The sequence below is a fragment of the Strigops habroptila genome, chromosome 7 (assembly GCF_004027225.2).
Source record: "Strigops habroptila isolate Jane chromosome 7, bStrHab1.2.pri, whole genome shotgun sequence".
NCBI classification, from domain to species: Eukaryota; Metazoa; Chordata; class Aves; order Psittaciformes; family Psittacidae; genus Strigops; species Strigops habroptila.
In genome coordinates this window covers 8,962,229-9,089,024 of record NC_044283.2, presented here as the reverse complement: position 1 = coordinate 9,089,024, position 126,796 = coordinate 8,962,229, and the positions used below count along the sequence as shown (strand labels likewise).

Sequence of the window (126,796 nt, the reverse complement as noted above, 5' to 3'; positions counted from 1 at the left end):
CTGGGAATTCCTGCGTGTGCTCCACGCCTGCACGTCTGTGTGTTAGCACACAACTGTAGGTAACAGGAACATGAGTGCAAAAAGCATCCTGCTTGCTGCCAGATTAAATACTGCCACCGCCTCGGCAGCTCTGCCCTTCTGCGTCACGGTCGTGCGATTCGCAGGTGGGGAGATGCTACTGCTCAGCTGATCTATTTTCTCTGCAATTACCACATAGGAAACGAAGGAGTAGGGACAAGATTACAGGGCTGCCAGGTCTTTTCCTCTGTGGAAAGGGCTCTGGAGAGATGAAGTCATCCAGTTCTTTTTCTGGAGACACGGAGGTTTGGCCTCTTTCCTGGGGGAAGAGGAAAGGAAGGGCTTTCCCCTGCGGTACACTGGTGTCGGGAGGATACATGCCTCTTCACTGCTCCGGAGTTAGCTCTTTAGCTCCACGAGTACACTCTGTCATCACAGGAAAGGCATAAAAAGCCCAAACCACCCTGAAACTGTTAGCTTTGTCTGCAGATTCCCCTCTGCAGTTTGGAGGGTGGATCCTCCTCCCTGCCCATCCTTTCTCTGCCCAACTTGTACCCCCCAGGCCCATTGCAGCTCATTTATTTATACCAGAAAAGAGCAGGGTTTGGCCAGCAGATCCTCTACACCACAGTGCTAACCAGAGACTGGGTCCTGCGTTGCCTTGTGTAAAACCCAAACTTGGCTCAGAGTGAGTTTTACCAGATATAAGCAGAAATAAAGGCCCTCAAATATCATTGGGAAGGACAGTTTTCATCTGGTGTTTATAGACGAGTTTCTAGCCTAATTTCTTAGTGTAAGATTTGGGATGGCGAAAAAAAAATTAAAATCTAATACAACTTGCATCTAATGTAAAGAATTAAGACTTTGCCCTTAAACACTGTTATTTTTGTTGACACAGATGAGCACTGGTTCAACCATACCACACGCAGCCTAACAACAATTACTCCTATGGATCTACAAACAAGTTACTGTGATAAACAGCAGTATCCTGAGCATCCGGCTGTACTCTCTGTGTAACCCTTCCCATGGATAAACTGAAATGCCAGAAGAGAGCTTGAAATGGGAAGAGGTGAAGTTGGGGGTGTGTGAGCTCCATGGGCAGAGCTGCGCCCAGTCCAAGCCTCTGGGCCTGAACCTCTGCTTTCCCTGGGGACACTTGGCCATTGGTTCTGTGTGGCAAGAGCCAGTAACAGCACTGATGTTTAATCCGCTAACTTGCACTTCCCAAATGGCTGGGAGGAGAACTGAATCCCTTTAGCTACTCTTTAAGGAAGAGCTGTTCTCCCAACAAACACTAATGGGGCAGACACATCAGCAATTAATTTCCTCTGCAGTGAAAGGAGCCAATTTGCTTAAGTGACTGCCTAAATGCACTAACTGTTAATTGGTAGCTGCAAAAGAAACATGCAGGTGTGTTGTGTCACTACCTAGAGTTAAACTGCAGGGGCTATAGGAAATGGAAAAGGTCAGAAACCACTCGGTCACCTTGGCCGTTCTCTTTACCTGGAGTACTGTAAATCCATGGCAGTTGAGGATTCCCGGGAGGTATGTCCAGCCAGAGCCTCGCCTGTGGGCAAAGCAGAGGGAAGGTGCTCCTATTGCAGAATGTCTTCCTCCCATTTTGCGTGAGAGGTGTGAAACATGGTTACCCCATTTAGGTCATTGAGAGAGTCTGTGTGTTATGGATTTTTAAGTGGAATTTTGGTGCATGTGAAGCACTGGCAAGGCAGCCTTCTGCTGTTCACCAGTCACACTGTCACCTGAAGGCGTTAGTGAGTGGGTTCTGTGCTGGAGACCCTGGTCCCAGAGCCACAGGAATGGCTGGTTCATTGCCCGTAAGGTGTATTATGCTGTACAGGTTCATTTGTACACACGTGTGGTGCTTGCTATGTTCTGCAGCACACACGGTATTGTGTTGCATCGTTACCTCATAATATACAGATTTTTGTACCTTTTGGGGTTTTTTTTAGATTTTTCATCATTTGTTTTTTGTGTATAGTGTTTTTTCTCTTTGCAAGTCTTTGTGTATAGGCTTCATGAGTGCTTCATAAGGAGCTCGCTGAGTTTTAGCAATCCAAGTTAATAGTATGGTATGAGGGTCGGAGTGCTCTATAAACTAAAGATCTACATGTTGGCCCAGTGCAACCTCGATTGTCATTAATGTTACTTGTCTCTAACCACGGGCGCTGTATAAATTTCCACCATTGCATTTCTGAAGACAGAACCAGCCTGTAGAACAAAGTGCAAACTAAAGTGCATTAGTGCCTGTTCTAAGTAATTATACTTAGAAATCATTCCAGCTCCGTACAAGACAGGGAAAAAAGCACTAAAAGGCAGCCTGCAAGTTCTGCATGTGTGTTTTGTCAGATCTCACAGTCACGACGCCACTGATGTACAGCCAAAGATGAGCATTTTAGTTTGTTACAAGTAGAGAGGATTGAGGGGACAGAACAGAAATGCTTTTGCAGGTCGCATCGCTGTACTCTCAGCTGTAGTGTGCAACATCCACTGGGGTTTGTTTCAGTTTGTCATGTGTGTTGCACTTAAATACAGCAAAGTCTTTAAAATACGGAAATAGGAGCTTTAAGTTGAAATTATGGCAAGTAGCTCATTGATATGTTTATGTTTGATTCACACAAGCTGAGCTGCTGAATCAGTAAAAATCTTCATGCGCAAAGCATAGAAAACTGTTAGGTTTTTTTACCACAGCTTTCTTTTTGAAATTACTATCACAGAATAAGCATGAAATACAACACAGCACTTTACTAACTTATTATAAATCAATCGCCAACAGGAAAAAAGCTGTAACAGACTTATAGCCATGAAGTATTTGGGGACAGCACCCCTTTTCTCAGCACAATAAAGAACTGCAGAAACACATGGGTAGCACAATTGTGATAATGTGGCGGCACTGGTTTTGTAAATCCTGTGCAGTTTATGACCTGTGCAGCAGCTTTTAGGACATTTGTAACGTCTTATGATTTGTTTATAGAAGTGTTGATGGAAGTTTCCTCATTTTGCTAATAATGGGTGTTCAAATTTAATATTAAAATTCCAGAAACTTGTCGTGCCTATCAGGGTGAAACTATTTTGTCAAAGCCTATTTAAATGGAAAAGAGCTTTAAATAGTGATTAAATTCATGATGCTATAATGATCAGTTTCCTCTAAAAGAGGCAATTTAAAGTGGCTATAATGGCAAAGTTCTCAGTTATTATTATTCTTGAAGCTGTGAATTACCCTGTGTATTTAAGGACTGTGGTGTGGCAAGAAGCACATGATGATGGTGTGGTGGAGCACTGGCATTACCACTGCCAAGTGAGCTGGGTTTGGAAGAGCAGAGGCTGCTGTTGGTAGGAGGTGGCTTTCCCTTTGACATTACACTCCACAGGCTGAGGACACAGCCCCATACAAGCCTGCTGGAATCCTGCTGTCCTGTGTCACCGCCGTGCAGAGGAACCTCTGCCGCACCGGGGAGGAGTGCTGATGGGAGAAGGAGCAGGCAGGGCAGTGGGAAGGAGCGAGCTGGTGCTGTGCAGTCCTTGCCGAGGCCCCTGACACGTCCTGGTGTGCTGCCCCATCAAGGTTCAGTTTCTTGTGAACAAAACCCATCACAGACAGCCCGGCTGAGCAGCCCCACTCAGGGTTTTCATCCGAAATAGGGTCAGAAGAGTAAACAAACCATTTTCTAGGAAAAAAATTAATCTTGGGTGTCATATGTCTAAATACACCAGCAGTGTTAGCCCAAGCATGTAGGAGCTTCTCTTCTACTTATGACACCGAATCCAACAAAGCTGGATCACTCTGACCTGCTTTTCTGGGAATACAAGGTCTCGGAATGAAATCTAATGTTCCTCTAGAGAGAAGATGCATGTGCTTGGAGGAGAGAGCAGCCTGGTGCCAAATTCCTGTCTTCTGACTTTGTTACAATGAAAATTCACATGGCACTGGAAAAGCTGTGCTTATTTCTGAATATAAATGTGCTTAAAGCAATGAATTACCTTTTAGGATAAGGTATTTCCTAAAAGTGGTTGTTACGCCGGTGATCTGCAGCAGGGATTTGGAACATCCTGCTGCTGCTAGCGGATGTGCAGCGTGATGCAAACCGAAAAAGACTTTATACTGACCATGTATTATCTGTGGTGTTTTGGGGTGTTTTACACAAACAAAACCAAAAGCCTAAAGCAGTAATAAGCACACTGTTTATATAAGAGTTTTTTAGCTGACAGATGTACCCCAGTGGGAGGGTTTATACTGGCCAGCTGCAGTGCCTGCATGCTCCTTGGCTGTTCTTCACAGCCTTGGCCAGTGGGTAACTGACAGCTTCTCTCTAAGGTATCTGGCACAACAACGTTGTACTTTGCAGTGAAACAAATGCAACGTGGCATCGATGGAATAGTGCAGAGCTAACAGTCATCCTTCCAAAAAATGTCTATGTCTTAATCTGCTGGAATTCACCATGAAGTGGCCTGTAAAGGCTGTATGTTATCTAAGCAACCTCTCTTGTTTCTTGGGCACAGATGCAAAACAACTGCTACTAGAAGGGTGAAAAAGGGTAAGGTGAGCCTTTAATTGTGTTTTGACTGAACACAAGCAGGAGAAAATGAATCAGAGAAAAACAATCTTGACCCATAAGGAGCTGCAAAAGCAAACACTGCAGCACACAGGGCTGTGGCTGGGTGGGGAAAAGAGCTGCAAGTAATGGTGAAGATCTGTTTGTCGCAGGTTTGTAGGGGAAGGCGGCTCCTTAATCTCTGCTCCAGTCGATGGTCTGACAAATGAAAATCTGTTTCACTTTAGAGGCTTGTTCTTTCAAAATGAGAATTTTAAGTTCACACTGTTCTGACCTAAAATATTTCAGTTCTAGCCTGAATTCCTATGCCAGCGGGGATTATGAGATCATGCTGTCTGACAACTCCTCTTCCGTCCATCTGTTCCGCTCCTCCTTTCCTTGATAACTTCTGAACCTTCAGGCTAATTTTCACCAAATTTGACAAAGCGGAGATTGGATGGAGGCTGCAATGACAATCCATGGCGAAAACCCTCATGAAAATTCTAATGTGAGTATAAAGAGAAAAATGAATTATTTCCTACACTGAATGTGCCTGAAGGCTGCCCCACTTGAGCTCCTCCTTGCTCTTGAGCGGTGGCTACTGGCCAGCACGTATGGAGCTCCAAACCAGCCTCAGAAGGAGCCTGTAGTCCTGCTGGCCCAGCTAACAGAGGGGGATGTGGGTTTGTGAATGGCCACAAGGGAGGGGAGATGTCATATGTGTGTAAGTCTGGAAAGAGGGAGAGGAACCAGTCACACAGGGAACTGAAAACACTAGTTGCAGTAATCCAGCTAATGGATTTGATAGACAAAACCAGACAATCTTTTATCAGATGTGTCTTCTTTCACCTAGGAGGTGGACTTCAGTGGCAGAGCTGGAGTGTTCTCAGGACAGCAGGATTTTAGAAAGATTTCTGGGTGTTTAAGATTTGCTTTTACTCAGGAATTTTTTATATGTGTAACACTGGTATTTATGAAATTAAAAAAACCCCAACAAACCAACAAAACCCAAAACACCACGGTGAAGCACAAGCCTCTGAAATACTGCTATAGGAGAAGTTGATCTTAGTGCAGCAACTGACTGAACTGAAACAGCAAAGTCTTATGAAATAAGCTGGTGAATGCTTTTGTTCCTTCCCCCTCGGGAAGACACACTGCTCTGTCTGCGAGGCAATGTGAAAACTTCAGCTAGCCAAAATTGCAGCTGCGTGTCGGGCTGTAATCTGATGGGGAGGAATTCAACACTACAGCTCTTTTTACCCACGAGAACTCACTGCCAGGTCAGGGTTTGATTTAAAAGTCTCTTGCGCAGACGACATTCTACCAGAAATCAACATACTGCACTTTGGAGGTGATACAGGTACTGATTTTGATCCAGAACACTTCATGTGAGTTGGTCGTAGCTGTGCTGAACTGTGAGGTTGCTCATTTCCCTGCGTTGATTCACTCCAACAATTGCATTGAGTAAGATTAGAGAAGCTGCCGGTTTAGGACACACGTTGGGAGGGCTCAGCCACCCACATACAGACCAGGTCAATGCCTCACAAGGGTGAAGCGTAGAGATAACACTTCTGTATGCAATAAGTGACACTTTCTAGAATAACTGACCTTAGAAACCACAAGAAAAAACCCACCATTCTGAATTTAGTCTTCGGCAGTGCAGAGGATCTCATTCAAGAGCTATTACTGGGTGAGCTGCTCCATAGTGGCAACCACAGTATAATTAAGCCAAATAAAGCAAACGGATACTCAATTTTAAGAAAATGACCTATGCAAAACCATGGGAAAATGCCAGAAATCCCTAAATGAGCAGTTCAAAAGCAAGAAGCCTACAAACGCCCAGAGGCTTAAAAAACACTGGGCTAGAAGTGCAGGTAAAATGTCTGACGCAAATGGAAAACCGTGGCCCAGACCTGTCCCCTGCATGACTCAAGGAGAAGGGGAAGGAGGCTATCGTGAGGCAGGCAGGGAAGCCCAGACAAACATGGCACGTGGAATGTAAACAGGAAATGAAGATGGCTAAACTTGAACAGCGGCTGACAAAGGATGTTCTGACTGTTAATGAAGTTTACATGATGCTTGAGTTGGAACCAGCCCTTGCAAGGCTGAAGAGGTTCTGCAATCACGACCGAGGGCTTTCTGGTGGGCAGCAGCAGCCAGAAAGCCAACAGGGAGCGCAGTAAGGAAGGCCATTGGAGATGATGACTTTAGAACATCTTGGTGCACCCACACCCTGAGGACTGGGTGCAGCCTCGTCTGTGCACCTCATGCAGGGCGCGGCGATGCTGTAGAAGGTACAGAGGCGGTACAAGTGTAACAGTGGAGGGAATGGAGCACCCGCTTTACGGGGCCCAAATCCACACGGGAGCGGGCAGAGCTGAAGGGCAATGTACTGGTGTGGTTTTCCAGACTGGTATGAGGGGTGCAGGTAAAAGCAGAGGTGGCATTCACTCTCCAATGCCAGCGCCAGGAATCGTTTGAATGGGATTAGGTGAGGGTTAAAAAGCAATTAAGAAAGTGTGGTTTTTTTAAGCTGCAGGTTGGAATTTGAGAAGTGTCTCCATTTCTGAAGTTTTTGGGAGTATCAGCAGGTTCAGAAAGTTATTATACAAATTCACGTCCATGACAAAACACCAGCAGGACTAAGCAGGGATGAATTACTGACACAGGGGCAGCAGGAGCGGCCACCATGAGCCGCGTCCCTCAGCTTTGAGGGGGCTGGCGGGCACAGAGGGCTGAGACCCGGCTTTGCTCAATGTCAAGCTGCAGTCGGGTCCTTCCCATCCTCTCCCCTCCCATCTGCTGGGGACAACGGGACACAGAGGAACGCCCAGATGTCGGCGGATAGACCAGGACCCACCACCCCTGAGGAGAAGCTCCGCCCCCTCCGCCCGCCCACCTGACGTCACACGCCAGCGGGCCAGCGCCAGCCAATCCCGCGTCCCGTACGTGTCCCGTCAGGGGAGGGGTGGCCCGCGCGGGAGCGGCGCGTGGCGGGCCTTTCGAGCCGCTGGCGCGCGCGCGCGCTAACGGCCGGCGGCCCCGCCCACCTCCGCCGCGCCGCTCCTCTCCCGTCCCCTCACCTCCCGCGCGGGGGGCTCCGGCTTCCCGCCACTGCCCGGCGGCGCTGAGGTGAGTACCGGGGTGCGGGAGTGCGGGGGGAACAGCGGCCGCAGCGACCTCTCGTCCGTCCCCCCCACCCCTCCTTACCATGGGCCGGGCGGCTCTGGGCTGAGATCCCCCGTTGGGGCTGTGGGCAGCAGCTGCACCGCAGTAGGGACCCGGCCGGCGGGTCGTGCTCCTCGCCTCAGGGTCCCGTTTGTGGGCTGGGGTGACCCCGCGATGGGGATGGTGGGCAGCTTCCTCAGCGGTCCGAAGATACTTGAGGTGGTTGATGGCGGTTTGAGCGGCAGCGCGTACGCGTACATAAAGCTGCGTGTCCTCCGTTGTATTTATCAGCCTTATTTTAGCGGGGAAGGCAGAGGGCAGTTGGAAGGCTGCCCTGGGACATAAAACTTGCAGAACAAATTCTACTTCTTGTGTAATCCGTAACTCTAAGCTGCATTAAATACACACCGAATTTCAGAAGGGTGCTTTTAGTTGTTGAGCACTCATGCCCTGCAGGCTGGCTGACAGCGGGGTTTTCTGTGGGGCGCATGTTCTAGAAACAAAGTCTTAAGTAATACCAAACTAAAAAAACCCTCATCAAACCAAGCTGGATATTACCACAGAATTGCAGACAAGGCTTTCAGGCTTCCTTGATAATTTATAGAAGCATAGAATGGTTTGGATTGGAAAAGACCTTGAGATCACTTAGTTCCAGCCCCCCTGTCCTGTTTGCTGTCTGTGCTCACTGTAGGATCCGAAAGTTGATTTGGTTGCAGGGAAACAGCAGAGCATCAAACTCCTTTTTCTTGTAATTTTTAAGTTGTGACTATTTTCATGAGAGTATTTACACTGATCTTAATTTTATTTTTTTATAATTGGTCAAAACCCTGCATTATTATGTTGAGATATTTTTACATTAAAGCATTTCTTGTTCTGTTTGCAGAGGAAACTTTAAAATGAAGGTTCAGAAGACAAGATTCTGCTTGTTGCAGAAGTAAAATCTTTATAAAGAAGATCTCAAAGTGCGGTGTAACCTCACTGTTGGTTAGTTTCTAGAACAAGCTGAAATCTCTCCCTTTGGAAGAGTTGGTTGTGGGTGGGTGGCTTTTTTTATTTGATGTGAGTAAAACTATGTAAGTGAATCGCTTCCACTGGCCAATGAATTACTCAATATTTACACTTGTTTCTTTTAAATTTACTGTTAAAACGAAATACTACAATTAATTTAAGCGAATTAAGGAAAAACACAAGTGTTAGCAAAGATCAGGGATTTAATTGATGTAAAAATGTGTCCTGATTTGATGAAAAAATTATATTAAGTTATCCCTGAATTAAAGATTGATTTTTAGTCTTTAAATACTTAATCCAGAATAGAGTTCAGGTTTCTGGGTGATCTGACACTTCCTTTTCCCTGTGCAGACTCTTTTTCTTAAAATACTGAATGTTCATTTAAAATGACCCCAAAATTACAACTGGAATAATACCCCAGATTTTTTCCATGTATTTGGATCTTTTCTGTTTGCAAAAAAAAACAAAACCCTAAAACTTCAATCATGAGTTGTGGAAATGATTTTGTGGCAATGCTTAAGAAAATTGGATATCCAAAAGCTGATGAGCTTAAAGGAGACGATTTTGACTGGCTGGTTGAATCTTCGGAAAACAGATCATTCCTGGAGTGGTTTTGTGGAAATGTAAATGAGCAGTATGTGGTATCTGAACAAGAACTGCAAGATTTTGAGAATCTTTGTGAGTCTGGTAAGCCCATTTTGGAAGGAAATGCACTGGATGAAGTCCTTAAAACTCTGAGGCCTGTGGATTCAAAGAGCAGTAGCCAAGAGGAGGAGGAACTGAAGGAATTAGAGGATGAGCTTCAAACTCTTCAGAAGTTAAAAGAACTTCAGATTCATCGGCATAATAAGCTTCAAATGATGGTTTCTACAAACAGCCACCTGTTACAGACGTTAAAAAGCAGAGAGAATGAAGCCCATAAAGAATTGAAAGAAGGATTGGAAGTGTTTACTGCAGCAACTAACGAACTTAACAATGAACTGCTGTCTTTTACGGATGCAGCTAAGAAATGGGCCTCTTTCTTCACTGCTTCAGATTCAGAACAAGGGTCAGATCTACAGCCAGTGTTTTTTTCCCAACTTTCTTTGGACAAGTATTTGGCTCAGGAAGAAGAAAGCTCTGCAGCCCTTAGCTCATACATAAAAAAAAATTTTGATCAAAGTGTGTCTAAATGGGTTGAAAATTCACATGAAGGCAGCTTTCAGTTTGCAGATACCAGCACACAAGACACTTGTGATGAGACTACTGAAATCTCTGAGGAGACTCGAGAAGTGGCCAGGCTCCAGACAGCGTATATTTGTGCTCAACATCAGCTAATTCAGATGCAAGCTGAAGAGGAGAGCCTGAATGCAGCTATAAACTGTGCTGAGAGCATGCTGCAGTCCTTAAACAACAAGGTAAGTCACAAAAGGTGACAGAAGGTAGTGGAGTTCAAAACAAGCAGGCATGTTGAACTGGATGTAGAAAAAAGAATTGCTGAGTTACTGTTCTTTCAATTGTTTTTACATAGTGAGATTGTACAAGTTTTAGTCTTGATCACAAAATTCTTGTGAAATAGCTCCAGTTTCTGTAGTTAGAAATTCTTCAGTATGGCAGAGTACCTTTAATGCTGCTGTCCAGAATTAAAAAAACTACCTTAAAACCCTAGGACTTGGTAGTACTGTTCTGGTTTGGTTTAACTTTGTAATTTCAAATTATAACTGGCCCTCAGTTATTTGTACAACAAACAAAAGCTTAACTTCGCTTGACATTTTGTGGCATTGAGGAGCTAATACGATTAATATGTTCCTGTTTATATTCTGTAGCATAAACTTAAGAAGTTTTAGTTCACTGACTCTCTTGAAACTCAAGTATTTGTACCAAATAAATGAATCTGATAGTTGGAGCTCCTGAAACCTCTCAACAAGTGAGTGACAGGCAGATACAGCTACTGGAATTAATGAATGTGAAGAAATTGTAATAATAGAAAAAATATTAGCTTGTGCCAGTCATGGACTAACTTAAGGCATTGTGTCAGTTTGTGTGCTTTCATTTATGGATGACTAGCATATAGGATGTGATTGATTAATTTGAAAAAGATTGATTCTGGTAGCAGTGTTGATCATCGTCTGACTGACTATCAAAAAACTGTGTTTGTATGTGAGATTTCAGTCAGACATGCTTGAAACCTGGGTGCTAAGTAAAATACAGCTCTTCTGTTTTTACCACAATAACTGTTTCCTGGCCCTGCAAAAGAATGAAATTACAGTTTATTGAAATACATTTGTTTGATATTTACATTGTAAGCCTGTATTTGCCTTATGTTGTAAAGTTCTGTAAAACTGCCTGTGAAGTTCTCATTTAATTTTATAGATAGAAAAGATGCAGCAATTTTGATGTAACATAAGTACATGAATCTTGTGGGAACTGCAGAAATGTGTTAGGGAAGTGGCTTGGAGGGAACCAGGAAGATACTGACAGATATTTTGCTTTATGCAGGATATTGGGAAACAAGAAAACCTCAGTGCCAAAATACCTAGTTTAAATGATGAAATCTCAACAATTAAAGAAGATATAACTCGGATAAACAATAAAGAGCTGATGCCCCTTCTGAAGGAGAAGGCACTACTTCTGAGTGCGCCTGTGGAGAAATGCTACTTGGAGCATCAGATTGCACAGCAGGAGTATTGTGCTTCAAGACAAGATGAAATATTCAGGCATTTGATAAGACAGAAAGCATCATTTGAACTTATTCAGCTGGCCTGTGAAATGGAGTTCAAGAAAAATAAGGAGATCTCCTGTCAACTCGAGAAGTTGGTAGAATCTCTAAAACAGAGCAGTGATGAGTTGCAACCAAGCCTACAGGAGATAACTGAGCAAATTAAACATGCACAGCCAAGAAACACTATTAGTTCAAAGGATGGTTTCTCTTTCAGGTAAGCTTTATAGTCACTGTTTAACTTTGACATAATAGTGGGGAGATAAAGGCTTAGGCAAGCTATGCCTTTAGTATTGCTGAGTTCTTAGTTACTTGCTAATTAGTATTTTGAATTCTGAAGAACTGAAGCCTTCAAGAGATGAGACTAGCCTCTTGCTTATCCTTTGAAATTCTTTTCAGGTTTGCCTGAGTCAAAACTGTTCAATTATCAGACTTAATATTGCTGAAGCATTCCTAAGCAGCATCCAGAATAGAACGAAAGTTTAAAGCCAAACCTGTCTTTTATAGTGCCCTAATCTTGAGAGTTATTCTAAAAGTATAGATCTAGAGAGCTGTAAATGATAGTGATTTCCCAGATCATATGTGTGGCCTCATCAGCTTAGCCTGCAAAACCCCCCGTGTGGTAGAAGAGAGGAACGACTTCTTCAACATGAGAAGTGTGTTTAGCTCAGTTTTACTGCTTGATTTGCCGTCTGTCTTAAGTGTCCTGGCCCCATGGAGGAGTCTGTTTTTTCACCAGCTACGTAATGAAGTCTCCTTGTAGCTCAGGTGATACAGTAGGAATGTGCGCTGTGGTGCTGTCACATCAAGACTCTTAATCTTTTGATGAGGTGTGCTGTGTAATTATGGGTGTGTTAAAACCAGACTTTCCCTCTGTTAAAACTGTGCTTTAAGTGTTTTTTAATAATTAAGTGATAACTGAGTATGGGCTTGCACAGTGAATAATGGCAAGAATTAGGCAACATGAATTTTGCTTCCATTGTGTTTGCCTGGGCAACTTGTAACGTTTTTGTTCAGGTTTATTATTAATGTCTCCAAATCACTGAATGCTGTCTGGCTACTTTTCACTTTGTTTGTTTTGTTTTTTTGGTTTTTTTTTTTGAAGGAAAGGGAAGTTGAAAGAGTTACAAACCCTACAGGGTTTGCTACTAATTCACGTTAGCCAATGAAGTCTGCTGGTTTTCAGCAGTTAAAATTGTATCTTACTTTGCAGCCCTGGAAATATCAGGAAATAGTTGGCAGGAGCACATTGGCAATGTCTATTTGCATTCATTCTGTACTTACTAACTGATACTTTGGTATTTCATTGCTGTTAATTTAATATTGAAATGTTTTGGACTCGTATTAATCACGTACTAGCTATAAATAGATAGGATCATGAAATCAGTGGGAGAAAGAGTAGTGTAGTAAGAGTACCCTGAGCAGTATTGTCCTTTAGTAGTCCTCTGACTTCTCAGGATGAACATTTTCTCTTGACTAATAATGACAGGATTGCTTAGGAAACTGAAAAATGTTTGTGTGTCTAACTTCATTTGTTACAGGCTATACCAGCTTCTGGAAGGAGAAAATAAAAACCAAGAATTATTTAAAACATACAAAGGCCTGGAGCAGATGGCTCGGAAGTTAAAGCAGGATTGTGCTACAGCACAAGATCAGCTAGCAGCATCTTCTCAAGAAGAGTCTCTCCTTTTGTCCAAGCTAGAAAGTGATGTAGATACCCTTTATGAAGCGCTGTATCATGGAGGAAATCAAATACAACTCAGTAGTCAGGTAAGCCCTTATCTAGTTATTAAAATTATTACATGAATATGTTATGTTCTTTACCTGAGAACAACGTGGTATGAAGGCTGTAGACACACAAACTGGCTCCCACATGTCAGCAGCAAATTTACTGGCATAACGATGATGGGCGCAGTACTTACTTTGTTCTTAGCAAATGGTGGATTTTGTAGGTGTTGGCAGATAGTAATTTCTTGTTGCTGAGCAAATAGTTGCATCTAACTTCATTTCTTCCAAAGGCATATCCAGTCCTGTATTACTGGTAAGTTTATGGTGTGCAAAATACGTCATCTGGATATGGTGTCAATAGAAAACCATTTAAATTTCTCTTTCTTTCACATGGGCTTTTTTCCCCTGTTACCTGTAACACTTTAGTATGGTTTGGTCCCTTAAAAAGCCTGGCCATGGGTGGCTTGTGGACAAAATCAGAATATCAGAATTTTGAAAGACAGCTGTAGTAGGGCAACCCTGCTGCAGAGCTCCCAACTGATAGGTTCAGAGCCTCTTTTAAATGGGAATTGGGCTATTTAAATGCAACTTGTTGTGGTCTTTTATTGTAGATATCTCTAAAGTGGGTTGAGGTAGTCTTCTGTTACCTTACACTTCCTTGGTTAAATACCTAAAAATACATTTATTGCTTACATTGGTCAAGTGAATTTGCAACATATAGAAGAGTTTTTATAACAAAATGAAACTTTGTGATTGGAGGGATTACAGGTTATTAAATCAATCAAATGCCTTTCTGTCGATTCAAATTACCTCTTAAAACACAGTGACATCTCTTTCTATTGCTGCTGTTTCTCAAGAAAAGCAATTCCTTTAATAAGGAAATAATATGGAAAAAGATGATTAGCCTGCTTGCACTGAACTATCACAAGAGTGACAGTTGGGAAAATTGTAGCTGTTCATGATTTAATTCTAAAATTGCATTGGCTTTTTTGTTGTGGTGGGGTGGGTTTTTTTTTGTTCCCTTGTAAAATAGGAAGACTTGTAAGTGTTTGAAAATGTCATTGAGCCATCTATCCAGCCGAGGGCTGAGTGAACAAGGAAATGAATTTACGTTTTCATAACCTGATGCAAGTACTGTTACATGGAGCTCAAAAGTTATATGAATTGAGTGGAATTCCTTAGCACCTGTGTTTCTCTTTTCTGTATTACTTTTCAATTACAAACAAAAGTGGATTCCAAAAGCAATTAAACTTTTGTGTGTCTGGTTCAGGTAGTGTATTAACAATAAAAAAGTAATTTATTTTTTTTGTCTTGTATCTTTTGTAGGAACTTGTTGAGCTATTGCACCAGCTGGAAACCGATTTACGTAAATTAAATGAACTCCTTGTCGATCTGATGGCTGACGTGAAGTCAAAGAGAAACTTTTTAGAGTCCAATAAGCTCCATCAAATGGAAAGAAACTTGTATGTGTATTTTTATAAAGACAAAGACCGCTTGAAAGAGATGGTGGAGAAGCTGGAGCAGCAGGCTGAGGCGAAAGCTGGTGCTCTGGCAGAGGAGGATTTCACCACCAGTGGAGTTCTTGATTTTTAAACTTCACTGTATTTTTAAGAAAGGAAAGCATGTTCATGTAAACTCTCTGCAAGCTTATGGAATGATAACTGTTGGTTTAGCAAGGCTAACATTTATCTGTCACTGCGATTTATGTTTAACTGCCAGTTACCAGGTTTGGGTTGTATGCTGCTTTATGGCTTTTGGCATCTGCCTGCCAAGTTCACATCTCTATTTTGTCACAGTTCTTTGATATGAAGTAATACATTGGTTATTTGAATGAATTACATTCAGGCTGCTCTTCCGCTAGCCTTTATGTTGATTTCCACTGCGCACAGGATAGCACAAAAAGGAACATTTTCTACACATGGGATAGGTTTTCTTGCGTGCTAAGAGTCTTTGATGTGTGATCTGACAAATAAATGTAGAGAAGACATTCCAGATTTTGGAACATGAATGTAATGTGCTCATTCTGAAGAGGAGAGTTCTCCTCTTCAGATGTGCCATGATTGTTTCCTTTATAGTTCTTCTATGAAGATTGGATGTTGCTAGAAATGTGTTGGAATATGTACCAGAATGTTTCAAGTACCATGACCATCTACTTTAAGACCATTCCAATATCTCTTAATTTACCTTATGGCCTATCTTCTTCCTTGAAACCAGTCCATATTCATCCTGGGCTCTTCAGAGAAAGATAATTTTAAATTGACCTTCTGGACTCTGAGTTTGCTCTATCTGTCAGGGCAGAGCAAGCCGTTCTGCCTCTCTCTCCCTTTCACATGCTTACTGTAAATTTGAGCTGGATAGATACAGCCAATACTAATGTTGCCTGATGGATCTTCCTCTTTGAATCTGGATACAAATGTCTGTACTTGTAAGTATTCAAATTTACAGTCTGTCAATGGCCTTGAGCTAAGAAAAAGATTTCCATGTAAGGAGAGGAAATATTGTTGCCTTGATGATTAAGCTTGACATTTGTCTCAAGCACTGGATTTAGTGGGAGATGACCAGAGTAACAGGACTCATTACTTACTTATATAGCAGTAATTTACTTACAGCAGGTTTTGGCAGAGCAGTTGACTTTGCAGCTTGTATCCTCTTAAGTATTTCTAAAATGTTGGATATTTATTTTGTCTTTGTGGTAAGTTTTATACATTGTTCTGGTCTAACTGTAAATAAAACAAGTCATCAGTATGGACACCATTGTTTCTGATTCTGCTGTATGTGTTGTATCAATGGACTCTTCCAGTATGTTGTATGTATTATAGAATATTCTATAATATGGGTACAGGTCAACTGGAAAAGCAGCTGCTTTTTGAAAAAGGATAAAATTCAGAACAGCAATAGTTGCAGTCAAAGCTTGTAGAGGCTTTAGATGTTGCTGACCTGTTTCTTAAATTGACAAACTATAGTAACTATTTCAAAGTTATTGAGATTTAATAGTACTTGAGTACATCGGTTATACCAACTTTAAGAAACAGAGGTCTTCTATAAGTATTTTCTGAACAACAAAAGAATGTAAGTGTGGCTTGTTCTGTGGCCTTGATATAACGCATGATTCGCATGTGTTTTCTGTTTAGGCTTAATCTTAAAAATGGAACAGTACACATCATACATAGGATGTGAGATTTCTAAAGTGCCTTTATCTGATACCGCCCAGAGGATTATGGCAGCTTTGCAGTCTATTCCTGTAGAAGTTCAGACTAGCAGAAAAAAGAACCAGAGTGAGTAAATCTTAGCCTATTTAAGCATTTCCGTTTTCAGTTGAAAAATTGAAACCCAAACAGATAAACCAGTATAAAATCTCTGGTCCCTATTTAAAAGGAAGAAAAAGGTGAGAGTTCAGGTTTCCAGGGTTAGAAAAGGAGTTAAGCTGTAACTGACATTTACTGGGGCTTTTTTGGTTAAATAATGCTATACCAGTGCAAAGAACTAGGATATTACCAGTACCCTCAATTTCATTGTTGTTTGTTCCTGTCCCTGCTAAGTGGTATAGAATTAGATGAGAATTATGAACTGTTAACTAATACTGAAAATTCAATGTATACATTAACTTGACTCTGGACTAGATATTTTAAAGATCACTAGAGGTACTGATAACTTGCCAGAAGGCCTGTGAACTCTCCAGACTCATGTTTGTCCTTTAAACACATGTTCATTAGCAACTTGCTCCTTGTGAAATTCTAGGGCGAAGAGTGAACAGAAGTCCCAGTGGTAGAGTGAATTAAGTAATGTTAAAAGTGCCTCAGCAGATCTCTGACTGTTGAGCAAATCTTACTCGGAATGTTGTGGATACTATGGAGGTTTTGCAAGATGGAATTTTATTCTCAATCCTGTGCATTTCATAGTCTGCCAGTCTTGTAGCTCTGGAAAGAGGTAGATAGACTTTTGTTCAATTTTAGTTAGGTGTTTTCCCCTGAGAACTAGATCCTGGGACATCTGGTCAAGGGGATTTAAATCTAGCATTTGTTCTTGTGTACATGGTGTTTGTTGCAGCCTCTGGTTTATTAAATAACAGATCAGGTTCTTCTTTCAGTGGTAAAGTATTGGATCCGTGGAGCCTGATGGTGTAGCACTGCTGTGTAAATCAGGATAATCACAAGATGTGGGTTCATTTTAAAATGGTACATTTGGACCAAACCCCAGATTATTTTAAAGAAAATCTCATCTTTTTTTTCTGCCTCAGTTTAATTACTGTTCCACTTGCTACCGTGTCATTTTCCTTTCCTTAATTTTTCCTGTGTGATGTTTTTTGTCTTAGTGTGGAACTACGTGCTGTGTGATATCTTTACCATGTGATGTTGTCCACTCTTGATCCATTCACACCCTGTCAAGCTGTAAAAGAACACCATGAAGGTGTCTGGTATCTTTAGCCAAACGAGCTTGCTGTCTGCTTTGTAGTGCTATGAAATCCTTATTCCCTGGGGAGTGCAAGAACAGGATAAGCATTTAGTGGTGGCAGGTCACATGACTGGCTTTTCTTGCTCTTGTTTTCCATGTAGTGATTATGATTGTTTCTAGTGCCTTAAGAGCAAATTTTATTCAAATTGTTTTTAGGGAATTGTCTCTGTGTGTGTGTGTGTGTATATATATATATATCTATCTTTAGCTGGACCAGCATGGATCTGGAGAGGCGAAAAGGTTTGCCTCCCATAAAAGTAAAATAAAAACCAAAACCCAACCAAAACCCTGTCATGTTAATTGGTCTGTTTCAAACTTTAGTGAATTGTATTTGATTGATATATCTTTAAAGATTAAATTCTACTTACTGGAAAATCTGTCTTTGGAAGGTAAATGTTGGGTTCAAATAGGACAAATAGCTTCAATGTTGAACTAGTGGGTGAAATTCTCTGGTTACCTTAACAGCAGAGCTTGTAATGTTCCACCTAGTTTCAAGGAGTTAGGAGGCAAGGATGGGCTTCTACTGCCATCTGGTGATACTTTTTCATAAACCAGCAATTTGAGGTGACCTAGCTCTTTAGATACCTGTCACACTGAACACTGTGTGCTGAAGGAGAGAAATGTAGTTGTCATCATCTTCTCTGGAGGGTGAATTTGGCAAGAAAAAGTGTCTAGCTGTGAAACAATGAAAGGTATTGAATGTAAACTCAGTCACTATCATTCTTTACTTGTAATTTTATTGTTGTAGGAAGTGTCAAGAAAAACAAACCTAAAATGAAGCTACAAATACAGCCAGATTCACTATCCTAACAGCTCAGGTTAGAAGTCTGAGCTGGATCTGAATAACTCATTATACACATAGACCAATATGAACCTGCATGTAATAACTATAAAGTAATATGCTTAGTTTCTTCTGGAGACTCAGCTAGTTGGTCTCTGAAAATGCCTTTTTGAGTATTTTAAGTACAGGGTCCTGATTTGCCTAGACAAAGGTTTTTTTTCTTAAAAAAGCTTCAGTAACTAGAGATCACCTTATGCTTTGTTTGACATTGGTCATCGCCACATTAGGTTCAGAAAGTGTCTTACTGCTGGCAATGCAAATTTCATAGCTCAAAAGAGTAGTGGAGTATTTGACTTGGTATGGACCAGAAATTAGAAGGGGACAAAATACATATTTTTGCCTATGAGGTGTCTTTGGGCTGGGCAGTAAAAGAATCTGGAGATAAAGGAATCCCAACTAACTGCAAAGTCTGGAGAGACCCACAAATACTGCTGGCCTGTTGCTCCTTGTTGTTTTATTCCAGTCTTCACTTGCTTCTCCTCTTCTTGGGGCTTCAAGGCAGTGTTAAGGGCAGAAAGAGGAGACATGTCCTGACTGTTTCATTTAGCAAGGTGCAGAGTCCTGCGCCGCACTTGCGAAGCCTTCCTTACCTGACAGCATCTGTCTGCTTTCAGTTCTGTGCAGTAAATACCACTGGTGGCTCAGTGGTGGGCCAGGCTGGCATCTGTGCTGGGGCATGGGGCTCTGACAGCTGTGCTGGTGCTGCTAGGCATTGCCTCGCCTTTCTGTCAGTTTGACAGCTCTGAATTCTCCCTGTTCTCTGTTCTTGTCTGGTCTTATGATACCTCTTCTATTACAAGGATGAGGAATGGGAAAAAGTTATCCTCTACAGATGAAGCATGGGCAGTTCTCTGTAGGGTGTGATATGCTAAAGAAGATGTATAAGCAAGTAGTGTTTTGCTGAAGAAAATTATTGCACGTAATTCCAGGAAAACAGTTAAACTCTGTGAAGATGGATGTGTTTTCTTTAAAGAAGGAAAGATGAGTATTTATGGTATTACAGTAATGCCTTTTAATACTGTGGAAAATGTTTGCTTTATAGCAAATCTGAAGTAATTTTTTCTTAATGGGGGCAGAGCACACTTTTGCATATGCATATTTAGGAACGTGCAGGGCCCTTTCAAGTATGAATGGTATTAATTTGAGGAAAATGGTTGTCATGGAAAATTTTATTGCAACTAGTTTAGGTTTGGTAACATTGTCAGTAATGTCAGTACACTGTATGTGCTGGTGCTGCTAGGCATTGCCTCGCCTTTCTGTAAGTTTGACATGTTACATGTGCCACAAGTTACATGTGCCACTCTTGGATTCACTTCTACTGTAAAATGTTTCCCATTCTTTTTTTAAAGGTATAGAGAAGACAAAGGAAAATAAACCAGCTGATAAGGATGCCCAGCTGAAAAATGAAAAGGCAAGCATATTATACAATTGAAGACCACTAAAAGCAGTCTTTCTGCAGCAAGTTTGATGTTGGTATAGAGTGGCTCTTCCGTAACAAGCTTTATCACAATATAATGCATGCACTCATGATTAACTTTCCCCTGCCTCATTTTGCACTTGGCATCTATTTACCTATGAGAGTCTCAGCTCCACTTCTGTTACCCTTTTTATAGCAAGTTATTTTTATGACCGATTGGTCAGAAATAAATGAGGTTGCCACATTTTTATGGTTACTGGGGTTTAAAAAGGTTCTCAAACTTCTGTCACTGAACAATCACTAACATGTAATCATAAAGTGAGCTGATTTATATTAAAAATTACTTTGCATTAGGAAGTTTAGTTTTTGATTTAATCATCTCTCTGAATTTGGTTTAATATGCCTGTGAGTGAGAGCCAGGGCAGGAATGGGAATGGAGAACTGTGGCAGCCCCAACTCAGGCTGTGATTTTAAGATCTGTTGAGTTGATCGATGAGTTGCAGATAGTGCGAGTGTACTACTCCTGTCCCAGCTGATAATTTCACAGCCTTCCTTACTCTGATTAGTGCATGTTGCACACATCAAGTCCATTCAGGTTGCTCAAGATGCAGAAAACCAGTTTTGTGGGATTGGGATAGTTTCCTACAAATTAAATTGGCTTGTAGATAGACATGCAGCTGTGGATGCAAATGAATAGTAATGGAACCTCTTTTTCTGGGGATGAGGTGCTAATTTTGGCTCACCGTATCTAATGAAATTTTCCTAGATCCACATAAATTATGAAACTACATCCTGGGAGTTTTCTTTATTTCCAGCCATGTCATTATTTCTAGTAGAAGATCAGTTCTTCCTGGAAGCTGCTGATTCTCGCTGTGGTTAACTGTAGTTCCAACTATATTATTCTGACCTGATAATTAAATTGCTTTCTTCTTATTTTTGAACCTTTAAAAGAGAAACATTTATTCCTGATTCTATAATTACTTGAGCGTCCCAATTCAAATTCTACTGTGTTAAACAGTACAACTATTTGCAGATTGACTGAAGAATAGAGTTAAGCAAATTAGTTGTTTTCTACAGCTCTTAAACATTTGGTCCTGATGTGATGCTCTTTTTCCATTTATGGTAACTTTTTACAGTGTGCACTTTTTGATTAACATCGCCTAAATCCAAGTAATTTCTCTTCAGAACAACCACTACTCATTTTGGTAATAGCAAAAGCTTTATTAACTCCCTTTTTCTATTTACTTAGAACCTGTTAATTGTATTTCTGCTGTAGAGTTGATTCTTTGAAATACGATCTCAAGCAGTCTAAGCTTTTTTCGTCTTTTGACTCTGTAGTTCTGCGGTTTGGGAATACAGGAACTGGGTTGAGGAATATTGCAAAACCAGAAAAAAAGCCCCAAACTTATTGGCTTTGTCATTCTGGTTTTGCCATTCTGGTTTGCTCAGTTGATACCGATGGAATAGAGATGGATGATGCCCTTTGATCAGTGAAGATTGTCGTCGTGGGGAACGGATGGGAGCCTTGCACAACAGTGACTTGTGGTTCCTTTGAAGTGAGAAGGCCCCGGTTTTAGGAATGGTAATGGCAGCAGAGGTACTGAAGGAGACTCTGCTCCAAGAGCAGAAAATACAGTCGTTATTAGAGGCTTCAGTTACTTTTCAGTGGAGTGGGTGAATATTAAGCTTATGCATGATGCTGAGACTAAAAATTAGGAGACAACTGCTTTGTGGAACAGTTGGAGAACTCATGAGAGAAATTGTGTTGTATTTGATTCTGTGTGAAATGAGATTCAAAATCTTCATGTTGAAAGATGCTCTGACAGGGACTAGGATCTTTCTGAAGCTCTGTGTGTGTGATTTCAAAAAATGAAGGAGCTTTTAAGGAGAAAATATATGGAATTTCCCCTCCAAAGCCAAAACGTTTGTAGGTAGTATAGGGATTTATTCAAAACAGACTATTGGAAACTTAAAACGGATACTAAAATCTATCCAGGAAAAAGGAAGTATGGCTAAATGACAGTATGAAGGAGACCACTAAAAAATGTCATAATGCAAAATGCTGAATTTGGAGGTATTTGTATTCTTTTATAGTTGCTTCATTTGAGTAAGTTAAATGTTAATTATTCCTTATACAATAGTATAATCCAAGTAAACTTTGAGAAGCAGCTTGCAAATGCATCACTTCATAATCCGTCAGCTTTCTGAATGCCTCAGGAGTCAAAAGCTTGCCAGCTCCTGTAAGACCTGTTGATGATCAAGGCTTAAGAGGAATATTGAGGGAAGATACAACTCTGTATATCTGTAAATAGTTGAACACAGGTTTAGCTTAGGGGATCTTGGAAGGGTTGCCAGCTGCCATTCCAGAGTTCCTTGTTTATGGAATGAAGACAGAGGATCTATCTCAGCTGAAGAGGTTGTAAAAGAAACTAACAAAATAAACACTTAATACTAGGGCCAGTGGCATACTGAGGAAATTTCTGAAGGAAATCCAGGATGAAGGAGTAAAATCACAACAGCAGCATGCAACTTCTTGCTTAATTCCCTTTAATAGCATGCTGCTGTAAAGGGATCCAGGGGCTGTCTGGAGTAGGAAAGCTGTTCTAGGCATAGTGGATTAAGTGGAATAGAATATAATACTCATACTCCTGATAATGCATCTTCAGTGCAACTTTCATATACATTTTAGTTACATCTTAGTCTTGTAAGTTGTTTGAAGAAATTGGTGGAGAACCAGTTGACTCGGTGTACTTGAATTTCCAAAGCGGCCATCATGGTCCCTTGCCAAAACTCCTCAGTAAGTGGAGCTGTCATGAAAAAAGCTCTGAATATTGAGCTAAAGATGGAGATGAATGGTCTTTTCTCTCTTCAAAGGTCACCAGTAACCTAGTCACCACAAAGGGCAAGCTCCTGGACTAGATGCATCTTACAATTGTTTATTTGCTATTTTTTAGTGTTGGACTGAGATTAAATTAAAAACCAAGCAAGCATTGGTGGGGTTGGATATAAACAATATAAATCAATAAAATAATCTTACTGATAAATATGTGAATTTTGGTTTATGTAATGTGCTTCCTCTAAATTAACTCTTTATTTTGTTAGTATCAACATCTTTTTCGTGGAATATCACTTCCTTCAAAGCTCATCTAAATGAACTCATGAGTTTATTTGTATGTCTCCTAATAAGTTGAATAATTGCTTCACTAAATAATTCCCAATTTTTCCAGGAGCTTCAGGAGTCCACAATTGCCTTATTAAAAACATCTGGAATAAATACCACTGGTCAGATAGTCAGGGCAGCATACAGTGAAATGCTTTGCTGTCAAGATACCAAAGGAGCGAGCTGTTACCAGGATATAGACTTGCCAACATGGGGATATCGAGAAAGAAATCTTGCAGTAGAAGCCAAAAACCAGAAGGATTGTGAAAAGATTGTAACTGCTCCCCTTAAAAGAAAGCAAGATGTGCCTGTATCTTGTTCAGAGAAAACAAGGAGATTACCTGTAAAGACCTACAGTTCCTCATGTGAGAGAAGATACGACTGTACTTCTGGACAATCAGAGTCTTCTGAAGATTGCCCTTTTGATGTCAGGAATTTAGGATGTGAAGAAAAAAGAGAATTGCTGAAAACTATAAACCAGGCAGCGGCTTTTGTAACTACTATGGTATTTCAGGATGGTTCTTCACAGCTCAACTCGGAGCAGGTTAGTGAAAGATGTGTTTTGTTTAGAGTCACTTTTGTAGAACCATTTGAACTGTGCGTGTGACTCCCATAAGCACAAAACAGCGTTCATTGGGAGCCTGGAATCTGCTCCAGTTTTATGTATTATTGCATACCAAAATTCAAGTGTAGAATGAGCAAACATTAATACTTCTGACTACATTTTATTTTTAGTTACCAAGTAAAACCTTTTAAACAAAAGGAATGAAGCTGCTCGGGCTAAACAGGCATTTGTGTACTTGAAGTGAGACTGAATTGCAATATTTTTTCCCACTTTTTACTATGTCTGTGACTGTGGCTTTTTATTTCAAGGCTGAAACACTTGCATGCTCCTCTACTGTGCTGTGGTAGATGCAATAACTCCCATGTACATGATAGGTTTCATATTGTAAAATATTTAGGAAATTTTCTTTACAGGCTTGCGTAAAATCTGTCAGAGGAAACGCTATTGTCATTACCCTTAACAGGTCTTAACCTCATCAGTAAAAGGAGTTGTTGTGTTAGTGAAGCATCAGACTGATCAGCCTTGCTCTCCCGGTTACTCTTCAACCGACTGTACTTGGAATGCTGCTACTGAAAATGATAAATTAATTTATTTAAGAATTGAATGGCCATCTCTTTGGGAACAAGCAAAGCAGGCTCATGAGAGATTCGCTTGGTGAGAATATGTAGGAAAAAAAGGACTGTTTTGCTTTACAGATGCTTTTAGCAACAGTGATGTAGGTTACGTGGCACAGGCTTAATGAGTGTAAGGAGGTTGAATTAGCTGTAGGAGTCCTGTGGCAAGCCTGGGCTGATATAAACCAAATAAGAATAGACTATTCCTTTGGGCTCAACATATCACTAACTGCAGCCCTGCAGGCCTAGGCTGGGGTTCTGGTGGGAGCTGTTTATATTCACCGTGTAATCCTTTATGAACAGCTTACAGCTATAGGGCACCACAAAATACGTTTCATCCCAGGTTTCTCTTTCTTGTAGCTTGTTTTCCATTTCCTGAAGTGCATTTCTTATCTGGTACATTTGATGGATGTTATTACAGTAAACATCCTTTATAAGCTCTGCTGATTTTTGAAGTGTTCTGAACACAATACACCTGTTTACTGGCTTTTGAGATCCCAAATGAAGTTTTCCTAATATTCAGTAATAATGTTCTATCAGAATTGCAAGATAATTTTTTAAAGTAAATGCTTTACGTAACTGTTTAATAAACTTCCAGTTAATATAATCAAAATCCATTTTTATTCCTTACTATTAACTTTGAAATAGCATCCCATAAAGGGGGAAATGAGAACTGAATCTGATTCTTAGATATAATAGTCACATGTTAAAACTTCATTAGAATATCTTATGATTTTCAGTAATAACTGCTTTATTGTAAACTGCTGCAGTGGGATTATTAAATTGCAGAGCATTCATTGTCAAGATGTTGGACTCAGTTGCCAGTTTCATCTCTGCCACTGCTCCACTGTGACTTGAACCAAATCATTTCCCTGTACTTCTCTAGCTATAATATTGGAGTTAGGTGACAACTAGTTTAATAACTTGTTAGTTTGAGTAGAGGTTGTTCTAAATTGAGAATAAGATATCAATAAAGCATGTGCATATGAACAGTAAAAATTCAATAATAAGTTGAATAAGTGTATTAGCATTTAGATGAAACCGATCGGCAATTATTAGTGGTCGGAAAAGTGCAGTTGTTTAACAGTGGCTCTACACCGTACACAGTAATATCTTCTGAGCTACACAACTGATGAGTACCAAACACTCGGTACTGTGGTTTCATACCACCAAAGAGAAATACACTTGAAAGCTCCATAAAAAATTGCGATTTTTATATATTGCCCCCCAAAAGCTTATAAAAGTAACACAACTGAGTAAATCTATATACTAATAGATATAATTGGTAAAATTGATTTAAAATAGTGTGGGTGTGGAAACTATGGACATTTTCAAAAGGAATGGAAAAATGTGACATAGGTGAAGTACTCTAGATTTAAATAGCATATTAACACTAGGCAATTATGGCCATTTAGATTGTCTAATCATGATTTAAAGTAATCTTTGGATCATGATTTTACACCACTAAATTAATTCAGAAGCCTCTGTGATCTTATTTGGGTATATTAAAGTATTACAGGGATGCCAGTTGCTGTTTTGGATTAAGATTGCATTTAATTTTGAGTATCAAATAAGGATTTGTTTTCTTTATGAATGCATGATAAGGCATATCTGCTATGATGTTTAATTTATTATAGAATGAAGTTCAGTATTCAATTGAGAGTTTAATACTCAGTGTTCTGTTCTTACAGGAATAAAGAAATGTCTCGTGTTAACTGTTTAGTATTAGGTGCTAATTAAATGTATAAAGTCAATAGATTCACTAAATCTAGTAGTGATATAGTGTGCATTAATAAACTGCTTCTGTGCAGGCAAGTGTTGTCTCAAATGCTGCGTTGCAAAGTTCCAATTATTTGCTTCAATGCAAAAGATTTCCTGAGGACTCTACTTCAAGTTTATGGTAATGAAATTAGCTGGAAACAAGGTAACTGCCTAATCTATGATCTAATCCTATCATCTCTGTGCTTTTGATGTTTCTGTTAAAATCACCAGGTGTAGAAGTAACTAGATTAGTGGTTAAGAAATATATGGAAAAACCATTTTAGTACCATGGAAAGGAGCAACCTTCTTGGGGGAGGTTGTGACCAGGGGCTTGGCATGTCAAGATGATGTATTTCTTCTCAGAATAGGAATCAAATCATTGAATAATTTAAGCATAGCTTCTAGTGGTAACAAAAGCTCTCCACGCAGTCCTGACTAGGGCTGAAAAGGTCAAACTGCTTCATATTTCATGTTCCCTAGAAAAACTTTCTCTGCTCAAGAAGAAAGGCTAAAATAAATAGCAGAGTTGTCAGAATCGGGAATTACTTGAATGGGTCCTTGTTTTTTCTGACAGGAACAAATAAAGACTTTTGTGTATGGATTTAAAAGCAACTACAAACAGAAGATATAATGTTTATTTTTTTTTCCCTTAGAATCATAAAATCCAATAGGTTGGAAAAGACCTTTAAGATCGTCAGGTCCAACCATTACCCCAGGACTGCCAAGTCCACCACTAAATCGTATCACTGAGGGCCTTATCTACACGTTTTTGAACACTTCTGGGGACAGTGATCCCACCACTGCCCTGGGCTATTCCTGTGTTGTCATGATACTGATTGTTTGTTACAGCTGCAAATTCAGTGTTTAACATTTTCATAGTGTAAATCTTGTCTATTTATGATGGGAAATAGGTATTTCTCAGTATGGGATGTAGCCAAAGTATTTTGATTGACAGAAATAACTTCTTTTTGTAGTTGCTGATAGTGTCGTGTTAGATCCCAGGATTGCAGCATGGCTGATAAACCCCAGCGACACAGTTCCCTCTTTTGAATGTTTAATACAGAAGTATTTTGAAAAGCCTTGTGCTATGGGAACGGTAAATACAGATACAGGCACTTTGAGAAATGCATCAGTAAGTAGTTTGTTTTCAATTGCTTGTGGGTGGGTAAAAAGGGGAAGGAAATGATGAAAGAATTGCTTTTTCTTACATAATACTGCAAAAAGAAAGTCACATAATGCTTTTCTTGTGAGGGAAGAAAATTACTATATTAATAGTACTTGTTGGAAATTTAAAGAAAGGGAGCAGGGAAGGAAGGTTCACTACATTCTGCCAAGATGGCATCATGTTCTCCAGAACAGCTGTAAAATTCTCCTTCAAAACCTTAAAATTCAGTACCAATGTGAATTAATGTATAATCTGATCCGTTTCCTTTCTACCTCCCTGCAAACTGATTTCCAGCTTTGCTTTCCAAAATGTCTAATGCCTTGCTCTGTAATTCCTGTGAACTTGTAGTCTGTATGTAGTTAATAGTTATTAACAATTTTGGTGAATTTCACAGCTGGTAAAGGCACCACATCACAGGCTGAGGAGCAATAGGGAGTCAAATGTGAACCTTCAAGCATGTGTATGAAAAAACAGTGAATTTTTGTTCTCAACAAGAGAGAATTGTGCTTTTTGGGAGGTTATTCCCAGCACTGTAAAGGTGTCTTACTGTCTTTTGAAACTTATTTACTGAATACTGTAAAATTTTGATGTTTGTATATTGTGTTTTGTGATTTCTCCGGTCACATTGGCCTTCAGAGGTCACTTGAACAATAAAAAGGGATGTGCAACACCTCAATGGTGGTTTTTTGAAACCGGTCACTTCAGAGGCCTTGCTTGTTCAGACTTGGGTATTGCAATGTGATCATAGGGCTTCTAGGTCACAAATCCAGATGTCAAGTGGGCTTAGAACATGCACAGAGGTCAGTTGTATCAGCATATACCCATCAGTATAGACATTTCTGAGAGACCAGAGCTATTTACTTTACAACAATAGCTGTAAACTGCAGTAGTCCAGAAGCTACTTTATTGGTTAAGCTATTTTAGTGTAGGGAATGGACAGGCAAACCAGCAGAAGCTATGAACTTGTTGGTTATTTCTGTATGTGATGTCCCCTTCTGTGAGTCAGCATCCTTAAATCTTGTCTCTTTCCTTAGTCTGACTTAGTCTCTTGTTCTTCACATATCACATCTATTCTTAGTTATAATTTCTCAACTTTGTCATGCTGATTCCTGGCTCTGAGTTAAATATTGAATTCTTATTTCCTTCCTGTCCCACTTCAGGTCTAGTTTGTTTCCTTTCCCCAACCATCTCCAGTGCCTTATGCTGACTTGTTCACCCAAGTCCCAGTTAGTGCCTGCCTGTAACATCCTGTGATTATTCCCTCCCCAGTCCTTATGCACTTAATTTGTTCCCTGGACTCTCCCACTTTCTTTTTGGCTTCTCTGTTTGCTCAGTGAGTCCCAGTTCTTCGCCACATTTTTCTCTTCAGCCTTCTTGCTCTGACTTTACCAGTAGGTTCCTAACAGTTGTTTGTACTCCAAGAGGGATCCATGCCAGGTGATGCATCATGACTTGTGCCCCACTGCTTCAGTTAAGCTCCCTCTGTATTGTGCTGGTCCTGTCCACCCGCATAGTACTTGGAATGATTGCTATTTTATCCTGTACCTCTGCAGCATAGAATATGTGCTACTTGCTGCTTGTCTTTATATTTGCTGCTGTGCCAAAAGGCTCAGTTAAAGGGGTCATAGTCCATATACCTTGAAACTTTTGCTGAAACAGGTGCTACACATCATACTGCTCTTGTCATTACTGCATTTGCTGATAAGGAATCTTGGTGTCAACTGAAACCTGTCATCGGCCTTACTCGTACCTCCAGAATGGGATCAAGCAAGCTGTGTGTTGCTCAAACCATAATATTTCACAGACAGCTCATCAGTTCCAGAACTAGTGGGTATGGACAAGGTTTCTTGGAGACAGGTTGATGGCTTTTCACTGCAGTATGGGCCTGCTTATATTAATCTGTCTGAAGTAGAGAGAAGTCCTGACTGGTAGGACAGGATTAGGCCGTCACAAAACAAGGATGACCACCAGTGGATGTAGATATTCACCTTTGGAGAGAGCCCTCTGCATCCTACCTTCAAGGGTCTACTTTTTCTTAGTCTTGCAGTATTCAAGCCTGCTGTAGCCTGAAGGGAAGCCTGTACAGTAGGTGTCCATATTGTCTACTCACAAATGACCAACACAAACAATGCTGATGTTGTATAGACTAATAGCCCTTGAGCAGATGGGGAACCTGCATGGACTGTCAGGGGAATTCATTACCCCTTTTTAACTCTTTCCTGCTGCTGGGGCTCTGCTGGGACATGCTCACCACTAACAGACATCTGTTTAGTTTTATCTGCTGTTATCTTGAGTTATATGGTCATTACAAGATAAAAACAACTATGGTCCAGGCTTGAGCCTATTCTGAATGACTGCAACATTAGTGCCTCTTCATTTTATTGTATGTGGTAGGAAAATGTCTGCAGCAAATATTACCCCAAAACTCGGGTAATTCTGATTTTAGCATGAAACATAACCTCTTGTAACTAGTAGGTGTCTCCCACTCTTCTGTTACAATTGACACTTCTAAAAATCAGTTGGACCAATATGATGAAGTTCCTGTGATGGCTCTTCCCCAGCCGTGCACTGGAATGCATGGCTCTGTAGCAATAATGTGTTATAATTTGTCCTAATATAAACTAATTTTCAGTCAGTTCTGGTTCTATTGTGTTTGTGCAGCAACAAGTAATTTGGATTCCTTCTGCATTCTGTTTGGATCAAATAATGGATGAAGCATTGCTCTTGTCAGTCTGCATCTGCTGTAATGCTGTGGTTCCAGACTTTTGTTTTTCTTCCAATAATGGGGCTGTTTTGCAAACACTAGGCCAAAATTGTGAGGTTTGTGTACAAGGCAGATTTTCACACACAGTTTGGAGGATGGATTACATTTATCTCTTGATGTACAGCCCACTCTTGCACCATGAGGGCACGGGATCAAGTGTTCAGATGTATTGGTGTCTCAGTCCATGCTTACTTTCACTCCCTAGAAACACACGAGGTTCTGAGAGTCATCCTGAAGACAAGGAGGATTACAAGAAGAAATTTGCAAGGAAGTTTTCCTCATTTAATAATAGTAGAATTTAGTTTCATTCAGTAGCAATAGAATTCTGCTTTCAATGTCAAAGGTCATGTAGCGACACTATTTCTCTATACTTGGTCTGTGCAAAATGTAATTCAAGGAACAGGTAAAATCTTGAATATTCATGTTCTGTTCTACTCTGTTCATAAATTGTGTTTGTCAGAGGTCTGAGAACGTTAAAATATTAAATGTAAGAGGAGACATACAGAAAAATATATAGTTTAATCCCATTCAAAATAGTATTCTAAATAGTTACGTTAGCATTAAAACTGTTGATTTATTTTTTTATCAGTATCAAAACTTAGGTGTGAACTTGCAGAAGCTTTATAATGTAATGATGGATCTTGCTCGTGACTTACAGGTAAGATATAAAAAGTGGTTATTCAGCTATAACTTAGGAGGTACTGTCATGAATTAAGGAGAGTGATGTGCTTCTCATTCAAATCAGAATCCCTATTAGAATTAAATAGGAGCCTTCAATCCTTATTGGTTTACATTGCTGGTCAACAGTAAAAATAAAGTTTCCCATCAAATCTGCCATCTTTTCCAGAAGGAGGAAAAGGTTAAGTCTCAAGGTTAATCTCAGAAGAAACTTTTCATCTTATTTTTTTCTTATTACTATTCCTGTACAAAATGATTACTATTACAAAATGTATTCCCAAAAAAATAAAGTGATAATGGGCTACAGGATTCAGAGACTTTAATTCACACTAAGTAGCTTTAATTCCACAGTTTTGTCATATAAAAAGGGATTATACAGAAAGTGAAATACTGCTTGCTGGAAAACAGATCCACATAATGACACTACTATATGTTTTAAGATTAAAATTGGTTGTTACTGAGGATTTTATTTGTATCTTGCTTTACAGGTTCAAGGTTTGTGGCAATTATTTTGCACATTAGAGCTTCCACTTCTCAAAATTCTGGCAGGTATGAAAGTTCAATTCAAAATATGAATCTCCACTGTTTTCACACAGCCTCTGACTATGCTGAAGTAAGATGTTATACCTCAGAGTACTAACTGATATCTCAGCCTCATGGCACCTGTGTGTGTTTGGCTTCCCATTTTACAGTCTAAGCAGCATGTAAGATCGAAATTGTCAATTGTAAATGTTCTCAGTATATATATAATTCTATTTACAGTGATGGAAACACACAAAATCCATGTGAACAAACACGAACTGAAAAAAACATCAGAGATTCTGGGGGTAAATTTTGCCTTTATTTTTTTCATTTGGAAATTGTATAGCATCATCTTTCTGCTTTTACTGAGGATAACTGATTAAAAAGAGGACGAGTCTCTTTGTTTTGTCGCATTTTACATGACAGTTTAGGATTTCTGGTATTTTTATTATTATAAGTAATTATATTTACACTTTAGGATGTTTATTTAGGAAATGTTTATTTAGGAAAACAAAAAAGAGACTTTTGCTTCATTAGCCTTGCCCCGGAACTGAGATTGCTTTTCAAAACGAACAGTTCCTTTTGGGTTGTAGAGTGTTGTAGAGTAAAAATTGTAATGACTTTTTTTGAACCCACAGTTTTCAGTAAGCATCTTCCACAGAAGAGATATTTCTATCTTTCTTTGTAAATAAAACGCTCCTTACAGCTTAGGTGTTCTGAGAGATCCAAGTTTGCCATTTCCCTATTGAAGAAAAATAGCTACAAGAGAATCTTCTTTTGTAGCATAAAATCTGACTAGATAATCATAGTGGTCTGGCAGATTATTAATTTACCAGAATAATTCCATAGCTGTTTCTCAGAGATCACTATAGTCTTCAGTAACCTAAAATGTTTTTCCATAAATTTTACTTTTTACTATGATAAATCCCCTTCTCGGATAATGAAGAAATACAGATTAAAGAGTGTTTAAGAAATCAAACCAAATGTTGATAGCCAGCAATGATTACAGTTTAGCAAGTGCCCTATTTTTAAATACTAATACTGTTAATAGAAGTAGCAGGTACTAAATTAAGTAAGAATGTGAACAGAATAATTCTGATGTACTAATTTGTAGTTGCGACTCAAAGAACTTGAACAGGAAGCTCATCAAGTGGCTGGAGAACGATTCCTTGTGACCAGCAGTAGTCAACTCAGAGAGGTAGTATTTATACTACTGTTATTTTGTAGCTTGTAAATGCAGAAGTATTATAAAGCATATAATATTGTCCTTACAACTTCAGAATTCTTTCTTTGATATTAATTATCTGATTTTCTGATTTTAATGGATGACATCAGTTTTTCATAAATTTGTCAATGTTGGATAACTTGTATTTGAAGGTATTTACATCAATTATGTGTGTGACTTTAGTAAACACACTACTTTTTCATAGCTCAAAAATAAACATTTGATCTTTTCAATTCTATGATAGGTCTCATTGCGACAGTATGCTCTATTTTCCTTGAAATCTGTTTTCTAGGCTTAAGCTCAGGCACCAAATAATTTTCCTTTCTGTTTCAGCACTTGAAACACTGAAATGTTTCTCTTCCGTGTTTTTTTTCTTACTGTAGGTGCTATTTGAAAAGTTAAAACTGCATACACTGTGTGAGAAAGTTCACAGAACTGAAATACAACAACTGGTGTCCACCTCGGAAGTTGTGGTGAGATGGGGAGGGATTTTAAAACCATCTGCTTGATTTAGCAAGACTTCTAAGTTATATTCCAGTGAAATTGTCATTTGTCTGAGATTTTCCTAACAATCTTGATTTATTTTTGTATTGTACTAATCACACTTCATTTACTCATGCCAGAAATGAAAGTTGCATTCCATGGTGGGGAAAACCAAACTAGCTAGTGAAGTTAAACGTTGGCTATAAACTGGAGTTAAAAACTTTAGTACCATCATGACCATCTTCCTCAAAGGAGGGAGATTTTGTGACTGGTCAGGTTTTGGTAGCTTGGTATGACTGACTGCTTGGGTGAAAAAGACCATTGATGAAAGAAAAGAACATTAATGTAAGATCTGCTGGTGAAGGAAATAGCAACCCAGACTCCCTCTTTGCTGTCAGGAGATTTGGGCTAAAACCATGTTGTCATCTTTTTATGGAACCTTAACTCATTTGTTCATGTTAGGTAAAGAGCTCTGTAGGAAATTATTTGAAACCTGTGGTTTGAATCCAGAGTTGTCACTTTCTTTGTATGGTCCAGTGTTATTCTTACTGTCTGTGTGAATTTTCCTCAAGTTTTTTTTCCTCTGTGGAGTTGCTTGTCTTCAGGAAGAATGGTGGCATTTGGAGTCAGATCTGCAGGATCTTGTTCCCTTACAGCAATAATGACAAAATGGTTGAGATATTTTGATACACCTGTACAGGAGATTCAGTGCAATAAATTGTGCATATGAAGCATTTCCTGTTCTTTTTTCTGTTAGTGTTGGAGCAGATAATGGTCAGCAATGCAGATATTCATGTGTGATTCCACATGAGTGCAGAAACCTGCCAAAAACATTTGTCTAACAATGAAGTCAAGGCCAAACTGCAGACTTCTTGGTAACTTGAGGCAAATGGAGCCTTTATGTAGCTGTACCTGTTTCTGATTTGGTGCTGCAGTTGTATTGCTCTAGTTTACATGGGAGTCAAATAAAAGTACTCAACTTATTGCTGAGAATGAACGCCTCTGGAGAAGGTGGAAAGGTAGTATTTGTTTCTTGTGTGTGAAAGAGAAAATTCAACTTTTGGGCCAAGTGTCTGAACTACCATATATGATCTCTGAGGTAATGTCAACAGTAGAATTGTAGAAACCACATGCTACTCAAGAAGGAGGTTTCATAGATCAAGTATGTAATCTTGGAGAGTGGCAGAGAGCCTTAGGAGATGGGAGGGATCAATAAAATACAATGGATGTCATGTTTTTCTGGGAATATAAGATGTGTTGCAATTATCAAAGCAAGACTTTTATCTAGTCCAGTACTCTTCTTTCCAACAGCTGCTAAGACTGGGTTATTTAGAGAAAGGTAGGCTGAAACCTTCCAATACAGAAATACTAGATAATTACTATGTTGTCTCTTCTTGGGAGCAAGGAAAAAAAAAGCCTTTAAATCTCCATTCTGGTACGGTTCCATCTATTTTTCACCCTGAACTGCTGTAATTCCAGATATTTTTGTTGTACTTATAAATATCCATTCTCTATTTTAAGAATTTAATTATTTTTGTTAACAAAATTTTATAGCATTTTACAATCAAAGTAATCAGAAACATGCTTTATCTTAGTGCTTGTGGATTTGACAATTTCAATTTTTCTTGAAGGTTGCCTGGAACTTGTGTTAGGGGATGAACAGGAGTAGTTCTCCTGTTGGATTTTGTGTGTGTAGAAATATATATGTGTCTATATATGTATTATTTTGTATACTTTTATCGTATTCTCTCTTGCATTGATGTTGTCTAGCACGAAAAATAAACCAAGGATCATAGGTAACAGCCCACCCCTCCAATGTTCCAGTGTTTTCAAATGTGTGGCAAAGTCTTTATGTCTGTAAGTCTTTTTGTCCCTGTCTGGGACAGGAAGGTAAATGAAATGGGAAGGAGTGATCTCCAGCCCTCCTGTTGAAGGCAGGAAAGAATGGAGGGTTCCTTGGGCCTAGACTGAGATTGCTTGAAGGACATTATTCTTTAGCCAGTATTTTGTCCATTCAGCTGGTTGAGAAAATTTCTTCCTCCAAAACTTATTCTGTTAAGATTGTTAAATAATATAACTTAACAGAAAAGTGTGCTAGTAATTCACATGCTTTATTTTGCAGCTAAAGCAGTTGCAAGATCTTCATCCTTTGCCTAGGATTATTTTAGAATACCGTCAGGTGAGCTGCTATTTTTCACATAGTTCAGTTGCACTGAAGCAAAATTAGCAAGAAAGAGAACATTCACAGCTAAATACATACAAAAAAGTTGGCTCTAATGTAAGTTCATTCAAATATTCATTTAAATATTGAATTTGTAGGTATTCTTAAGAGTTTTTAAATTTAATCTTTATATTTCTGGTTTGCAAGATGTTAGATTGTAGCCAGCGAACAACTGTGGCAAAAACAATTGCAAAACTTCACTGTTAAATTTGTGTAGGGCTATAAAGCAAACTGTTAGGGCAAAATGTTTATTTTTTGACTTCTGAGGAAATCCTCCACTGGAAGTGAAGGAGATAACTGGTTATGGGGGAGATTTTAGGTGACAAGCCTCCTGAAAATTAAAAAATTAATGTGGTTAGTCTGCTCCCACACTTCATGTTTGGTTTTTCAGTGGATATGTTTCTAACACACCAAACCAACCCCCAAAAAAGTGTGGGTGCTATTTTGTGTGTGTATTTGTGCCTTCTTTTTGTGTAGTTTATTGACCTGGGGATATAAGATGTAAAATAATAAATTCCAGTAATTCATTTAGTACTGCAAAGACCCAGCTTTAGGGTATAACCAAGCACTTACCAAACTTACGCTAATAGGACAAGCTATTACATCCATTATTTACTAAGATAAAACTATCATTTTACAAAAGGTCTAGTAAACGAGTTAATATGCATTTGGAAATTAAGATCTTAAACCTGCAAAATCTCTTATTTTTATAAATTAGCGTTGACTTGAACTTTTATGTGATAATTTAGGTTCATAAGATGAAATCAACTTACGTGGATGGACTCCAAACGTGCATGAGAAAGGTAGTAATATAAAAAGTAGCCTGTAAAATATGGTGTTTCAAATAAATCATGAAAGGATACGAAATGATTGCAGTCGTTACAGTTTAAGGACTTGTAAATATGGAAAATTATGAATATTTCTTTTTATTTAGTCCTGATTTCAGTGAGTTTTTATTACTGATACTTACATTAAATAGAATTTAGATGTATGTCTTCATCCTTTTCTTTTTGGGGATTTTTACTTTACTTGACTGCAGGGATTTATTTCCTCTACATGGAATCAGACAGGAACTGCGACTGGCAGACTCTCAGCCAAACATCCGGTAAGTGAGCCCATTAGAAGACTTACATTTTAATTAGAATAAAAAATTATTTATATAAAATACATAATATTTTTTGCACATGAAATTTTCATTTTCATCTTAGTCTAGCAGTTGCCCTATTGTATGCAAATAGTGGACAGGAAAAGCTTATTAAATAGATGTTTTACTCTAGAACACTTATTCTTAGAAATATTTTTTCTCTTACCTGTGGAACAGAATTTAATATTATTACTTGAGGTAGAGGGGTAGAATTGTGAGCTATGCATGCACCCTATAGACCTCCTCTGAATCCTTCTCTGTAATGAATTTCTGGTGTTCATGAACCATTCGTCGTAAAGGATCAGTGAGCCTTGGAAGGTACGCTGGAGACTGCAGAAGAGGGGGAAAGGAAGCCCTTTTCTTCTGGAATTTGGCTTCAGGCCTCATAGCAGTGAAGGGCTAAGCTGGCTATGCTGTTGCTCTGGAAGTCTTGGAGATGCTTATACAGCTGTGACACCCGGGCTTTTTGCGCTTCCTCTCCTGTGTTTGGCTATATTGACCTCCATGTACATGCTTGTGGCTGGAATGTGTTTTATTTGACTCTTCACTGCTAGAGGCTTGGGTGGGGTTTTGTTTTGCCAAAGTGGCCTTTTTAAGGGCACATTTGAATATGTTTTATGATACCATTTTACTTGGATTTAGGAAGCGTACTGACCTTCGACTGTAGGGTCTGGTGGGGCCTTTTGGGTTCCACTTCAATCACAGCCATAGCTGCATGGATGAGTGTGCAGGGACTGGTGTGGGATGAGACAAGGTTGCAGACTGCTTCAGGGGCTCAAGTCAAGGCATTAGGTGGGGGAATAGCAGTGGAAAAGTAGTGTTTGGTTTAATCATGGCCTTTCTTAGCAAAGACTTGACTTGACTTGCCATGTAGGGCTGGGAGGAATAGATGCAGAAGTGGGACTTGGCTCATGAAAGATAAAAGGAATCCACAAAGCTGTTGTCCTTTTAACTTGTGCCCGAAAGTATTGTCAGTTCTTATCCATGCAGGTTTGAGTACTGCTTATCTGTCTCTGCAGGTACTAGCCATAAGCTTAATGGGTACAAATGGCATTAGAATCTTTCTGCAATCTTGGGAGAAGGGCCATAGTCTTCCACAGCTCCACCTGCGAGTAGAGGTGTTAGATGTAACGCTTATGTTGTGATCACTTTGCATGGGTGGGCTCATGTAGCTCCAACGCAAGTCCTGGCCACCATGGTGACTTTTGGAGTTGTGGCAGAAACCTGTCCTGGGAGGTTCTCATCTTCACAATACTGGTGACTTCCTTAGCTCCTTTACCTATCTGCACAGTTCAGGTTTCATTTATATCTTCCTACCCTCATGGTACATATTTCCATACAATTTGTCATCAAACAAAGAGATAGCAAAACATCCAATTTATAGAAAGTGGTAGTTTGTGCTTTTTGCTGAGTAAAAAACAGTGTCTAGGATTCTGAATTAACAAGGGAATACTGTGTTACTGCTGTTCCTGCTTCTCATGTGCCCAGATGGGGCAAAAGGATGGGAGAGAATGGAAAAGATGATCATGAAGGTCACAGTTTGCTAAATATTCTGACATGATGCAAGGGCATCTACAAGTCAGAGCCGAACAGACAGCTGTCTTGAACAACCACATCCAACACAAGGTGACCTTTGGCCCGTCAAGCTAAAAATGACACAAAATCTACTTTTCTTAAAGGTTGTTTTTCTCCAAAATAATGCTCCTAAAGTTAGCATCCAAGGTTGCCTAAGGCTGGCTTTTCCTTATAAGGAAAAACATTGGCATGGCTTCTTTTGTGTGAAATGTTTATGGAACTTATACCATCTGTTTCTGAATCATTTATTGATATAGAAGATATACTGCAGTGCCCAGTCACTCTACTGAGTGTTAAAGGATTGGGAAGATTCTTTCCAGAAATCATAAATATTGTAGATATTTTTTGCAGTTACTATGATGTTACGTGAAATTTTAGCTGAATATTTGCTGAGGTATTTATTTTTAACTGCGTTTTAAAATGCTTTAAGGGGTGATTAAAGCAACAGAGAAGTGTAAATCAGATGAAGTGAGAATTCAAATAGAAAAAAACATCCCATTTGCTGCGCTGGTTGTGGGAGATGGGGTTCCAAACAAAGGTTTCTTTCTTTCATTTGTTTTATAAATGTAATGGCTGTATCTATCCTCTTGCCTTTAAGAAATGAAGTTCTTTTGGAGTCCAGGAGGACTTACTCATAGGTTTAAGGGGAAATGACCAGACATTAGGTACAGAGCAGAATTTCTTTTTCAGATAAACTCTTCTGTGATCATCTTTCTGACAAATCCACATCTAATGTATGGATGATATATATTTTTGGCTTTATGTGGGTTTCTGTCATAAGATAAACTTCTTCATATGAATTTTTATGACTTCTGTGTTGCAGGAACTTAGAAGGGGTTTCTTGGTAGAACTTTACTTCAGTGGCTCTCCATGTATACATCTATTTTACCTGTGCATTTCTTCTCATTTGGTTTCTTATACGTTTGCTGCATAATCCATGCATTTCTCACAAATAAGTGTTGTATACTGATATAGTGTATCACTAAACAGGGACACATTGGTTATTGTAGTCTCCTGCTATAGCAGTGTAACTCTATTTGCTACTCCATGAGAACCTGCAAATCTGAAACCTAAAAGTAAATATAAACCCTAAAATTCTTCAATCAACTTAATTGAAAGTATATCCATAGGCTAGTTATGTTTTTTACTATGGATTGCTTATGACTCTTAGGGGAAGTTTGTTAGTTAATTTGAACATGTTATTTTTAGTTATTTTTGTATAAATATATTAGTCTTGTCTACAGTAAGATACTCCATTATATTGCTCAGAGAGAACCTTTATTAAAGAGATTTATGACATTCATAAAGGCTTGTTTATGTTTTCCAAATCTACCTTGAAATACCACTTCTCAGCCTCTCACTGTTTACAGCAATAATAAATCATGAGAGAGGTGGAAAAGCATAAAGCCAATTAAGATCAAGGCTCTTTCAGAATGAACACAGAGAAAGCCTCACTCCAGATATAAAGATTGCATATAATTGGATGCTATAATTTGGTTTATGATGTAAACTTCAGTGCTAGAATCAGATATTTTGTATTAAGGTTTCTTTCCTCCAGGCTTCTGCAGCAGAGAATACTGAAATGCTACTAATGAGCTTACATGCTATACTTCAGAAGATGTTTTTATCATTAAACTAAAAAGCACAAAGTGGTGGGCTTCAGGGAGCGCTTCCTTCCTTTTAGTAACAACAAATTATGCTGCAGATAAATAATTTCTTTTTACCTTTTCAGACCAAGTGAAAATGAAATAAAAGCATTTCTATTTCTCCTCAGGAAAAATGCTTTTACCAGCTTGCCCCCAAAAAAGCAAAGAAATAAAATAATTTAACCTGTCAATCAAAGAAGGATGTTAGCCTTTAGTTGGGAAAGCAGGAACGTAAAAGGGAAACTAATTAGGGAGTGTTAAAAGTTAATGTGCTCAAAGAAGAACCATGAAAAACCTGAAATATTGACAATTCCTCAGTCTCTCCAACAGCTATAAGTAATATTTTCTGAGAGTGATGCATATAGAGAATCTCGTGCTTGTTTATTAGAAAATGTGTGTTACTAATAGCATTTGGAATATGAATAATAAATTACTCATCTGGTTTTCATTCTAGTGGGATGAAGAGAGACAATCTCTTGATGTAGAAACCCCTCTGAGCAATCAAAAATGGGTCTGTTCTCTTAATTAATTTAGCAAACCAGGTTTTTTATTATCCACACTGTTTTGCTTCCCTTCTGGGCTGTATTCTGGGGTGAATGGACTAATTCTCTCTGAGATAAAACTCAAATGTAGTTTTGGTATAGTTTGGGGATTGTTTCTGGACAGTGTGAATGAGATGCTTCTTGTTTATCTCCCTTTCATCACGCTATCCTGATAGGTTTTACATCCTTAGCATACACACACACCAAGCAATGTGGACTGCCAGAACTGTGCTCTCAAAGCTATCGTGACAGCTCTTAAATTTCAGGCATTTTGTCCCAGGCCTCATTAAGGCTACAGGCTGATCCGTGATACTACCAATAATCTTTCTGAAAGCTTATGGTCTATAGTCACAATTGGATCCCTTGTTCTACAGGGTATTTCAGTAGTGGTGAGTTGCTGTACAAATTTGAAGTGTCCTGGTTTTCCCCTGTCCCTTTCCTTCATAGCTTTTAGAAGGCTTTGGCAGAGCTGATGCAATGTAAGGAGCTAAACAGCAAGTCTGGGAGAAGGGATGTGGTCACATCTTTATTTCAGGTGATCTTGAAGCTCATCCAGTTCCAACCCCCTGCATGGGCAGGGACACCTTCCACTAGACCAGGTTGCTCCAAGCCCCATCCAACCTGGCCTTGAACACTGCCAGCGATGGGGCAGCCACAGCTTCTCTGGGCAGCTTGCACCAATGTCTAAGCACCCTCATAGTGAAGAATTTTTTCCTAATATCTAATCTAAATCTACCCTCTGTCAGTTTAAAACCATTCCCTGTTGTCCTGTCCCTACTTGCTCTTATAAAAAGTCCCTCTCCAGTTTTCCTGTCGGCCCTTTTAGGCACTGGAAGCTGCACTACAGTCTCCCCAGAGATTTCTCCAGGCTGAACAACCCCAACTCTCTCAGCCTGTCTGCATAGGAGAGGTGCTCCAGCCCTCTGAGCATCTTCGTGGCCTCCTCTGGGCTCGCTTCAGCAGGTCCAAGTCCCTCTTATGCTGGGGGCCCCAGAGCTGAACACAGGGGATAGAGACAAAGCAGACATGTTACAGGTTCATATAAAGTATCTAGTCAAAAGTCTTCTATGGGGTCATCTAGGCTGCCAAAATAATTTTTATGTAAGTATGCTCTGATGTGGGCTTCACGAAAATAACAGTAGGTTGTCTTAACAGAGATGAGAGTATCTGTGTGTTTTCTTGATCCTTTGCATCAAAGCAATTTACGGTCACCTTTCCCAGCCAAGTACAAACAACTATCACTCAGATGAGCTGATACACTATTAGAAAGTCAGAGCGTGCATGCTGTTTTTTATGGTTAGTTTGTGTTCATTGAGTATCTCTTGCTTCAGAATGTGTATTTGTGCCATGTTTCTTCTCAGTGTATTTATTCCCATACTCCCGATTCATATGCTGATTATGACTGCACTAATAACACTAAAATAGTATCTCACTTTATAGTATTTTGAGTTTTGGTGTTTTGCAATTTCTTTTGTTGTTGCTTTATTTTTTTTTAGAAGTACATTTAGAAGGCTTTAGCATTTAAAGAAACCATATTTACAATGCTGGGAGACAGAAGTTATCTATCTCCTCCCTTTCTCACTTATCACAGTTTTTATTTTGTGATAGGGAAATTCTCCTAAAAGATGAGTGGATGAGCATTTTGACAAGACTTAGTTCAGTTGTGCTCATGGTGAAAATTTACACCCCATTAACATTACAACAGGATGTTCTTAGTTATTGGTGTGACAACTACAGTGTGAAAAGTTACTGTTAGCCATATCATAACACTCATGTCTGATGCTCCAGAACATTGTCGTGTTGATTTAATATTCAAATGCAGAAATAAGGTTTCTGCATCATAAACCTTTGTTCTCTTAGCATCTCAGGTACACATAATATCCTTTTCTATGATATATGCACATCTTTGGCATTCTCTGTAGAAATGCTCCTGAATTGTATAAATTCATTGATCTCATGGTGAGTGTGCTGCAGCCAATACATGGACTACTTTTTATAGCATAATGTTTTCCATTTGGCTCAGTAAGGCTTGGAGCATCATCTGGGCTGTGATTCTGTAGTAACAAGAGCAGTGCAATCATGTATATAACTGCCTTCTATTTGGGATTATCTTTGTATCTATAATTGTTCTGTGTTATTTAAAGAAAGATGATGTGTAGCCAGTATAAATCTGCTTCGATGCAGCAATCAACATACAAAATTCTTGCATTTTATTTATGCAAGATGGGAGTCTGCCATTATTTCTTCTACAAACCAAACATAAGCATGGAAATACAGAGAGCAATTAAATTTAACAGCTCAAAAAGGAAAGATTCTATACAACTCAGAATAATACTGGCTAAAGTATTTTTAGCACATTATGAAATATTGACTGTGGAGGCTGAATTCCTCCTTCACTCTCTTTTAGATTCTGGCAATAAGCTCCTCAGAGAAGCTTAGAATTGTAAAAAAGGGAGGAAAAAAAAGTTGCTGTAAAATTTTCTTGTGCTGGAGAGATGATGGCACTGCATATTTGCACTTGTTTCATTAAAATTCAAAGATGCTGCATTTCAATACACTATGTATAAATTAAATTGTCAGCACTCAAGTGCCTACTGCTGTTGCGTGGGCTTTGTTAAGGTAGCTGCTTATATGCTGATTCATTTTATCCTTTGAATGGCCTTTGCCAGTGATATTTTTTGGGAGGTAGAAGCCAAAACTATGCACTGATCGTGTTTTAGAAATCCATGCTGGAATATAACTGCCAGGTTATTTTTCTGTAATATGAATGTGACTGGAACACATTGCTGCCAGAAACAAAATTAAGGTCATCTTTGGTCAGAACAGGTGGGGTTTTAGCTATGTGGCTTTCACTACCTTGCAAATTAAAAGGTGTTTTAAAGTGCAGTAATTATAGTAGTATATGTTACTTAGAGTATTCTGTTACAGAAGTTAATCTATAAACCAATGTTGTGTCTCCTGGGATTGTATTAAGTTTGATTCCATGCAATTTTAGGATACTCTAAGAGCAACGTTAGCATGGTATTTTGGTTACAAAAGACAAGTAGTGCTGTTCCTTTGTAGTCTATCACAATCTTCATTCTTCCAGTGTTTATCCAGACAAATTTCAGTTCCTGGCTGAGCACTTTTCTTATGAGGTTGACATATTGGCATATGCTCGCATCCCCTGAAGTCTCCGTGTGATCAGTCATTGTACCTCTGTACTGAGGGATTTCATAGAGCCCATGTGCTATTGAGTTTGTTTTCTGTCCTCATCTGTAAGACAGGTGCTCAGATTGAATCTTTAGCAGTGTGCAGAAACGCATGTATGATCTTTACATTAGTTTAAATATTTGTGTGCCTGTTTGTTCTGAACTTGTCTATTGGTACCTCTTGTGAGTTGTTGGTTAAGATTTTAGAAAGTCTGCTTGAACGTAGGTTTGGTTTTTGAATTTTATTCTTCATATGAAGTATTCCATTAGTGGGATTTTTAGATATACACTTTTAGGAAATACTCAAAGATCAGAGACCTACCTTCTGAGAGGACAGGTGAAAAATCCTCAGGCACAGAAATTGTCTTACAAGCTCTCCAAAGTGAGAGGTGTCACCATGTTCCTCTAATGGCTGAATTCCTTTTTGCAAAGCAAGAATGTAGTCTAATTCTGATTTCAGCAGGTTTCATTATGTTTTAACATAACAATAGTTTATTCTTATGGCCAACTCTCTAAACTTGGAAGTCTAGTATTTTTGGTTGCACTTTTCTTCCCTTTTATTTGCTTTGAAAGGTGCTTAAGCCTGTGGGAAGGTGATGAATTACTTCTGAGTATCCCACTTGGCATCTAAAACTTGAATAATTCTGTGCTGCTGGATGAGGCAGAGGGAAGTGCATTACCTTTGAATGATGAAAAACTGCTGAAAAACAGTAACTAGCACCAAAAAAGAAGAAATCCTTTAGCCAAAGTCTGTATGAATCTCTCTGACAAGGAAAATGAATGTCTTCAATTTTTAACTAGCCACTAGGTGGCAATTGCAGATAAGTCAAGATGTGCTTAGGAATGCAGGTACACATTCATACCAGGCTGACATTGCTATGGTGACCTTGTGCGTTTTCATATTTTCTGTATTTATTGAGCTACATGCCTTAACTGAAAAATCAGGTCTTCAGACTGTCTTGAGATTGTGTCTCATACAAAAGTCACAGAAAATGACTTGTGTATTCCTTTACAATAATGCATAAATGCTTTTATGGACAGTAATTGAATATGGCAATTTTCCAAAAGAGAAATCACGCAGGTTTGTTTTGAGGGTTGGGGAGGGGGTTATTTTTATTTTTTCTTTTAATTTGTGCTGTATAATTTCTCATGAGTGAGTTGCCACCAGCTTTGAAGGTGCCAGACAAATTGAGTTCATTTGATGTCATGAGTGAGTCTTCTTGTTCTGCATTGCCAGGATACTGCTTTGGGCAGTGTGACCATTAAGGAAGCAGCTCACTGAACCTCTGCTTACACTTCTCAAATTGATGAGTGGGCCATGAGAGCACAGTTTGTCGATAGGTGCAGACTCATGTAGTGCTAGGACAGACAACTGAAAAAGAAAGAAAAGGAGTGAGAAAATTTTGAAGCAGCAAATAAACAGGGAAAAAAAAATCCGCTACAAGAATAAAAGGCAAAAAGTAATTAGAGAGAATTTAAAGCTCGAAGGAGTTGTCATCTACCTATCCATTGTCATTGTAATGAGGTCTGGTCTTACAGACCAAAGTATTACTTCTGCTCTAAAAGTAATACAATGCCAGTCTTCAAACAGAAGCCATGAATTTAAAAGCTTACTTTGTGCTGCATTGTGTAAAGCTGAGTTCTTGTTCAAAGAGAACAGTGGTGGCCTAATTATTTTCGTGAGCTTTCTGGTGAAGAAGATACTAAGAGAAACTTGAGAAACTTTTGGACTGAAAATACTTCAGGTTTTGCTGGAGTGCTCCATTTCATAGGATAAACTGGAATTTCGCTGCTCTGAACTTTTTTTCAAACAGATGAGAAAAATCTGTGTTCTTCTCAGGTATTAGAAAATAATTGATTTCCTAAAGCAACAGCTATGAGAGTCATGAAATCTGACAGGATCACATTCCCAGTAAATATTCTTGCCTATAACAAATGCAACTAGCTTTTGCCATTTGCTACCATTAGTAGCCACAGTAAAAAAATATTTAATTCCTCTGTTTGTCTTTATCTTGCTCTAGTGTTCAGCACTGTGCCTTACTGTAACTGCAAGTGGATTAGTCGCCACATCAAAGGAGATCTACATTATAGCTTTACCTGGTCTAGCTGCTTCCTTACATCTGTTCAGTCTAAATCCTTGGCTGTCTTTGATCTTCCCTTGTGACACATCCACACTATACATTTATGAAAGGTTACTCTTATCTCAGTAGTAAGTTTTGTCCCTGTTCTTGTTCTTAAGTAAGTCCTTAGATCAGTGCAGCAATTAATCAGCATCAAATGTCCATAGAATACTCTGCAGCCCAGACATTCCCATTTATTTCAGTAACTTACTGTTGTTGGTTTGTTTGGTGGTTTGGTTTTTTTTCTGCTCCCCTCCCTGGTGTTTGCAGCACCACCAGCTTCTGTGATTATGTGAAGCATAACTATACTGACTTCAGAGGTGATTTATCCTGTATGTATCTGTATACTGTTACCCTTTGAGAGAACCAGACTAACGTGCTGGTTTTTAACCTAGGAAGGAATCAAAAATCAGTTGCAAATGTAGATGTAGAATTTTGGATATCAAAACTGGAAAACTCAACAGAAAGTGTAACGGATTGAGCATGAACTCATCAAACTGGGAAATGTATGGTATTTGTTGGATTTTGATTAGGTTTTGTTTTCTTTGATGATTCTACTCTTCTTTTATACAATGACTTTCCTTATGGATTAGAGCATCCTTTTTGCTGGGCTTGAATGCTTTATGAGAAAGCTGTGTTTGTGAGGCTCCAACAGAGACATCAAGATTCTCAGTCGTCTTGTAACAGTGAAGTCTGTCATTGTTTCTGAATGGCTCTGTATGCAGCAGCTAACAGCATAGGCAAGAATCTGCACTGTCTTCACCTGAAACCACAGACAAAAGTAGAATGACTTTTAATAGACATATTTTTAGAATGAAGAAGAAAGATTTCTCACTTGTGCTAAAACACTGGAGTAAGGATTATCAGTCAGGGTGGGTTACAGTGGCAAGAAATCAGATTAAGGAGGAAGGAGGAAAGAAATCAGCCACCTATTTTTCAACACATACAGTTTTAATCTAGTGTTTCTAGAGAAATTGTTTTCTTTTTCTGCCATCCTATGCCCCTTTATTTTCCAGCAGGATGTTTTATGAAGAGTTTAACTAAAAACCAGTGATCCAACAACCATCTAGATGCTGGGAAAATGTGTCAAGTAACTGAAATTGTAAAAGAGATGATGAATTGGTGGAGTACTACATCCCTGTGTGGCAGGTCCAGTGCTAAAGAAAGGTGTCAGATTTGGACACCCAGAAAAAAACCAGCCAGTCTGTGTTTATCATACCCAAAATTACTTTAGTGCAGATCAGATTCAATGCTCTTTTAAGTTTGCTAACTGTATTACAAAATTTAATCTTTAATGATTTAATGCTTGTAGTGGGGAAAAAAGGGGGGTTTCACTGACAACAAAAAGGTGAAAAAGAAAAGGGTGCAGTAATAGGGGTGGGGGTTTTTAAGCTTTCTACCTGTCATGACCTGAGGTCCAGTGAGGCTCAGTACCAGACCCTGCACTTGGGTCACAACAACCCCCTGCAATGCTCCAGGCTTGGGGAAGAGCAGCTGGAAAGCTGCTCAGTGGAAAAGGCCCTGGGGGTGCTGATTGATGGCCACTGAACATGAGCAGCTTGTGCTCAGGCAGCCAAGGTGGCTGACAGCATCCTGGCCTGTTTCAGCAATAGTGTGGCAGCAGGGCCAGGGCAGTGATTGTCCCCCTGTACTGGGCACTGGTGAGGCTGCACCTCAAATCCCATGTTCAGTTCTGGGCACCTCACTGCAAGAGAGACATTGAGGTGCTGGGGCAGGGCCAGAGAAGGGCAGTGGAGATGTGAAGGGTCTGGAGCACAAGTGTGATGAGGAACGGCTGAGGGACCTGGGGGGTTTTAGTCTGGAGAAGAGAAGGCTCAGGGGGGACCTTATCACTCCCTGCAACTACCTGAAAGGAGGTTGTAGTGAGGTGGGGGTTGGTCTCTTCTCCCAAGTAACAAGCGATAGGACAAGAGATAACAGCCTCAAGTTGTGCCAGGGGAGGTTTAGATTGGATATTAGGACAAATTTCTTCATTGAAAGGGTTGTCAAGCATTGGAACAGGCTGCTCAGGAAAGTGGTGGAGTCACCACCCTGGAGGTATTTAAAAGACTTGTAGATGTGGCACTTAGGGACATGGTTTATTGTTGGATGTGGCAGTGTTAGGTTAATGGTTAGACTCGGTGATCTTAAAAGTTTTTTCCAACCTAAATGATTCTACGATTCTATGAAAACCATAAAAATGGAAATTTCCATTTATACACTCAAATAATTCTTATCAATTGTATTGCGGGTTTACCAGAATGATTTATGAAGCTTGGTTGTACATTTTTGCATGCATTTCCATAATCAAGATAATACAATTCTTTTTTGAAGAGCTTGCGTTTTAAGACACGATACACCAACTGACTGCAATTTGTTTCAGTCTTTAATCTTTGAATTTTAATGTTATGCTACAAGTGTACTTTATATATATAATATATAATTTATTTTTTTTTTAATTGCTTGGCAATGAAACCAGAGTTCTTCTGTGGCTTTCCACTGCCTCATACTATTAAAGGCTTCAGTTCTATCTCAGTCAGAAATCATGTGAATAGAGAGAAGGCAGTGGCTTGGCACTGGGGTACATAGATTAGTTACAGTTACGTTGTAAAAACAGAGTTGTAGAGTCACATTGTAGTTGTATTTGGACAGGACCACTAGAGATTGTCCAGTCCAACCCCCCTGCTCAAAGCAGCATCCACTACAGCAAGTTTCTCAGAACCATGTCTGGTTGAGGTTTGACTGTCTCCAAGGATGGAGGCTTCACAACATCTCTGTGCAACCTGATCCGGTGACTGTCACAGTAGATAAGTTATTTCTTATGTTTAAATGGAATTTCCTGTAATTGCTTGTGATCACTGCCTCTTGCCCATTGTCATTGGGCACCATGAGAAGAGTATGGCTCCATTTTTATGTCTTCCCTGATACATCTTTGTATCAGGCATTCTGAGAAGAGGGGAAGGATCACCTCTTTCGACCTGTTGGAAACACTCTTCCTGATGTAGCCCAGGGTGGTGTTGGCCTTCCTAGGTACAAAGGGGTCATTGCTGGTTCATGTTGAACTTGTTTCTCACCAGGATCCGCAGGTACTTTTCTGCAAAGCAGACCGTGAACTTTGTGAGATCCTGATAGCCCATTTCTCCACTCTTGAGGTCCCTCTGAATGACAGAACAGCCGTGTGATGTATCAACCACTCCTCCAGGTTTTGGATTGTATGCCATCTTGCTGAGGTTGCACCTCAGTCCTGTTATCCAGGTCATTAATGGAAGTGTTGAGCAGTATTGACCACTGGGGTGCTCCACTAACACCTGGCTTACAGCTGGTCTGTGTCACTCTTCAAAACCCTGTGGACCTGGCAGTTCAGCCAGTTTTGAGTCCCCTTCACTGTTCACTTATCTAGCTTGTAGTTCATCAGCTTGTCTGTGAGGCTTTTATGAGACATTGTTTTCAAAGCCTTGCTAAAGTCAAGGTAAACAACATCTGCTGCTCTCCCTTCATCCACTGAGCTAGTTACTCCACCGCAGAAGGCTATTGCTGCTTAAGCATGATTTCTCCTTTGTAAATCCATGCTGGCTACCCCAGATCATCATCATCTTGACTTTAATATGTTTGCAAATGTTTTCCAGAATTATTTCCTCCATCACCTTCCCAGGAATTGAGGGGAGGCTGAATGGCCTGTAGGTTTCTGCATCCTCCTCCTTGCTCTTGTGGAAGAAAGCAATGACACTTGCTTTCTTCCAGCACTCTGGAACTTCCCCTGATCTTCACAACCTTTCAAACATAATTAAAACTGGGGCCTTAGTTTCACCCATCCTTCTGGAGCCTCTGGAAATGAATATTGGATGATAGTGTTGGGTTTTATTTATCTATATATATATTTTTTTAACCAATGCTAGGGTTTTCTTGTTAATCATCCACTAGAATAGCTTGGCTTTTTCTTTTCCCCTCAGAAACAATGAAAAGAGTTATTAATGGTTAACTTTCACAATCAGTTTTTCCATTGACCATTTCAAGTATATTCCTTTCTATCCGTTGAAGCAAAATTGTTCAGAGAGAGCAACTTTGTTTCTCTAACTTCTAACAAGATGTTAGAGATGTCTTCTAATAATAAGGGTTAGCAGTCACATCTCAGATTGGGTCTTTGAAGGTTTTGCATAAATATACTTAAAATAAATATATAAAAGCAAAAAGTACAGGCTTTATTATGTAGTCCAAGGTGGTAGTAGTCATTTACTAAAGCCACATCAATCTTCCACTTTTGATACAATAAAACTGTCACCTCACTTTCAACTGAAGCAGAGGAAAGCTTTCCGTTTGCAAGACTCTTCTGAGAGTCCTTCTCCATCCTTCTAAATATCTAAAGTAAATTTATCTCACCAGATTTGTTAATCTAAATCTTAGAAAACATCATTTCCAGGGGAATTGTAAGTCAACTTTTTGTAAGTATGTGTCTTATATAGACAGATTGAAGTACCCACTAGAGATTCCTGTCTTTGTCTACTGACTATAGAGGGATTCCAGGCAGCTAGTTTAGACCAACAACCAGCTTAAAGACACCTAAAATTAGATGAGAGGAATCTGTTAAGCTATTCCAATAGCTTAAAGATGAGCATCACCGCTTTCATGTTTCTTGAGTTACTTCTTTTCTGAAGATTTTTCAAATCAGGAGTTGTTAACTAATTTATAAGTGAAAGTACATTTTGCACTTGCAATTACTTACTAGTGTTTTTCAGAAGTATTAGTAACACTTCTAAAATTGCATTAAAAGCAGACTTTCTGCATATGCTGTCAGTGAAAACAAGAGGGCAATATAGCAATTTATTTTTACCATTGTAGATAGGTTTTGAAATGAATTTTTATTTATTTCATTTTGTTCAGGATTTTGAAGCTGAAGAGTTTAAGGAAAAATAATCACTGACAGGAACTATAGACAACTTTTAACGTGTGCTGGAGGTTATCTTAACTACATGTCTGTACCACTATGAAGCCAGTGAAAAGTCCATGCAATGATCCTTACTATTAAAATGATTCAAGTCAGAATTAAAATGTTGTGATTTTGGTTTTTTTCAAGTGTATAAAATGAGGCTTCCACATTCATGTCCAGATACATAATAAAGGACTTAATTAACCTTTCCATTAACCAACTGCATATTATTCAATTGAACAAGCACTCATCCTCCCCAACTTGTTATTGATAGAAATCGATAGTTATCAATAGAAATGTTAGTTTTGTGTGTGGATTAAATAACCACTTATTTCAAAATACTGCTAATAGCATTATAATAACCATTCCCACAGCTGTTTTAAAATCATAGAATGGTTTGGGTTGGAAAGGACATTAAGATCTTGTAGTTCCAGCCCTCAGACTAGACCATGTCGCCCAAGGCTCTGTCCAACCTGGCCTTGAACACTGCCAGGGATGGAGCATTTACCACTTCTTTCGGCAACCTGTTCCAGTGCCTCACCACTCTCACAGTGAAGAACTTCTTCCTTATATCCAACCTGAACTTCCCCTGTTTTAGTTTAAACCCGTCACCCCTTGTCCTGTTGCTACAGTCTCTGATGAAGAGTCCCTCCCCAGCATCCTTGTAGGCCCCTTCAGACACTGGAAGGCTGCTCTGAGGTCTCCACGCAGCTTCTCTTCTCCAGGCTGAACAGCCCCAGCTTTCTCAGCCTGTCTTTGTATGGGAGGTGCTCCAACCCCCTGATCATCCCCGTGGCCTCCTCTGGACTTGCTGCAGCAGCTCCATGTCCTCCTAATGCTGTTTCTAGAAACTGAAGAATAAAATATTAAAGATGGCAAGTGTTTCTTCTGGGTCAAATTTGGTATTGATGGATTGAGAGCAGTGTTCCTCGTTTATGCATGCTGTGAAAATATTATGTATATTATGTAGCAGTTTCCTATCTCTGTGTGAATGGTGCTGTGGTGGGTGTTCAACTTTAATACATTTAATTATAGATCTTTAAGGGTGATACTAAGACTAGGAATGAAAACAGTTCTGTTTTGGGGGTTTAGTTCTTTTACTTCTGCTTTAAATTTCAGTAGCTTTTGCAGACTGATTACATCCCTCTTAAGTTTAAAATAACAAATTTGAGTTCAAAATTACGTAGAAAATGATCATTCTGATTTGGAAATTATATAGCACCATTCCCATCTCCTGAATTCACAGTATTACATAATACTAGTATGTTCACCTGATTCCTGAACCACTTGCAAATTGACTGTGTTAAAAATTGAGCTTGACACACATTGTCTCATGTGTTACCTTTCTAGATGATGAGACATAATGACATAAAATAACAGAATGAAGCTATTGTGTGTCATCTTCAATGCTTTACTCGACGTCTATGAACGCAGCTCTTGAAAGAGAAATCTTCTGTTATTCCTAGTCCTGCATGTTTGCTGATAAACTTAGTTCTCACTTTTTAACCTTGGCTGATGTGCTGCAGTTAACAAAAAGCTCTTTCTTTATTTTATAATACATTTCCAAAAAGTGGGAATAGATATTAGAAAAATTTCTGGAGGCTGAAGAAGAATCTGTTCCATTAGCTGAAGGCAGGGTTTGCATGTATTCTTGTCTGAAAATAATGCACCATATCTTAAAAAATACAGGTTAAAATAAGGAGGAAATTATTTTTATTGGGTTTTTAATTATGTTCTGTGGTGCATCCAGAGATTAGGATTTGGAAAGGCTGCCAGTGAGAATATGTTCTTACAAGTTCCCAATTTTCAAGGAAGGGTATCTATGTAAAAGTATCAATAGTTACAGAAGTGTGAAGATTCCTTTGAAACGCAAAGTGTTAATCTTATTTATTATACAGGGAAAACTTGTTGGCATTAGTATCACAGATGTTCTTATGCTGCTTATAAACTGTTCATAAACATGTTGTCAGAAATTTTAACTTTACTAAGCATTTTATTCTTCTTACTTGTAGAACATTCAAGGTATCTCTAAACATCCAGTTAGAATCACAAAGAAACAGTGCATAAAAGGTAAACTCTGTTTTTACTAACATGAAAAGGCAATTTTATCTAATTATTTTACTAAGCTATATTTTAAAGCAGACCAATAGCTCCACCATTAAAGAACAGAATAGACTATTGGTGCTTAGTTATACATTATCATTTAAACCAAGTACTTTTTGCTGGCTGTTCCTGCAAAAAAATTTGCTGTTTCAGCATTGCTGTAATAGTCACAAACTTTGAGATATTTTTGCTGCCTTCGACTATCTCACTGTTCTTACTCCAGATGAAATTACACATCTTGACTCCATTAAATATCCTAGGGATGATTTTGTGTGAATTCAGCTTGTAAGGCTTTGCCTGAGGTGGTGTTCAAGCTGGGTCATTTTAATCAACCTCACAAGTAAACACCAATAGTCAGATGTGTTGTTTGTAATAACAGAAGTGGATTTAAGGCAGGTGATTCAGAGAGAGTCACAGTAAAGTGTAGAAAAGCATGACCCAGGTGATAGAGAAACCCACAATAGTAGACTCAAAAGAGACAGATTTGCCAACATATACTCTCCTTCTTGAACACCTACATCCATAGCTGGGAAATGGTGCTCATTTGTTTGCACTTGGTTCTCAGAGAGGGCATGCTTGCCTTTTCGCTGCTATTCACTCCCCACGTTTGAAATAATACAGATCATAAAACAGGAGTCTGTTGAAGACAATGTAAAATGTTGACAGCAGTTTTGTTTTATCTACCTGATTCTTTTTTATAAATACTTTAAGTTGTTACCACAAATATGTGTGAGCAGTGCATGTGTACACCTGAACTTATGCTATGCTTAACCGTGGCACATGGGCCTTTCTGGAAACAGTCCAATCAATGTAATTTGTGATTCTCACAAATGTGTTTCTTAAGTGTTTCATTCCTGTATCAAGACACACTTCTCCATTTTCACGCTGATCAGATTAAGTCTGTTGTATTTCTAACCACCTTCCCTTTCTACACCAAGACGAGCGGTACTCCCAGGATGCATTGTTTCTAATACCTTGTCAGTGTACATCATTGCTTTACGATATTATAGGGGATTTCTGTCGTTAGAATTTGGATGCCAATGTCAGCTGCAGTCCCCCTACCACCTGTAAATCAGAATTTGTTATTAATATATCACTGCAGCATATTCAAAGATAAGAAAATATATTCTTTTAGTTCATCTCTAGATCCTTCCTTGTCTGAATACCTCCTTAGGTGATCAGTGAATAATGTTAGTTTTGTAGATATTTGTTAGCTAGTGTTTTGGGAAGGGTTTGGTTTTGAAAAAGGAGAAGTAAGCAATACTGCAGGAAGGGCAGAGATAAAGATGTTGTACATGACTGATAGAGTAAAATAATTGCGATGCTGGCAGTTGGTGCTCTGCTAGGTTGCTTACATTGCTCTTTGTGGAGTTTTAGTTGTGTCCTTGGTATGTCGTTTAAAACCTCCAATGGTTTGCAACACAGTATTTTTGAACTGGGGTTTGTGACTCATATGTCTATCCCCTCTCTAGGAAAAGAAGAGGAAATAGTAACTATTTCCCCAAGAACATTGTTTGTGTCAAAAAAAGGATATTCATTTTTAGCAGCAGGTAAGATAGTATGTATTATTATTCTCATACATATTAATGTTTGCAGTTCTGTCATCTCTTATTTCCGTCTCCTTTGGATGACATTATATTTTACAAGGCTGTCACATCTCTTAGTATCAATGAATATCGTTATATTATGTATACTCCTTAGTGCGCTTTGGAAGTGGATGATATGTAAGCCTTGTCAGTAGAAACAAAGAGCTAACAAGATTAATTGACACCTGAAGATAATGAAGCGAGCAGACACCTTGTGATCTTTAGCTGGATTTACTTCAGGATGAGCTTTTTACAGGCATCTGATTTTTCTGAGCATAAGGAAATGACTGAACAGTCCAGGCTTGTGTTTTAATTCATGATAGTTTGGTTAAAATGCAGGTACAATTTTATTTTAGAGCAAGAGATTTATTTTAAGACTGTTTTCTAGATTTTTCCCATATTGAGTTAAGGATCCTTGCTGACTTATCATCTGAACCAGAACTTCTGAAACTGTTCCAAGTACCTGAAACCACCGATATCTTTTCCACACTGGCTTCTCAGTGGTAAGAGTAAAGGTTGCATTATTTTAATAGTAATTAGACAAAATAGTAAGAATAACCTCAACTCTTACTGTGTAGTCATAATAAAAGACAGTATTTTACTACAGTACCTATTGTTAACACAGCAGGATTTATAATTCCATTATGACTTCTGAGCCTTTTCTTCTCCATGGTGGTAATTACCATATGTTAAAATGGTGCAATCCAACTGGCCAGTATGAGCCTTGGGGCTAACGCTGGTGCAAGAATGTATTTTGAACAGTGCATGCTGATAACTTTCTCGCTGTATTATTGTTCACCAATTCTTTAGAAAAATCCAGAGCAGCAGTCAAATATAAATAAAAAATTTTCCATCTGGAAAATTGCAGGACAACTTTTCTCAGTAAAAGTACAAGAATTTTTGAAACCTGCTTGGTTATCCAGTAGAAGTATTGGAATCAAATTATGGATGTGCAAGAAACAGAGAGACTAGAGCTCATGGAATTCCTTTGAACTCATAGGATTTAGTGCTTCCATCTTCTGACAGATGATGTGATACTTGGAAAAAGTGGCACTTCAGTAATATAAAGAAAATATTTCTTATCTCCATTCCCAGATTATTATTGACTGATCTCTTCAGCTTGCAGATCAAAGGATTGACTATCAAAAAAGATGGCATATTAGTTACTTAGTTGTTCGAAGGTATTTCTTATTACTGTTTGTATCATGGTGATGTCTAAAAATCTTACTTGAGACTGCCCTTGTACTCAAAAGTACATGAGCATTCGGTAAGTGACAGGATAGATGTCGAGAAGCTTACAGTTTGAACAGATGGGTCAGAAAAAGATCGAATAAAATGCTATAGCATATAAGCAGATTGAACAGAATCATGTCAGGTAAATGTCATGCAATTTTCTTATTTTAGAATCATAAAATGGTTTGGGTTGGAAAGGACATTAAGATCATCTAGTTCCAACCCCCCTGCCTGGGGACACCATCCACCAGACCATGTCACCCAAGGCTCTGTCCAACCTGGCCTTGAACACTGCCAGGAGTGGGGCATTTACCACTTCTTTGGGCAGCCTGTTCCAGCGCCTCACCACCCTCACAGAAAAGAACTTCTTCCTTATATCTAACCTGAACTTCCTCTGTTTCAGTTTAAACCCATCACCCCTTGTCCTGTCGCTACAGACTCTGATGAAGAGTCCCTCCCCAGCATCCTTGTAGGCCCCCTTCAGACCTTGGAAGGCTGCTATGAGGTCTCCACACAGCTTCTCTTCTCCAGGCTGAACAACCCCAACTTTCTCAGCCTGTCTTTGTATGGGAGGTGCTCCAGCTCCTGTATCATCCTCGTAGCCTCCTCTGGACTTGCTCAAGCAGTTCCATGTCCTTCCTCTCTCTCTCTTCTAATATTTTACCTCCATTTTTTGTTGGAAGACTGTTAGCTGAAAATGAAAGCAAAAATAGACATGATGAATTCAACAGTCTTGATCTAGCTCAGCTCCTATCCTACAGTTTCTAAATTCTTGCATGCATAGCCTTCCCAAGCACAGTATTGTGCAATATTTGCTAATATACTGTGAAGTAGTACAAAGACACAAAATGGAGCTCAAATTATATTTATCCTGCTACCAACAACTGAATCAGTGCTTAGCGCATGTGTATTCTGGAAGAACACAATTCAAGGTCACAAACATCCCAACGAATATAGCTATGGAAAGATCGCCTTTCTCTTCAGAGAAACTTAGAAGCTTCTGTTGATATTATAATCAAGTCTTGGCTGTAACAGGATATCACTAGAACCTCGTGATGGAGTTAAATCCTTATTTTAGTTTGAAGGTATATTGCAAATGTATGCATGAAGATGAGTCAAATTTTGTCTCAACTCTGGGCAAGGCTCCAGAAACACCATTCTATTCAGCAACCTCACAGCTCTTGGCAGCCATCAACCTCTTATAGTTGCTCCACAGTAACTCTAAATTTAATGAAATATTACAGGCAAATATTTTTATCAGACTGAAGTGTCGTGGCATGTCTACAAAACCATTACATAATGATTCTGCTGACTCTTCTTTTAACCTTCAGGAGATCTAATGCTTGGAAGTAACTTTCTATTGAATCTTTTATATGACTGTTACTAATTTCAGAAACACAAAAGGTGTGTTTAATCTCATCTAACCCTGGACATCTGTTATATACTTGGAGAGATTCATTTGACCTATTGTTGATGTTCCCTGTGTAATAAGATCAATCGCACGTGAAAAGTGTTGACTTCTCACCAGTGAGAACAAAGTAGGTCTGGAGTGGGCAGCTCACATGTAGACATCTGTATGTGTTCTGACAAATGTGATTGCTCCTGTTGAATTAGTTACTAGTGAACTCACCTTTGGAATTTTGTCCTTAATTTATTTAGCACCTAAGAGAAGACATAAAATCACAAGCTTCACCAATGCTTTCCCATTGCAGATGCTTCTTCATCTCTCATAGTTCACTATTGATAAATAAAATCTTTAGGATAAACAAATAGTTCATTGACTTTATTGTAGTTGATTCCACCCCAAGTTATGAGAAGGGAGAGCAAAATAAACAACAAACCTTATTTCTCTGCTTGGTCCTGATTTTCTCTGGATCTTAATCCCTTAAGTGACAGACCAAGTGGCATACCAAATGTTTTATTCTGTTTGAAGGAATTGCATGTTGCAAATCTTTTCAACACATTTTGGGCAATTGGAGAACCTTGACAAAAAGGTCTTGACTCTAAGAGGTCTATAAAGATGAATTAGTTTCTGAAGCTTTCTCTTAGAAGAAGAAAAGTTAATGTCAGTGTGTGATAGTGTTCCAGCTTCCCAATACATGATAGTTGGTATCTTTTAGCAGGCTTTCTGCATCTAAAAGTCCTTAGACTAATAAATATTAAACCCTAATTAATAAAGAATATGTTATTGGACAGAAATCTGAGCCACACCACAGAGCCCAGCCAAGCTCCGTTTTAAAGGTTTGGAAAAACCTTTGCAGGCTCTTTATAGCATTTGGCAACAAATACAGGTGGTGACCAGTTTCTGTGAAGAGGTCAGCTGTATGGGTTTCTGATTGAATTAAGATCTCTGATGTATAAAAGCTTTCCTTTCATAATTTAGTTAGGCATGCTCTACCATAACTCAGTCTGTCTCTGGGACCTTAAAGGTGCGACTCTTTTGGAAAACTGTTGGATCCATGTTTCTATTTGACATAATTCATGAGGAATCTTCACACAGGTCAACAGTGCTGTGTAGATACGCCTGTGTCCTGGGTCCAGCTGTAATAGTTATTTTTCTCCTTCCTAGTAGCAGGTGCAATGCTGTGTTTCGGCTTCAGTCTGAGAACAGTGCTGATAACACACCGATGTTTTAGTTGTTGCTAAATAATGCTTACTCCGATCAAGGACTTTTCAGTCTCATGCTCTGCCAGACAGGAGGGGCACGGGGAGCTGGAGGAAGCAGAGACAGGACACCTGACCCAAACTAGCCAAAGGGGTATTCCACACCACAGCACGTCATGCCCAGCATATAAACTGGGGAGGGTCACTTGGAAGGCCCACATCGCTGCTCGGGTCGGACTGGGTATCGGTCAGCAGGTGGTGAGCAATTGTATTGTGCATCACTTGTGTTTATTGTTTTTTTAATCTTCCCTGTTTAGTTTTATATTCTCTCCCCTTGTCAACACTAACTATGTCTATACATTACAGCAAAAGGCTGAATGGAGGTATTAACTTTCATGCTGAAATTCAGTGTCATGTGCAATGCCATACCCAACCCAATAATCCTAGCTGAGGGGCAATCCTCTCTGCAAGACAGCTGTAATCTGGTACTCCTGGGGCTATCTTACAGAGAGAGCTCATTTCAGAAGTCTGGGCTTCCCTGAATTACGCTCAAGTGTTTGCTGTAGGTGCTGTAGATACCACTTGCTGTAGATAGTTATTTAAGTGTGTTCTGTTTGACAGAACTGTCATGAAATTGCTATTCACTTAAAACTCTCAGAAGATGGTGTTAACTGGTCACTTAATGCGAGTTTCTTGGTAATATCATGCTTGGTTTCATGTTTTATCTTTAAAATGTTTTTTTTCACATGGAAATAAAATTCATTGAATGTGTCTGTTGGCCACTTTGCAATAGATTTGCTTCTGTCGGCTGTTTTTGTCAGTGAAAAGTCCAAACTTATCTCTGCCATCTACATCCAACATATTTTCTGGTCATCTAACATAATTACCCCAGCTAAAACTTAAGATAATATAAATAGATTTTAATGTCACTTGCATATGCTTAGTACTATTCCAACTCTTATTCTGCCTGTAATGGTCATAAGCTATTACCAACATTAGCTTACAGTGAGTACTGTGTTATGGCCTATGAAGAGTAAGCCTTAAAAGACAGGTCAACACCTGCTATTACAAGAACACCAGAAGTGCAGTACTTTAATGACCTACTTGCCACTGAACACATAGTAAAATTTCAAGGCTTACCTAAACATTTGAAAATTCATAATATAATGGATTCCAGCCACCTGCAAGACCACCTTGTGTTATATTGTCTTGATGTCCTATGACAGTTATAGTCTTTTGAAAGCTGAATTATCAGCTGGTACTGAAGTGATGAGAGCTATCTTGGCAGCTGTCTGACCAGCAAGGAGACCTAACTGTCAAAAGACAGCCAAATGACAACAAATATCAGACTGAAATTGCTCTCACTTCTATACACAATAAATGAAAAAGAAGTAGTTAAGTAATTATATTTAAAATGCAGTTGATGGGCATATCTTAAAATCAGTTTCAAAGACAAAGGCTGCAAAATAAGTCCACAGTCTTTTAGGTAGTTGCAATTTCTTTCTTAATTAGAGGTGTAGTGACTATCTCTTTTGAACTCTTCCTTTGTCACCCTTCTCAGCAGGCTGTTGTTCCTCTGTCATGGTATATACTCATATTGACCATATTGGGTCAAAATCCAGGAAAAGTATCTTGATTTAACTAAGCGTGTAAGCACACCGTAAATACATGATTCTATCCTACATGACTGATGGCTCCTTTCCTGTGTGAGTGCTTTCTTGGATTGGGGTAGTACTGCTTCAGAGTTCCTATGACTCAATCATTAAACTTTACTTAAAATATTTGGATTATGTCCTTTCCCCTGCTTGTTTAGCATCTGCTTTTGAGAACTCGTAGTGTTGAGTTTAACGTAGTGATGAGTTCAACTGTATCCAGGAGAGCATAGTGATACCCTCCATAAAGGGTGCTGAGGGCAGCCTAGCTATACAAATGCAGCTGTGTTATTTATGAGTCTGGAACCATCTTAATCACTTTAATCTTGAAGATGATGTCAGCATTTTCCAATGTAATATAAACATCTCTGATATCTGCAAATTATGTTTACTTCCTATATTTTACGTTCCTGAACCTAAAATAGAATACAAACCCCAATGTTGGGTTGCCAAGCTCCATGTACAGTGCCAAAGTAAGCATCTCAGAGGGTGAAAAAGGCTATATCCTGACCGTGGAGCCATTCTTCTAAGATAAGTTAATGACAAATTCTAATCACAGAAGTTTGCATTTGAACTCCTCTTAGAAAACTGGAACAGAATGACAAGGACAGCCAGTAGTCCAAAGTCCATATCTGAAGATACCTGCTAGATAAGTAGTGTTCTTTGAAATAAGTGAGCAGGATTCACTCTTTTCAAGTTGCTCTGGTTCCTAGCTTTTATATAAGAGCTACGTGATTGGGGACCTCACTTCAACTTTTTAAATCTTATTCAACTCAACATCTCTCTCCTCCCAGGAAAATACAAAGGAAGTTTAGACTTTGTATGTTGCATCTGAGATTCTGTTCAGCAAATATTGTAAAGTTGAAATACTTGGATTTGTTTAGTTGAGAGGTGATTTAAGAAAAACATGATAAAATTCTACAAATATATAAAAGGTTATTGCAAAGAATTGGATAGAGAGTGAACTAAGAATAAGGAATGGGCTTACCCTGTTGTGAGAGATGTTTCAGTTCAAGAAATCTTTTGAATACTAAAGGTAGATAAATATGGAGATGGGTTACCTATGAAGGCTGTAGAATTTCCATCGCTGGAAAGAATGAGACAATTAGACAAATATTTCCAAGGATAGCTGAGGGCATTTCTCAGACTCTCTCACAACTGTATTTTTATGACACCATGGTCTTATTGCAGATACATTCAGTTGGAAAGGGATTTCTTTATTTCAGTCCCATCTGGGGGCTTATTTATTTTTTGCTTAGTGATTCTTTAATTCTGTTTGTTAGTAGTAGCTACAGGGACAGAAGTCAAAGATTTATGACTCTCACCTGAGTACTCTAAATAAAATAGTGAGTACTTTCGTGTTTTCTTTCCTTCTGAACTCATGAATTATGCTTTTTGTTGTTGTTTTGGGGTAGCCTGTCGTTTGTGTTTGGTTGGTTGGGGTTTTTTTGCACAATAGTCCCATTTCCCTGTGCTCTTGGAGGATGCTAAACCTAACTGTGGCCTTGCAATTAGAACATGATGTAATTACACGCCACTGGGAGGCAGAGTTGTGGATATTAATCCCATTAGGTGAAGAGACAAATGAGTTGCTGTCCCTCAGTAGCCAGGCAACTGTTCCAGGGTGGTGCCTCTTCCATCTTATACTAAGAAAAGCCAAAAAATCCAAACCTGATAGCCAGAAACTGTGAATGTGAATAATGATGTAATAGATCCCATTTCCTACATTGGGTCCTGCAGGAATCCCAGAGGAGCTCAGGCAGCCTCAGAGTGGGTCTGTGATGAGCATGTGTAGAGTTTTGGGAGCCTATTGAACTGTCAGGAGGAGGGAAGAGGTCCCTGAGGTACCTAGAGAATTCAAGGACATCCAGGATTAAGGAACCACATTTCTCTGTGAGATTTAATCAATGCAATCTTAATCTAGAAACATTATTAAATGATGTCTTTTCAAGGTAAAAATACATGTTCTGTAGATGGTATTTACTGTTTGAGAAGAGGAGAAATTCAGAAGGGTCTTTAGATCACAGTGTGATCTAATTCTGAGCATAAATCTGTTACTACTGTAAACCATGTATCTTCATTTCTTTGAGAGCAGAAAGGTAATTGTTCCTGTGCTCAAACTTTTTCATGCAGTGATAAATTACTTGGGCGTTTTCTGTCATATATCATGTGTCATAGGTTGTCTGTTGAGCCAGTGTAGATCCAGTGTCATGAAATCCACATTGGTCTGTGCCTCAGAAAAATCCCTTTATAGATAAGACTATTGGACAGTTGTGACTTAGTATTTTAGCTTTTATACTCTGTAACTCTTTTCAGTTTGGAAGTCATAGCATATGAGTCAGAGAACACAAAAGAAGTTTACCCTTATGTAGTTTTCCTTATATTCTGCAGCTGAAGAATGAGTAGAGAAATTTTAATAATCTCTATTGAAAATACTATGTAATGGAGGAATACCTCTAATACTGATAGTACTATGTAGTAGAGGAATATCTATAATGCTGCTCAATATGCAGTATAAAAAATAATTACCTGAATAATCTGATAACTGCCACCATTGCCATATGAAAACAGGCATTCTCTTTAAACTATTAATTTCTACCTATAAACTATAATTTAACCTGTACACATTAACTGCTGATGAAGAATTAGACTAACAAAGTAATTAGTGGGTACTCTTTAAGAGTGGTATTTACTCTGGTTATACCAATGAAAGGTTGATTTGTGACAGTTATGTACAATGCCTGCACTCAAGGCTATGATTGAAAGAAGGCTGGAGATAGTGGTCTAGTTGCTCCTATTTCACTTTGAGATCTGAGTTTTGTAAAATTCAGACCACGAAATATTCCCTTCTCTCTCATCTGCTTCCTCATACTCATGCTTTTAGTGCTTTCTTTTGTGTGATAATGGACAGCAGCATAAATAACATGTCCTTCCAGGTACTGAATTTACTTTCTAGTTGGTACTGAGTCTGTGTGGCTTTCAGAGAGTTTAAACAAATGGCTGCAGGACATCTTTGTAGCAATGGCTGTTACTATATAAAATAAAGAAGTTTGTAGCTATAATTGGATTTATAAATACTTTAACGCTAATCTTTTTGAAAACCATTCCTTACCATGATTATAGTACAGGCTTGGTTGGCTGACACTTTAGGACATGGAAGGGTCTTTAGCTTACAGTATCCTTGCCAGAATCAGAGTAACTTGAACACTTGATTTCCAGTAATCTTGGGAACTTCAGGCTGTTTATAAAATGTACTGAGCACAGAAGTCCATCTTTCCTCAGCTGGGATCATGGTAATATTTGTTGTGAACCATTTTGGTAAGAGACAGACATGCTAATTTTGGAAATTACTTGAGAAAAGGCCTAGAAAGAAACAAAGAACAAAGCCCAGAACTACTTGGGATTGCCGTAACAGAGGGACAAAAGTTTGGTGGGTTTTCTTGAATATAAAAATAAATAATAAGTTGAATGAAAAGAGCACAGTGCAGAAAGGTTTGGTTTGTTCTTTGCAAATGGTCTTCCTCCAGGAAGTGGGGAAGTCTTACATCTTCAGCACTTGCCAAGTGAACTGATTATAGCTAATAATGGCAAGGTGAGCCAAACTGTTGTACACTGGCAGTTGGTACAGCAGGAACTATGGCAAAATAGGGACTCTTGTTTTTCCAGCCACTTGGCAATTCAGGATACTTCCTGACAGTAGCTCTGTCTGTTGCTGTCCTGCCGAGTTCTGAAGAGCACAGGAAATAAGCAGAGGTATTTTGGATATTCCTGAAATAAATCAAAATAAGTCCTCAAAAATAAGTCCTCATGGGCTGAATTACACAAAAAGATAGTGTACTGGCTCTGTTTGAAAAAGAGAAGGTCAAGTATGCACAAATGCTTAGTGGTAGGCTGACTAAATATATATACATTTGCCCATACCATTTTTATACAACCTTGTCTCAAATACATTCTTTGTATCAAATAAGTCAGAGATTCATCCTCAGCAAAACACTGTCTTTTTTTAGGTCACTTCATATAAATGTACGGTATAGCAGACATTGAATTCAGTTAAGCTGCCTACTCCCTTAAATAGCAAGAGCAAAGGCCAGTTAATCAAGAATGAGATAAATAGATCTGTAGCTAAATGGGTTTTAAACAGATTGAATATTTGTGCTTCTGTATTAATTTTAGGAAAATATTATCAATATGCTCTTGAAAGAGTCATTATTATTCAAGAGCTGTCACCTGGGTTTTTGTAGGTGATTAGGGAATACTGAAATAACCATGCTTACCCAGGTGGACTTCTACCAAGAAGACAGGAAGAGCTTTATCATCGCTGTTGCAGACGTGGTTACAAGATGCAGCCCCAGAGTTACACAGCTCCCATTCCCCCAGTTAGAGATCTCAGTTTTATTCATTGTCTAAATAATGAGACATACCACCTCAGGACTCTTAGAACTCCACCTTTGTCTAAAGGTTTTTTAGGTAGTCCAGGCTTCCAAACAGGTATTAAAACGTGTTGTCTCTTGGATTAATTTCTCCATTTTTTATGAACTTAATATAAGGTCTAAAATTAATTTGAGTGAATTCGTTTCACTTCATACATTGCAAAACAATGAAAATTTTTGGTTTGGGAGTTGCAATGAAGAAGAGACATTCTGTGCCATTGAGCACATACAAGATCATGAAGCTGTGTTTTGCAGTATTAAGACAAATTACAAGCATGCCTGCTCTTCACCATGGAGAACTTGGGGTTACTTCTAGAATCCTGATTTTGAAGAGAGTGAATAAAAGTTTTCATGTGAATCATATGGCAGTCCTCTTAATACGTGTAGCTGGATATCCCTGCTGGAATCTCCATTTAGAAATATATGACTGCTGTGATCTTTCAGCTCTAACATTTGGCTGTGTAACTCAGCCAGTATTGATTCATTGTATATCTGGAGGTCCTCAGCGTCACCTGCTAGGAGTCTCATTGAGGGTTGACATTACATTCCTTTAATTTTCATTGGATTATCTGCTTTTGTAATACTGTTATAATTTTTAATTTGTTTCAAGGCTGCTTCTTATTCTTCTTCTGTGAAATAGATTCCAAAGAAACAATTTTTGCAGTATTTTTAACTGAATAATTATTAGTCCTTATCCATCATCTCATTGTTTATGTATAATTTCTATTCTGATCAATATCTAAAATATCTCTGATTGTTTATCTTGTATCTTCTTTTTTATTCAGAGTATTACTGATAAAAAGTGAGAATTTGTTTCCTATCTGCATTTTAGAGAGAGAGACAATTTCATTTCAAATGGGAAGGCAGCTCTTTCAAATCAAGTCACATCCTGGGGCAGAAGGTCTAATTGTGGAGATACTTCCTGTTACGAATCTGGCGTTTAATAATAATTGATTTGGTAAAATACCTGTGAGTGAGGCTGTACCACTTGCAGCTCCTGCAGCCAGATCATTGCAGATTTTTTAGGACTGATGAGATACTATAGTATAAACTTAAATTCCTGTGGGAATAAATGTGGTCTCTTGTGGTAGGAAAAGCTGCAGTGACAGCAGTTATTAAGAAACAGAGAAGCATTCAAAAGAGAAGCTCTAATTAAAAGTAAGACATAATATCTCACACTGCTGGTTAGTGCTTTATGCTTGGTAAGAGCATGCCTGGTCTTACACAGGAGTGTAAGACTAGAAGGACCTTTTTGGTCATAAAATTGTTGCAGGTAACAATGTCATAAACTCCCTTTTATAGATTGGTAGGGTCTCAACTTAGAACTAGTTTTAACCTGCATAATGCCATTGAAGAGCTGTTGAATTCCCCGTTCCTCTTCTGGCTAGAAAACTCCTTTCGCTTTCTATCTATATTCCTATACTTTATATACCCAAATTATTCTTGGCAATGTTGCCCATTAGCTTTACTAGCTCTCCTTGCCCCCCAGTGTTTTTCTTTGTATAAATGCTTCAGGAAAGCAATCAACTGTGTTCTCAGCCCTCATTCTTTAAGGAAACAAGACAAGCTCTCTTAAGGTATTTGTCATCAAAATACCTTAATGAACTAGTATCAGGATCAGCTAGTTATGATGACATGGAATCAAAACTATGTTAATCTGTACATTAATCTGTATTTCTTCTTGGTAAGAGAATGAGCTTCTGTGGCACTGAATGACTGACTAAGCTGGTTCAGTTACCAAAGCCAGCTTTTTAGCTAGTTCTGAAATTGCTGCACCAGAGCACAGTCTCAGGAATACTTGTATCGTGGTCCAGAAACATAGTTTTGGAACAGCCATGAAACTGGGCTAGCAGAATGATGAATGAAACAAAGAAATAAACTACTTTAGAGGCTACCTTTATTATAATGAATTTGGTGCCAGGGATGTTGCTGGTTGCTGGCACTCCAAATCTGGGTTGGTAAATTGGTCCCTGCCATGGCCATGGCTCTGGATCAAACAGTTCCTGGACACAATTCCAGAATTAGGATGGGCCAGGGATTATTTTCACCAGGCTGCTGGAGGCAGCACCATGTTTGGATGATAAAAGACTTAAAGTATGAGCATGTGGTGTTATTTTCCAGTTAGCCACAGTGCTGCGGAATATTGATGGGCAGTTTAATTTCTTAATATTGACATAGTCATGGTGGCTTTTTTCACATGGTTGATTTCCTCCCCCTGCATTCAATATTCTGATAGCCTATCACAACCAAATTCATGTTTCTTGAACATAGTAACCAAACCAGATAAAGTATCTGCGTAACTACCCCAGACAAAATCTCAGCAGTCTATTGTACAGCTAATACTGTATTGTACAGTACTAATATTGTGCTGTCATTGGAAATAGCTTACTTGACATGTCTTGAAATTGCATTTGTTTTTTTCACAACCAAGCCGTGCTACTTCCTACTTGTTCCATGATCAATTTTTACAGCTTTTCTCTGTTTCTAATTCCTCATCCCCTACTTCATCCAAAAAGATCTATACTTTAAAAATTCTTATTTGCAGATAGAATAGCTTGCAGAAAAGCTGTCGTCCCTGTTCTCCAGACTCTCTGAAAGGGTTTATTTCTCAAGCTCTTCAGAATGTAGGGGTAGGTTCACAATTACTACAGTCTGGAGGGGGGAAATGGTGTGAGGGTGTTATCTAATTTTGTTCCTCTCCCCTGTGTTGGAGAAGAGGTTGTTGTGAAATAGCTTGGAAGACAAGCTCTGGGATCTCTGAATATTGTATTTCTGTTTCTCTTTTCTGTCCTATTACTATACTCACTTTGGGATTAGGCAGTGTCTTATATCTGCTTGAAAACATTGTGAAATCAGCTGTAATTTTATCTTTGAATTATGTCTCCAGTTTTGGCCTAGGAGTATTTAGCCTGGTATGTCATTAATGGTAAAGTTCATTACTTTTACTTAAATTTCTAAAAGGCTGACAGATTAAATCATTGTTCTGCAGAAGCATCATTATTTAAATCAGACTTTTTTGCATTAGGCAAAAAGCACTAATTCTAGAGAGGTTTTCATCCCTCTCTCAATAAACACCACTTGTGAAATATGTCTGTTTCTTAATGAATGATTGCACTGTTACATTTTTGCATAATAAAAGAATTATACTAAAGCATACTCCTAAAATGATTCTGACAGGAAACACTGGAAAATTATGGCATTCAGAAATATAATGTGCATGATAGCTGTAATAGTTTTTGTCTTGCCTTTGGAATACCTTTGTTAGGTAACTCTGCTTCCACAAATGAGGGTTTACATATATATATATATATATATGAACTTTTCTGTTGAGATATAGGAGACAGATCTAGGGTTTGGCTTGTGATGGTTAATTATTGCAACATGTTTTTTCAAGGAGCATTCATGTAGTGGTTTTATTAAGTTATCTCTTTCTCCATATACTCCCTTCTACTCCCTTGTCCTATCCCCCCACCCCAAGTAACTGTAAGTGCTCTTGGACTGTAAATGCTGAAGTGTAGTGAAAGGGAGGATGTTCAGTTTGCCTTCTCAGAATCAGAGTCTTAAAACATTTTGAGCTCTGAGTTCAACACCTCATGGGTGTTGGTGGGGAATATTTTAACAGTTTTACTTCTGCAGCAAAGCAATTTCTATCTGTTTTGAAAACTCACTTGCAATAGTTGATATTAATCAAATTTAACACTTGTCTCGGTTTGCACTCTGACAGACTGTCTATATGTCAGCTTATGGAAATTCCACCTTGTAGTTTACAGTCCCTTGGAGAAGTGCAGCTGTGGCATTTGTTTAGACTAGCAGACAATAAGGCAGAGGGAATGAAGCTTTCAGGAAGCATAATGGCTTTTGTTTTTAGAAGAGCTAAACAATAGCTTTAAATAAACCAGGTTGTTATCTACAAGTTTAAACAGACAGCTTAATTTTATGCCACATTGGAAGCTTATTATTATTGCACATTAAATGCTTTCTTGGCATTCTAGAATAAAAGAAAAGTCAGGTTTTAGGATTTTCATCACCACAGCTAACACACAAGCTAGTGAAAAAGCAAGCTCTGAGGAGGCTGGACAATCCTCCCCTGTTTTGTGGTGTCTGATAACATTTGGCTTTGCTAATTCCATGGAGAGGGCTTTTTTGTGTATGAAAAGCTATCTCCAAATAGTCATCTCCTTCTAGCGTGACTTTGATAAAATGCTACATTTTATGAGCCCACTCCAGAGCTTAATAATATGTTTCCATTTATTTCATTTAACTCAATTAACTTTAGTGTCAAGCCAGATCTTGATGAAATCAAGAATGCAAAGGCAATTCAATCTTCACTTTTACTTTGCCTTTAATTCAGTGTGATTACAAGCATAATAGAAATTTAAGCTGTAAGAGGTGTTTTTAGTGAAGATTGAAGAGACGGGATATGAAGTATCTCATCCCTCTCTGCAGAATTCATTTATTCAAGACCCTCGTATATAGCGTGACTGATTTCTTCCTCTTTTGATTGCCCTAGAAAGATATTTAAAAGTCTGCTGCTTATTCTTTTCTGAACTATGTAGATGCAGTTTGATGTAATGTGACGTATTCTCCCTTCTTCCCCTGCTTTTTTTTTTCCTGAGCAATCTGTACTTTGTTTTAACAATATTATAGCTCCATGTTTTGTTCCATGTAGTATCTGAGATGGCAGTTACATCATCTTTTGAATATGTATTAAGAAGTCTGTCTCCTTCTGATTCACTTTTCTGGTAAAGGATGCTCTAAAGGTCCATCTATATCTTTATAAAGTTATGGGACTTCTAAGAGGCCCAAGATGAGTAATTATTTGATACTTTGCTACAGCTACTTGTATCATCTCTCAAAATGGCTTCTGTTTCTTCTTAACTATTTGAAGCCTCTTACAGAAAAGCTGGAAAAGTGTGTGTGAAAAGTGAAGAAAGAACCCAAAGAACATTGATTTGCATTTGATCCCTGACATTGTTTTATACAAATGGCCTCTGATAAATTTTGTGTCATTCCAATTTGTACAGACCCCTTAATCTATTTACTTTTATTCTTTCAGTGATGGGGCTCATCACTGCTGATGTTCACATTGGCACCTGAAGGTGGGAGTTAGTTACCCTGATTTCCTTTTATTCTGTGCTTGTAGACCCAAAGACCCTAAAATAAGGATGCCCGCTATTTAATGAATTCCTTCAACAATCACGTGACTCAGAATAAATATCACTTGTCCATGTAATTCACTATGTAAGAGACTACAGATGCGAGAAGAAAGCCCTTCTTTTTGCTCCTACAGGACCAAAGGAGAGAAAAGGTGAAGGTTGCAGGGTAGGATGTGCTCTTTCAAGCACCTTCATTGATGTTGAGGACTTTCTGTGCTAACTGACAGATGTCCAGAATTGTGCACTTTTAAAGAAAAACCTCTAAGTGACCTTTTTTGTCAAGAGCACTGAAAATAAGTGTGATCTAATTTACCTCTTCAGTATCCATTTGCTGGGACATCAAACATGCAGGTAAATATCTTAATAAAGATAATGGATCACTTTACTCTCAGATTAATTCTTCAACAAATTGGTACTCATGATAGCTGTAATTTATGACATGACCTTGTTGCAACTTCTTTATCTGCTTCCCTGCTACTTTAAAATATAGCAACAGGAGACTTCTGGCCCACAGAGCAAACAGTAAAGATGTATCTCTATCTTCTGTAAAATACATGAAAGCTACATATCATGCTCTTTAAAAGAAGGCTGAGGAGTATTGAAATAAATCTTCATGCAATGGGCTATGGAGGCTATTCAGACAAAATAAATTATTTTATGATTAACTGCTGGCAGGACTTTCAAAATCCTGAAGTGTTTTTGGAGTCTTGCAAAAGAGTTTTATAGGGGTTATAAAGCTTTTTGTGGTGCTAAATAGATATAAAAGTAGGGTGGCATATAAAGAGGGAAAAGACACGCGATGATGAAAACGTTAGCTGTGTTATAGGAAGGATGACATTAAGCTGACAGTGCTGTAGTCTTTCATTCAAAGAAGTTGAGTACAACTAAAAGTTTTTATAAAAATCTCTAAACAAACAAATTGCTAATTTAAACTCCCTGAGTGGAAGGTTGTGACCCTCTCCCCTCTGTGCTTAAGTACATGACCCCTATATTTACATGGGAGATCCATGCCAGACATTCTCCAACATGTACAATGGCCATTGGAAGACATTTCTGCCTCTACTGGTGCCAGGGTGGAAATAAACACATATGAAACAGGGACCCCAGAGGAGAAGGAGATGTGAGGAATATGGTGTACTACTTAAGGTATCCCGATGCCCTAGTTTGTTGGTTCATTTGTTGGAATGTATCCTTGGGTAAGGAGCTGCTTCGTGTTATTCTGTAACCTTATATCTCATTTATGCAAACCAGGTTACAATAAAAATGTGAATACAACCATTTGACATAACATCTGAATCATACAGGAGAAGTATTTAGAAGTGACATAAAGAAATAAAAGAAAAAACAGCTTAATATATAATTAGGTTACATCAGAAAGGTCTGTCTCCATTAGCTATTTACCTGCTGTTTCCCTTCTGACAAGATGTTAGTCTGCATTTCAGTCTCGTAGATGCTTCTTTCTTTTTTCTTTATTTCCACTCCTCGGGGCAGTCCAGACAAATTTCATTTTTCATCCTGATGTCTCTAGGCTCTTATTAGGAAGACAGTCTAGCTACTTTTTGTTCAGAACATAGTTGTGTAAATACCTCATATTTATAGAAGACATATATATATGGTTATATATGTGGTTTTCACATTTTTATTAAAACTGCGTATGATAAAAATATCTAGATGGTCTAATTGTATGTACCTTATGCCTGACTGTTGATTGACATGTGAGGCAAAGTAGTGATCTATTTTGATATGACAGTGGCTTCAGGGAAACTGTTTCCCAGACTCTTCCTTTCCTGTATTTTGTAGCAGATTAGCCAGGCAAAAGTTGTTCCAAGATTGCTTTCTCATATTACCTAAAAATATCAGAGACAGCTTATGCCTGAGCCTTGTCAGCATTTTCCATTAGTCATGGAATAGCAGCTGTCAAAAAAATTGCTTATTCTTATGCATTGCATTAACAGTGAACAGGCTATGTTATGTGTAGCTAACCTTTTCCGTATGTTTAGGATGCTCACATACACTCTGGTATGTATGCTGCTTGCCTTAGGTATAGTAAGGCCAATGGAAGTGAAAAAGTAAACTTTCAGAAATTACCTCCTACATGAGCTATCCAACGGTGATACCACTGTAAAACTGAGCTTTTCTAAAGATTGCAATTGTAACTAATGGCATCGTCTGTGCCAGTTTCATATGCCAACACGAAGTTCCAGGCACAAACTTATAAAATATACAGCCCTCATCTGCTCTTAAATAGCAACAAGTGATTAAAAGAGAGATTTATATAGTTCACTGATGAAATTAAAAAGAGCTGTAAAAGCAATCGGGTGAACGAATGTGTATTCATTCATATATCCACTCATTTATTGGACATTAATGACCATGTCTAAAGTGAATTTAATGGCACTGCATCTCATTTCCCACATCAACAACTCACAGCTAGGACCTGGATTAATTGGCAGCTGCAGGAGAGCAGCCAAGAGCTTTGTGGCTATTATGACTGAGCTTAGCTTGGCTGGGATGTAATGCAGATCAAGGCAGTGCAAGACTGCCAGATATTGTGTTTGAGAAGTTTGTTCTGCCTCTTCCTGTACATAAACAGACGACTTCCGTCACCATACAACATTTCCCAGAAATGCTGAAATGTCTTATCGCATTCTTTCAAGACTGATTTCCTTCCATTTCTACCTGTTCTCGAAGTTTCATTTTGGCACTGCTCAAACTTTATGCCTTGTGGCCTCTTTGATTTTTTTTTTTATGGTTTTTGTACTTTATGCTGCGTGTGCTCATTTCTGTGTACTACAATTTGTGTTAATTCTTTCTTTTTTATGTTCTATACAGGTTAAAAACAAATCCATCAAGAACTCTGTAATAAGTGTGTTATTCCAGTTTATAGTTAAGCTTTTCAATTGCAGATATGATTGACATATTTCTTGGGTATAAAGAATCTTGGTATTCATATTTTTTAAAGACTTAAGACTTCATTAAACAACTCTTTGAGATGTCCATTAGGCCTCATTAATATATGAAAACATATAGTTTATTTTGGAGAAATTGTAGAAAAAATCACAATATTACCTCTGAAAAAGTAATAAATTCCATGTGCTTGTTCTTAAGTTTCATACTGCACTGTATGATTTTACTAATAATTTCATCTTATCTTTCTTCAATGTTTTGCTACAAATCTTTTCTCCCTTTTTTTTTCACTCTAAGAATTAGGCAGCTATTCCCTTTTAGGCATCCAGCCCAGTTCTTAGTAGAACCACCTTTTTAAAGAGTTTATATATCTCTACTCTCGCTATGTTTGTCAGATTTTCTGCAGTTTTTGGCTGTAAGTTGTTTTGCTGTCCTCACAGACCTTTCCAGATTGTTTAGCTCTGCTAATTCCTTCCAGGAGTAATGAGATTTCTTAACTGGAACATGTCTTCCAGCACTGAAGTACATTTTTATTCTACCTAATAGATGTGTGTTGAGTAAAGCACTGTAAAGCAAAGTACCTGCAAAGCAGTACTAAATGAAGAAAGGTAAAGGGAAAACAAATTAGAGATGTGGAAGTAGACTGAGACAAGTAGGCAGGCAAGGGCAGGAATGTAGGAGGTAAAATATTGCACATTTAGAGATGGTAATTCAGGAGGGATTTGAAGATGATGATAATATTGATTACAAACAAATAGTGTATTTGAGAGAAAGACTAATGAGAAAGATATCATATAATGGAAAAATACTTTTCATGTTAGAACTAATAACTGCATATGTATTTCCTGCAGGACTTCAGAAATTGTGCTATTTCCACCACAGAACTGCAACAAATTCTTTCTTCTCTTGAACCTCTTTTCTGCATCAATTTCTATTACACTGCATTAACTTTCTTCCTGTTCCACCAGATGTGCAAACAGTATTGGATGAGATGAAGTCTGCCTACGTGTCACTGTCTGGGCCCAGCAACTAAAGGCTTTTTTATGCCCATTTGGCTTCCTTTTTCAGATTCAAATTTATTTGAAAACAGTGCATCTCCACTATAGATCTATTTTACATCATACCACAATTCAACACTAAGTATTTTCATGCCTTAGATAGCTTGCTTAGTGATTGTAGCTCAAAAATTTCTTACACAAGTAGGCAGATAACAGTGTCTCCTTTTCAGTATCATGGTATTCCATGATGGGTCCAAAGCCAAACTAAAGGTTTTAATTTTAAATAGGTTCTCATGGTACCCATTAAAACAAATTAATTATCACAAATATAAATTTGTTTGTAGAGGAAACAGGCTGAAGAAAAAAGCTCACTGGGGATTTCTAAAATGGCTGCTGCACTTCTGAGAAATTGCACCCCCCCCCCCCCCATTTTGTTATTCAAAGGTGTAAATAGTCTTCATCTCAAACTGCAGGAATGCCACTCTGTATTACAGAAGGCATCGAGCATCCTAGGTAGAAAACAATCATTGTCAATAGAAACTGAAAAATCATTTTCATCATTGGAAACAAAAGGAATAGTTTTGATTAATGACTTCTGTTTGCTCAAGCACTTGTGATTTATATGGCAATTTCATACCTTATTATTCCGGATTCTTGAATGTGGTACATAAATTTACGAATATAGAGTGCTAGATGTAATGCGCCTCTGCCAAGTGCTCATATTTCCCACTCTGACATGCTAGGAGGTGTTGACTGACCATTTTGTTTTTAGCATTATATTTGAATTATTTGACATAAAGATCTGAACTTTTAATTGCTTCTCATGTATTTCATGACTACCAAAGGTCAGGAAATGCTGTGTGACTGATGTGATTGCCATGACCACAAGATGTGTGTGCATCTGCACTGATAACTGTGTTAGGCAAGGTTTTCTTGTGATTGCTTACTATGAAAACACAGGATCCTCTCCTAACACTGCGTATCATGATTACAGCAAGAAGTCTATTTCTGTTTATCCAACTCAGCCCTCTCAAGTTGAAGCTTGGATAATGCAAAGTCATCCTTAACATCCTAGCAGTGAGTCTCGCTGTACACATAATTAAGTTCTAGTGTCTTCTTTCACTGTTAAAGCTTCTCTAGAACCACCAGTCCCTCCCAGCAAGACTCTCATCTTGTGTCTTCCTCAGTAACATGATCTGATAAGTATGTACATTTCTCTACCTATGATCTACATGACAGATCTACATGACTTCTTACCCACTATGTTCTTTCCATTATAGCTCTTCTTTTTCAGAGAAGTGAGCAACTAATACTCATCTGCCTGCTGACCCCTTGGCTCTCAGTTGTCTCTAGCCTCAAACTTAGAGTTTGAATCTTACTTCACTGAATCTGCAAGTAAACTCTATTGATGTACTGCTACCTCTTGCCTTCTCCAGGCCTCTAGTTCAAATTATGCAGTATTAGGAAAGCAATATTACATTTTGTATTGTTTCCCTAGTTTCATCATTCTTTGGTCTTGGTTATTAATCTCGGAGAGGTTCTCAGGTAAGATCTGCTCTTATTAGAGTCTATTTTTCCTCCTGGTTCTGGATAGATGCTTTCTCAAGGGTGTATGTAGCTTACTGCCAGGTTCTTCAGGAAATTCCTGTGGACTTTCTGCCAGAGGTTGCTTGAGGAAATCCTTAATGATGTCTAGTTTCCTAATTCTGCACTTATTAGCTCCAATTGCCACTTTGTCGTCTTATTCAGGTGCATTTGGGAATCTCAACCTACTTTATTCAAAAGAACCATGAATTTTTGACCTAGCATAACTAAGAAGGCAAATTATAAGAGTCTCCAACTACCAGCCTGATTGACTTAAGTGGAAATAGTCTTCATTACAGGTGGAAAACACTATGTATTAATTATCCAGTTCTTCGTGTTTCTCAACCTAAAGTGAGCAATGTAAAGGCCATTTTATCTTTAGCCAAAGACCTTTTGTCCAATGAAAGTTTAAAATAATATTAAATTTCATTTTTCCCTTAAAAAAATCTGTTCTGCAATAAGGACTTGCTTAGATCTGATTGCACTCAAGGTTTACTTGTTTATAATTTAGAGTGCCTAATCATACCGGCACTGTGCATAGGTTTGGCTAAAATCAGTGTATGGGCCAGGCAAGCAAAAATTTGTGGCTCTTGATATTCTAGGTGCTTGAATAGCATAGTAATGGTGCAAGGCTCTTCTTCAAGAAGATGATAGACAGAAATATGCATTTTCTCAAAGCTTGTCAGCCAGACTTTCATGACAAAACATCTTTCATGGCCAAACACTTTCATAACAAAGCATAGCAAACTGTTTTTAAAAATGCAGCCAAATAATAATGAACAGACTTATTCACAAATTGTGTGTATATTCTCAAGTATCTCTCATAGCAATTTATCTGTATGTTCTAAATACATTTTATGTAGGTAGTTGTTTTCAGAGTATGAGTGGATGATTGAGATTTCCCCCAGTGCACTTCCATTTAAACCAAATGTGTTTTGAATTGTCAATAATGTCAGCATTCTTTCTGAAGCTATGTTTGGATAAGGAAAAGCATAGATGGCACATACTTGACGATTGCAGAGTCCTAGCTTTTTATTTACAAATTGCTAAATCCATCAGCCATTTTGTAGGACTGTTTACATCAGTTGGTGTGTGAATGGGAACCAGGAAGGTTGATGCTTTGGTGGGAGTAAACTAGCTGCACTCTCTAGTTAAGAAGCAGCCAGTGCTGCTGTTTTATGAAGCATCCTTGTTGTGCAGCTCTGTAAGACATCTGGAGAGATTCAGTGCATGCTTTTTCAATCATTATTCTTGATAAAAGGTTGGATATTCCTATTAGTGAAGCCCTGATGTAACCTTTGTTTAAATAAGCTTTGGGTCAGAGTTACAGTTTGAGTATTTATATACATCACGTCTTGAAGAAATGCTGTTGCTGGAAAGATTTAATTTTTCTCATGGGTCAATTTTGAATCCTTTTAATCCTAAAGAACTAATAATATAGTAGTAGGATTTTCCCAGCCCAGAATTTCATCTAAAAGAAAAGGAAAGAAGAAGATGAAGATTAGAATAGCTTCATTTACTATGGACTGTCATTACCAAAATTTGTGAAGAAGTTGTGCATTCCTGGCTGAAGACAAAAGTCCTTAAGGACTTTCTGTTCATATCTTGAAAGTCTGTAGTTACTAAGTGGTTATTGACTTTAAATATATTTTCTGTGGGGATAACCAATTCTTTTAACTGAAAATGTATGGGGTTTGTTTGTTTGTTTAGGAAGGGGATTCCAAGTGACCAAGTGCAACATGCTGATAGGGAGCAAGCAAAGCGTATAGTTTACTCAGTCCTGTACGGAGCAGGTAAGCTGCTACAGTAGATTCGTACTTCATACGTAATTTATATAAGTAGACTGAATTTCTAAAGGTGAATAAAAGTTTGACAAGTATTAAATTTTTATGTTTATCAAGGATTAAATAATTGATAAAATTAAATGATCTACCCGCTATCAAAATTGTCAAATTAATACAGCCACATTGCCATATACAAAGATTACTCTGACATTGTATTTGTTTGCTGCTGATGTAACTGAAGCATTTGTCTTTCTCAAAAATGAGTTTAATTTTGAGCGGACTTTACTTTCTGTCAGTATGTAGACAGAGATGAGAATAACTGCAGTGAAATTAAAAGAACTCTAATACCATCTCAAAACACATCTATAGAATCGCAGAATGGCTGAGGTTGGAAGGGACCTCTGGAGGTCATCAGATCCAGCCCCCTGCTCAAGCAGGGACATCTAGAACCCAGGACCATGTCCAGACAGCTTTTGAATGTCTTCAAGCATGGAGACTTGACAACCTCCCTGGGCAACCTGTGGTAGTGCTGTATCACTCTCACAGTATAAAAGTGTTCTCTCACTTTAGAGCCGAGTGCTGCCATTTCTTCACAACTGCAAAAAACCTGCAAAAATGCACACTGTCACCTATTGTGCCTAAGTCCTGCCCAGGTCCTAGATAAGACATTCTGCATACTTTCCAAAACTGCCGTTTCTTAAATGATGGCCAACTCTCCTTATGCTTCCTACATGCTTAGGATTACCTTTTCTGGGAAGACACATGTATATGTCTCATCAGCCTACAAGCACTAGTGAAGTTGTTTTAGCGAACAGCTAACTAAACTTTTTGTAGGTCTTCTAGAGAAATCCAAAAGCTCTAAAGAAGATGAGTACTTAGAAAACTCATTTAGGAAATGAGAGCCCTAGGATGCAGGCTTATTTAACTTGAAAGCACTTAAAACTACATTTTGGGTTGCTGAGTGAGAATGCTTTCTAAACTGTCTTTTTGCAGTGAGTCATCAAATGTTCTTGAACCAAAGGCAGAGTTGGCCAGGGGCATTCAATTTATCATTTAGGAGATTCAGCAGGAAAGGGGAGAAAAACACTTCAATTTCACCTCTCCAGAATATCTGGTTTATGTGTAGGGTGTGTGTAGATTATATACCCGCATATAAGAATAAATATATATACACACACGCATTTTTACCTTAAACTGCATTGCATTTTAAACATCTGTGTTTAACATCTATATTTAAAAAGCCCAGCACTGGCTTCCTGCAATGTAAATTCAGACCTTCCCATGCTGAGACTGGAATCAAATCTCCCATTTCCAGCCTGAATGTTTTTGTCATTAGAATACTTCACAAAATGCAAGCAGTAGCACCCCTGTCCCTTGGACCATGCAGATGCTACACATTTCCTATCTGTTCCCTTCACTGTGGGTGGAACACGCAGATACCTGACTTAATCAGACCGACTCGCCACCAGTTGAATTCTCAGTGGAGAAAAGGCAATGCCTCAGTTACTGGGTCTAGAGCCTCCCCCAGTAGAGCCTGTGTCTGATTGCTCATACCATAGAGAACTTAGGTGATTAGATTAAGCAGAGTTATTGGCACTCCCTCACTTGCTCTGTACCAGGCACTAAACATTTCAGTGCGGCAGTGCTTTGTTGAAGTATCTCCATTTACTTGTTTGTGCTTTGTCTCCCTCTCAAATGAGGGCAGCTAAAGCACCTGAATGCTTCAGCTCATTAGCAGTGTGATCTGATCCTAGTTAAGGCATAACGTGGAGTGATATCATTAAACTATTTAGCTGGGAACTGGGCTGACAAAAAATTATTGTTAGATACCTGAAGTTGATGGACTGAATTCCACCCACAGTTGATGTCCTTTCAAAGATGGCTAACTTTTCATTAAGGAGACATTTTGATGCAACTGAAGAGTGTGAATAATATTTATTTCACTTCTTTTGGGGTTGAAAAATGCAGACGCATTCCTTGAGGAGCTTGCCTGTATTATGCTTACAGGAAATGAAAATCTTTCATGTAGTAAATAGTGATCTTTTTTCTTCTTTTTTTATTTCTTTTCTTAGCTTTAGGTTATTCTTGGTTCATATGTTCAAGGTCTTTTCTATAATCCTGGGGATAGAAAATAGTGTAATAACGAAAGAGGAGTCTCATTATGTCTAGGAGTTGGTATTATAATAAAGCACCAAATTTTGAGAGGGATGACAGTATTACTGTCTTTTGCTGGATTTGGAGCAATTCAATTTGCCTGCTTCTGCCTCAGTCATCTTGTAGAACTAAAGCACAGAACACTTAAACACCTGTAAAATAAGGAATTAATTCCATTCAATGGCAGTATGTTCGAGCCCTGAATTGACACAGAGGAATGTCAAGGTATTTAAATGGAAAGCTAATGATATTTTCAGTTTTGAAAGATGATATTACAGAATGGAGAACACTAAAACTAATAAGCCGCTCCTAACAATTCCTCTGGCACAGATAACTCAACGAGAGTGCTGAGAGAAGCTGTAGCCCTCTCCTGAGTGTTGCTTCGCATGGCCTGTGCTCCTGCATTGTGGAACAGGATCTGACACAATTATGTGGCTGTGCATTCCTCTCTTCTTTTCTTCCCAGCATCTGCTTTTCCTCGGAATATTTCAGACTTCCTTACTGATATTGTGGCTTTATTTTCCTATTGTATTATGCAATACTTTGTTCTGTATATCAGTAGTTCTTTAAATGGATAACATGGACAAACTTAGATGTTACAGTTCCCTAAGGAAGCAACAGCAGTCTCCTCGCTGTTAACAACGTGCTTTAGCAGATAGATTTATCCTCTGCTGGCCCAGGAGGAAAACCCAAATTAATTAGATGTCAAATAAAATTACAGACCTATAATAGCTCAGCAAGAGTCATTGTGGATGTCTTATGAATTTCTTCTTCTAGCACCTTGTCCAGACTGGTGTTCCTGCAGCTTTGTGCAGATCCTGGCATGACTGAGAACAAAATGCTACACAATTGTTCTGAAATGCACATCAGACTGACAGTGATGGCATTTAGGTGGCTGAAATCTTCTCTCTCTAAAAAACGCTGGATAATTTTTGACAGTATTACAGTGACAATAGTTATTCTGTGCCTTTGGTGCCTTGAGACATTGCCTCTCCACTTAGGTTATTTGCAGACACAGGGCTGGTTCTGCGTTGCTGTGCAGCTGACATGAATATATCTGTCTTTCAAACATCATCTGACTAATGTTGATGTATGGTTTATTTTTACTGGAACTGTTTGGTTTATAAATGTATTTAAACTGTAGCTCTTAGTTTATATTTTCACACTCTGGAAAACTGTCTTCAGCTTTTTTCCACCTTATCTTATAAATGCTCTTAGATCCAAAGTAATATATATTGTGCGCCTATATCCTGTCTAAAAGTTATTATTCCTTTCTGTCTCTATTGAAACACTTCTTCTGTTTTGTTTTAGTTTTGGTTTTGTTTTTTTTTCTCTTTTTCCAACTCTTTTATCTCACAACTTGGACCCAGATTTTTACAGACATTGAGGAACCCATGACTATTTGGAACCTGTGGGACTCAGACTTCTAACAGCCTTTCTAAAATCAGGCTACTTGGTCTGATTGCTTCAGCAGTTAAGTTTTCCTGTGACTTTTCCAACAAATTTAAAGGTTCCAGCTAAACTGAACCAGCCACATCTCCATTTTTTTAGATATTTATTCACGTTTGTGTTTAAGATGGTTTTCAAATTCTTTATCTGCTCCTCAAAGTTTGCAGATTTCAACACTGGACTAATAAAATGATACTTAAAGCAACAAAGTTATTCTGTGATCAAAAGACATTTCAACTATCTTATAGGAATTTCTTAATTACATACTTCTTATATACTTCTTACGGGGTATATTCTTAATCCAGTAACTTCAGTAAAACATTCAAGCTCCAAGTTAAATATTTATTTTTTGAAGTATGATTGTAGTGTATCAGATCTATCCTCTTTCACAGAGGTAAGTAAAGTTAACTAATTCCACTAATCATGGATGTAGCAGTGCTATTGTATTTAGTGGATTTCCATTCTGCTTTATTGGATAATAAAGATTGTTTCTTCACCACCAGGTAAAGAACGTCTTGCTGACTGCCTGGGAATTACTCCTCTTCAAGCCAGTCAATTTATAGAGAGTTTTATGCAAAAATACAAGAAAGTACATGAATTTACGAAGAAAACCATCGAACAATGTCGAAATAAAGGTAATCCAAAACCTGTAAACATATTTTTGTTTACAGATCAGTACTCTCAGTGGTGAAAACAAAGATTCAGCTCGACCCAAAGTCAGATAGTTAAAGGACAAGAAAAAATACGAAATATCATTTCTTGGTGAATAAGTGGGTTTTTTTCTTTAGATAGATAGATAGATATAAAAAGAACTGATTAAACCTGTTTGCCTTTTCTTAGAAAGATGCTAAGAGAATAAGACATCTGTTCACAGAGCGAACTCTCCTTAATGTCAAGTTACACTGCATTATTTTGACACATAATGTACTCCACACAAAAAAGCCCAAGGAATCTTTTACTTAATAAATATTGTACATGGCTGCTGGACCATGGAAGTTCAGCCATTTAGTCAAAGAACCAATTTACAAAGCCTTTTTTCTTTTTTTTTGTACATATTTTTTATTTCCGTCATTCAGAATTTGTGTTCTTGAAGTTCAGGTGGTATCTGTGATGACAGATGTGTGCAGAGTGCTACTTGGAGCCAGCAGCTGCAAACTCTTCTTGCATCCTATTTGTTGTTAGTCTACATATTCATTTATATTTAGTGAATCCTAAGAGTGCAGTAATTTGAGGTGAGAAAAATAGAGATGCTTGAAATATTGTCTTTTAAAAGCTACTTAGCAGAACTGTCAAAATGTATTTCTTTTGTTTCTTAATAGGGTATACAGTACTAAGACATTTTGTAGAAATAAATAGTAAATTTGCATTATAATACTGCATCATTGTATGGGTGAGTGTCATGATAGAAACATAACTGACTTCTAGTCATGAAAATGGATAATATTCCTTTTTTTTGTACTTTGTATGACTTAAAAATATACTGGAAGCATGAATTGTCATTGTGTCATGTAGTTGCATTCCTTCATTCACTAATATTACTAAAGAAAAGTGAAGTAACTGAAAATCTATTTTTAGCTATAATTAAGAGCAGCATAACATATACAGTAAAATCTTATTAATTTATTGTATATTCTGATCTAGTTAAAATAACATAGCATTATTTTCTTAAAGGTGAATGAATTTCAGTAACCATACTTCCATGATAAAGAATCTGGTTTATGAGTTTAGTAGACAAGAGTGTTGTAACCAATGTCCTTGACTGACATCAAACCACACTTGTGTAATTAGTACTTACTGCTCCTCTCACCCCCATCTATCAACCATTTTTTTACCTGTTAATGGTAGAAGAACAAACTAGTTTGGTTGTACAAGCTCAAAAAATCTGCAGCAGGTTGACATTATTTAGTATTTTTCTTGTTAATCCACCTCAGAGTCCAACTTCCCAACAAAAACATTCCAACCTGGTGAGCTCATTGTAAGGTAACAAATTTACTTATCTGCAGTTCAAAGGTGAACAGCACCCACTTGACTAATATTATTTAGATGTTATGAATACCTGGTGCTCTGTGTAGACATGATAAGCATATGAATAATATTAATATTTGTGATTAAGGTATTTTTGTTAGTGTATATAGAGTTTATATGTTACTATATTGTTGGTTTTTATGAAATTATCAACATATTAAAAAAACTACATGAAGACCTCATTGACATATGTATTTGCAGATTAATCTTTGACCACAGACCCATACTCTGCCACTATTATAGGAAAGATGGTATTTGGGGATGCTCATCGGCTATGAGTATTGCAAGGGTGATTCCATTGTGCAGACACACCACACCAGAATAAGGATGTTACAGTAGATCTGTTTTTCACTGAGAATCCAATGTTTCAAGAATTCTGTCTTTAGATACTCTTCTTCATGGGGAGTCTTAGTTAAATTGGGAAGACTGATTTGCCAGAGTGTCCTAACCTCCAGATAATTCATCTCCTTGTTCCAAAACTGGTCCTTTTGGTATCAGTGCTCCTAGAAGTACACTAATTCAGAGAAAGCTGTATTAATTCAGCAGAACCATCTTTATCTTCTGCACATAAGTGTGGGTATGTGTTGCCCACAGTAAGGTCATAACTGTTTGGAGTGGTCATCTTACCATAGGTGCTTCGTACCTTGGTTGTCAAAGAGGAGACGGTGGCAGTCTGAACTTCCATGGTATCTAATGACAATTCATGACAGTCAAGGTGATCAGAAGTATAACAAAAGATTTTGTAAAGATATATTTTTAACATGGATTTTTAATTTTTCTCAAAATAAGAAGTTTAGTTTTGAAGATAAGCTGAGATAGGGTTTTGTGTGTGTGGTTTTGACAAGAGGATCCTCCCATTTCTTTTCCTCTCTCACCTCCCCTCACTTGCCCTCCGTATTTTGGCAAAATAGATTATTAGGCTTAACATGAAGCTTTAACTGTGTTTTCGTATATTTCTTTTAAGCTAAAACCCCCACCACACTAAAGTCAATGAAATTTGGCTGTGAAAGGGATGTAAAAACACCACACAAAGAAAATAGAAAAAAAGTTATAACTTTTTTTTCCCCAAAAACCTATTTGATAATTTTGGGAAATATTCATTAATGATTTAATTATTCTACAAATTGATTTTTCTTCGCTATTCCCAAGTAAAATACTCATTGTATAGAAAGCTCTAATTATGGCTGCTAATAGATAGCTAATTCTGCTAGGTATTTATAGTTTCTTCTCCCACAGAGAGAGCTTGCTGGTATATCAGTAGATGTTCCTAATGAAAGTGGAGCTTTAATGAACAGAAGTTTTCCCTGTATAACATGGACCAATTCTCTGAATGAAGTAATTCTTAGACCAAAAATACAATAAGCATTTAAGGTTTAAGTAAGAGAAGTTCTGCTTATTTTCAGAGGGCAAAATATTAAATTGACTCAGGCAGCACATAATTACAAAATGGATATTATCTGTAAAATGAATTTTTGAAATTTAATTTTAATCACTCTAAGAATAGTAATTTCTATTTAAATCCTACAAGGTTATGTGGTTTCCATCATGGGGCGTAAACGACCATTGGCTAATATCAATGCACAGGATTACAAACTGCGCACTCAAGCGGAGAGGCAGGCGGTCAATTTTGTTGTTCAAGGTAAAATCCTGCTCACCTACCTCCCTCTTTGTCTGTGCTTGGCTTTAGTGGACGACTCCTCTGATCATCTCAAAAGAATGAATATTCTGGTCGTCTACTAGGCTCAACTACCAAGGCATGAGCTTTATCGGGAAAGAGAAGTTTATATGATTTATTCTATGTACCCTGGAAATTACCAGTAAACAGTGTCATAATAATGATAACAGTATCAGTGTTCTAATACACTTCGGTGCTCTGTGGTAGGTAAATACAGGTATAGACACAAACTATGTATAGAGAGAATATCTATAATTCAGTGTTTCAGATATATTGCTGTCTTAACACTTTTTCCTTTCTGGTTTTGATAGTTTATTATTCTAAAAGGGCTTCTGTGATTCTGCTGCCTACAGATTCTAACTTGTATTGTGCCAGATAGCTTTAGTTTAAGGAGTAGTAAACACTACAAGAATCGTGCATTGTTATTATTTGTTTGAAACCCAACTCATTCTTTTTAAGGCTCATTCAAACTTAATCCTGTGGAGGGCAAGAAAAAGATGGGGGGGGTTTTTCCCCCAAAAAACATTGCAAATGTGCCGTATAAGTTGGAAATGTAAAAGTCAGCATAAAGTGCTCAAACGTTAGTTAATCTGATGCATTAACATACTTTTAAATCACTTGGATCTCAGGCCTGTACAGAATTTACCCACCTAAAGAGAAAAATAAACTCTGGGCTGGCAGTCCAAGGCTGAGATCCCTCCTACTAAGCCACTGCTTGGAAGAATTACTTTTTCAATTGGACGATGCTGACAGGGTTTTCATTAAGTTATATTGGGAGTGCACAATTTATAGGCAAGTAAAAAGTGCTTTCTAGACATGGTGGTGGTGCGTTTTTTACAAGGTGATTTGAATTTTCTTTTTGAAAGGATCATGTGGTTTTTCTTCTTTTTGTTTTTTCCTCTCCCAATATTATTCATTTTAACGTTTCATTTTAAAAATGGCTTAAGCATTTATGTCACATTTGACACTCCTTATAATTAGTAACTGAATTTAAGTACTGACCGTGCAAGGATATGTACAGATCTAGAATTCTAATAGGTACCCTGTTGCTTGAACACTGTGCTCAAGTGATGGCTGCCTTGCTGTAATAGGCACCCAACTGTCAAATTTTACAATAACCTCATAAAATCTGCAGCAGAACTTGCACATTTGGAACACAGGGCATGCCTGTCCCACCTTCTCCAGAGATTTATGTACCAGGGTTTCCATCCAGCTGGCGAGCAGCCCTCTCCAGTTAAAGGCACAATGCTTGAGCTAATACAGCGTGTCCTGCTGAGTGTACAGTGTAGCATTAATAAAGCCGCACGGCCTCTGAGCAGCACTTGCTTATGTCCATCTGTCCAAGAGCTTGGAGCTCAGGCAAATCTATCACAGGACTGCCTATGAAACACTCACTTACATATACCTTTTTGTGCTGTACTGAATCAGTTTGACACTTCATTTGGACAGGAAAACAAGATAAGTATTTGGGGCTAAATTCGCAGTTAGATGTAGCCATCGCAATGATCAGCTGTGATTTGTACTTGATACAGTTAATGAATAAAACAGCCTCGGTATGGGATTCAGAGGAGGCAATTTGTGATAAGAAGAAAATCACGAAGAAGAGAACCGTAAGAAAACCATGAAGAAGAGGCATTAAGTCTGTCTCCTCAATTTCTTAGATACTCTCTCTTAACCAAAAGGGCAGCTGTGTCCTGAGGTACATCAAGTACAGCATAGCCGGTCAAGGGAGGTGATTTTCCCACTTGACACTGCACTGGTGCAGCCTCACCTGAAGTTTTGGGTGCAGTTTGGGGTACCTCAATATGAGAAGGACATCAGACTATTGGAATGTGTCCAGAGGAGAGTGACCAAGATGGTGAAAGGTCTTGAGGGCAAGACTTACGAGGAGCAGCTGAGGTCACTTGGTTTGATCAGCTTGGAGAAGGCTGAGGGGTCCCCTCATGGCAGTCTACAGCTTCCCCAAGGTGGGCAGCAGAGGAGGAGGTGCTGTCTGGTGGCCAGCGATAGGACATGAGGAAATAGTATGAAGCTGCTTCAGGTGAAGTTCAGATTGGACATTAGGAAAAGGTTCTTCACTGGGAGGGTGGTCAGTCACTGGAAGAGGCTTCCCAGGAATGTGATCACAGCACCAAACTTGTCCAGGAGTACCCGGACAATGCTCTTAATCATATGGTTTAGTTGTAGGTAGTCCTGCAAGGAGCAGGGAGTTGGACTGAATGATCCTTATGAGTCCCTTCCATCTTGAGATACTCTGTGCTTCTATGATTATCTCTCAGCAGAGTACCCTTACCATCTGCCTACATGGCTGTTCTTTATCCCTACTCTGGAAGTTGAGCCATTTGGAAGAAAGAATACAAAATTCATCGAGTTCGGGGTGTGTGGAAAAGATATCTACAGTCTAGTACGTTTAGGATATCTGATAGGACAAGGAGAATTATGGCTTCCAATCCTTACTTGAAGGATTGTTTCTGTATTTTATCTGATAAATCTTTATGTAAAATGTATTGGACCCGTATTGTGTGGTTCAGAACAGAACCCTTCACCAAACTGCAGACCTGGAGAGTCATTCTGCCTCTTGATCACCAGAAATACATAATCTATTATATAACATGACACTGTTTTATGCACCACTGCTCTTAACACTGTAATGTAATGAATATACATTACATACGCATGGAAATATGAAAAAGCATAAAATTAAGTTTCCAAATGGAAATGTGGTGTTGAATCAATGTTCTAACCTTTTATGACGTTAAATTTTAATTGATTTATAGGTAAACTTTCATTGCAATTTAGAGTTATACCATTTCAGACATTTTTTATAAAAAGCAATTTTTTAACTCCTGGCCATCACTGACAAAGTCACCTTTAATTAACACATAACTTCATATTATTGTTTTCTGGTTTTAATTAACATATAATTAATTTATTAATCTTATGCTATTTCAAATATTACACTAATTGAATCTGCTAGTTTTACAGATTCTTAGAATTCAGAATCTTCAAATGTTTTTCATTCTTGTGCCTTAGTTCCAAGAAGAACATTTGCCTTTTGCATGCTTTGAATTAAAAACAGATCACTTTCTTTCTTAGGATCTGCAGCTGATCTTTGTAAAATGGCTATGGTGGAGATTTTTACCTCCGTTGTCATTTCTCCAACTTTAACTGCCAGGTTAGTAATGAATGACTGCAAAACTATTTGATTTTATAACAAAATTAGTTGAAATGATGTGTTTCTGGCATTTTAAGCAGCTGTAGAAATATCGTGTGTGCCTCTGAATCTTTTAACAATCAAGGACTTGTGGGATGGTTTTATACATTCAAAGATATCTTTGTGCTTAAATGGTTGGATCTGTAAATCCATCCCAAGGTGATGAAGTGCCCTGGGGCCATTTAAACTCAGTCAAATCTAGTTCAGTGGTAGTTCCACATCTTTGAAATCAAGCCTACTGATCATATCCTTCCTGTATTTTGAGTGCATTGTACAATGGGAATTGAACATTCAATGGGCTGGGAAAAAAAACAGGAATCAGGAAGCCAGTGCTCAAGCAAAATAAATGAACACGTTTTATTCTTCTATAGATGGTTTTCTTTTGCTAAAGAAAAGCTAGGTCATCATCATTCCCTTCTGTTGTGACTGCATGAAGTTGGAGATCACAGAATGTCCTCAAGATTTTTATACCACTGGCAGAAATAATGAAGTCTACTTTTCATGTTATAAAGGATGGAGGGGATGGTGCAGAGAGTCAGTAAGCATTATTATTTACTGCAATAAAAAGAAACTTTGAAGTTAAACATTCATTAAAAATCCCCAAACAAATGGTTTCTCACCTTTTGTAATGCTATAATAAACAATCCAGCAGAACACGATTTTTAGCAGTACAACTTCAGATAAAAGCAGAGATAGCAGGTAGTGCAGAACATCAGTGTTTCTGTTGTCACCCAGAAGGGGAAATCATAAAAACTTAGCTGTGGCAATCATGTGTTAAAGACTTCAGTGGGAGTTTAGGTCAGTACAAAGTAACAGGGTTTGGCCTTCCAAACATTCTCTGCAATTATGTGTAATATGTAACCCTATAAACACTCTATGTTTGTTTGTGTGTGTATCATTTACACACAACAGCGTTGTCTTATTTGATCAATGTTTCAAAATGGAATTTCTAATTACAAATATGAAATGCATGTGTTGAATTCAAAGGTAGAGTCACTCCTATGCCAAAAATAAACTTGTTCTGAATAACACTCTTAAGTGTTCTTGCAACTTTTTGAGCAAAATACAGTTGAACTATAACCAAAAAAAGAGAGAAAGAAGTAGCCCACTAGTACAAACTTGAACTGGGAAGTGGTTCTTTGCTGGAGATACTGAATATATTCAGACGATGATACATTTATATATTAAATTTTGGATGATGTAGTATAGGATGTTGCATTGTACCTTTCGGGGAGATTCTCTGCACTAATTATAATTCTTTCTGCTGCCTGAGTTGTATGAAGAGACCAGAATATGGCAGCTGTGGCCTCATGTAACTTTGAGTTAGATTAGCCATAGAGTAGCCACTTTCTGGGAGAAGCAACCAAGTTTTTAGTGGAGGAGGCAAGTGGAGGTGGTGAGAGGGCAAAGAACATACTCCCTTCTGCAGTTCCTATCTAGCACCCAGATCTTTAAGTTCAAGAACTAGCTGTTTGTTGTAACTCTGAAAAAGCCAAAGTTTTTTGTGACTTATGCTGCATCTGATAAAGCTTTTGAATGTTTTCTACTCTTAATAGAAAATTTTACTTGGATTGTCCTTTCTCAAAACTATTTGTTTTAAAGATACAGTGTCACCAAATGGCTAAGGAGGCACTGACGTGGGGAAGTATGGAAGTTTTACATGGTGAATTTCCTTGTGTTGTGAAAGCACAGGGCACTGGCCACACCAGGCATCAGAAAAGTATCACTGCCTATCCTTCTTATTCCTATCATGTATGTCACACCTGGGAAAGACCAAGACTGCAAGGGCATCTAAAAGAGACAGACTGTTTTAATCTGGAATTTTGAACTCCTGCCACCCATTAACAACTGGATAGCTTTGCTAAAGGACAGCCTTTTAATAGTCACTAATGGCTCCTTGCTGTAATATTTAGTAGGTACTTACAAGCCAGGCTCGACAGAAAAGCACAATCCATGCCTTTATAAATTCTGTGAGTACTAACCTGGTTGGACAGTGACATTTGAAAGCACCACTGTGGACTTGCCAAAAGACTGAAACTTGAAAATTTGTGTTTCCAGTTGTGTGCCAGGTGACGTTCAGTCAGTTATTTTTCCAGTGTTCTGTTTCTTGATTTTCTTTCCAGTCAAGCCAGGATAATGATCCTAACATCCTTTGTAAAGTGCTTTGAAAAATATTGTTAAAAGGAAGTGTATGCATAATTGCTGCTGTTGTTGTAACAGTAGGAATGCACGGTAGCTCTTCCAAAATGAGAAATATAATCAATCTCCTATTATCATCACATCAGATCATACTAATTCCAAAGATAGCACATTACTATCTTTTCTTCTATCTTCACCCCCCCTTGAAGGTGGTTTTTTCTCCCTATTAGAACTTCTAATTTTGGAAACAGGGTTTTCACTTTGAACAGTATATCAAAGAGAGATATATCTTTTATATATGCTTTAGAAGTGATTATGAACCATACACTGGGAGACAGTATCCTATTAGGTATGGCGAAGCAGTGGCTAACACTTAGCATTCTGTCTTCCTTACCTTGGATTTAAATGAAAATAATACAGTGAATTCTGCATAAGGTCTTACAGTTTGCAGTGTTTGTAGTGTTGGTTTGCAGGTATGTTTGCAGTCTTCTCCACTGACAGCACTGCATTCAGTTTTCATTCGCTGTAAGCTGTTCAGCTGTGAGCAAGCTCTGACCCAACAGTATGAAGCTTTATTTTTGCATGACTAGTCATCAGTAGATATTTCAGGTATTGTTTGCACATATGATATTGCATTTGGAAGTTAGGGAAAGGAAATCAAGTTACATTTTCATGATATTTCATCAGAGGCCCTCTTGACAAAGCAGCGTATTCTGCTGTGACTGATCAATGGCTGTTCTGTCAACTAGCAGTCTCATTTTTGTCTTTGTGTTTCTTCATCTTTTAATTCAAACACCAGCCTAGCAACTTACGCTGTTGACAATAAAAAGTCAATCAGTCAATCAGAAATAATTTGCATTAAGCAATACATATGATTAGGAACTGATATTAGTGTGGGCTAGCTGTTGGCATCAGTGTTAACATCTCTGCATTTTGTGCGGTGCTGATGAGTAATCAAAATGATTTCTTCAGACATCTTCCACTTTACCTAGATCTTTTCATTAAGAAGCTGTTCTGCTGCTGATGGCCAGGTTGCTTACTGAAAATGTGCTGCTGGCATAAATTATTCAAGTGCCAGCTTTTACCTATCTGATATAATTCACAGAACCACCACACAATGTTTCCTGCAGGCAGATGATAACAAAGAAACTTCTGAAGTAAGATCCAGGCATACAGTAGCAACTGAAAGAAAGATTTATGGAATTGACAAGAGTGGAAAGGTAGTTGGTGAACTCAGGTGGACAGTTGTAGTTATTCTCAGTGTTTAAAACATCATTGCAGTGACAGATGCATAGAAACTTGGTAAGAGCAAAGGATGCTTGCAAATCATGAAAGAATTGCTGCCTGAGGAAATCCTTGTAAAAAATATCACTTTGTAAGCTGAAGATGCACTGATGTAACCCAAAGTCTACCTGGTGCTACACAGACTCCTCAAAAAGTCATTAAAGATGTTAATATCCCAATAACATGCAAATTAAATTTAACAAGTCTGCAGAACTATTGAGTAATTTGGTGTGAATCCAGCAATTCTGCTTTCTCACCAATTTATTGTTCCTTCAGCACTGGACCTGTGCCACAAACACACAGCTTTACTTCCCAGCATGTCCGGAGCCTAGTTAAAGAGACAGGTTCAGCAACAGGGCAGATATAAATGAATGATCCGAAAAGGAGGAGCCACCAGCCAATAAAAGGAAAAGGCAGAATCTTATTTTCTTGGTCTCAGCTGCTTTTCAATAGCAGTGGATGTTGGAAGTTTTGTATGTCTTCCTCAGGGAACAAACACTTTAAGCAACCCAATGATTTTCTGAGTTGGTGAACTGTAAATGCAGCTTGCTCATACAGATAGCTAAATTAGAAACAGCCCTGATCGTCCCAGGAACAAGCATTGTGTTATGTGACCTGGATTTTTTTCATATACAATTCATGTGATAAATCACAAATGATTCATTTGTTGGAAGTGGCTTCAGTTCTTGGCACAAGAACCTAGAGGTGTTTATGTAAGGTGTGTAGGGATTCAAGCATTAGTGCTTCATTGCTTGTCATTTCTCAGATTCGTATAAAAGGGCATACTAATAAAACCAGCTGCTTCTTTAAATCATAGCTTCCAGCAAACACAATCAGAAAACTGCTTAGTGCTGCTGCTGTATGATGATTTTCTTTAATTCTGGTCATAAATCTTATGTCCCTGTTTCTTCAAGAATTCAATAATTGGTTTACTCATGTTATAGCAGTTATCCAGGATTTTCAAGTAAATGCTTATTGCTCTGGAACTCTACCCACAATTCCCAATATGTGATTGCAGATCTTCTCTAAAGGATTAACTCTTGTCAACTTTCCTCCCTAGCCTAATACTGGAGAAATAGAATCACAAGGAAAAGATAAAAGCTTTGGATTCTACTTGAGGGGTGAATAAAATTTTTGTTTCACAGACGTATGCTTTTGTTTCAGTAGCAGAAGGAAACATCCTAGATCATATTGCTATATCAGAAATGACTGTGAGCTCTACATAGCTGCTGTTCCACTCCAATATGTAGCTCTCTGCTTCCCGAAGTGGCCAGATAACATTATATTTCTAAACATGCTGTGACTTAGCAAAATCATTACTTTCCTCGAGCATTCAAGCAGTATTTTGCGTGTATCCACAAGATGGTGAGCTGTTACCTGAACGCTTCATGCACAGTGAGCCAGAACAAGTCAGAATGATTTATTCTTTACAGAAAGAGATAAATATAGTTAATATACTTAAATATCACAGCCAAATGGACATGCATGATGTAGCAGGTTTTGCAATGTTCCTTTATATGGGTCGTTCAACACAAATAAATATATGTTATTTAGAAAAGCCTTTTGTGGATCACCTTTTAGACTGGTATGTTTCAAGACACTTTGGGTACATGCGAAAATTCTATTCTCTTTAATTAACCATCTGTTCAGATTCCTGCTCTTCATGATGCAGCTGCTGAGAAAACAGATTTCACAAGTTAGCTGAATTTTTATTGTTAAAATGTTAAAATGTCAAAAGATCTGGGTCTTTATTATGGAAACACTGAAAGGTGTAGCCTAAAGTTAATGCAGGTAACATCTACACAAGCATGTTATGTCTTACGCTATAGCTTTCATGACACTGCATTAGAAATCCTTATAGGTGCAGCTTCAAAAGGACCTTGAAAATCTGCAAAATACTCCAAAATTATCATAACCTTGTTCCTTAGTTACATGACAACTTAATAGTCATTCTTTCCACTGGAATCTCTGTGCTACTGTGAGGAAACTGACACAATTAATTAACAGGTAGTATTAGTAGCATCAGAAAAAAATTAATGCAGTTTTAGTGTAGAGAACATGGAGATTTCTAAGGAGAATCAGATCCAAAATCCATCTGGTCCATTACTGCTGAATGTGGCCAGTAGCAGATGCTTCAGGAGGAAGGTGTAAGATTTTATAGTAGGATAGCCTGTCTGCAGATTTTCATCTTCCTCTGGTTGTGGAGATGAATCTAAGTTCTGAAACAGAAGATTTTTTTGTATCAAAAATGTACAGAGGGCTATGCTCTGTCTACCTTCAGGCGTTCAACGTAGGTGGCTGTTTTACGTGGTGGTACCCCTGCAAAGTCAATGCAGAGAGCTGGGGTTTTCCAGATATCAATACAGAACATCTAAGTCAGAGCCTACCTTGGTCCCTTGACTACAGAAGGAGCATGAATTTAATTAGTTTGAGCATCTCTTGGCACATTTTAATGGCCTGAAACACTGCACATGGCTGTTAAAAAACAGCTTCTGAGAAAGACTATGATGACAATCTTGGTTTTGTTTTATTTTTCTCCTGTCTTACACTGGCCTCTTCTACCCCTCTATTGTAGGGATATTCCTACGATGGATTCTGCATCATGTCATGCCACAGCGCTCTCGTTTGCAGTTTAAACAAAATGTTGTTTCCTTTAATGGTAAAGAAATGCAGTTGCTCACCAATAACGTAATAGCTGTTTTGTGGAAGTCAGTTCAATAGACTACTTATTTCTCAGCAATGCATTGAAGTAGTCATGGAAAACTTGTAATTCTGGACTTTAGCACAGAGAGGTCCAGATCTGGACTATATTGTTTTACAGTAAGAAGCAAAGTCCTCATTTGTTCTTACGTTAGAAAAACTGGCCTGGTGCTAGGAAATAATATACTATAAGGAAGCAATATGGCCTCATAAATACAATACTTTGAGAAAAAATATCTTGATAGTTTACTTTGTTTTGGCATATATAAGTCAGTAATATGATTATTATGTAGTAATGATAACTGGGTGGATCCATTGAAGGCCTGAGAAGTTTAGCCTCCGTGTTGATTCATAGGAAACTGGAAGAATGATGAATGTAGTGTGGAAGAGAATAAAAAATTCCTTACAATTCTTTAGTGCCGCACAATGGTTTAAGAAGGATATTGAGTGCTGGGCACACTAAACTGTTGTCAAAAGCTGTGTTCAGGGTGACAATCATAGAAATACTCCTTCATTTGGAAGTGCAGTTTGTAGCAGTATCTCCATTCCACACCACGGCCATACTCAGGCGCAGGTCATGTTTCTCAGTAAAAGAAATCATGTATATACTCATCAAAAATGATGCCTAACCTGCAGGCAGTCAAAAAGTAGTTAATAACACACTAGCTTGCAAATCAAAGGCATTTTTATCATCTGTAGAACAATAAAGATACTAGTCTCTGCCTGGTTTGCAGTTTCTAATCTAGTTTACCATACGTTTTAGCAAGAGATAATGAGAGGAGTTTGCTATTTCAATATTCCTTCAAAGTGAAGCTGATTCAATTAAGCTGTTAAGCAAAAGTACAGGGTTTTTTTCAAAGATCTTTCACTCAAGGTGTGCAATGGGTGGGTGGGTGCTGCACTGGAATGGTGAAAGCTATGAAATTTGAATGTATAAATTGCTTTGATTTTTTCTTTTATCTGCACTGATATCAGATTGAATGCTTCCTTCTGTGCAGCAGCGTAGTGCATGCAAGAATTATTACTTGAACAACCCTGAAAAAATACAGGTGGCCTTGTACTGTAAACCTGCAGGAGTAGAATGGATTAAATTGATGTGAGATGGATAAGAAAAAGAGATAAGAGATAAAAAAAAACTAACTTGTTTGATGAACATTAAGGAGGAAGTAGTGTCTGCTATTCCACTTCTTGGCATCAAGCTAGGAAATCATGTTTAGCATTAATTAAAAATTATGTAATATCTTTCCAAAACAGAAGTGTATTAGAAATACATATTTCTTAGATCTCACATCTCTGAGATAAATCTTATCCCTATTTTGTAATTGAATATTCATTGCTTAGCAGGAGAGTAGCAGAGCTACACAGAGAACCAGCAATGCTAACTTCTAGTTCTGTATTTTAGCAGACAGAATGTTGTTCTGAACTTCAATTAATCGCTAGATGTTTAAGACGTGGTGGATGTAATTCTGCAGCTCTGTGCAGTTCCTCAGTTAACTGTTAATACACCCGAGCTGCTAGGCTGTGCTATTCAGGATGACAAGCATTGAGAAACAGGGTCCTTTAGCCCAGACAGAGAAACGAGCTAAAAGAGCTGTGCTGCTTTCAGTAGATGAACTGGAGCATGTAGAGTTGTGTCACGTCTATTGTGCTGTCCAGACAGAAATTTTGAGTTCAGTTTACATTGCTTTCTGGCTCACATAAGGTAGCACCAATCTCTGGCCCAGCCCTGCTCCTCCTGAGCTCAGTTTTACTTTTAGCGTGGAGATGGGGTGATCAGATGATCCAATGCTGAATGGTTTTGAAAATCCAGTTCTTTTTTCTCCATTCCTAAATCCTGATGAATCTATGATAGAATGTTTAATGTATATTGTAAGTTCTTCTTACCAAATATTCAGAATATATGGTGCTCTAATCCTGACTGAAGGCATGAGGCACTACTCTGGTACAAATAATAACCAGTCAGTCACATTTCTATTGCACTGTTTTAATCAATGCAATTATTTTCACTTAATTGATTTACATATTTATATTAATATATTTCTATATTAATATTTAATGTTCACAGTTCTTTCTGATTTTTATCTTTTTACATGTCACTTGAATGATTATAAGGAATCTCTTTAATTAATTTACTTGCATTGGAAATTATATCTTGTCATGTAACTTGTCTTGTATTGTCTTGCTAAAGATGATCATGGTCTTTTAATCTATTTCTTTTTGTATCCTGTGTCCCAATTTCCTATTAAAAATATGTTAATCTGTTTCACTTTTCTTCTGACTGTGTTGTAAGTGACTAATAATTTAAAATCTATTATTAGAGCTCACCACACTGTTAGTCAATGTCACATTGTAATTTAAGGCAGTGTGAAACTATCTTAGGATATTTTCCTGAAAGCTGTGAAAAGTTATAAGTAATAACCATATTGATGTTTCAGCCATTTGTAAAGCATTATTTACTTAAATCACTACTGGGTAATAAGAAAAGTCTACAAAGGGCATTTAATTTAAATGTTATATACAAATTGCAAAGCAATTTGGAAATAGGTGGTACAGTTTCATGACTTAGACTCCCAACAATAATTAAAGAAGTACTAAAATAAACCTAGTAGGAATACAGTCTAATCATATATGCAGTATTTTTCCTTCCTGAGTGAGAACTGCACTTAGAGATTATATGTGCTAGATTGTACCTATATTGCCGTGGACTTGATTCAAATACATTTATTATTTCCATTGCGAAAGTACTTTTGCACCCAAACCAACAATTTAGGGTGCTCTTCCTGTAAGCACTGAACAGTTAAGTAACAGTCCCTGTGCAAGAGACCTAGGATATAGATCTAATACAGACAAAGTGAAAAACAAAGCAGCAGTATAGATTCATTGCAAAACAGCCCTAGCTGAAGAGCTCAGGTCCATATAGTTGCATGGCTTTCAAGATGTTACTGCTTTCAGCTGTACACTCTGCCGTTATGAAGGCAACTGTCCTGACAGCAGAGGCAACAGGTCAGGTTGTGTATCTATCTGTGCCTACATTTTCACTCTTCAACCCACTTGTTTGTCGCCATGAGAGCACCTACTTTGCACTTAAGTGAAAAGTCAATTTCCTGGAAAAGACTCAAGTCACCGGCCAACTAGGAGTTAATATTGGTATACCAGTGAGCCAAGTACTCTTAGGATTGACCTAATTTGCATTAGTAAAACCACCCATTTCCAACCACATTTATTCCATGTCAACTTGAAAAAACAAGGTATATTAACAAAACATAGCCTGTCTCTATAATTTCTTGCATTTTTCTGCAAATTACATTGGTTTTAAGTAATAACTTGTCACATCATCAAATCCCTGAATGACATTTATAAGCTAGCAAGCAGAGTTGGGGGTTACAACCTTTATGTTTTCAGAATATGTGGAGTGGCAATCCTTCTAAAACCATTAATGAATTTTTCATTTCCTTAGGACATTTATTTTCACTTGAACATATCAGTTGTGCATGTGGCAATTAGTTGATAATGTGAATGGAAAGAACTGTTAGAAATTTCTTGCCTACGTTATCTAAAGTCTCTGAAATGTTTCAGGTTAATTGCCCAGATTCATGACGAGTTATTGTTTGAAGTAGAAGATTCTCAAATCCAGGAATTTTCAGGTAAATACAATCTCTCTTGCTCTTTCTCCCCCACCATCTTTTTTTCCCCATATAACCTGTGATTTCTCAGAGGATCAAGAATTAATGTAACAAGAAGCAGCACATTGATTCTTATGATTAAGGAAATGTATACTGAGCAGATTTTTCTGGATTCTTTCCACGACTGGCTCTTATGTAGATAAAACGTGATACACTCCTCATCTGGAGTTCATCAACATGCTTACTTGCTTTAGTTTTCTTATCAAGATTCCCTCGTCCAGTGTGTGAATCCTGTAAATCTAAATAATAATGCTTTAGCCAGGGTTTCAAAGGGATTTAAAGGAAATAAACCAGCTCAAAAAGAATGGCTTGGAAAGTATATGAATACTTACGATTGGGGCCCATTACATAAAAAAAGTACGAAATTCTTGATGTAGGAATATAATGTGCTGTAATTTCTAAGTTTACTGCTTTTTCTATATTTAGAGAACTTTTTGATGGATTTTTCAAGGTTAAGGGTTAGTAAAAGTTCCTGCCTACATTTTTATCTTCTTCTCTGGCTTACTTCCAGACATTATTTCCTAAGCCAGAGGGTGTCTCATCATCTGGTACAAATTTAGCTAGCAAACAAGGGCACATAGGAGGCTGTTGGGTCTCTTCTCCAGTAAGTAGTGGATTTATTCCTGTAGGCACCAAACATTTATTCACAAGCTTTGGTCTAGTTTGAAGCTCAACAATACCTTTGGTTAAAACAATTAGCATAATGTCACAAGTATTTTAGATGATCCAATACAAGAAATATCTTGTATTATAACCTAAGCATCTAAGAAAAAAATCATTTCACCTTCCTGTGTTGTGTTCATTTAAACAGTACAATTTGCCATATTAGTCTCATTTCATCGCTGATCCCTCTTGCGAGTATTAGTTCATAATGAGAACATTAAACCTCCATCTAATCAAAACAAAGAACCTGGGAAATATTCAAGTTCAGTATATTAGGGACATTGTAATGAATTAGGTTAGTATATTAACATTTGACCTCTAAATACAGGAGTTCAAATCTGGTTTAAATCAAAGGAACACTGTACAATTTATGAGAGATTGCAGTATCTATCCAGAAAAGGCCAATGTCTTAAAGTGCCATAGTTTCAGAGTTAGAAAGCATAGTGTACTGAATGAGATCTGTAAGACAGCATAGAAGTATATTTGATATCTTATTTTACATCAATTTGCATTAAGCATAGAGCTAATACTATACCCAAAAGATAAAAATTATTCATGGTCACTTCTACGTATAAAAAATCACAGATTCTGCCCTCATTGAGTCAAATGCTGATCTCCATTACTAATATTTTTTAATAAATTCAGCAAAATCAATACTTTTCCAGTATAATGGAAAATAACCTCTGGCTGTCATATGAATAGTAGTAATAAATTATCCCAGTATAGAAACATGATGACTAGGGGCTTTTTTCTGGAAATACAAAGAGTCCAGTTCAAATACTCAAATGTGTCTGCTCTACAGACTACCAGGTAACTAGTTTGCATATCTCCACATCTACCTGCAGTGTGCTGAACAAATGTACCTGGAAATCCCTTGTTCTGCTTCAGAGCTATCACCATGTAATTGAAGTTGCTAAGATGACCCTTAGGAAATGGACCTGGGCAGTCTAGAGGTCTGAAGTACCTTGGAAATTGTCATTGCACTTAACACAGGCTGCCAGGCTTGAGTGTTCATGCTGGAAATTTGTTTCATTCTGCTGTTTGAAGATTGATTTTTAGATTTGTCTCTACTTTTCCCTAAGAGGCAAAGAAAATAAGAAAATTCTGCATTACAGTAACTTTCAGATATACTCACGTCAGAGTAGAAGAGTGATAAAATGTCTTTTCCTTAGCAGTAAAGACCAATCTAAGACATTAATTTATTTCTTCATTTCTTCATTCATTCATTTCCTTCACTTTATTCATCACTGGTGAGGCCACACCTAGAGTACTGCATCAGGTTCTGGCCTCCCCAGTAGAAGAGAGACATGGACTGGAGAAAGTCCAATGGAGGGCCGCAAAGATGAAGGGACTGGAGCATTTCTCCTATGAAGAAAGGCTGAGAGAGCTGGGACTGTTCAGCCTGCAAAAGAGAAGGCTCAGAGGGGTCTTATTAATGTATATACATACCTGAAGGGAGGGGGCATAGAGGATGGAGCCAGGCTCTTTCCAGTGGTGCCTAGTGACAGGACCAGAGGCAAACTGAAATACAGGAGTTTCCCTCTGAACATCAGGAACCACTTTTTTACAGTGAGTGTGATTGAGCAGTGCACAGGATGCCCAGAGAGGCTGTGGAGTCTCCATCCTTGGAGATAATCAAAAGCCATCTGGACACAGTCCTGGGCAACTGGTTCTAGAGGGACCTGTTTGAGCAGGAGGGTTGAACCAGATATCGTTCAGAGGTCTCTTCCAGCCTCAACTATTCTGTGATTCTGTGTTTTGCAAATAGATCTGCTACTAGTGAAAGAACTAATCCAAGTTGTCTTCAAAGTGACTGAAGCTGGCTCTTCCTTCAGTGTCATTAATGAGGATTTTGCTTGATCTGAATAGGCAGAGAAAGGGTGTATCTGCACTAGCATGTAACTTCCAGTCAGAAGTATGACGATGAAGCACATCTCCCTATTGTCCCCAGTCCATGGTGTGAACAGTTTTGGTTCACATCACAGGGCAGTCTGAGAGCAGTTGACCTAGATTCCTTTCAGATGAAACTAAATAGGAAGACTCTTTCCTCCTAAGCTTTTCCAGTCATTTCAGGAGCTGCTAACTGAGGTAACAAATTAGGTATGTGAGTTTCAAACCTAAGAAGGGGTGTCAGTAGGATGTGTGCTTCTAATTCACTTCAGGGCTTTGAAAGTTCAAATATGGTTTTCATCGCTTTACCCAAAGTTCTTTCTCCCTTTTTTTCCCAAGGTCTTACTTCTTCTACATTTATTTGCTGATATTCTTTAGCTGTCAGCTTTGTCTTTACATATCTAATGAGCTTTTGCCCATTCAGAAACTTGAAATTACAGAATCTGCTGACTTGCAGTTTCCAGCCTGCAGCTTAATGATCCAGAGAGATATCTCGGTTGTACAGTCACAAAGCTCAGTAAAGGGAAAGACGTGGATTTAAAGCTAAAGAGTAGTGTTTGATTGCTTTAATGGACTACAGTTCAGAGCTGTGTTAGTGTTCTGCATTTACTGCGATCCAAGAAACACTGGCCTACTATTCAGCATGTTTGCATTCTGATTCCAGTCATGCTTCTGATCTACTTTTTCAGGAAAGCAACAACAAATGCGTGTCTCTCTTATTTGCAGAATTAATGTGAAATCTTAAAATACATTTAAGATTTATAAATGAAGAACATAAAGGTAAATAGCATTATTTCAATTAGATCATAGCACAGAACATAAGCCTTCTGAGCAGCATTTCCCTGATGGAAATATCTCTTTTGTATAGTTTTCCAACATTAAAATGTCTGCTTCTAAGACTCTCCTGAGAGGAGGCTGAGCATTGCCACAAGGCAGTCAGAGTGCTAGTGCTTTCTCTATTCCTGTTTAGGACTTCATAGGCCACAATAAGAATTTTCAGTACTTTTCAGTGTACAGAAAACCAATTTGTAGTGCGTCTAATAATCTGTGCCCAGCAAAAGATTTTGAATCTTTTGAATTTCATAAACAAGGGGAAAGCAATAAGGTGTTCTTTTTTCCTAACATCTACTTCTTCACAGAATACTGCATGTAACTTAGGTGTTATCTGTATTTTGGAAGAATACCTTCTTCAAACAGAAGCCATCACCCACAGTTTTATAGTATGCATATGGTTCACTCTGAACGGACAACGCAAAACATCATTTATTTATAACAAGGCTTTGCGTGTCCAAGCTTTGACATGGTTTGGAATACAATAAAGCAAATGCTACTCTGAATTGTGTAATTTTCAACAAAGATTATTTCCCTCAATTCTCTGTTTAGGTCAAGAACAAGACAGCAAAAGAGCTTTTTAAAAATACTCCTTCTCCATTAGAGGGTGGAAGAAATTTTGGCAGATATTGGTTTGGTTTTGGCAGAAGACTGTCAGCTTTACCATCAATAATCTGCCTGGTTTCTAGCCAGCTTGCCTGTCTGGCTTCCTCACATCCTGAGCTCTCCAGCAGCCCAGGAAGCAGAAAGGCAGATGATATTTTGGGAATGCCAAAAACTGGGCTCTTGGATCTGAGAGAGCTCAGCATCTCTGAGTTCTGAAGTCTGTGTAATCAGGTAGGCAGACTGTCCCCATATCAAACTGTGAGTCTCTCTATGGACTCTGGAAGACTATTCAGGAATTGCAGGACCCAATTTTTCATTTTATTGAGACTATTTCTGAGACTACCTCTCCATGCTGTTTGAAATGCCTCTTTGTCCTTGAATTATTCTGAGTACATTACTGCTAAAAGGGGTAATGCACTTTGGGGTGAAGAAATGCAGAATAATTAAGATTTTTTACAGTATAGGGATACCCATAGTTAACAACTGTAAAATCTGACTTCTAATGTGTATTCCGTGTGTAGCTGGTGGACTTGAAAGGTGAACTTTGCCAGTAGTGTTTATTGTGGATGATTCCTTGTCACTCTGCTTGCTTAATTGCATCCATCAGTGAGAAGAATAATTAGAGGAAAGACACTTTGTACATGCAATAACGTATTTTTGTAGAAATATGTGTATTCCAGTACTGCAAGTTCAATATCCCAGTGCATTAGGGCAATTTTTGAAGGTTTATTTTTTTAGAACTCATTTATAATAATACATTATTAATAGAATTAAAGAAGTTCATTTCTGCATCTATTCTTATATTTGGTACATGTAAAATAGTACAGTTTTAAACATTTTGTCTGATACCTTACCAAGTTTAAAATATTTTAGCTGTAATACCTACTTTAAATGTAAGAACAGCAAAAGGACCAGTCTAAGAAAAAAAAACCAGAATAAACTAATCCCATTTATTTTGATATGTAGATCAATTAGATTGTTACTACCTAAAGAACAGTATCTTAGATTATTTTTTTTAAGTCTTCCAATACAGATTTTTGGCTCATGTACAAATTCCATAAAATTTCATTTTATTCTGCTACAATTTCCCACTTAATGGATACCAAGGCAGCTGCGTAGAAAAGTGCACATGAGAAGGGGACTCAAGTAACAGAAGAACAAAAGAATGAACTAGTCATCACAAGTTAGTGACATTTTCTGTCCCCTGAGCTGCCTTTTTCTAACTTGAAAAACACTGGTGCATAAACTAAAGATGCCTCCAGATAGCTTTCAATTTGCAAAAAGCCCTGTTCCATAGATCATGTGTCTGGCTGGCTTTGGCATGTTTCTGGAGTCATAATTTCATAGGTGAATGATCTTGAAAAATGTCTTCAGTTAGATAAGGACAAATAAGCTTTTGTTCCACAGCAGGCATGCGTGTCTTGTCTTTGTTCCTATTCCCAACACTTTCAATAAGCATATTTATTCTGGTCAGTATCAAGAAAATCTAATATATGTTAAAACTTCAGTTCCTCTATGATCTCTTTGCTTTGCTGTCCCCAATTTTTGTTCATATGTAATATTTTAACATGACACACTTAACACTTACAAAGCATTCCAGGATGAGTATAATCAACACATCTCATAATTGCTGACTGAGGGTTTTGAGAGATAAGTTGCAAAGGTTGGGAGAACAGCATTTTACAGATGCCATTGCAGTATTTGGCTGGCTGCAAAGGAACATTTTAAAATGAATAATTTATGTGCCCTAGATATACTAGATTCTTGACTGAACAGAAATAATTATTATACCAAAAGCCTCCATCTAAATCTTAGAAAAGAAAAACTAAGAGTGGTAGAGACAAATGTATTTAAACATCGTGGTCACTTTTGTTAGTAACCACACTCTATGATGTATATGAGATAAAGAAGATACAGTTGTGTATGTTCAGATTGTTTATTTTGAGCCTTGAGAAAGAGGAGAGTTTTAAAGGAGCTTTGAGAGAGTAGCAGGAGAACCAGATACATAGGACTGAATGGGACCTCTCCTGCAAAATTACATACCAACATGCCATATGGAGTTTTTCATAAATGATCATCTCCACTGGGAGACTGTTCCAGAATTTCATCTCTCCAGAATCTAGAACTTTAAATTTCCAGCCTAAATGTATTCAGCTAGTTTACCTATTTATTTCTGTGCAAAGAAAGACTGTTATTTAGTTTAAATGCTTCCTTCTTCACTGTTTACTGTATTAGCAGACTACTAAATGGGAATGGTAATCCAGCTGCTTTTTCTTGCTATTTCTGTTCTTATGTATTTATTATTTCATTCAAATCTGTTGTAAAGTAGATGTAGGCAAATGTTTTGGATACTTGCAAAGGTATGATTTCAAAAGGCTGAAATGCAGGCAAAAAACATTTTGATTGCTTGAAATGAATGGTTTTACTATGCCACCCACTAAACTCTGGGAATAGATGGCAAAGTCAGTGTGACATGAGAAAGAGAACAGGGAGCCAAACTGACACAGTAAAAAAACAACAAAGAAAATGGAGCAAACCCACGGAGGGGTCATGATGGGTAGTCAAAGCGAATGAGGAACCATTAGGTTTGTTCACTGATGTGGCCACTTTGTGCTTTTTAAAATTAAGAGCAGTTAAGAGTGCAGCAGAATTCTAATCATGCCAGATGCCTTCAAGCAAAAACCGTGTGAACGAACAGAGCAATCATCGCTGCCATCATGAACCCCCTTTGGGGCTAACAGTTATATGGGAGAGAACTAGTCAAAGTCAGAGGTCTAGAGAACTAGGGGAAAACTGGTTTCACTCAGTGCATATGCGGCCAGCACCCTTTATCATACCACTCACATCTTTCAGCCCATGACTCGATGCCGCTGACTTGTGCTCCATCTTTTGCTGTCCACTGGAGCACTTTGTGTCAAAAAGACCTATTCTCCCATTACCCTGATGCTCTATTGCTGTTTAGCCATCTAACAGCTCAACATCAAGTTGCACAGTTAAGTGTGCCCTTCATAGGTGCTTTGGTGGAACCAAAAGCTGAGTCATTCTGCATGAAAAGCAGAGAATCCAGATGTTGTGTTCTCACAAAAGCCTTCATGGAGCCATAGCCTGGTAGGCAGCTTATCAGTGGAAAAAATGTTTACCCAGGGACTGACTGGCAATCCACTTCGCCATCTGGTTGGTGTGCTCCTGTTGGCTGTATTGCTGACCTCCTGGAGCTGGCAGCTTGTTTAAATTCCAAATGGGCTTCTCAACATGGAGGCAGTCCAACATGCCTCTATTATCAGCCATGTTGAGTTGGACTTCATTTTAGATGGATAATTATTTAGGCCAGCACTTCCGCTTTCACAATCTGTGGTTGCAATATTTGTTTCTGCTCTCTGATATGCTATGTCTTACACTGGACCATAAACTACCTCTAATCTAACACGAAGCAAATATATAGGTGTAGCTGTTGTGTCAACAAATGTCTCCATTTCCTCAGCTTTGGCATTTCAGGCACTGATCTTTTGAGTTACTGCATAATTCGGACTTCATGGAAAATCTTATGACACCTCGTTAGCACACAAGTCTGAGTGACCCAGCAACCTGACCACTCCACTTCTGTTCAGGCGGAAGCTAGTTATCCTCATCACTGTTATGAAGCCACCCTCACTGTCACAGATGTGACACAAAACATTCCATACTACTCTTCATTATAAAAGATTTCTAATGGCATCATTAGAAAAGGTTTCAGTGGCAGCCAGAGCAATAACCGTAGACAGCTTCTCAGAGTTCTTGTCACTCCTTTGCGTTTACCCTCATCTGCAAAAGAAATGTGATGTGCATCAAGGGATAACTTCCAAAAAAGCTTCGAAGTAATCATATGTGTTTCAGTCTAGCAGTTTTCACCACATATTGCATACCCTGATACTTCTCAATTCCGTGAGGCACATGGCGACATCCTGTCAGAGAAATGGAGGTTGCTCAATAACTTTTGTTCCGGGGCCCCCTGGTATTCCTATTTCACTTTCAGCAGCTAAAAGTTACTCTTGTTTTAAAAGCTCTTTATCCATTGAATCTTTCATTGATTTATATTAGAACAATATTGTGTTGCAGCAGCAAACATTGTCACGCAAAACACCAATTGGCATAACCAAGGATGCCAAATCTGATCCCAAATGATTGATTTGGGACAATTATAGATTCATTTGCACAGTAATAGTGAGCATAGTATTATGACACGATGAGTTGTTAAGTTGCATAAATCATACTGAAGTTTAATTGTTTAGATTCTTGATCACTCCACTATCCCACAAGGAAGACCTTTTTCAAATTTAGCTCTGATCTTTTGCTTTGATGAATAAGATATTTCCAACAGTTCAGACTTCCAGTATTTTTTTCCTTGCTTGGCTTTTTCAGGTTGAATTTTACATCTGCACTAGAAAATTAAAATGTATAAAATGTCACCAAACACATAGTTGAGAGTACTGAACTTGAAAGCTGAGAAATGCAGCACTCGCACATGCTGTACCTATGTATAAAATATAGTAGTGCTAGAGTTCTCTATTTATAAGTTATGTAAGCTAAATAACTGTCAAAATTTCACCCTAAAATTCTATTTAAAATAAGGAATTGAACCGCCATGAGCGAGAAAATATAAATTAAAAAAAAAAAAACCCTGAAAAAATTGTAAATGGTTAATAATTTTTTTTTAATGTAGAAATACAGGTATTATGTAACAGAATATAGAACATGATTTATGTATTTTTCTGTATAACAATTCTATCATGCAAAATAAAGCTATAGGTTTTCAAATTTCCCTTACAGCACTGGTAAAAAGAACAATGGAGTCCCTGCAGCAAACCGCAGCCTTGGAAGTGCCACTAAAGGTAGGGATAATTCTGAATTTCCATTACCATCTCAGGTATACTTAGCTCTGTGTGTTATCATCATCATGCTAAGAATCTAGAGACAGCCATTTTGCCTTTCACTTCAATAGTTTCGTTTTCATATTTGAAGGTAATTGCATTTTTAAATGGCTATAAAAATTCTGGAAGAAAATAACTGAAACAAACTCAACCTCCATTTTGGAAAGTGTGATTGTCATCTACTCTTGTCTTAGCAATGCGGTATGGTAATTTCAAAATCTATTATTTCCTTCATTACCATGAGATTTCTGCTGGGTGTGGTAGAGTGAGAAATATGTGCCTTTAATAGGCTTTCTAAATGTGCCAGGCATTCATTACTGCTAAAAAACTATTGCAAAAGATCTTTCTTCAGTAATTTTCACTTCAAAAATTGGTCTTTTTACCATTTCCATGTGTATGCCTAAAATACAAAGCAAAGTCATTGGTCACTGTTTAAGGTATAGAACATCTACCAGAACAACATCTGTAAAAACTGAGTAGCTAGCTACACAGTTGCTGTATCTATGTATTTGACCTAATTATAATAATTTTATAAAACAGTTCTATTTTTCCCTCACAAGACTGTGCCCTTCACCCTAGCCTGCCTCTCAGCTTTTGTTGCTTAATAAAGGACTATAGTTCCTGGGAATCCCTAAATTAAGTGAGCAACGGTCCAAGGGTTTCCATTTTCCTGAGAAATGGAGTACTTGGTGTTGCCAGCTCACTCATTCAGCAGCATTACTGGACAGGATGTGGGACAGAAAAAAATTTATTTATTTCAGAAATCATTGCAAAATACGGACTTGCACTAATGGAAATGGACGAAAAATAAAACTACAAGTTAAGTTCTAGCTTATATTTCTTCCTCCAGATCTTCTATATGTTCTGTATATTTCAGCATCTCAGCCACTTTGTGAGGCTTTCTCTGGAGGTCTTGCAGTTACATTTTCTGGGTCCTTATGGAGCCCATCTTTACCACAATAGCTGAGAGAGGATCATGAGGGGTATCCGAGACCTAAACTACTCTTCCTGTGCTGGAATCCCCTTCTCACTGTTCCATTAAGCCTTGTAAGAACTTGCACTCCTGTTTAATAGATTTGTTCAAGTGAGACCTTTTGGCCATACTGGGATTACACACTTCTTGCAGTGACACTCTCAAGCTTTATAAACTGCATTTCTGTAGGTTGCTTACATTGTATACCTGTGCTTACCTAGTTTCTTTAGTTACAAATGCCTTGAAAAAAGAAGCAAGACTGTTTTTCAAGGTGTGCTACATCTGAATATTTTTAATGACAGTATTAGTAACCTGACACTCATGGTGCTATGAGTTTCATTAAAATAATCAAATATGGTATTATTGACGGTATACAAAGTGAACAGCAACACCACAGTCCTTCCTTGATAGTTTTAGGAGACTCTTTTTGGCAACTTTGCCGGAGAAAGACTCGTTCATGCTTTGCCTGAGGAAGTCATTGCCATGAAATAAGGTATAAACAATTTAATGAGTTTCTAAGAAAGACAAACAATTTACATGGTTAATGAGAGTGTTCATAGTTACATGGGCAGAATATAATTTTAGTGTTATATATTTCAGACAAGCCATTAATTGTCAGGAGGTTTTAACGTCCTATGGACAAAATGTGACACACCATCTTAGAACATAATTTCTTTCACCTATGTCTAAAGTGTTTACTATCACACACTGACAAATTCATCTTGAAAATGGATAGTAAATGTATTCAATATGTCATTCTCTGTTAAACAGCAACTACCTTTTAAAAGATGAATAGAAACACATTCTTGGACAATAGGCAGTTGTCTGGGCTTTTCAAAGATAAAGACTCTTTAATAGGCAGTAGAAGTATTTGGAGATACATGTTTTATTACCCTTGTTTTGGTCTCCTTTTCCTGAGCAAATTACTGTGGGAGTCATGACATACTTTTTTGCTCCTACTGCATATTAGACTACATGCATCATGAAGATACTTTCATCTTCTGAAGCATCATGAATGGATCAATGGCAGAAGCCAGATAGATAGAAAACATAAAGTACCACCAGCTTGACCTCAGAGAAGAAATTGAATGAGCTTAAATAAATATGTATTTTTATTCATGTTGTTTACCCTTCTATACAGTAAGAATGTCTTTTAGGATTAAAGATGTTGGAGATGAAAAGATTTTCATGAAATGCTCCTGCTCTCCTTCAGTAGACTTGCTTCAACTGAATATGTATTATGTGCTCTGTAAATATGAATATTACTTTTTAATACACAGGAAAAATGTCACTAAAGTAGAGCACACGCTTAGTCTTAATGGGGAAAGATTTCTTTTTCTTCTTTGAGGAAAAGGATGCTTTATCTTTGAAGTAGCTTCTTTACCAAAATATAATCCTTGCTAATGAGGCAGCTTTCATGTCAGAAAATCTACTGTGTAACAGAGCACCAGTAACTGCAAAACAAACTGAAATAAAACTAAAGCAACAACAAAAATACCCCAGAATTGAGAAAGTGGATGTTAAAAAAACCTAGTATGTTTATGCATTACTGACAAAGTTGCTGATTATAAACACTCTGATTCTGTAGCTCTTTTGAGAAACGTAAAAAGATGAATTTTGATTTAGCATATTCCTTGCAATTCAGTAACATGTATTTACAACTTCAAAACTAAAAGTTAGTCTGAATTGTTAAGGTATTTTAATCAAAATTGTAGTGATAATTAAGTATTAATAGATGTGAAGGACATATTGATAGGCATGTAATCTACAGCAGTATCAGCATCCAAAGGGAATAGCAAAAATAGTAATCTTGCTATATGTGATGTGTGTGTTTGTTTAAATTTTTATGTTTTTTCTCTGACAGGTTCCCTTGAAAGTGATTCTTACCACTGGGAAATCATGGGGGTGTATGACAGAATTGCAGGAGATGTAAAGCAGTCATCGGGGATGTTATTCAGCACCCGTACACCTCATTGGCCTATGCTGATTCCTCGCTGAATCACTAGGCAACAGCGCTGCTGGATCTTTCATAAGCACCTAATACTCTGCATGTGAATTTTTTTACTTCATTTTGTCTGTAGCCCTAGGCAACAGCAGTGAGATAAAACTGGTTTTTACCAGTTCATTGTGTTTCCTTTAGCCAAGGTAACCAGCAGGGAGCTGCTTTTGTTCACAGCTAAATTACTTACATGTAAGAAATGAAGCAAGACAATATTAACCCTTTGGGAATGTGACAAATACATTTGAGTTAGAGGTTTAGACTTAAATATTTTGTGAAGTGCTTGTGTAAAAATACTTGTAATCTGGCACTGTTTGAACCGTATCAGCAAATGCTTAATGTTGTGTTCAGTTTATTTTATATTTTGTGAGTAGAAGGCAGCTGCTTGGTTTGCATCACATATTAAATGCCGTGTTCCACAGACTTAGAGAAAGAGTTGTTTGGAAATTAAGAGTCTCCAACTAAATTTATATTTAGGATTTTGGAGCAAAACAGGTAAACACAACTGGATGCCTAAACGCACTAAAACAACCAGGTTGTTGTCAATTCAATTAATTTCAAACTCTATTTGTAAACTGTAGCCTTAGAATATTTTAGAAGAAGTGTTATACTTTTGCCTAATCTGACATTTTTATTACTGATGCAATGCTAAATATCGTTCAGATATATTTTAGGGTTCAGCCTTATACTTTTTAGGATTCAGGCTTCTATTTTAATGTTTGGATTTGCTAATAATATTTTGGGTTTCTGTAGAGTTTATTCTTTAAATAAGTTTGTTTCATAGCATTGCTGGTTGCTAAATTCTTCCTCTGTGCTTGTAGAACATGAAACTGTCCTCAAAGTCTGCTAATTACTTAGAAGTTGAAGTCAAGCACAGAACTTTTAAGAGGTGTCCAGTATCTTTCAGCATTAGATCTCAAATGATCAAAGTAATATAATTTAAATTTTTTAAAGTGTATAGTTACAGAGATTTTACAGCAGTTTGAATTTGTATCATTAAACAATTTTGCATTGTGCTTAAAGGCATTAAACTATTAAACATGTTTTCTTATGTTGCATATTAATCATACGTAACCTGTCAGCTGAAGTGAGTCAGTCATTTGTGAAATTGATTCTTACAGTTATAAGCAGTGGTCATGTAAGCAAAGTCAGAACCTTCCATGTATTAACTGGGGTCAGCCCTTTAGTTGAGGGAGAGTCCAGCCTGCATGGCTGTGACACTGCGCCAGGTTGTGGGAGCAGAGGGTCTGATCCCACCTTTCCAGCAGACAAGAGCTTGCACAAATTTTCTTCTGCTTTTTGCCATTTTCAAACCTTCTGTGTTTGCAGTGGCATTGAATAAGTGTGAAATGTTCCACTCCCTCATCTGTTTCACTCCTCTTGAAGACACACTGTTTTCAGGAGGCCTGTGCTAATTAAGCCTTGCTTCCTTAAGGCTGCGTTGCTAACCTTGCCACTGTATTAAAGACGTCAGCATTTTTGTATGTTTCCCAGCTTATTTCCACCTTGTGTATGCTTCTTAGGATGCATACTTTTAAATTAAATAGGTAGTGATTTTTTTTAAGTAAGTCCTGAACAATACTAGGCATACCCTTCAGCCTAACAAAAAACAAATACACACTTAAGAACATAAAGAACCTTGATTCTGTCCTGTGAATTGACATCTGTTCAAATATGAAGCTACAGAAATGCAGAGGTCACCATCCAGAACAAATTTTCAAACACAGCCCTTCATAAAAGACTGTCAGTCACAGTTCCCCAGACACATGCACTTTGTATAGCTTGTCATACAGCGGACAAGGTTAATATTTTGTTCTTGTGTTGCAGAGAGAGACTGTGAGCTCCTCTGGGCACCAGGTTTGCCCCTTCTGCTTTTACAACTTCTCCTCCTGTTTTTAAATTTCTAAAGAATCAGCTGACAAAAGGAAGAGGACCAGGCAATAAGGGCACCACTTTGTTACCCATGTCCAGTGGTTCATTCTGCATACGCTGGTGGGAGGGCAAAAGGCAAACTGGCATAATTTTGGAGGATTGTTGATGACCAAGATCTCAAAGCTCGTGTCCTCACAACTTGCAGGATGCATACCATGAACTCAGGATATCTTTCCAGTATTCCAGATTCTCCAGTAAATAAACTGTTTCCTTCTAATTGTAGCCTGTGAGTTGTCATATATAGATTTGTGACATAGCGAGGTGAAGACCAGAGCTCTTTGATGTACATGGAACCAGTGTCTGCTGTACTATGAATTACAAATGCTAGGATGTGTTCTCAATATTCTGGTTCTGTTCTGGGATAGCCAGGTATCTAGTCTTTACTATCTGCTCTGTGTTTAGGTATAGATTTTGTGGGTTGTTAGATTTATCGGACCTCACTGAAGTGCTTTGGCTTCAAAAAGTTCCTTAGTTTTTAACTAACTCAGAAGATCCCAGACATTGAGAAGAGTGCTGAGTCTTTGGGACAATTTCTTTTACTTTGCAATCCATTCCCACTGCCTTCTATCCTGTATGGCAATATAGGGTTTGGAAACAGATGTATTTTTCAAATAATGAAATTTCAGTAGTATATATCTCTTTAGCATGGCAATAACTTCCTTGAACAAGCTCTTTGAAATAAGGTAATGTTTACAATTCATTTCCCAACAAGGTCCTGTGGACAAGGCATCAGTTTTACCACACTTGTATGCTGCTTTATGTGTAAGTATAAAATGAGGGCAGCGCAGTATTTCCAAACCCTAGGCAAGCTACCCTGCAGTATGCCTGAATCTAAAGAGCCATTATAGGGAAGCAAAGCCAGTCCTAACCACAGATTTCCTCCCAAATAAATACAGGTGAAAATATTCTGTATTTGATGACTGCCAGGAATTCCTTTTGGGTGGCACAATAATTTCACACCAGAGAACTCAACACCCTAATTCTAATAAATTACCACCTTTTCAGGTTATTTTGCTTCTGCTTGAAAGGGACTATAAAACATGGGCATGCTGGAGCAGAAGCAATCATAAGAGCCCTTTTCAATCCTTAAATCTCTCAATTTGATCTCTAAAATGATTCCCTTTTTATCACAAGCTATGAAGAGGTAGTGGGAGAGCAAGAAACAAAACTTCTGTTTCAAGTGCAGAACTCTACAAAAGTACTGATCAACGAGAGTGGGATATCACAGCAATAGATGGGGAGAGGGGAATAAGTGGCTCTGCTTATCTTCAGCTATCTTTCGTGGGCAGAAATTTCATTAATTGATTCTCTGAAAGCAGTAATAACCACTTTTGAACTGACTTTTGTCTTCAGGTTTGATTTCTGTTGTGTCTTTGGTGGCCTGAATCTTCCCTTACATCATCTGTAAATCTTTTCATTTCCCATGTGGAGTAGTGGGGAAAGAATGCTATTTGAAAACACTTCGACTTGGTGTCTGTGAGAAATGGAACTGCACAGCTATTTGCTGGCATTTGCATGGGTATGGCGTGATCAGTACATATCTGCTCGGGACTTGACTCTTTTAGTGTCCACATACCACTATGGAATGGTGGGACTCTGATTTTGAACACTGGTCCAACCTGATAGTAACAGTAGTTCAAACACTGCTCTCGGATTTTATGTGAGCAAGACATTTTAAGTGTGAGGGGAAAAAAACCTCTCAGCTTTTGAAAACTGAGAGTAGATTGAGAGAACGAATCTGCTAAAGCATCCAGGACATCATTTGTTCTTGGTAGTGATTAAGAAAAAGCCCTTGAAAGTAAACTAATTTCATTTGGGGAGTCCTCAGAAACTGTTCGTCTCATTTTCTTGTTTAATCCGATTTGAAAAGGAGGCCAAAGAATGGGATGAAGGTTGTATGGTGCATCCTGATATATTTTGTCAGTGGCCTAAAACATCTCTTCTCACTTTACCATTAGAAGACTTGGATAAATCCCTGAGTAACCTGGTCTTGACCTCATAGCTCACCTCCTGAGGTCCCAGCCATCCTGAATATCCCTATGATCCTGTGTCATTCTTCAGTTGGACAACAGATGAAACTCCCTTCAAATATTCTGCTGCACTGCATTAAAGTATACAGTGCCATACTAGAAGCCCCAGAAATGTTTTGGGATTTCATTCCTCCTTCCCACCTGTGTTGCCTCATTCTGTGCCAGGATTTACTATATTCCCTGGCTCACTGGCTCGCTTTTGGCTGGCACACTTCCTTTTGATATTAGCAGGTTGTCAGAAACGTTTGGCTACAGGCTCTTCAGAAGGGATAGGCAAGGAAAAAGAGGTGGTGGGGTTGTGTTGTATATCAGGGAGTGTATTGACTACCTTGAACTCAATGTTGTGAGTGAGAAGGCTGCATGGTTGGGGGTGAAGATCAGGGAGTAGGCCAACCAAGCAGATATCCTGGTAGGAGTCTGTTACAGACCACCTACCCAGGATGAAGCTACAGATGAACTGTTCTTCATACAACTGAGAGAAGTTTCACGATTGTTTGCCCTTGTTGTCATGGGGGACTTCAACCTACCAGGTGGCTGCCGGAAGTACAACACAGCAAAGAAACAATCCAGGAGGTTCTTGGAGGGTGTGAAAGATAACTTCCTGACCCAGCTGGTTAAAAAGACCTTATCACTCTCTGTTGTTAAAGAACAACTACCTGAGAGGAGGTTAAAGTGAGGTGGGGGTCAGCCTCTTCTCCCAAGTAACAACCGATAGGACAAGAGGTAACAGCCTCAAATTGTGCCAGGGGAGGTTTAGATTGGATATTAAGAAAAATTTCTTCACTGGAAGGGTGCTCAGGCATTGGAACAGGCTGCTCAGGGAGGTGGTGGGATCGCCGTCCCTGGAAGTGTTCACAAACCATGTAGATAAGGCCCTTAGTGACATGGTTTAGTGGTGGACTTGGCAGTCCTGGGGTAACAGTTGGACTTGATGATCTTAAAGGTCTTTTCCAACCTAAATGATTCTATGATTCATGGAGTGGAAGGAAATCAGTTCTTATTTCTGCCATTCTGCAATAGTTGTAGTAGGCAGGGTGTCTCTGGGATTTAAAATATGTTTCAATCATATCCTGGTTTTGCTTTCCTGGGAAACTTCCTCAGCCTGATTGGAACAGCTCTACTGAAAACAGCAGCCTCCCATCAGCTGGGTCTTTTGAGACATCTTTGAAGTGCACTTCTACAACCCACTTTTGTAAGGCCCTCTCATGTTATCAAGTGTGTCTTTATTATTCACTGTAAATCCAAGCAATTTTTGATCCTCTCTGCTTGTTTTTTGAACTCTTGGAGGTCCAGCTTCCAGACGATGTTTACACTTTTTGGTGTGTTTTAACACATTACCATCTCCATTAAGACTAATTAGTTCAATAATCCTTAGATTCTTTCTTCCTCAGCTTTTGCTGTGTACACCGATAATTTAATCCAGTGCCAACCTTACCCCTGTGCTTCACAGATACTGCTACTACTGGTAGTAAAACTCTCACTATTAATTGTCCACAAGTTAAAAAAAAGGTTGCTTATCTTTCTGCCTGTAACTTCTGTGCCCTCAGCTTGCTTTCCTCTGCAATTTGGCGTGGCATTGCTGCATTTATGGCATTTTTGAGACAATTTTCTGGCTAACTATATTTTTACTCTAGTTGTTCATTTCATGATCCATTTTTTCCATGGTATCAAAAACTGACTGTAGAAATTCTCTCTTCCCCCCCTTTCATTTTTTGGCAGATTCATCTGCTGTGCACACTGAATTTCTCACTTCTAATTATTCAAAAGTGTCATGCATCATATTACAATCCCATTTTCCAATTTGTGTGTTAAGCAGACAACTGTACTTACAGGCTCCTGAGAATCAGCCTCCATCCTCCCCACAAGTTGCTGCTGCTGCCTTTACACTGCATTTCTGTACTGAATTGGCTGCAGCAAAATTAAATCTCTTCCTGGGTTACCTTGGCCTCTTTGCATTGATCCATTAGTCCACATCCAGCTGAGTCCAGAGATTAGTTAATTGCTGATTTATCCCAAACGTCTTGTTGGGATCTGGGTAGGTGAAGACACGTCTCCTCAGGACTTCCGTCAGAATATTTTTCCCTTCTCTTTTTAACTCTAAGCTGTGCTGCAAAGCCAGCTCAGACTGGTGATTGACTCCAAACTGCATGCAAAGGACACCTATAAGAACTTCATTTCTTCACAGTGAATAAATTCTGCAGCAGTTTGAAAGCTGGGCCACCCTTCTCGCCTGCCAGCAATCCCCATCTCTGTTTATCTTCCCATTCATTCACTTGAACTGTGATGTTAAATTAAATAAGCTTCCCAGGGAGGTTTTCCTTTAAATATAATGAGCTTTTGTATCATATGAGCTGGGAGAAGTCAACATTTTCCCTTAGGGCCTCTGTGGGTCACAGATGAGGTTAAAAAAGTGTTGTAAATGTTGGGCTTTAGTCAAATTCTCTGGCCACGTTGTGCTGCTTCTGATACTATGGCTTGTGATATGGTTGATTTTGTCTTTTGGAACTGAAATATTTTAGTCCTTTCACTTCTCACCTTCACCTTCTCCTGGCATTCTCCATATCCCTTAACACCTTCCATTCCATGGTAACCAGGTTGGTAGTCATCTCTCTAATTAATTTCTCCATCTGGGCCGTTCATTGTTCAGACATTCGTAATTGCATAATAAACCAAATATTTTTCTGATAATGAATCATCCTTCTCTAGGAAATTCTTTAGTTTTGTTTGTATTGCTTTTGTAGAATTTAGACCTTGCTTTAAATCCCTCTGGCCAGCAGGTTTATAATTCAAAAGGATTTTAACACAGGGGAATAATAGTATAAAAAGAAAAAAAAGAAGTGATTCAGTGAGGATGAGTGGAAAGCTTCACCTATAAGCAAAAATGGTTAGATACTCAAATGCAGGCAACATATTTCCCGAAAAGTAGGGTTCAGCTAGTTAGGTATCAATTTCAGGAAAAGACCAGGGGATTTGTATGTGTTTGCACAGGGATCAAGAAATGTGCAATCAACCCCCACACACACTTCGGCCCAAATATGTAAGTATATTGTGATACATATTTGTCTATTGGGTTCAGTTGAATGCTTGGCCTAATTTTCAGAATTGCATTTCAGAAAAGATGTGGAGCAACAGGAATCCATAGGAGAGCAGCAAGAATGATCAGAGCTATAGACAATACACCTGTGGGGAAAGGCTGAAAGAATTTAAGTCCTTTAACCTTGAGAAGACTGAGGAGAGATCTAAAAGCAGTCATCCAGTATGAAATGGGCTGTCATAAAGATGGTAATAAACTGCTCTATAGGTCCCTTGGAGATAGAATGAGATGATAGGGGCTTAAATTTCATCAAGGTATAACTAGGGAAGTTGTTAAGCAAGCCTTGTGAAAGAATACTACTGATAATTAAGCATTTGAATGGACTTGAGCAGAGCTTTCAGATCTTTATTACTATACATTTCTAGAACAAGATAGACAAATACGTATTGCAATATACTTACACTTAGTTAATCCTCCTGCAGGACATGGACAGTGGCTGAGCAGCCCATTGGGATTCTTTCCAACTCTAGTTCTAACTTCTGGGGTTAAGGCCTTGAGAACAGTACGCACAGCATCGGAAAAGGTGCCGCTGGATCTTCAATGACACCAGGAAATCAGATCCTCAGTTTACAGCTCTAATGCTAAATGATGCTTCCAGTACATTGTATGTTGCTAGTTATGAAGAGGCTCTGTATTAAGTAAAAAGAAATACAGCTCCCTGCCATACACATCTTTGAAGGTGGCCATGCTTTGAGCTGGGGATTGGAGTAGATGACTACCAGAGGTCCTTACCAACCTCAATAACTCTGTGAGTCCAAGTAGCCACCAGTAGCAAACCTGGAGCACCCTGATTTTCTGCTGAGTTACTCCCAACTAGAAACCTGCCCGATCCAACTCTGCAGTCTACCAGGATGACAGCGCCAGGTTCTTATTTACAATCAGTGAAAGAGTCTATAATAATGTTTTTTAATCACTGGAGTTTTAGTGGGAGGGAGAAACTGGAGTTTTCTGATGGAGTCTGTCTCAACTAGTACAGAGAGATTTTTCTTCATACTGAAAAAAACCCCATAGGTAAGGGGTTTTTTCTGATCCACAGCTGATCTTTAAAGAATCTTGTTCTTTTGATCAGGTGAAAAATAATAGTGTTCAAGCTCTCCAGGCCTCTTTTTTGTTGTTTCTCTTTCTCCCTGCACATCTTCCTACTTGCCAGCGGATGTTCATTGCTAATTTCTTAGGGGTAGTGTGTTATGGGAATGACCACAGCAATGTGTTACTGAGGAAGTGTTATTGGGACCTTGGAAATGGGGCATGTTTTGATCAAAAAGCTCTTGGTCAGGATGGGAGCATGGAAATAGGAAAACTACATGCCTGTGATCTACGAGGTGAGCACGAGGATGGATCGTTTGAAAGCCATCAGGACCTGACAGGCACAATCTGAAATGTATTAGCTTTTGCTTCCTCTGTGTGCAATACAGCGGATCTTACACTTCTAGTTGGCCGTAAACCGTGTTTGTTGTATCCCACCTCAGACCCAGACCCAGCACTCCATTTCCTGCTCATGCGTTTGTTGTGTCCAAAAACAGGGAGCTGTTCCAGTTTGTAAATGCCCTACTGAGCTGGGCAATTTATCTTTGCTTATCTAGAAGCCCATCCTGGATCAAATGAACTACTGGCCCCTCTTTTTATCAGGTGTTAAGATCAGGGATACTGAGTGTTACTCAGCCTGGCAGGGGTAGCAGGAGCTGGCAGACCCTCAGCGTCACGTAGCATTTGTAGGCTCAGATATACACTTAGCACTCAATAAAATGCCTAAGATGTATCCTGTGGTTGCCAGCCCTCTGAATACCTAAGTGTGATTGATTCTGCCCCTCTGGGATTTAAGTGCTGCCTTCTGGAATTCACCTCTTTGAGACTGATATTCATAGCTTTTTGCTCTCACACTGAGGAGGCAGCTCCTGTGTTCAAAAGGCAGCCAGAGCAATGGATGTTGGTGTTGCTCCTGTCCTTTTATCTACAAAGTGTAGGAAACCTTTCTCCCCGAAAGGCTTCCAACATCCATCATCTACCGGAGTGCGCGAACCACCAAATTACAGGATATTCTGCTGAGGAGCTTTCTGTGCTCCCTCTTGGGGCTGGCCACTGTATATGAACTGATCAATATTCACTCTGCCAGAGAAAGCAAGAATAAAAAGCAAAGAGCGCGACTGCCCAGCTTCCAAGCTACCACATTCCACAGAATAGCCTTCACTCTCCTGTCTTCAGTCTCCAATATGGGGAATGCTTCATAGTTTTAAGCATGTCATTGTATATAGATCAGAACACAGCAGAACTAACCGTCTGTTGTGTAATTGCCCATAGGAACGACCCAGGGAAGCACACATCCTTTGCCCTTCAGTTGGAAGGGTTTTTCCTTTTAACATCACTCCTGCATTATGCATCCTCCATGTCCTTCATGCTCCACACTGATGGTACAGAGACAGGGGTGCACTTCCTTGTCCCTGCTTCCCCTCCATCATCTTCTGACTCACAAGTGAGCTTTTAAGCCGTTTTTGTGTGATTTCTTGGCCCTAAAGCTAATTTCTAGTTTCCTTGTATTTCAGTTGTTTCAATAAATTATCTTAGCAGTAGGTGTTACTCATTCCCCGTCCCACTCCACCTCCTGCTCTTTTTTGCTTATTGATACTCTGTACTTCACATCTGCCAATGACATGTTTTATTTCTTAGCCCAAAGACATTCTTTCCCCAACAGCAGCAAAGTCGCCTTTATACTTGTTTCTTTTTTTTCCAAATCTGCCAGCTTGAAGTATTGTCCTGTTTGTGATGCAGCTAAACACATTAGTGAGGAAACTGTAGAATTAAAATCCTTTTACTGCCTACATGAACCTCACGTTGTAGACTAAATGTTTAATCTCCTGAAATTTCCTTTCCCTGACTTGGAGAAATGGGGAAGCAAACCATCATGTTGTCTGGTCCATAAAGCTGTTGGACTAAAAGTCATTTTTAAAAACCCTACTTGATATGCAATTGAAAAATGTGCATTCCCTTCCCCAAAGACTAGTGATGTGAGAGAATCCAGCTGTTAAAATGGAGGCTAAATGAAACCTCTGTGGAAAAGGCTTAATTCAGAAAGTATGAGGATGCTATGAAGAAACCTTTCTGTTAAGCAATAGGAAGGTTTTTGAACCCTTTGGTACTGATAACTTTGAACTTGGACATCAGTGCAGGGATCCAAGGTCTCAAGCCTGCTTTGTAGCTTTAGAACAACCACAATGTACAATTTACAGGAGCGGTCCCAGTGTGCATCTTGAAGTGCATGAAATTTCTTGCCTGAGGTTGTTTGAAATTTCATCTGAGCCATCAGGTCTCTCTACCACTATTCTTCCAGACACCTTATTGCTTACAGGCCAAGGTGTTCCTCTTCACAGTGTATGCTGGGATAGATTTTTGCTTACAGAGAATTGAGGTTTTCAGATCAATTCCTTGTGGAACGATCGAATGGTCCTCTCGTTCCATCAGGGTATGCTAGAGGACTGTGAAAGTGCAGCCTTTGGCAATGATGGTAGTCAGGACACAACCATGAAGCTAATACCTGTAGGCTGTACAGGCAGGCTGTATCAGACAGATTTTATGGCATATGATCTATATTTCTTGTTCTTATTATGCTCTGGCATGCCTTGTCTCTAGAGACTGTTTCAGACTCCCTTGCACTGAACATGACCGATGACAGTTCACCCCAAAGGACTCCAGTGCCAGAATCAAACAGATTCTTCATCTGTTTGTAAACTAAGTGAGGGCTGGAAATTGAACTGACCCATTTGAAGACTTGGACTTGTGATAATTGGGATGGTTTGTAGGTAGAAGTCATAAATAGGTTTTATTAGACTGTGCAGGATAGACAAAATGCTTGGCAATTGCAAGTTCAATGTCTAACCCTGGTAACACTCCCATAACTAATAATTAAGTAGGAATTAAATGGCTTTAATTAAAGCATTTTACATGGAAAACACTGATAACTATCTCACTTCCAAGAACTTCATGTTCCAGTAAACTAACCAAAAAGTTCTTATACTGAATTTCAGCAAGTGCACCATCTTACTTCCCTGCTCTAATGCCTTTTTCCAACTCATAGACCCAGATGAATCCATTTACAGCCTCACTCTGTGGATATTCCTGAAGGAAAGGAGGGAAGAGAGGCAAAGATACTCCAGTCCCTCTCTTAAAATGCAGACAGTGGGCAGAGTTAGCTGCACCACGTGTCAGGCAACCACAGTCTGAAGACCGCATTGCAGCTACCACCCGTCTGGTTTAGAGCATCTTCTTCAGAGCTAGATGCACTAGAGTGAATGCAGCTTGAACTTGTCTTCATCAGCTCCACAAAATGCAGTTCACACAACCTTTATTAAACTCATTAGTGGTAAAGTGAACATCAGCAGATGTGTGTAACATTCTCTAATTTAGTGGAAGGGGAGCAAAGAAACAATCTTGAACGTTGTTCCTTACATTGACCTCATTCTTCACCTAACAGATTTTATACAGCAATATACAACAGTGCAGGCAATAGCTCTGTGGCCTCTGGCCAGTCACCTGAACACTTACTTACAGAATGAGCTTTACACGCTGCAATTAAACATGTGGTTGTTTACATACAAGGAGTATTAGGCTATTGCACGTTGATGAAGAATATTTCTTCAGTTTAATCATGCAACTTTTAAAAATAATTTTCTAAGAATGAGTTTTTGAGTACAAGAAGGGAAATAAGACAGACTTGGATATATTATTCTATATTAGCATGTTCAATGTATGTTAAATTCATGGCTCTTACACATCTGACATGGCCTTTCTTTGGGCCTGAGTTTCTGTGCTGTTTTCCCTTAAGACTTCTTTACATATGCAAAAACTACTGAGAATCTGTGCGGAAGCTCTGGTGACAAATCCTTTGACACTCTGACATGATGGAGGAACAAACCATCTCAATGAATAATTTTGCAGTTTATTAGCATACTGAAGTGTTTTGATTAATTCTGCTTAAGTGAATGACAAAAGAACAGTTTTATCATGTACCCTGCTCATTTCACTATTATTTGTCCTATTGAAATCTAGATTTACTTTTAATTATGCATAGGAGGGGCTTATTCTTAGGACCAGAGGTGTCATGACTGATATTTATTAAAAGGCAACTGTAGAAATAATAGATAATCATGTGATTGAGTTGTGCTCCTCAGACGTTATGAGTCTATGAAGACAAACAATCCCTTGGGGGGAAAGGATATTTATTTTTAGATACATAACTTGCAAGTGCTCAGGCTATCTGTGTGACTTGTTCACATTTGCTAGGCAAACAAAACATTATAAACCTAAATGACTCAGCATGAGAGTAAGGGAGAAGACAACAATATTGTTTGTCTCTCCAGCTTATTAGCTTTCCCAAAGCAATGCACACAGTCTGGTTGGGCTCACTTCAAGTCGCCTAAACATGGGGTGTCTCAAATGATGCTAGATCCTTATGTTTAGCCAGCTGAATCATGTCCTTTGTACTTCTAGAGAGCATTACTATTCATATCAAAATCTATTGTGTTTCTGCTAGAATGAGAGTGAAAAACCAGCATCTGCCTCCACTAAACACAGTGTTTCTGCAAGTCACAGTGAGGGAATCTTGCCAGGATGCCCAAAATCTCAAACACTGGCTTTAAACACTGCATAGACTTGAAGCATGAAGGGGAATTGCAGTCCTCCTCCCCATGGCCAGACCGAAGAAATCTGTGAGTGATAATCAAAGGTATGATCTGACATTTAGGAGACTAATATTGCCATGATAAAAAGTTCAGATCCAGCATCAGTGAGAAACACCTCATCCTTGTGAAAGTTTAATAGCACATCAAGGACATTTTTGCTGCAGTTTAATGTGCCCAAGTGCAAGTTCTTGCTGCCTGGGAACCAAAGTAGCACAACAGCTACTGGGAAGTTTTCACACGATTGCACTTGTAGAAATGAGTTTTCAGTGTGATTTGGTCTCTCTCTCTCCTTCTTTTTCCACAAGACTTCTTATTTTTTCATTTGTTCACTCTTTTCAGTCACACACACCCTCCCCCCCTCCCCCCCCTTCCCAGGACACTAATGTCTCACAACATTATCTGAAATAGAATCTGATGAACAGAGCTGATTTTTTTCTGCTGTGTAGAATACCTACAAAACTTAATGGGAATGGAGGTAGTGGTAGGTCAGTACAATTTTCCCTGTCATTTGAACCCCACATCACAATGCAAAGGGAGTATATCTCTGGTTGGGTTCTTTCTTACACTAGACTCAATGGGAGAGCTGGATGTAGAATGTACATCTATACATTCATAAGAGAAAACAATGCTTCATTGTAGAAATATACATATTTTCCACGAGTTGTTAGATGAATTGACATACATACACAGGCAAATAATAACAAAAAGCCTGTTTTAGGCCTCATTCTTGCATTAGAGAACATTTTGAACAGAAAGCTGGTCTTTGCACTGTGAAACAGAATCACATAAAACGTAATGTGGGTTTTTTCTTTCCCTGTGGTTAACCTCAAAGTTATTTTAGGTGATGTTTTGCAGGATAAAGTGCACTAAAATGGAAGAACTGCTTCTCTGTCATGCATTCTTCGCTGTATATTCCTGATGAGATTTATCTGCAGTGCTAGCTGGACAACATTTGCCTTAGGGCATCCACAGTGGCAGACAACCCTGCTCCCCCAGCATATGCCATGCATTCAGCTGTAAGAGGCTTGGCACAAAATCTCCTGATTTTGGTTCCTCCCACCCACCTTCTGAGCTGGAGCAAAGATTTAGCTGTTTGTGCAGCTTGTACATGTACCACGAGGTTATTTTTCAAGGCAGGAGGCTTTTGTCAGGACAAAGGAGTCCAAACACGACTAAATACCCTGCAAGCACCTCTTGGATTGCTCAGCTGCTCTGTATCCAGGGAGGGTGGGAGAATAAAATCCATGCCTGAGGAGAACATCCAATCCTAAATTAATTTTCTGGTGCAATCTTCATGGGTTTGAAGGCTCGACCTTTCCCTTCTAGTGACTGCAGCAACTCTGAGACCTCCCAGCCTTCAAGAGCAGGAGAAGCCCATCACTGCTTGCGGCTCCTGGCGAAGCCTGGATATGAAATGGCCCCAATCCCTACAGATGTAGGGACACAGGGGAGACTGGGGGAAAGTCAGAAGCCCCCCAGAACTTGCCACAGCACCATTTGTTCAGCCTACCTGATAGACAGAACAGCCAGCAGTAAGGAGCTGCCTGGGAGAGCAGTGGGGTTGTGGCGGAGCATGGCTGGGAACGGCTCTGTCTCTTGGCAAGAGGAAGGAAAGGAAAGGGAAAGGAAAGGAAAGGAAAGGAAAGGAAAGGAAAGGAAAGGAAAGGAAAGGAAAGGAAAGGAAAGGAAAGGAAAGGAAAGGAAAGGAAAGGAAAGGAAAGGAAAGGAAAGGAAAGGAAAGGAAAGGAAAGGAAAGGAAAGGAAAGGAAAGGAAAAGAAAGGGAAAGGGAGAGGGAAAGGGAAAGAGAAGAAAGGAAAGGGAGAGGGAAAGGGAAAGAGAAGAAAGGAAAGGGAAAGAAAAAGGAAAAGAGAAGAAATAGAAGGGAAAGGAAAAGGGAAAACAAAAAGAAAAGAGAAAGGGAAAGGGAAGAAAGGGAAAGGGAAAGGAAAGGAAAGGAAAGGAAAGGAAAGGAAAGGAAAAGAGAAGAAAGGGAAAGGGAAAGGGAAAGGGAAAGGGAAGAAAGGAAAGGGAAAGGTAAAGCAAAAGAGAAGAAATACAAGGGAAAGGAAAAGGGAAAGGGAAAACGAAAAGAAAAGAGAAAGGGAAAGGGAAGAAAGGGAAAGGGAAAGGAAAGGAAAACAGAAGAAAGGGAAAGGGAAAGGGAAAGGGAAAGGAAAAGGGAAAGGGAAAGGAAGGAAAGGGAAGAAAAGGGAAAGGGAAAGGGAAAGGGAAAGGGAAAGAAGATGGAATATTTTGGTGTCTGGTTGACCAAGTTAAAAGCGGGTTTGTGAGCTGGATGTGCACGTTTAGACCAGGGGGCCTCCCTGCCTGGCTCCAGCCATAGCCTCCCTCCTTTACTTGGGAGAGCACCAAGCTAGTGAGCGGAGGCCACATCAAAAGGCACAGCTTGGGGTGGTTTTGTGTCGCTGGTTTGCTTTGGCTTTTTAGGAGGCATTAAGGTGTATCTTCGTGGGAAGCCTGCGACAGGGGAAGGGGTCATGAGGTCCAGCCTCATGTAGAGCATGAGGCATGTGCCTGGGAACACAGGGGATGGGGGCAAAGTCCTTGTCCCCATGAAATCTACCTTTTTATCTAAAGCAATCCACTGTGAAGGGGAAGAAAAGGAGACCAGGACAAGGATGTGTAGGCTTAGTGGAGAGTTAACAGCCCAATCAGCAGTTAATTGAGGTGCTTTAAGGCACAGCACAACCACAATACAGCTTCTAAAGCTTTTGTTGCCACGTCCCTGTTACTCCACTACAGCAGTTTTAGGGTGAGGGTTTTTAGGAGCTTTGGTATAAAACAAAGGTTGTGCATGAACTTACCGCTGTTCCCCCCCAAGACCCCTCCCAAATCCCACAGCACAGCACATCAGTCCCAGAGGTGCACTATATACCCCTCCTCTGAGTGAGATACTGCTATTGGTGTCTGCACATCTGGATAAAGCAGATGCGTGATGGGGGCAGGATCCACATAAGGCAAAGGCATTAACCCTTTGCTCCACATCGCTGCCTGACTGCTCCCCAGATAACCCTGCACTTCCCAAAGCCTCAACCCACATCAGGAAGGTGATAGAACCCAGTGCCCTTGCTGAGGGTGCTGCCTGGGTCATCACAAGAGCCAATTTGCTGCTTTTCAGCAATAAACATCCCCAGAGGCCCTTTCAGCACTGATCCATTTATTCCAAATGTATCTAATTGGGCTGAAGAATGGAGCCCCATTTCCCTCCCCGAATCGGGACTAGCACTTCCCTGCTTCACAGAGATGCTCAAGAGTTGGTCAGAAATAGTTGTGCAGGGAAACAACCCATTTGTGCTGGTTTTTACTAAAGGAAATGCACAGGGAAGAGACAAGGGCTTGCGTGGCTTGGGACCCCCCCCAGATGCATCTCCACCACAAAAGCATCCTCAGCAGTAAAGCCCACTCTATTGCTTCATGTCTTTGGCAGCAGAAAGAAAGACACTGGGTGGGTTTATTTTGTCCTCTGCTCCAACGGGACATTTCTCAGAGCTACCTGCAAGCTCAGATGGGATTTTGGGTGGGAATGTTCAACCGGCAAATGGAGGAAGAGCTGGGACCGGGGCTGGGCAGAGTCCCCTTGCAGGGCACAACCAGCAATGCAGCTCCAAGAACATTTACACCTCTGAACAGGTTAGCAATAGTCAGTGAGCTGAAACAGTGTGGAAATATAATCTAGGGACGTGCATGACCCACACATAAATACCTCCCCATTCATCAGTGGAAACAGGAATGAGTGGTGTTTGCCCCTGCTGGAGCTGGAAAAGATGCAGGCACTGCCTGCACTGCGGTGTCAGTAACTTGACAGCAATACAGTTTAGGAAAAAACTGACATAAGTTTTAGATTTTATTCATTCATACATTATTTACAGCAGTTGCTTTCATATTACAATTCTCTTTCATCTTTTCAGTTTTCACTTATAAAAAATTAACCAAATAAACCTTATATAACCAAATTTATCACAGCAGGTCTGGTTAATTTTCACAGTTACAGCGGCCATCAGGATCAGAACTTAAGTACCTACAAGTCATTCATCCGGAGCACCTCGCCTGCCCTGCCTGAGGACACCCTCTGTCCCTCAGGAGCTGGCTGGCTCCCGGGGCTCTGCCAATGGAAGATGGAGAGACCACGCTGCATCGGGATAACGCTTTGTAGGCTGGAGCTCAAGTGCCTAAAGCACACCAAGGGCTAACTCGCACACGTCCTGCCACACTAGAGAACTGGGTTGTATCGATACGTCTGCAAGCAGCTTTCCACCAGAGCTGACTCTGCTTCCCTCTCTAAGCAAAGTGTATTCATTTATTCTATTTTCTGCTATTGTTGAGCCCCACTAGTGCAGTAGCACAGCACACCGGGGCATGAGACTGCGGCAATGAGCATCCGCCTTCCTCTGTGTGACTCTGACAGCTCTTCCTTGTGCCTGTCTCTCCCACCGGGAATGCAATTGCAACAACTCACCCTTTAGAACTTTGGTGAAAAGCCCACTCTGTGTAAGGACTTACACCACTGAGGAACGACTCAGGTGGAGGGATCCTGCATGGGCATATTCTCTGCCAAAGTGAAGTCAAAGACTGATGGCCTTTCCTAGTACTTAACCCTGCTCCCCAGGTGCAATAGCAGCACTGATGCCAGTGTGTTCCTAACAGTATCACCTTTGTTAGCTGTCTCCCTGTGCTCTCCCCCACGTGCTCATTTGCTTTACAGTGGTAATTATTGCTGTTTTAAATATGTTAGTTTTTTCTTTGAGGACTTGTAGCCACTTCCCATTACAAAGTACAGTACATACTATGCCGAACATAGAAAACACAAGACTAATTTCACATCGGTCTTGTACAACGGTGAGGAGATGCAGAGTAAGAGGCTGTTCGGGGGAAATCCAAGTTTCTATTCAGGCATGAGTTTAGCCTGTAACCCATGAACTAAATAGCCACTGCCTTGAACATGAACAGTTCTTGTAAGCAATTTAGCCCCAGTTTGGGTTTTTTTTTTTCAACTGACATTGGACATGTTCCAAATTCATACCACACATCTCCTTAACACCACCAAAAAAAATAGCTTCTTTTTTCCTTTACCGCATTTGTCTCAAGAAGACTTTTGCTTTAATAAAATAACACAAGCACACGAATTGCTTAAAGCTAACGGCCCAGCACAATCATAAGTACAACTCACAAAGCAACGGATGCTTTGTGAAACCTAATTACATTTTTAAAAAAGCAAATATACATATTACAAGTCAAAAGGACTAAGCTTTGGAGGAAAAGAAATGGAAAACAACGTTAGCTGTATGTTCATTATGCTTACATAGCAGTAGCTGCTTCTGCATTCAAACATGTTACTCGTAAGTAAGTTTACAGTTGCATTAGGTATTTGTATGCTCTTGTCTCAATAAGTCCATCTTCTACTATTCAGATGTTGAAAGCATATTCTCTCCCGCAGCTGACCATCGTGTAATACAAAGACAGCACTGAACAGTGATTTTAAACAGTGATCAATCTCCAAACGCTGACTTAGAGCTCACTGTTTTAAATGACACTGTATTTTAACTAAACTCGGTTGTTCAAATTATTCTCTTATTTGATTTTCAATTAAAGGTACTCCAAAGGACCACTCAGGCAGCAGATTTTTGGTGGGAGATAAAC

At 38.7% G+C, this 126,796-nt stretch overlaps 2 protein-coding genes across 2 annotated transcripts; both read left to right on the top strand.

Annotated features, from left to right (window-relative positions):
• The first annotated feature begins 7,592 nt into the window (after positions 1–7,592).
• Positions 7,593–15,919, top strand: HAUS3 (HAUS augmin like complex subunit 3). Its single transcript, XM_030492755.1, has 5 exons — positions 7,593–7,700; positions 8,620–10,141; positions 11,223–11,659; positions 12,984–13,212; positions 14,497–15,919. Exons 2-5 carry the CDS (start codon positions 9,230–9,232, stop codon positions 14,761–14,763), a joined length of 1,845 nt encoding a protein of 614 aa, XP_030348615.1. The 5' UTR covers positions 7,593–7,700; positions 8,620–9,229; the 3' UTR covers positions 14,764–15,919.
• Positions 15,920–16,027: 108 nt separating this feature from the next.
• Positions 16,028–109,452, top strand: POLN (DNA polymerase nu). The gene is made up of 24 exons (XM_030492756.1): positions 16,028–16,445; positions 19,813–19,874; positions 23,108–23,584; positions 24,069–24,259; positions 26,031–26,143; positions 26,955–27,112; positions 30,499–30,567; positions 31,076–31,136; positions 31,350–31,414; positions 32,224–32,307; positions 32,718–32,807; positions 34,940–34,996; positions 35,788–35,841; positions 36,078–36,143; positions 52,193–52,250; positions 53,756–53,833; positions 54,258–54,372; positions 76,144–76,226; positions 80,324–80,455; positions 83,374–83,484; positions 86,617–86,695; positions 96,434–96,501; positions 105,337–105,398; positions 108,275–109,452. Exons 1-24 carry the CDS (start codon positions 16,316–16,318, stop codon positions 108,341–108,343), a joined length of 2,532 nt encoding a protein of 843 aa, XP_030348616.1. The 5' UTR covers positions 16,028–16,315; the 3' UTR covers positions 108,344–109,452.
• Positions 109,453–126,796: the final 17,344 nt, after the last annotated feature.

Excerpts from the sequence above, each read along its gene's own strand:
- POLN (XM_030492756.1), top strand. The coding sequence starts at position 16,316 with ATGGAACAGTACACATCATACATAGGATGTGAGATTTCTAAAGTGCCT. Across the intron at positions 31,137-31,349 it reads ACTTCTCAAAATTCTGGCAG|TGATGGAAACACACAAAATC; the intron begins GTATGAAAGTTC and ends TTCTATTTACAG. Across the intron at positions 34,997-35,787 it reads TTATTTTAGAATACCGTCAG|GTTCATAAGATGAAATCAAC; the intron begins GTGAGCTGCTAT and ends GTGATAATTTAG.
- HAUS3 (XM_030492755.1), top strand. The coding sequence starts at position 9,230 with ATGAGTTGTGGAAATGATTTTGTGGCAATGCTTAAGAAAATTGGATAT. Across the intron at positions 10,142-11,222 it reads TGCAGTCCTTAAACAACAAG|GATATTGGGAAACAAGAAAA; the intron begins GTAAGTCACAAA and ends TGCTTTATGCAG. Across the intron at positions 13,213-14,496 it reads AAATACAACTCAGTAGTCAG|GAACTTGTTGAGCTATTGCA; the intron begins GTAAGCCCTTAT and ends TATCTTTTGTAG.